Source organism: Dipodomys merriami, unplaced genomic scaffold (assembly GCF_024711535.1).
Source record: "Dipodomys merriami isolate MVZ:Mamm:240054 unplaced genomic scaffold, mDipMer1.0.p SCAF_726, whole genome shotgun sequence".
In the NCBI taxonomy this organism is placed as follows: Eukaryota; Metazoa; Chordata; class Mammalia; order Rodentia; family Heteromyidae; genus Dipodomys; species Dipodomys merriami.
In genome coordinates, this window is record NW_027206320.1 from 26,931 (window position 1) to 171,109 (window position 144,179).

Below are 144,179 nucleotides of genomic sequence, written 5' to 3' on the forward strand. Positions count from 1 at the left end.
TTCTGTCTGCCCAAACAAACTGACTTAAGAAACCAATCAAGCCACAGAAAACCAAATACCACAAGCAAACCAGAGACTCCACCAAGAGACTGGTTACTGACATAAGGGAGATACAGGATCTTCCCATCAATCCCCCAAAAACAAAATCAAAGAAGTCTTTCTTTGTATCTTTTAAAATTTTTACTTTTTAATTATAAAAATTGTTTTCATTAATCTTTTTTTCTTCCTCTTATAACTTTAATTTTAGGTGTGTGTGTGTGTGTGTGTGTGTGTGTGTGTGTGTGTGTGTGTGTGTGTGTGTGTGTGTGTGTGTTTGTGTGTGTGTGTGCTTTTTAAAAAAAAATGTTTACTGACCTGTTGGTCTTTTTTGTTCTTTCTTTCTCATTCGTTTTACTTTTTCAACTTTTGTTCTTTTTGCATGAATTATTTGTTGTTCTGTTCACCTCCTATATACCTGTCATTGATTATAAGACCTTATCCCCAATTGTGTACATTCTTAATCCCAAATTGTATTACTCAATTCAAAACCTCTTAGGATTAATTCCTTAATAGCAGTATTATTTATTTATACCTATAAATTATTTGAAGTATTTTTATTTTTTAGTTTTTCAGGTCTCCTTTCTATCCTTCCCCTCCTCTCATCCCCGTTCATCTCTCAATTTTACTTCTTTAAATTTTCATTACTTTTAAGAGTTTCACTTTTTAAATTTAAATATTTGTCTTTCCACTTTTTCTTGTCTCTTTTTAAAAATTTTTTCTTCTCTCTTTTCTATCATTCTTTCCAATCCATTTCCCTCTGTGAGATTAGGACTTGGTTAATTTCACTCTCCTTTTACCATTCGACATCCCTCTAACACTGTTTTCCCCACCTTTCTCCCTAAACATAATAATTTCTGGTTTGTCAAATTATTCTTTGGTATTCTTAGCCCATTAAAACATAGTTATTTAATGTTGAATGGACTGTATCTGTTGAACTAGATTGTATCTTCAAACATTTGACTATGCAATTATAGGACTTTGGTTGATGCTTGCCTTAAAATGGTCTTCTAGCACAAAACTGGCATTACTTTCATCCCAAATGGGCAGAACAAGCAAGAAAAACACAAGTTAAATGGCAAGTCCGGGTATCTCAATTCCCACTCAAGATAATCAGGTGACAGAACAGATAATGAATAATCCAGACAAGAGTTCCCAAAAAGCTCTACAAACACTACTGGTAAGCATGGTGAATGAAAAGATTGAAACCCTGCAAAGGACTCAGTGTGAACGTGTTAGGGAGAGAGAGGAGGCAAACCAAAGATAAAAACAGGAAGCTCATGGGCTTGAGAAAGCTACTCAAAGATTGATACTGGAATGGCGTGAGCAGGTTGAGAATACTCAAAGAGAAAGAAAGGAATTGTGTGAGCAGGCTGAGATCAATCAAAGAGAACTACAGAAGTTACATGAACGTGAGAAATCTAATCAAAGAGTAATACAAGAATTGCAAGAGCTGGATGAGCATTGACAAAGATCAATAGAGCCATTCAAGGAATCCATAAACAGTCACCTGAAAGGAGTCAGGGAGACCACAAAGGGAATGTTGAATGGAGCCCAACAGAAGGAATGGGAGTCCAAGGAAACCATAACCAATCAACTAAGTGATTTGAGAGTAAACACTGAACACCAAATTAAGGAAGTAAAGTATTTCATACAAGATCTAAAACAAAGCTCCAACAAAGAATTTGAAGCCATAACAGCCGACCAATTAAAAGGAAAAGAAATGAAAAATAAAGTAGAAAGTCTTGACATTAGGTTAGAATATGCAGAAGATTGAATCCCCGGCATTGAAGACAGCCTAGGTATTATAGAGAAAGAACATACAACTATCCAAGACAAATTCAAGAAATATGATAGATCTATTCAACACTTGGAAGACAACATCAGAAAGCCTTATCTGAGGGAAATGAGTGTAGAGGAGCACATAGAGACAGAAGGCAATGGTCTAGAAAATTTGTTCAACAGGAGCCCAGCAGAGAACTTCCCAACACGCAAAAAGATAGGCATATTCAGATACAAGAAGCTTTTAAAACTCTAAATAGACCAGACAATTATAAGCCACACAGGATCAATTCAGACCAAGGAAAAGATCCTTAAAGCTGTCAAGGAGAAAAGATCAGTCACCTATAAAGGAAAAGCAATTACAATCACCTCAGATTTCTCAAAAGAGACAATTAAAGCAAGAAGAGCCTGGAATGGTGTATGCCATGCTCTAAAGACAAACAACTATCAACCAAGAATAGTGTACCCAGCTTAACTCTCCTTCGTAATTGAAGGTCTAATAAAAATGTTCCATAGCAAAGAAAAACAAACAATATATCTCCACCAAATCAGCTCTACAAAAGATACTTAAAGATGTCCTAAACATAGAAAACCAACAAGACCACAATAAAGGCCAAGAAACCACATACAAACAGAATCCAAGAACCATAGAAAGAATCCAGTAGGCGCAGCACCCAAGAAGGTGGATAAAATGGCAGGAGCACCCAAATACCTCTCAGTCCTCTCTCTCAATATTAGGGGATGTAACTCTCCAATTAAGTGATATAGACTGTCTAGTTGGTTTAAAATGCAAGATTCTTCTATCTTCTACCTTCAGGAATCACAACTTGCCCATAAAAATCAAACACATTTTGAAAGTGAAAGGCTGGAAAAAAATCTACCAAGCAAACGGCCCCCCAAAACAGGCAGGAGTTGCAATACTAATATCAAATAAAATAGACTTCAAATTAACATTATTGAGAAGAGATAAAGAAGGTTACTACATACTAATTAAGGGATATCTCTTTCAGGAGGATATTAAATTCTAAATATTTGCCAAACAGTAGTGCACCCAAATTTATCCAAGAAATACTACTTTAAATCTCACATAGATCCAACGACGTTAATTTTTGGGGACTTTAACAAACCACTATCCCCACTAAATAGATCAACTCGGCAAAAACTCAGCAGAGAAACCGCAGATCTAAACAAGTGCATACATCAACTGATTTAACAGACATCTAGCAAATATTCATCCAGCAGCATCAGAGTACACTTTTTACTCAGCAGCACATGGATCATTTTCCGAATCAAACTTGTCAAAATTCAGAAACATTGGATTCATATCTTGCATTCTATCAAACCAAAAGGGATTAAAATTAGAACTCAACACAAAAAGCCACAAAGAAAGTCCAATAAAAGATGGAGGCTGAAAAACACACTGTTCAAACACCAGTGGGTCAAGGAAGAGCTTAGAATCGAAGTTCAAATGTTCATATTATTCAACAAAAACTAGCACAGATATTTTCTGCTCCTCTGGGACACAGAAAAGGCACGATTCAGAGGCAAGTTTATAGCTCTGAGTTCCTATATTAACAAATTGGAGAGACCTGGAACCAACAATTTAATGAGATCTGACACTCCTTGAAAAAGTGAATCATGATAAACCCCAATCGAGTTGATGGAAAGAAAGAATTAAAATTCAATCAGAATTAAATGAATTAGAATCCAAAAAAAAAACCATATGAAGAATCAACAAAATGAGAAGGTTCTTCAAAAAAATTAACAAAATTGACAGACCCTTAAAAACGAAAAAGAAGAGAACACACCCAAATTAATAAACTCAGAGATGAGAATGGAAACATCACTACAAAAACAACCAAGATTCAGAACATTATAAAGAATACTGTTCAAAACTTTATGCTAATATGTTTGAGAACTTGGCAGAAATGGACATTTTCCTAGCAAATATTGACATGCAGAAACTAAGATGAGTTAAACCATCTTAACAGGCCCATATCAAGCATTGAAATAGAAAGAGCAATAAGAGAACTCCCATCTAAGAAAAACCCAGGAATAGATGGTTATACAGCAGAATTCTACAAGGCCTTCAAAGCAGAGCTCACACCAATACTCCTCCAACTCTTCAATGAAATTGAAAGAGAGTGTTCACTACCGAACTCTTTCTATGAATCCATCATAACCCTCATCCCCAAACCCTCATCAAAGAAAGAGCACTATAAACCCATTTCTTTGATGAATATTGATGCAAAGCCTCTCACCAAAATTTTGGCTAATCAACTTCAACAATTCATCCAAAAAATCATACACCATGAGCAAACAGGATTCATTTCAGGGATGCAAAGCTGCTTCAATATGCACAAATCAATTAACATAATTCATCACATCAACAAAAGCAAGGATAAGAACCACATGGTTATCTCAATAGTTGCAGAAAAAGCCTTTGACAAGATCCAACACCCCTTTATGGTGAAGGTCCTGGAAAAATTAGGAATCTATGGAACAGTCCTCAATACAATAAAGGTTGTGTATGACAAAACTACAGAAAGCATTATACTCAATGGTGAAAATCTAAAGCTATTCCCTCTAAACTCTGGAACGAGACAAGGAGGCCCACACTCTCTACTGCTCTTCAATGCAAACATAAAGAGGAACCCAATAGGGAAAAAAGAAGTATAACTTTCCCTCTTTAGAGATGACATGATCTTGTATTTAAAGACCCCGCTCCCAAGTTACTCAAGGTTACTCAAAACTTGGGCAAACTAGAAGGGTATGAAATTAACCCTCAAAAATCAATGGCTTTTCTGTATGCCAACAATGAGAAAATTGTGGCTGAAATTAGGAAAGCAACTCTATTCGTAATAGACCCACAAAAAATAAAATACCTACGAATTAACTTAATCAAAGGAGTGTAGGACCTCTATGATGAAAACTTTAAATACCTGTAAAAGGAAATCAAAACAAACTTAGAAAGTAGAAAAACTCCCATGTTCCTAGATTGGAAACATCAAATCGTGATAATGGCAATACTTCACAATTCTATCTACAAATTGAATGTGATACCTATCAATATTCCAACCTCATTCTTCAAGGACATAGGAAAGGCAATCCAAAAATTCATATGGAACAATAAAAGACCCTGAATAGCAAAATCGATCCTTAACAGAAAAAACAGTGTTGGAGGAAAATCAGTACCAAATTTCAAACTCTTCTACAAAGCCATAGTAAGCAAAACAGCTTGGTACTGGCACAAGAACAGACCTCAGGACAAATGGAATAGAATTGAAATGAACCTAAAGACCTACAGCCATCTAATCTTTGATAAGGGAGCTGAAAAAAATAGAATGGAAGAAAGACAGCCTCTTCAGTAAATGGTGCTCTCAAAATTGGTTAACTACTTGTAGAAAAATAAATCTAGATCCTTATATATCACCCTGTAGCAGAATCAACTCCAAATGGATCAAAGACCTCACAATATGAGGACACTCTGAAAACATTACAGGATGGAATAGGAGACACCCTAGATCTCCTTGGTACAGGCCGAAAATTGCTTAATAGAGTCCCAGAAACACAACAAATCATAGAAAGGTTGACAAATGGAACTGCATGAAATTGCAGCACTTCTATATGGCAAAGGACATAGCTAGCAAGATCCATAGAAAGTCCACAAATTGGGAGAAGATGTTCACTAGCCATACAATGGACAAGGGTCTCATATCTAAAATATATCTGGAGCTCCAAAAACTTAAATCCCCCAAAAACAAATCCTAAAAGAATCAACAGCCCAATAAATAAGTGGGCTAAAGGCTTAAAGAGAAACTACTCTGAAGAGGAAGGAAAGATGGCCAATAGACACATGAAGAAATGCTCCACCTCCCTAGCTATAAAAAATGCAAATCAAAACAACATTGAGATACCACCTCACCCCAGTTAGAATGGCTAGAATCAAGAACTCTAACAACAACAGATGCAGAAGGAGATGTGGATAGGGAAACCCTACTGCATTGTTGGTGGTAGTGTAAACTTGTTCAACCACTTTGGAAAGGGGTATGGAGGTTACTCAAAAGACTTCATATGGAGCTCCCCTATGACCCAGGAATCACATTTTTGGGCATTTACACAAATGATCACAAAGAAGACCACACTAAAGCTCCCAGCACAACTATGTTTATGGCAACATTATTTACCATAGCTAAGCTTGGAACCAACCCACATGCCCCTCAGTAGATGAATGGATCAATACATTGTGGTATATATACACAATGGAATTTTTTGCCTCCATCAGAAATAATGACATTGCCCCATTGTTAGGAAAATGAAAGTCTTGGAAAAAATTATATTAAGTGAAGTAAGCCAGGCCCAAGTACACATAGGCCCCATGGTTTCCCTTATTGGTAATAAATAGGATATGTCTGAGACAAGCAGAAAAGGTAAGATTCGTTGATGTTAGGTGAAATGTACCCCAAGATAAGCATTCAAATATTTTTTCTTTCGTGCGATTGTTTCTAACATATTTATAAGGTGAATTTTTGTTGTTTTGTATGTCCCTTACCCACAATATAGCTCCTGTTTTCATTGTATTATATGTTGGTATAGTTTGTGGAGGGGAAGGGAAAAAACAAATCTTTTAAAAAAGGATAGAGTTGGACCCATTGTACCAATGAGATGTACAAGATGTTTTGTCGAAAAATGAACTTTAAAATTTTCGCAAGGCGGGGCATAATGGGGGGAGGGGCAGGAGGGATGAATTGGAAAGTGATAGGAAGTGGAAAAAAAAGAGGAGGCAACAATGCTTGATAAGAAATGTACTCATTATCTTGCCCATGTAATTGAAACTCTTTTGTATGGTATTTTCAGAATAATAAAAAGAAACCTTCATACCTATTAATGGTATACGAATTCTATGTGCTTAGAAGGATCTTTTTATTTTCACAGCCGTTTTTGGCATACACAGACATATCATGGATTATATGAAGATAAATTTCCAGATGCTTGCCAGGAGGAGTAAAACCTATAGTTTATTTTTTTCCAGAGGCTTCCCATTTCATGAAAGAAATATGCTGCTTGATGTAGGATTTCACAAAATTATATTGCTAGGAAGAACTTAAACAATCATCTAACATTACAGAGATGAGGGAGATCAATTGATCTCTTGAATAATTTACTTTTGGGTCAAATAAGAGCAGGGTGCCAAATAGAGAGTAGACTTTAGAGAAACATGATGAGTTGTATGTAAATAGGTGCTTAGCTGATTTTGTTAATTTGTGAACTAATACAGGGAATTAAAGTACAGCAAGGTAAAAAAAATAAAGAACTCTGCATTGAAATACTCATTTATGTGTGTGTGTGTGTGCACACACGTGCCTGTACACACACGTGCATGTGCTTGTGCTCATGCATGCATTCATCATTCCTGCTCTAAGCATCTGTGCCCAAGGTAGTGGTCTACCACTTGAGACACTGCTGCACTTCTGGGTTTTTGGAGATAATCACAAGTTTTTTCATGATTGTACTGGCTTTGAAAAGTGGTTTTCAGATCTCGGCCTCCAGAGTAGCTAGCTAAGCTGATTCACCCTCTGAGTAGCTAGCTAAAATTCTGTTTGTCCTCTATGCTTCATTGCTCTTTTATTCTTTTCCTGAGTTAATCACAAACCTGTCATATAAATGTCTAATTGCTTTAAAAATACTTTTACTGTTTGGCACCAGGGGCTCCAATCTGTACTCTTAACTACTTAGGAGGCTTGAGAACAGAAACCAGGCCAAATTTTAGGGGAGTTCCTTCTCAATCTACAGCTGGGTGCATTAGATCATTTCCACCATCCTGCACTATCTAGAGACTAAGATTGGAAGGACTGCAGGATCCAGGAAGCTAGACAAGTTGGTGTGCAATTCTGATGCAATTGATGATGGGAAACTTAAAAGGACAGATCAGGTGCATGTTCTTGTGGAAAGGGAACCCTTATCCTAAAATTAACCACGGACATAATGCCAGCCTAGCAAGAACAATACCCCAATTTGAAATCCTCACAATTTTCCAAAACCAAAATAAGTACATACATTAACATCCCAAAACTTAGTACAATCTGTACTTTGCTCTAATATCATCTTTATCTGATTATCATATGACATGACAGAATAGTTTCTTCATTAAACTTATGATATATTTTAAAAGACCTAGAAAATTCTTTCTCACTTATTAAGTGCAAACGAATGGCATATTACCTCACATCTTACATATTTGACTGCCACTAAAAATCCATTCAATGATTAGTATAGTAATATATTCTGATTTATTACTTTATTTGTAACAGTTGTTAAACATGTTGCTTTTCTGTTGAAGTATAAGTATTTAAAAAGTCTTAACACAGGGTGCTATATGCTGAGTCCTGGGAAAGAGTGCTACGTGCTGAGTTTTTCAAAGCATGCCATGCACTGAGTCCTATACACAGCGTGCTATGGACTCCCTCCTTCAAAGGGTGCTGTGTGCTGAGTCATCCCAAAGGCTACTATATGCTAAGTCCTTCAAAGGACACATTGTGCTGAGTCTTTTACTTAGTGTGCTTTGTGCTGTTTTTTGAAGTATGCTGTGTGCTGAATCATCCCAAAGTGTGCTATGTTCTGAGTCCTTGAGAGGTAGTTTTCCCCAACAATCTCTCTCAGTCTCTCAGTCTCTCAGTCTCTCTCTGTCTCTCTATCTAACTGCGTCACTGTGCACGTTCTTGATATGTGGAGTGGAGAGGCTTGGAGGAGAGACTCCTCTAGTGGTGGGGCTGAGGGGAGATTCGATCCCCTGAGCAAGTGCTAGGGTTGGCGGGGAGTACAGAGCTGAGGTGAGGCTGTAATTCCCATGGCCTGGAAGCCTTAGGGCCCAGTCAGGGCTGATCTTTTGGGCAAGGGTAGGGGGCGGAGCCAAGGCAAAGAGGGGACTGGGCAGAGGGGAGGAGGAGGCAGGGTCCGGGGGCCTCACTGTGGAGTCAGCAGTGGCCAGGGTCTCCCAGGGGCAGGTGTACATGAGCAGAGGATGTGAGGCGGCCTGCAAGAGGAGTGGAAGTAGAGAGAGAGAGCAGAGAAGAGCAAGGATAGGCACGAGGGTATGTGGCTTCACATGCTCTGTTCGTGGATCAATAGAAAAATAGCCAAAACGAGAATAAAGGAAGCAAATGTACAGCCAAGAAGAATATAGTTAGAATAAAGATAGAGGCAATAAAGGTGCAGCCAAGTATATAGGAAGCCTTGAACCAACACCCCCTTCCTGCAAGCATGCTTCCATGAAGCTTATGCTTTGTCTGGCGTGATCTCTCACACAGATTCAGCAGGAGGTGTCATGGCATTTCTTCCTTTTTTATTTTTTAATTGAAGCTCATGAATGTCTTGGTGCACAGAAGAGATAAATCTAAAGATCATCCGGAAAATGACTGGAAATATAAGAATAAGAATTGGGAGAATTGATCTGACAATGGTAATTATAATTATTACATTAATCCAATCCAGAGGATTGAGGGCCTCCACGTTATGCTTAAAAAATGCTGCCAAAGATTGTAAGTATTTTACATCTAAATGAGCTTTACTAACTGCTGTAATTTTATCCTGCAAAGCCTCCATAACATGAGAGATATCTTTATCTCTCCAGACTCCTAACAAATGATTTTTGGTGGCATTCCAATTAAAAGAAAAGTTATATTTTAGAAGAGTAACACAGATATATTTCAAACTAGCATGACATTTAACTGAGAGTTTTGTTTTTAAATTTTTAACTTCCTGACCTATAGCCAGAACCACTTCCTCCAGAGCATTTATTTTCATTTCTAACTTTTTATCTATAATTTCTTGTTCTGCTAGGGCTAATGAAACGTATTTATTTAAATCAGTAACAAAATGAGCAGTGTTTACTTCATTTACTAAGGCTGCTGTAGAAATAGCTAAAGAGCTAATTATTGTTAATAAAGCACTTATTCCTAAAATCAAGGCCACAACAAAGTGTTTTGGCTGCAACACAATATCCAGAATTTTCAGCATTTGTAAAGCAGAATTTTTAAACCAAGGGTCATTTTATAGATCTACATGTAGCATTACATACGAAGGTCTTTTTAAAATAAAAATTACAGAATATGTTTTATCCAGAGAAGAAGTAAGACAATTAGTAAAAATATAATCCTTACAGCTAATATAATAAGATTTTCCTTGATTAATAGTGATTAAATTATCTAGTTTTCTAGATAAAATTCCCATAGGATAATCTACACATGCTCTTACCCCAATTGCAGTACTCTTAGTTTCTTTGGGCTTTTTCAGTAAAATCATGTTTGTTGCTGCAAAAAGTCTAAACAAATACAGATGAATTCCCATTTTATTGTGAAAGGGAGAGTGACTCACCAAAACGGAAGCCACCCACGCTGGAGTGAGCCGTCTTTTCAGGGGTTCCCCGTGCCTATCAGGAGCATAGCCATTAAACTTTCCTGAATTATGTTTTAAGTAGGCGGCATAATCATAATCGGGGTTAGCAATGGAAAAATCAAAAATACTATCTGTTGACCCAAAAGGTTGTAAACAGAGGCCTTTTGAAATCCACATTCTCACCATTTCGGTGAGGTAATTAATACATCCCCAAACTGATCTTTGTCATGACATTTTTGTAGGCAGTTACCTAAATGTATATTCCTCTTGGGAATGAAAAAGGATTCGTTATAAGTATGAAAGCCTAATGTCATCATGCCAATTTCCCACATCAATCTTTTTTTGAACTTTTTATCATTGGATTGATCAAGGGTATCAGTCAAAAAAGTTCTATAGTTTATAGGCAAACACCCGTGGAGATTTTCTCCTGATTGCGTTATGCAAATTGGAGTGGTATCTGTCATTCCTTCATAATTAATTGTTTGAGAAGTCATATGAGAATTAGAATAGTCCTCCAAACCCCCTAGCAGGTCACTATTATTTGTCATTACATGTATTATATCCTCATCCCCCCACCCCATCCCACAGGATGTAGAAGAGGAGGATTAGGAACATATGCCCAGTATTGTTCTCCTGAAACAGACACTGCCTGCACAGCAATAATGGCAAGCATAGCAAAAAAACGTATTTTCAACAGTGATAGTCTTTGCTGTAGAAACAACAATCTCCTCTGCAGAATGGGTGAGCCTCTTAATTTATTCCCAGGTTGGTGGTTGGGCTTCTTTTGTTGTCTTCGCCTGTTGAGGAGAAAGGTGAAGACTTTTGAGCTTTGGCATCGCTTTCTTCATTTCCATCTTCTGTTTTGTTTTTTTTCTGGGTTTCTCTTATTTTTGTAGGGCACACAAGTCGGTTGCGATTCCACATGGGTGACTCGGCTCCTGTGGAAACACACATGTATACCCTCTTCCCGAGGTGATTAATACATCAGGCCCTTTCCAGGTGCCTCTGAGCAAATCTATCCTTTTAACTTTTGCCTGAACTTTAAATCCAATTTCACTCCAATGTTTATGCATAAGTGTAAGATTTGTTGATTAGTATTAAGGTGATTAATTACAAATAAAGCATGATGGTTTCTCTAGTTAATAAGTCAGCCATCATATTTCCAAATGAAAGAGGACCTGGTAAATTTGTATGTCTCTTATGTGTTCAATAATTTTTTCTTTTCTAAGTTGAATTAATTTTTGTAACTGTTGTAACAAGTCTATAATTTTTGATTGTCCTGATAAAAGAGCTGTTTCTATGGCAGGAAATAAGTTAACCATATGCTCAGAGTCTCTGTAAATGTTATGCTGCTGGGGAAATATGGTTAAAGCTTAAATTACAGCAATAATTTCCGCCTGTTGCTCTGAAATGTCAGATCCCTTTTAATAATAGGGAAGTGGTCTGGAATGTATACCACCGAAGTCCCATTTGAGAACCCATCAGTAAAAACTGTTAGAGCTCCTTCAAAAAGTGTTGTTACCACTAATGGAAAAATGGTTTTTACCTCTTACACAAATTTTAATGAAGGATGTTGAGGAACATGAAATTTTATTTGTCCTGTATAATTTAATAATGCTAATTTCCAATTCTCATCATTCTGAAATAATATTTTAATTGTTTTTTTATTTTCAGTTATAATTATATTATACATTTCTTTCTCAAGTAACCCTCAGGACCTACTCCTTGCCTTGACAATGAGTTGGCTGCACAAATATAACTAAGAAGCTATCATTCTTGTCTGACTGTGATGCAAGTGAAGCCATTCCAGGACTCCACCTTGCCATAAACATCTTGTATAAGACGTCTTTAATGTTATAATATCCAAGTCTTTATTATAGTCCAATTGGACCACTTTTGCTTGTAACTTTTCTTCCACCAATGAAATTTTTCTAACATTATTGGAGTGAATTGTCTCTTACATTTAGGATTAGAATCCCCTTTTAAGGCTTCAAACAATGGGTGTAATTCTCCTGTGGTAATTTTCAAGTAGGGTCTAACCCAAATTATGTTTCCTAGTAATTTTTGAAAATCATTCAATGTTTTTAATTTATCTAGCCTAATACTCATTTTTGTGACATGATGTATTATTTTTCCTAAATAGTTTAAAGGTTTATTATGTTGAATTTTATCTGGAAAATAAGCAAACCAAAGTTGGTCAATTGCTCAATGGTTAATTGTTAAAATTTGTTCTGTTACATGTTTACTTTCAGCAGCTATTAAAATATCAGCCATATAATGAATAAAATAAGCATTAGAAAACTCTTCCCTAGTTTTTTGTAAAGCTTTATCCATAAATTTTTGACACAATGTAGGAGAATTTTTCATGCCTTGTGGCAAGACCTTCCACTGATATCTCTGCCAGGGCCTTTTCAAATTACATGAGGGCACATGAAATGCAAATCTTTGAAAATCATTAGGATCCAATTTTATTGTTTAAAAAATCCTGAATATAAATGATTATTATATAATGTCCTTTAGGAACAGCCACAGGAAATGGAAGTCTTGGCTGAAGAGCCCCCTTGTCACACATGGTGTTATTAATGGCTCTGAGGTCTTGTAACAACCTCCATTACCAAGATTTCTTTTTAATTACAAAAATTGGAGTATTCCAAGGGCTATTGGATTCCTCTAAATATTCTTACTGTATTTGCTCATTTACCAATTGTCCTACAGCCTGTATCTTCTCTTGAGTTAGGGACCACTGATCAACCCACACAGACTGATCATTTTTCCATGATATTGCATCAGCAAACTTCTCATCAGCGGCCGCTACGAAAAATTTTGTACAGTAACGGAATTTGCAGTAACGAATTTTAGTTCAATGTTTTGCAAAATGTCTCTGCCCCATAATGTAATGCAAAGAAGATATAATATAAGGTTGAAAGTTTCCAAATCTATTTTCACACTCCCACTTTAAAATTTTTGAACTTCAGCAACATTGTTAGCCATACCCAATCCTATTAATGTAGATTCTGTCTTCATAATTGGCCAGGATGAGGGCCAGTCTTTTCCTGAAATACATGGTGGGTCTGCCCCTGTGTCCAAGAGACCTTTAATAGGCTTTCTATCCACTTTTATAGTTTTCATGGGTCAATCCTTAGAAATAGATTGTACCCAGGCCACAGTTTCTGTGGAACTGAAACCTCCTGTACCTCGATCTTGTTTTAGGATTTGATTTGGAAGATGGACATAATTTAAAATTAAGATTTGAGCTAATCTTTGATCCATAAGTATTTGCATACTTTTTAAAGACCTTACCATTACGTTAATTTTCCCTTGGTAATCTGCATCAACTACTCCGGGTAATACCTCAAAGTTTTGTTATAATTTGAGCTTCTACCAATTATCAAGCCCACAGTTCCTTCAATTACAGAACCATAAACTTGAGTTTCTATTAGCTGAACAGCATGCATGATAGAGATGATGTAATCTCTTTTTGCTGCCAGATCAAACCCTGCATTTCCTGGAGTAGCTCTTGGCAAATCCCATACTGTAAATGGAGGAGACAAGGGATTTAATGGAACTGATCCCTTAGGGGATTTTTGTTTAACAGTAGGTGTTTCCCCTCTTTCGTTTAAGGGGCGGAGGGAGCACGCCTCTTCTTGTTTTTTGTCTCCTTTTCTTCTGCTGTTAGGAGAATTCTATCCTTATGATATTTTGATATACACTCATTTTTCCAATGATTGCCTTTCTTTCATCGTGAACAAGGTCCAGGCGCTTTACCCTTTTTATTGTTACTAGGTTTATTTTGCTTTTGTTGAAAATCTTTACTCATGTGTTCTGACTGGCCACATGAGAAACAGACCCCATTTCTGGCCTGAGGTCGTGTCTTATGTAATTTTTGTTCATAAGCACTGAATGGTTCTCCTTTCATTGCTGCAGCATATGCCATTCCTTGAATGACTGCTGGTGAGGCATCTATGCATGCTTTAACATTATCTTGCAATGATCCCGTCAGGAACTGAAAAGTACTTAATACATAACTTTTCATACTTGTTACCTCCTCCCTCATTTTTCTCACAGTTTTCCTTCTCCTCAATACTTCTCACAAGTTGATATGTACATTTCCCATATATTGTCTTGTGAGCATTGCTATTCCATTGGTTTGCCCTTTGTCTTTTTTCTCACCATTTTGTTTTTCCTCTTCCATTCCCTAATTAAGGTAAATGTATACACAAAATACAGGGTACCAAAATAAGGGGGATAAACCATAGAAAGAAAACCAAAAAAAAAATAGAAATCATATACTACCTTAAAAACAGCAACCGCAAAAAGAAAAAAAGCCTCTGTTTTCATATCTTGGAGTTCATTTTGCTCTGCTTCAGCTTATATTGTAATATATATGCATAACAAAGCTACTGGAAAAGAATGGTTGCATGGACACTATATCATGAAAACAACGTTAACTGTTTCTGATGTTAAAGGTGGAATTAGGATTGGTGAATTCACGATTCTGATAAAGGAATTTCAAGAGTTTTACAATTATGACAGGTAAATTTTAATTCTTCAACATTTTTAACAACTTAGCCTATTAAGAAAATTTAAAATTGCCTGGGAAAAGAGGCTTTCATGCAAAGAAATCCAGGGAAACTTAGTGGAGAGAGATCAATGTGGGTGAAGATGGCTCATTAAACAAACAAACAAACAAACCAATAAACCTCAGAAAACTTGCTGGAAATCCTGTAGGTTCCCTTGAAAATGCCCTTACCCAGGAAATATATTTTCAGTTCGTGAAACAAGATTGTAGTGGAATTTAAATTCAAAGTTCTTTAAAAAAAAGACATCAAAATTTGTGAATTGACATTTACCAAACTGTAATTCTCTGAAAAATATATTCTGAGTCAAAATATTTAGAGAAAGTGTCCTGAACAATGAAAGAATGTATTGGGTTTACATTTTTCTGTTTGTAATTCTTTCCACAATGTCTTTGCACATGAAGCACTGAAACACAGAAAAAAAATCTGATAGGATAATTCAAACCAATGATTTCACATTTCTATGTGGCTCACAAAAAATAATATCCTTATTAAGATGAGATCGTGAACACTTCTCTTATTACATAAGCCAAAAAATTTTGGGATCAGAAAAGAATTGAGGAAATGAAAAATGTAAGAAAACTCTTTTTAGGACCCTAGCTAAGCATATTGGCTTCAACAGTGGAGAGAGGCCAAAACTTTTTGATATAGATTCTCTTAATATTTTAGCTACCTAAAGTGATTTTACAGAGCCTATTTGCCTCACTACGATGAAGAACAGATTGAATGAATACATGAAAATAAATTACACATCCTAATGAGGCAACTTAAAAGAGTTCTAAATGAGAAACAATGAAGATGGAGCAATGGGGGAGGCTGTGTAGTCCTTCAGCTTCACTAAACTTGAAGCCAAGAGGCTGTGATTCATTGGAAATCAGGAAAGAGCTAAGAGGAGGACATAGAAGAAGGACATAGAAGCATTGTCCTTTGTAACAGACACTGTCATCCAAGTTATGGATGATTTAACTCTATTTTCCTTGATACATCTTGTTGAACAAATGCAAGAGCAAGAGAAAAATAATCAATTGAAATAATTTTGCAAAGAATAACTGCACTTTTCCTGATATTATATCTAAGGAGAGACTTAAGAGAAAAGATAAAAAGTGGACTATACTTTGGTTTCCTCTAAGCATCTTGTTACCAAAATATATCTTTGAGGTTAGAAACGATTGAACCCAAAAGTGGTGGAACACTTATTTTTGTTGGCAATTGAGACACAAGAAGACTTTCAAGGTTAAAAAGAAGAAAAGAAAATAGTATAGTGAAATATTTGTGATCACAGCTTCTTGGATTGGTTTTTGTAGACAAAGTTTTACATTAGAGTTTGTCCTCATTAACATAGAAGTTGGGTATTCATGACAACCAAATTCAAGAGGGAAGTTTAATGGACTCGCTAGGAAAGTAAAAAGAAAACCACTAGAAAACCCGAAAGTGGTGCTGTAGCTCAAGAGGTAGAGTGCTTGCGTTGAGCTGAAGAGCACAGGGACAGCACACAGGCCCAGAGTTCCAGCCCCATGACCAACAAAAACAAAAACAAAAAAATAAATCAAATTAGTAACAGAAACTGAGAAAACCTTGATCGTTCATCTTATATAATGGGTGGGAGAAAAAGGGTAACAAGAAATCTAAAGGTTTCTACATCTATGGCCAGGCAAATGTGTTAGTCATGTTCTTGGTGATAAGGATTACAGGTGAAAATGATCGATTTAGGGGAAAAAACTCTCTGATAGTTCTAACGTTTATATTAAACAGATACAAAGATCGATCTGTTTAGATATCATCAAAATATCCATGACCATGAATATGAAAAAGAATGATAAAATTGGGGGCATTATTAAAGGGAAGAAGAAAAGAAAAGTTATGATATAAGTGTAGCAATGTGAGCACCAGTGTGGACAAGATTGGAAGAAAGAGATAAGGAAACAAAAATGTTATAGAAACAGATTTACAGAAGAAAAGAAAAGAAAGAATTTGCAGGAAGAAAAGGTCAAAACTGTTACAGAGACATTGAAGGAAATATGCTATTTGGATCTGAAAACTTAAAGGACATAGACAAGTTCAATAAGAACAGTGTTTTGGTGAACTGGTAGGGATGTGATTCATATTGATAAAATTTTGACAAATGAATGTGAAGCCATAAAATTCAGATCCATTAATTCAATAGATCCTTTTTATTTTAAATGTTGGGAACAAATGCTTTTATTCTGACCTTAGAATAATAATGAGCTCCAAGAAAATGTCTCTAAGAAGCCTTTCAATTCAAATATCACTGTTTGTCTCAAAATGCCTTAAATTCTACATCTTCTAATGTTGGCATAGAGTTACACTGTGGAACTTTTATCCTCAGAGAGTGAGTACCACCCTATTGGTTAACATGGACAAAGTACCTTCATAAATAGACTGGGTGTTTGCAAACAAGAAGTGGTAGCTGAACAATGTTCTTAGCAGTTTGTACAGATGAAATGGAAAGAGAGCAATCAAAAGGAACATGCAAAAAAACAAAGGCACAAAATAGAATGTGCCAAGGAAATGCTGATGTACAATTTCAAATAATGTGCTCAGGTGTGAGGGTGTGTTCAAAGTACAGCGTCCGACAATATACTTGTATACCTTGAGAAAAAACTGCATTAAACTATTATGGGATTATCATACAAGTAGAAACCTGTTACACTGACTCTCTAATCAGTCACAACATCATCAATTTAGGGAGTATTTTCCAAGAGCATACTGAGAAAAAGAGGGCTCATCACAATTAGTGTTCAGGTTGAAGTAACGACAATCACATAACGTTTCATTTGTTTTCAATTATTTTGTAGCATTAAAGTGGGAAAAAGCAAAGTAAATATTTTGCATGTATCTAAATTAAGTGGAACGAATTATATTGGTCTCTAACTTGGAAGTTATAGGCTATGTTTTTTTTTATACTCTACGTTGGGACAATGATCTGCTTTCAGTTATTTTCTTCTCTTCCCCTTCTTTTGTCCTTCCACTTAAAGAGACATACTTGAGCATGCATTTCTAAATCCTTCAAAATTATCTGAATTTCTCCATACTTCTCTCAGCCTCCTATATCTTTCTCAAGGGAATATCTTCTTAGAAACATTTTTTTTATCCCATATGATATTGGATATCTACCTGCCTAATTCAGTGCAAGATACACATTAGACTCATCCATATATCTCAACACTTGTACCACCATAAAATCCTATCCTACTTAGAAATCATGATTTTAGTATGTCTGGGGAGGTGACATCTGTCATTTTTGAATGACCATAATTGATACTTACATGCAAGCATGTTTTAAACCAATATGCCTCTCAATAGATGAATGAATTTGCATGTCCATTGCGGTGCTGTGGGCTGTGGCAGGGACGAGGAAGAAAAAGGTTGGCTACCCTCGGTTATTAATCCTGGGTCCCAGGGCTGGCCAGATGGAGAGTTTCCCTGCATAGGGTAAGCATTTTTATAGGAATTCCTTTATTGTCTATTTTTTATCTACACACTCTTGCCCAGTGCTTTCCTTTTTATATTTAGGGCAAATTCCTGGTCCTCTCTTGTTAACATCAGTAGCCTTTTTACAGTTCTTCTTTATATGTCCCATTTGACCACATCCAAAACATTTTAGATTAGATGGTTTGTAAAGCATTCCAGGTAGTGGGCATAGTTTCAGCAAACAACTGCAAACGCCGGGATTCGGATGTAATGTCTTTACATGCCCTTAAATATGTATTTACATCCCCAGATTCTTTAATAGGCAATAGGGCTCGTTTACAGTCCTCATTAGCATTCTCATAAGCCAACATGCCTAGTAGTTGTTGCAGTGCAGCCTCTCCCACAACAGTATGTTCCAAGGTCAGTGTCAATCGTGATAAAAATTCAACATAGGGTTTATTAGGTTTTTGAATTACTTTAGTCCAGGAGCCATAATGCTCTCCTACCAGCCGAATCCTCCCCCATACCTCAATACCTATGTCTCATAACTGCTCATTGATCTCTTCAGGAGAGTTCACTTGCATATGAGCATCTGCATATGGTTCTGTTCCACTCAACATAGGACAGGTTATGATCTGCAGGCGTGGATTATTGCTCTGTGCATTTTGTCTAGTCCTTTCTGTATATAAGTCAGTAAACTATATTTGCCATTGTAGGTATTCAGGTTCCTTAAGCAAGGCTCTACAAAGCGTCTTCCAATCCTCGGAAGCAAAATTATCGGGCAAGCCCATTAAGTAATTCCTTAACATAATGATACTGAGGACCATAAGTCACTGATTGTTAAGTTTACCAATATCATCGACAGCAACACCCTCATATCTGGTTGGTTGAGCTATACCATTCATAGGAGGTGGTCAAATTGCAGGTTAAGAAAAAATATGCATTTCTTCATCAAACTCACTGAGCCTTCTGTTTTGTGAAGGAGTGATGCAGTAAAAATTGCTTCCGCAAGCTGAGGAGAGGAAGGCTGTTTTACTTTCACCTTCTCAGATTATCCTTTCACTCTGCTAATTTCTAACTCCATATGTAGTAATCTTGATAAAAATCAATTCCATTTGCTCAGACATTCTATTTACGCTTTCAGTTTGTTCATTTTCACCTTTCTTTACCTCTTGTTTTTTCTCCTAATTGTGATGCAGCCTTATCTATTGCGTCCTTAACCTCCGAGTCCAATAGTAAACCTACAATAGAAGGCGCTGCCTCTTTCTTTAAGTCCGCTATTAATCTTTTCTCATTTAAAGCTTTAAAAAGGGTATGTAAAATAGCCCAAATGGACCAAAATGTAACAGGAATCCTTTCCCCTTCTCGAACATCTCTTTCTACAATATTTTACTCATTTCCAATTATCAACATCTAATGCCCCATCAACGGGGAACCAAGGATTCCATTCCCTAACTACATCAATACACATTTCTATGTCAAAAGAAGAAATAGTTACACCATAAGCAGCAAGTAAATATTTTAGCATATGTAAGTACGGAGTAAACTTAACTTGTTCCATCACCCTGTAATTAAAAGTACTTACCTGAATATCCCTTCCTGTAATCAACACTGCAGGGTCCAAGTTTGTGTGCCAGTTGTCAACGTCTCAGGCATTGGGGTCCCTGGGTAAGGGTCGCAAAATCACCAGGACACAGGGGTTGCAGAGTGCAAACAACAATTGCCACTGCATGCTGTGCTTTATTGTTAGTGGGTATTTAAAGACAAGCAAGTATTATCTTTGCCAAGATTTATTCAGGAGACATTCACAAAAAGAATTTCAACAGATACAATTTTGCTTAAACTATGAGATAAGTCTTTGTATATTTTTATCTAAACTATTTTAGAGCAAGCTCAAACCATTTCCCCCTACTCTGGAAAATGCTTGGCTAGCTGTTCGTCTATGCATAAGTAAGCAGAAGAGCTACTTCCTCAGCTTTGAGACATGATAGCTTTGAGATAGGGAGAGAGAACATGTTCCCTCTCTAGGCCGGCATGCCAAGAGCTTTCCACATACACAAACACAGTCCTCAGATAATCCTGAGGCCGGAGCCAGCATCATTCTGCCCTTCCATCACAGACCCTGAGTCTTCACAGAGATTGTCTCACCAAATCTTCTATTACTTTAAGCAAAAACAAAGCAAAGCAAAGCAAACAAAATAGACATTATCGTTAATTAAGCTGCCATTAAAGATTCTAGGCACAATTATACTGTTAAATGATGTTAGTAAATATGTTTTGTAGATACTGATCACACATGTGTCACAAAAATATCCATGGATTCATAACTAGAAACTCTGAAGTGTAAAGTATATTAAGTAGGTGAGTTTCATTAGGTAGCCAATGAAGAGAACACCACAGCGTTTTCAGTCAGGTAAAGAAGTTTATTTACTGAACTGCTGCCCATGCCATACATGGTGGAAATACATGTAAAAAAAATGGGGCGATCCAACCTCTGGCAAGGATGAATCTATGTGAAGGACCAGATGAGGTGTGGCTGTTTGTGGGAAACTCTGGCCACACTGGATCTGGATGTGACTTCAAGTTCTGGGACTCACCTCTGGTCAGAAGGAAAGTGGGACCAGAGGCTGACCAGGTTGTGACTTAACAGGATGGGGAGGTGGCTGCCTCCAGGTGTGCCAGATACTAGGCAACACATGAAGGGTTGAAACTTAGCCAAGAAGTGGCTGCATAGGGTCTGCATGACCTGGGGCAGACCTAACAACAAATACAGGTAGTACTTCTGACATATGACTCCTGACTCCAAACAATTCATTCTCAGTCATGTTCTTTCTTTCTTTCTTTCTTTCTTTCTTTCTTTCTTTCTTTCTTTCTTTCTTTCTTTCTTTCTTTCTTTCTTTCTTTCTTTCTTTCTTTCCTTCCTTCCTTCCTTCCTTCCTTCCTTCCTTCCTTCCTTCTTTCTTTCTTTCTTTCTTTCTTTCTTTCTTTTCTTTCTTTCTTTCTTTCTTTCTTCCTTCCTTCCTTCCTTCCTTCCTTCCTTTCTTTTCTCCCTCCCCTCTCTCTATTTTGTTTAATTGGTTGGTCGTAGGGTTTGAACTCTGGTCTTGGGCAATGTCCCTCAGCTCTTGAGCTCACGTCGAGCACTCTACCGCTTGAGCCACAGCGCCACTTCTGGTTTTTGAGTGGTTTATTGGAGATAAGGGTTTCACGGACTTTCCTGCTCAGGCTGGCTTTGAACTGCAATCTTCAGATCTCAGCGTACTGAGTAGCTAGGATTACAGGTGTGATCCACCAGTGCCCAGCTCTTTCTCTCTCTATCTCTCCTCTCTTTCACTCACCCTCCCTATCTCCCCTACCTCAGCATTCTCAAATCTCAAATAATGAACACTTGCTGAGTTGAACTCACAGGCTGGGAGAGCAGCTCAATTGGCATATTTGAAATTTATTTAATGTTTCCTTCTACTTCTACCACAGGTCACTGGAATCACATAATGAACACTCAGCAGCATGGCATCTCAAGCCCTTTGGAGGAGGAAAGCAAGCATGCTCACTTCATTCTGTGAGGTTCACCCTGGGAAGGTGGAGCAGACTCCTCCCTTCTCTTGCTAAATCTCAGCCCAGATTCTGCATCTATAGAGGTGACTGCCTCCAAGAGTCCCAGTTACTCAAGTGAAACAGATACAAGGCAGAGACTTAGCTTCTTGTGGTGCTGAGATTAATGGCAGCATGATTCAACATGATCCACTAGTTTATTGAGATTGGGACTTCTTAAATTTTTTGGTTAGGCTATGTTCAAATTTTGATCTATTTATTCCTGATTGCTAACCATGATTATAGATGTGAACCAGCACATCAGACCATTCAAAGTTCTTTATCCCACATGGAAGACAAGAAATTTATTTTACCAAATGACATACAACTACACAGACAGCAAAAGTAAGTCCTTAATTCTGGTTAATATGTGTTGTTAATGTGAAACAAAATTACTTAGCAAAATATCTGACTACTGTGATTATACTTTCAAACTTACCCTACACTTTAATATCAAATCACTTATATTTAGCCAATGATTCACTCAAATTACCTGTAATCATTTATGTCTGTCCTATCTTCTAGCAGTAGGGAGAACAGGAGCTCACACAATTAACTAAAGTGGTAGAATTTGAGAGGATCACATATCTGAATAGGTCTAGGAAAAAAAGTATCAGCCATATCAACCTACTAGGTAGGGATATTGGAATGCAATCCTGATCCCTGCTTTTTGGGCTGGGTGCAAAAATTGCTACTCTATGCGTAAAGTAACTTAAACTAGAAAGGAGTGGTGGAGTGACTCCAGTGGTGGAATACTTATCTAGAAAACAACATCAAAACTCAAATCAACTTCCTAAAGATAAAATAAGACGAGGAAAGAAAGAAGAACTCATACTGAGCATGTGTTCATTGTAAAGATTTACACTAAATTATTGTAGTTATAAATGCCATCATTTATTTCTAGGAGCACACACATTTTGTGTCAAGACTAAATGAAAAATTAACACCATATATATAAAGCTTTGGTAGAACACAGGTTTAGCTTACAATGGTGAACACTTAAGTTTGCATGTGCAGTGGTGTTGCAGGGTGGTTAAGGTTTATCTAAGCCCATCTTTTTGATGGACATGACATGATGAAATTACCTAAACATACATAACCACATACAGTTCACTGGACAGATACTGCTGATATATATATATATATATATATATATATATATATTCCACACACATGTATGCATTTATATTTTAAGTGACAGGTAAATAAAAATAAAAAAAATATAATGAATAAATTTAGTGAACAGATAACTTTTCCAAAGTATTACTTTACCTGAACCAGTTCATTTCGTAAAGTCTCCAATGCTAAATCACACTTTCATGGCAGCTGATCCCCTTCAGCTTTTTTGTGAAATTGTTTTTTCTTTGTTTTACAGGTGAAAAGCCTGCCAATAAATATACTTTCATGACATTCCTTTCTTTAGAAAATGCAAAGCACGTTGTGTTATCTGGCTCTTTATGTATCATCAAAATAACTTTTTTTATAATTTCAAGTACATATTGTCTAAGATCTCACTCATTCTCTTCCAATAGTACCTATGGGAAGGAGAAAATGAAGGATTATTCTGTTACTTTGAGAGTTTCTGTTATTAATAACTGCAATAAATATGAAAATGAAACTCTGAAATTACTTAGAGAGGTAACTTGAAAGTTAAATTTCTACACACTTATGTTACTCCCTCAACTAAAAAACAGAACTTAAAATAAGTAACATTTTTAGGTGGGTGGCAGTGGCTCATGCCTGAAATCCTAGCTACTCAGGAGCTGAGATCTGAGGATAGTAATTCAAAGCTAGCCCTGGCAGGAAATCCATGACACTCTTACTTCAAATGAACCACCAGAAAACCAGAAGTAGCACTGTGGCTCAAGTAGTAACATGCTAGCCTTGATCTGAAGAGCCAGGGACAGCGCCCAGACCCAGAATTCAAGCCCCTTGACCAAGAAAATTAAAAAGGAAAAAAGGGGGGGAAAGTAATATTTTAACGCTAATGTGCATATATACACAGAATTTGTCTAGAAATAAAACTATAACAGCACCTGGACTGGCAAAAAAAGAGATTAAAGTGAAATTGCCTTCAATAATTCATTTAGACGATCTAAACTGAGGGCAGGCTATTGGAACTCACATCACTAATGGAAGAGGTAGAATTTGAGAGGATCACAGATCAGAACCAGTGTGCAAGGAAAGTAATAAGAGTCTCATATCATCCTAAAGGTTCTCATGTTGGAATGCATTTGTGATCCCCGCTACTTGGCAGGCAGAGGTGAGGAACTTAGCCTGTGTTCAGCCCTCAGCAAAATGGATAACCTATGAACAAAGTAAATGAATCGAAAAAGGATTATTCTAATGGTAGAATACTTGTTCAGCAAACAAAATATATAAATTCATACTCATTTCCTAAAAGAGGAAAGGAAAGGGAAGAAAAGAAAGAAAGAAAGAAAGAAAGAAAGAAAGAAAGAAAGAAAGAAAGAAAGAAAGAAAGAAAGAAAGAAAGAAAGAAGGAAAGAAAGAAAGAAAAGAAAAGAAAAGAAAAGAAAGAAAAGAAAAGAAAGAAAAGAAAAGAAAGAAAGGGAGGAAGAAAGAAAGGGAGGAAGAAAGAAAGGGAAAAGGAGAGGTATAAAGAAAAAACTCAACATGTGTTAGATGTTAACAATGACCCTAAATCATTTTAGCTTTAAATGCCTTCATTTAATTCTGGGCAGAGACATTTTGTATCAAGCCTGAAAAAAACCATAGCATACCGCATACAAAACTTGGGTTAAATACAGGTCTGCCCTACACTGTTAACAGAACCCCAAACTAGACTAAGGCATCTAATAGCTATCTAATTTTTGTTGTCTTTTGTCAATACTGCTTTCTTATCATATTGATTAGTATGAATTCTGTGACCATTATAAAATCACATTTGTAATAAAAGTTCCTAGGTGGGAACTTCAAGGATGAGGTGGTGTGGGGTTTCTGCTGGAGCCGTGTCTGGTTCAAGGGAGGAGTTGGTATTGGCACAGCCTCTGTGGTAAAGCAGGGAGGGGCTTTGAGGGTGAAAGCCAGTCTGTGTAAGGCTTTGAGACAGCAGGGAGGGGACAGGAAAGACTAGACTTGTTAGGAGCAGGGTCTCTTGTGGAGTAGGTGGGACTTTAGGATGGAGACTGGGAGGTGGATGGGTTTTCAGTGGAAGAAGGCATGTTCACTGGGGAAGAGGCTGTTTGAGGCAGAGCTTTGAAAAGGAAGAACAAGGCTACAGAGGAAGAGGTTACTTAGAGGAGGGGTTGTGGTGTAGCACTGTGAGCCCTGGTGGGATATGTAGGGTGAGGTTTCCCATAAGACAGGGAAGATAATGAAGGCAAGAGGCTGACAAAAGGTGGGGATTCTGGTGCAGGAATGCAGAGCTATGAGGGAGAGGCTTTTCAAGGTCTGTGAGAGGGCAGAGTGGTGCTAGAAAGAAGTGGGCTAGTAGGGGGCGGGCCTTTGGGAAGTGTGTTAGGGTGGAGGTGGGGTTTCTGGCAGAGCAGGATGTAGTAACAATGTATGGAGGAATTTTTCAGGACCAGAGATTTGTGAGAGCAGAGATAGGATCCAGTGGACTAGATTAGTTAGGACAGGGTTTCTGGTGTAGCCAGTTACCACTTCGAAAAGAGCAGTGAGTTTGGGTGGGGATTTCAGTGTTGCAAGGCAGGACATTAGACTTGGACAGGGTTTCCAGTGGGGCAAGGTAAACTTCAAAAAGGGATTATGAAGGGACAGGGATTTACAGTTGAGCCTGGTGAGGCTCCAGAGGGAGGCCAACAGATGCAGTAGTTTGCAGTGGAGCAATGTGGGTGTCGAGAGATGGGATAGTGTGGTGGGGGTTTTCTAGAGCAGGTCAGGGCTTGGAGCCATGGGGTTAATTGGAAGAGGGACTTTGAGAAGGAGTGGAAGGTCTACAAAGGTGTAGAGTAATTATGGGCAGGGTTGAGTAGGGTGTGGATCTGTGGGAGGAGCCAATAAGGGGAGGATTCATCACGGGAACAATGAAGCCATTGAGAGAGTAGATATGGGAGGTAGAGAGGCCCATGGTGGAGCAGGGCTGGCTTTCCAAGCAGGAGATGGGCTGTGTGAGAAGCTTCTGGTCAACTAAGGGGGGGCTACAAGGGCAGTTATAGAGAGGTGGAGGGTTTTTGGTGTAGCATGAAGGGAATTGTGGGAAGAGGTAGGTTCAGGGCTGTGCTTGAAAAGTTCGGCTACTTAGACTAGTTATGGATCGAGTTTCTGATGAAACCAGGAGGGGTCGAGGGAGAAGTTTGGTTGGGAGTGGGGTATGAAAGGGACGGGAGGAGCTTGGAAGTAATAGAATATGGGAGTAATGGGACTCTGAGGGAATAGAGTAGTTAGGGACAGGGTATCTGGTGGATGAAGTTAGGAGTAGAGGGAGGAGCCCAATGTAGGCGGGGTTCTTGGTGCAGCAAGGTGGATCTTAGGAGGAGATATGGATGTGGCTTGGTTTCTGGTGGTGTAGAGCAGGGATTCCAGGAAGTGGTGGAGTGGAAGAAGGATTTCCCTGTAGCAGAGGAGGACTTTCAGGAAGGATTCTGGTTGCAGTCAGGCCTTTGAAAATTTATAGCAGGACTACCAGGGAGTAGGTTAGTTAAGGTTTGGCTTTTTAAGTACCAGGCTGACTGGAAGTGGGTTTCCAGTGGTTCCAGTCAAGTTTTATGGGAAGGGGAGATAGGAAAGGGACAAGACTTCGTGAAGAGTGGGGCTACAAAAAATAAACAATTACTCTAATAGGAACACCATTTTCAGTCAGTGTAGAATTATATTACTTTTATGTATGCGAGAGATATTGGAGAAAGTAAGCAAGTAATAATTCTTTCCTATTGAATTTTTTTTTAAATTCCTGTTGAGTGAAAATAAAACCACAGGTCACATCAGGCTCAGAGGCCCACAGTAGACCAAGAAATATGAAGCACTGGGCTGTATTCCCCAGCACAACCTTTAAGGACTACAAAAAAAATTTAAAATATCTCATTTGGTCATAATGGATATTCTATTATCTTAAAATTGTGAATGAAGGGCTGAGAAGGTGGCTCAGTGGTAGAGCGCTTGCCTTGCATGCTCGAGGCCCTGGGTTCAATTCCTCAGCACCACATAAGCAAAAAGAAAAAAAAAGCCGGAAGTGTTGCTGTGGCTCAAGTGATAGAGCGCTAGCCTTGAGCTGAAGAGCTGAGGGACAACGCCCAGGCCCAGAGTTCAGGCCCCACGACCGGACCCAAAAAAAAAAATTGTGAATGAATAGAACTTTTACTCTGACCGTTTTAGAAATCCTAAAACTAAGTAAGTGATAATGTTTTAACTTTATATAATATGGGAAGTATATTAAAATAATTAGGAAAATATAAAATTGTACACAGAATATTTGTTGTCCAGCATCAATTTTAATCTAAAAGAATTTAAAACCAGAAAATTGCCATATAGTGAGATTGCAGCATGGTTTCTTTTCAGTCATCAAAATGGTGACTTAAGGAATGTGTCTTCATCATTGGATGCATCGATGTTAAAACATATTTAAAAATGTGAAGCACTATACAGACCCTGAAGAAACTCAGAGGGATCTGAGAAATGAGGTTGGAATAAAATTAATGAATAGTTACAGTAAGAATTGATCTTCACTTGGCACATAAATATTTTCCAGAAGAAAAGACTACATTGAAAAATAAACAAAACAGTGAAAAGGAAGCAGGCAGGCAGACCTTGAAATACACATTATCCAATGAAGAATATCTAGTGAAGCATGATTGCAATAATCTTTTACCTAAGTTACAGTACTGATCTATGTTCTTCCCTAATGCCAAGTAACAAAGCCATGAAAATGCAGTAATAATTTTAAGACATTAGACTTTACAGAAGGAATTCAATGAATGTATTTCTAGAAAGTAAAGATAGATGTCTGAGATAAAGAGTAAAGCAAACATCCCCAATTCTTAGCCCTTCGAGGTCAGAGGGGTACAAGCCGAAGCACAAGGAGAATGGACAGAAGTATAGTAATGCATACCAGTAGTTCCCAAGATGCAATGATGAATATAATAGGGGAGAAAATCAACATGACCATCACAAGACTTAGCACTGGAGAATAGAGAAAATAACAGTGAAAATCCATGGAGAATCACAAAGAATGCCCTTGCATATTTGACAGAAGAGTGCATTGTATGGCATTGAGGTCTAAAATATGTGTAGGTATTATAGGAAACTATTTGTGCTCATATGGTGCCTCAAGTAGTGATAAACTTATTATTTACAGGACATTGAGTAATAATAAAGGTCCTGTTTCAGTAGTTTAGAGTTAAACCTTGATAAATTCTGTTTTTAAACACCTAACACCCTATAAAACCAAGACAAGAAGAGTTCAAAAAATCAAATCACATAATGTGTATGCAAAAGGATTACATTATTAAGGTAATCTTTAAACAACACACAATTTTATGTGACTAGTCCTGATTATAAATGATTTGTTTTCCATACAGATTTTGGATGCACAAAAACAACAAAAACAAAACAAAACAAAATGAAGAAATGACACTTGGCAATAGAGCTAGATGCCAGTATCTCATCTCATGAGGCTGAGATTGTAAGACCATGGTTCACAGATGGCTGGGGTAGCAATCCACGAGACATTTATGTTCAATTGTTCAATCAAACACATAGTGAAACCTTGGTTAAAATAGTACAGATTCAGTCAGACATGAGTGAAAAAAAACAAGCAAGATTTTGAGGCTCTGAGTCAGTTTCATTACTGCACACACGTGCACACACGTGCACACACACACGTGCACACACACACACACACACACACAAACACACACAGCGAATATTAAGAGTGTAAAAAATGAACCTATCTTACAGGACTATCCTAAGCATATATTAATTAATAAAAATGAGGGAAACCATAGAGCCTATGTTTCTTTGAGTCTGGCTTCCTTCACATAATGATTTTTTTCCAAGTCTTTCCATTTTCTTAAGAAAGGAGCTATGTCATTCTTTCTCATACAAGCATGAAATTCCATTGTTTATATATACCACATTTTCCTGATCCATTCATCTACTGAGGGGCATCTGGACTGGTTCCATATCTTAGATATGGTAATAATGCTGCCAAAAACATACTTGTGCTGGCAGTTTTAGTGTTTTATTTTTTGGAGTCCAGTCGTGGGTCTTGAACTATGGACATGGACGCTGTCCTTCAGCTCTTCAGCTCAAGTTTAGCACTCTACCACTTGAGCCACAGCGCCACTTCCGGGTTTTTTCTTTTTGCTTATGTGGTACTGAAGAATTGAACCAGGGACTCTTGCATGCCAACACTACCACTGAGCCACCTTCCCTGCCTGAGAGAAGATATTTTAACTTATTTTCTACACGTAAATTAATATTAAGCAAAGCTAATTAAAATAATTACTTTTTTACTCTTTAGAGGATGAGTATATTACTCTTGGATATCTTTGAGGAAAAGACTTTAGACTCATTTCAACTGATGCTTTGCATTGAAATTACAGGCTAAACTGTCTTCTTCATTAAACAAAAGCTTCAGTTCTTTCATATTAGAATTATAAAATCAATGGTGATTTGTTTTCCTTTGCTATTTTCAATTCTATTTTTCATCCATTAGCTATCTAGAGATAATTTCGACAAATGCCCATGAATGGGAATGCTGGCTCTAGAGCTATGTACATTTGACCATACAAAATGATGCTAATTGAAATGGACTCCAAGACATGGAAACAACAATTACTTTTTTTTTTCAGATATCAACCTTGATGTCGGTAAAGAAGTGTAACTAGATGTTATTTTATTTCATTTGTCTTTGATTTATCTCTGGACATCTCTGTCTTGATTCTGGTACCTTCCATCTTGTATATACATTATCTGATTTGGAGAAGGAAAGGGAAATAACATAATGATGAAAGAAGTGACCCATTGCAACAATGATATTCACAAGACAATATACCGGCAATGAACTTTACAACTTTGGGGTGGGGGGTATGGTTGAGGTGGGAAAGGATAGGAGAACAACAATGGAGTGGGTAACAATATAAATCAAGGAATGTACCTTACTCATGTAACTGTAACCACTCTGTACAGTACCTTTAAATAAAATAAAATTTAAAAAAGTGAACCTACCCTAGAAAAAAATATCCCTTTCAAAATAACCCATCTGTAATAGTACTTGTGAGGGATTCTAGAGTCAAACTGTTATACCTGGAAAGGGATATATTGGGAAGCCATCTCAAACAGTAATCAAAAGGCTGAGAGCTGTGCTCTGGAAAGGTCAAACAGTTAAGGGAAGACAGGGGTATGGGTTATTACCTCAAAAGTATTTAAGTTAGATCTGTTGGACACTAAAAGTTTAAGACTTTGGAAACAAGATGGATGTCTGTGCTATGGTTGTAATGATTATTGCTCCCTTCTGCTCCTTAATAATAAGGGATTCAATTATCACTATGTATACAAACAATACCTCAGTTAATAATTGTAACCACCAACTAGATTGATGCCTCAGTTTGCGGACATACCTGTAGCCACTCATTACCCCACCCCTGTAGTAGAATGAATATAAAGCATTTAAAACAGGATTTGGGGATCCAGAAGCTGGCAATGAGGCTTTGGGTCCTCTGGTATCTTCTTTCCTATCACTTCCTGTGATTTCTCAGTTCTTTGGCCAGGTATCCCATCATCTTTGCTGTTTCATGGCTGTGGTTAGTGACAGTACTGATATTCGGAACACCTCAAAACAAACTATGGAAAACACTTCCTCAGAGAAGATTCACAAATGTATAGGAGCACCTGGAAAGAAACCTAAAATCAGCAGTCATTCTGTGATACTCTAACAAGAAAGTATAATTCTGGTGTACCTTTACTTCGGATATATATAAGAGATGGACAATTGTCCCTTTTGTACATTTGGTATTTGGTATTGCATAAATTTTCAGAAACACATATACATTGTGAAATAATGTTATTTATTTCATAGGTAACAAACCTGGTCACTGGAGTGATGACCCAAATGTCTTATCTCAGTTGCCTGATTCAGACTTAGATGAGTGTGAATTGCATAATTGTGAACATTTTTTCCATGAAACTTAACAACACAGGTCACTCCATACCTCTAAAGATTTTACATATATTATAGTAATACACACCTAAACTGGTCAGCACTCACAGCACATCGGTGTGTTATAATTGTCTTCAGATCAGAAATATTCTAGAGTTTAAAGTAGAATGATGGGCTGTACATTTTCAATGGAAGAGTGATGATCACCCCCTGCAATTATTCTCAGTGGAAAATCCTTCCTATACATTTTACTGACTTAGCTTCTACTCTGTGCTTTACCATTATCAGGGAGGGTCACACTGTATAGAGCTACAATACTGCAGCAACCTTAGCTGTCTTTGAATTTTACCTCTAATCTTAATACCAAGGTCAACTCCGAAACTCTAATCACATCATTAGTGGACACCTGAACTTTCCAAGCTTGGTGAAAAATTCAGATATCATTGCTCATTGCCAGTGTTAAAGATCTCACTCTATAAGATTTAATGTGTTTCTTCTTGTATTTCCAACACTGCCTTAGATGTTGGTTTTTGATATAGAGCTTTTAGTTTGCATTTGATTTATGGAAGTGTTAGTAATGCCAGTTGAACTGCATATATTATAATGTAAGTAATTTGATGTTTTGACATATGAATTTAATTTTGGCAATTGAGGAAGTCAATGCACATCACTCACAAATGTTTCTTTATATGTACTGGTATTGCTTTATTGTGAACTTCCTAAAAGCCAGTCATAGGAGCACATGTCCTAATCCCATCACTTCTGTCACTGAGATGAGTCTTGAAATGTCCAGACGACTTGGCACTTCATAGTGAGAAAGTTTCTACAATGAAGGGTGAGAGAATAGAAAAAAGAGCAAATGAATCTTCCAACTGTTTTGTTACATGTTCTTTACACTTAGCCATTAAGACACCATAATAGTATTTTTATAACTTCTTACCTACTTTTTTCCTGTTCTGAGATGTTTTATTTATGGATCTCTAAGAAATCATATAAGAATCATAAAATAAATCTATAAATCATATAAGAAATGTTAAAAAATAGTTTGTTAGGGATATATAACCTAAAAGGAATAATTTCAGGAAAGTATTAAGCACATAAAATGTAATGCACACCTAAAATTGTCTCTTTATTTAAAACTTCAGCAGTTTTAGTTTATTTATTCTAATAACAAAGATTATAAATTGTTACAATAGTATTCCAAATGGAACACAGAACTAGAAAAATGAAGGGTAGCACTAAAGAATGCTACTGCTACTACTAATCGTGTAAGAATAAAATTTAGGCAAAACTCCTTCAGACTAAAAGCCACAGGACAGCCCCAACATTACTTTGTTTCATATGAAGACAAGACCTTTTTTTGTAAAGATAAGTTTTCACAGATATTAACAGCAGTTGGGTATATATTTCTTAAGGCCTTCAGGAAGGATTCTCTGACAATGTTGATGGAAGCTGACTTCTTTGGGACCTACTACACAGTGTGCAGTCACCATTCCAAGCACTGCACCTGCATTAGGGTAATTTTCGTGCTCAAGATAGTTCTTCCAGTTAGGAAATGAATTAACTATTTTATTAAAAACAGAAGTAGGCAACAAGGCCAAACAAATTTCCCAAGTACCAAATACGGATCAGCTGCAGAACCATAATTCAAATCCAGGTTTCCACCAGGCATATCTGAGGATATTCTGTAGGTTTCACATTCATTACCTTTCAAGATGTATGGAGCAGATGAACCCACAATATCTTCCTAATTATGGTTATAATGGCAATAACATTGCTACAGAATATACACATTTTTAAATTAAAAGGGTGTGGGTAATGACATTGTAGGTGATCTTTATACCAAATAAAGACTGAACCAAAAAGAAAAGTAAGGGGCTGGGAAGGTGGCTCAGTGATAGAGCGCTTGCCTTGAATGCATGAGGTCCTGGGATCAATTCCTCAGCACCACATAAGCAAAAAGAACAAAGTTGAAAGTGGTGCTGTGGCTCAAGTGGTAGAGCACTATCCTGGAGCTGAAGAGCTGAGGGACAGCACCCATGCCCAGAGTTCAGGCCCCACGACCGGACCCCCCCCAAACAAAATAAAAATAAAAGAACCTAGGCCGCAAATTTTAGTCATAGTACTAGCACTCATATAACATATATATATATATATATATATATATATATATATATGTGTGTGTGTGTGTGTGTGTGTGTGTGTGTGTGTGTGTGTGTGTGTGTGTGTGTGTATACACATATATATGCTTCCTAAAATATACAGTGAGTTAATTTGTCGAACCTGGTCATAGATTAAACATGAGGTGTGAAAAAGTATGTAAGTCTGAAATGACTCCAAGGTATTTTGAGAAGACAGCTGGAAGAGTTATCACTTAATCAAATAGTAATGAGGGATTGGTTTGTAGATAGAGATCAAATCTCACTTTGGGATATTTTGAGTTTGTTAAAATCAGTTGTTAGGAGATGTCAGTAGACAGGATGCTATTAAGGACTTGAATTAAAGTAAACAGAGATGGAGAAAAACTACAGAAATAATTACTGTACTCAGTGGTAAAAAAAAAACATGAGAAGGAATATTACAGAGCTAAGCCCAGGGATACCCAAATATGTAAAACATGACAAATGAAGAAAAACAGTAATAAGTATGTAATGCAGACTTATATGGGTAGGTATTTTTAATGTTTAAGGGCTATGAAGTGATTGTGTGATGCCCTAAAATTTAAGAAATTCGTAAGTTCAACTATCCTTTGGGCCAACCATAGCTGATAGTTTAAGTAAAACGGAGCCACAATAGTGTGTCTTGATTTACCAAAGTGAAAATAGGTCAATATTTGGAAAGCCAATTTTTGGACATGTTGTTGGAGTGGCAATTACTGCAGTTTGTTCAACTGTCAGTAGAAAGCTACAGGTTTAGCACAATGATAGAAATCTTTCAGAGATCTGGTAGATTTTCCCTCTGACTTCAATTTCCCTTTTTTTCTGAGAGCTAAAATATCACTACTGGAAACCTGTCCAAATTGTGCCTTTGGCAAGTTAACAGATAGTCAGTCTATCACATGCCCAAATAAAAGAGAATTGGAACAGGTTTACATTGAGCACTCACAGTAGACGGGTCTCTGGACTTTCTCAGGAAAAGCCTTCTGCCATTGTGGGATGGATAGGGCTGGATAACATGCAAAATAGACACCATAGATTGAAAGTATTCTGCTAAGTTACCACGTGAGATAACGGAAGGTTTAACTGCATTGTATTGACTTTTATGAATCAGTTAATCAGATTCTTCATGCCATATGATTTTACTAGACTGTAAAATGCATGCTTATTGCATTTCCTTTGTATAACATATAGTATGTTTTGAAATTTGGTATAAAACATTTGTCTTTTCATTTATTTATTTTTAATATGTATTACTCTAGTTTTCAAGAGTAGGGAAATGTCCTGGAACTTTGTAATTTGATGTCATATGTAATTTATTTTTTTTAATTCTTATTTATTGTCTATTGTAGCCCCCGGCTATATGTAATTTAAACTGTAGTTTTCTTCAAGTGTATCATCCTATGCTGAAGTTTTTTTCTTACAAGCTTTCTAATAAATATGTAGTCTATTCAATTTTGAAAAGTACTGCTGTACCTCCCGCTTATTTGTGGCATTTCTGAAATCCAAGTTCCTCTGTGTGTCAGGGTGGTTACTTTTGCTTGTAACAGTTTTGTTATTGAATACATAGCATCTGACTACTTAGGGAACAAAAGATGTGAAGTTACAGTATCCCAATAAAGAACTTCCAGGACAATTCAAGGGCAACTCATGTACTCTCTATGTAGGTGAATAAGAGCAAAGAAAAAAAGTCTTATACATGAAAGTGACTGGGAGTGTGTGCACATAGTTATTCACTTATTTATCTGTTGTTATAGTTTTATATATTCAATATTATTCATTTTATATATATATATATATATATATATATATATATATATACATATATATATATGATCACAATTTCCAAAATCCAGAGAACCACATCCATGGGCATCGCTTTCCTATGTTGCTCTTTGGGTAATAAGAATGAAACCTGGGGGGAAGATGGCGGAGGAGAAGCTGGAATCTGAAGAAGCTCTAGCATAGAAAGCAGTTTTAGAGTTCCAGTGAACAGTCCTAAGCCAGAGAATCACACCAAGTGTGCCATCACAGGACAGAGAGTTAGACAAGAGGGGGGAAGCCAAGGCAAAAAGACACATCTGAGCGCCTGCCAGCCACCGCGGTGGCGGCGGCGGTGGCAGGGTCGCGGCACAGCTGGGGCCATAACTGAGCGCTCACACAGAGAGTCGGGGACTAAGGAGCCAGACACAGCAGGCGAGCGGATTCTACTCAACACCAGCAAAAAAAGACAAGGAGCGGACAACTTCATCTTGCAGTTCCCAGACCAGAGACGACCCAGGATCCAAGACTCGACGTGAGTAGAAGCCCGACATCCTCACTCCTTCTCAGGGAGCGGAGGAGGGAAGGCCACCCCTCCCCCCCCAGCACAGGAGATCTCCATCTTGGATACTGACAAAGCTCGGAGGAGCTGCCAGCTCCAACCCAGGCCTTGGAATAAAACGAGTCATTTAGCAGGTCACAAGAAATTAACGGCGGCCAAGTGACCTGCCAGACTCGGCTCCATCAAGGGAAAAGTCACCCAGCTCAGGCACCAGCCATTGGAGTGGCATTCCTCACTGGCTAACCAGAGCCAGATGCTGCCTCTCCCTCTAGCAGCCTCAACAATCAATTGAAAAACAGAAACCCTGAGAACGGCTCCAGGCTGGGCTCTGTTAGTTTTTTTTTTTTTTTTTCACAAAATATCCCCAGGAAAAAGCTACTGATTGTTGAAAGACCTCAACTCTACCCAGAACCTAGCCTTACCACTGCATCCCCCTCTTTTGTGATTCTCAAAGCAGATCACCCTTCCATTAAACTAATCGGGGAGGGGGATCTCAAAATCTTGGGTAAAGCAGAGCACTTTTCTGCCTGTTCGAACAAACTGACTTAAGAAACCAGTCAAGCCACATGACTTCAAGCTGACCAGAGACTCAAACAAGAGGCTGTTTACAGACAAAGGGGAGATACAGGATTCTTCCCACCCCTCCGAAAAAATCAAAAAAAAATCAAAGAACTTTTTTTTTCTTCTCTTCCTCTTCTTTTCTTTTCTTTTTTTTTCTTTTTTATGGTACCTTTTATATATATAATTTTTTTTCCTTTTCTAAAAATTTTATTAATCTTTAATTTTTGCCTTTTTTTGAAAAAATAATTGTTTTCCGGTAACTTTTTTTTCCTCTTATAATTTTTATTTTAGGAATACATGAATGTGCGTTTTCCTTTCTTTTCTTGTCTTCTTTCTCTTTTTCTTTCTTTCTTAACTATCTTTTTGTTTTTTTTGTCTAGCTCTACTGAACTTCTGATCTTTTTCTCTCCCTTTCTAATCCTTTTCACCTTTTCCTCTCTTTTGATCTTCTGTATGTGACTTAACTATTGTCCTGCACATCCTCAGATAAACCCATAGTTGACTATTACACACTATCCCCCATTGTGTACACACTTAATCCACAAATTTATTACTCAATTCAAAACCTCTGAGACTTAAATTCCTTAATAGCAGTTCTACCTCTTTATACCTATATAATATTTTAAGCATTTTCTTAAGTTTTGCACTTCTCCTCTATGTCCCTACCCTTCTATTAATATACTCACATTCCTCTCTAAATAGATGGTCTTTTAATCTCCATAATAATATTAATTTTTACGCTTCTATTTTTTTCTGGTCTCTTTTCATTTCCCTTTCACTTTCTTCCTTTTCTCTCTCTCTCTACTTCCATCCTACCCAACCTATTTCCTGCATTGAGATTAGGACATAGTTAACTCTCCCTGTGCCTCCCCACACCAATCTATTCCTATTTTTTACCCACATCTCTCCCTAACCCTAAAAATTTTTGGTTTTCCAAATTCTTCTCTGCAGTTTGAAACCCATTAACATATAGTTGTTTGATGTTGAATAGATGTATCTGTTGAACTAGAATGTATCTGTAGACTATTGACTGTATAAATGCAAACGTTGGTTGATGGTTGCCTTAAGATAGTGTTCTAGAACAAAACTGGTGCTATTTTCATCTCAAATGGGCAGAGTAAGCCAGAAAAACAAGAAAAATGGCAAATCCGGGTATCTCAATTCCCAATCTTGATAATCAGGGGTCAGAACAGATAATGAACAACCCAGAGGAGAGTTCCCAAATAGCGCCACAAACACTGGTGGCAAACATGATAAATGAGAATTTTGACAACTTACAAAGGACCTTGTATGAGCGTGAAAAGGGAGAGAGAGGAGGCATCCCAAAAGTTTATACAGGTATATCATAAGCGTGAGGAAGCTACTCAAAAACTGATACAGGATTTGCGTAAACAAATTGAGAATACTCAAAGAGAAAGGGAGGAATGGCGTGAGCAGGCTGAGAACACTCAAAGAGAACTGCAGGAATCCCCCGAATGGGAAGAAAGAGAACTGCAGGAATCACACAGACGGGAGGAAGCTAATCAAAGAGTAATTCAGGAATTGAGAGACCAGGTAGAGAATACACAAATATCACTAAAGACATTCATGGAATCCATTAACAAAGAGCTGAAGGAAGTCAGGGAGACCACAAAGGGAATGCTGAATGGAACACAAGAGAAGGAATGGGAGTCCAAAGAAACCATAACGAATCAACTAAGTGATTTGAGAACAAACACTGAACACCAAATTAAGAAAGTAATGAAATTCCTACAAGACCTAAAACAGAGCTTCAACAAAGAACTTGAAGCCATCAAAGCTGACCAATTAGAAGGAAAAGAGATAAAAAACAAAGTAGAGAGTCTTGACAGCAGGTTAGACCATGCAGAAGATCGAATCTCAGGGATTGAAGACAGCTTAGATATTATAGAGAAAGAACATACAACCATCCAAGACAAGTCCAAGAAATATAGATCTATCCAACACCTGGAAGACACCATCAGAAGGCCTAATCTAAGGATAATGTGTGTAGAGTAGCACCTAGAAACAGAAGTTAATTGTCTAGGAAATTTATTTAACAGGATCCTAGCAGAAAACTTCCCAAACATACAAAAATATAGTCCTATTCAGATACAAGAAGCTTTTAGAACCCCAAATAGACCAGACCAGAATAGGACATCACACAGTCACATTATAATCCACACAGGATCAACTCAGACCAAGGAAAAGATCCTTAAAGCTGTCAAGGAGAAAAGGGTAATCACCTATAAAGGGAAACCAATTAGAATCACCTCAGATTTCTCAGCAGAGACAATCAAAGCAAGAAGAGCCTGGAATGACATATGCCATGCCCTAAAAACAAACAACTATCAACCAAGAATACTGTACCCAGCTAAACTCTCCTTCATAACTGAAGGCCAAATAAGAGCCTTCCATAGCAAAGAAAAATTGAAACAATACATCTCCACCAAACCAGCCCTACAAAAGATTCTTAAAGATGTCCTACACATAGAAAACCAACAAGACCACAACAAAGGCCAAGAAACTGCACCCAAACTGAGAATCCACGAACCATAGGAAGAACCCAGTTTTCGCAGCCCCCAAGAAGGTGGATAACATGGCAGACACTCCCAAATAGCTCTCAGTCCTATCTCTTAACGTTAACGGACTGAACTCTCCAATTAAGCGACATAGACTGTCTAGTTGGATTAAAAAACAAGACCCTTCTATCTGCTGCCTGCAGGAATCACATCTTGCCCGTAAAAACAAACACATTTTCAAAGTTAAAGGCTGAAACAAAATCTACCAAGCAAACAGCCCCCATTAACAGGCGGGAGTTGCAATCCTAATATCAGATAAAATAGACTTCAAATTAAAATTCGTGAGAAGAAATAAAGAAGGTCACTACATACTAATTAAAGGATCTCAACCTTCAGGAGGATATTACAATTCTAAATATCTATTCGCCAAACAATGGAGCACCCAAATTTATCAAAGAAACACTAGTTTCCCTCAAATCCCATATAGATCCAAAGACATTAATTGTTGGGGATTTTAACACACCACTCTCCCCACTAGAGAGATCAACTCGGCAAAAACTCAACAGAGAAACCACAGATCTAAACAGCTGCATATATCAACTAGACTTAACAGACATCTACGGAACATTTCACCCAGCAGCATCAAAATACACGTTTTTCTCAGCAGCACATGGAACGTTTTCCAAAATACACCACAATTTAGGTCACAAACCAATCTTGTCTAAATTCAGAAACATTGAAGTTATACCTTGCATTCTCTCTGACCACAAGGGAATAAAATTAGAACTCAACACCAAAAGCCACCAAAGAAAGTCCGGTATAACATAGAGGCTGAACAACACACTGCTGAATCAAGAGTGGGTCTTGGAAGAGATTAGAAAGGAAATTCAAATGTTCATGCTTTTCAACAAAAATGAACACACAAATTACCAGCTCCTCTGGGACATAGCAAAGGCAGTACTCAGAGGTAAGTTTATAGCTCTGAGCTCCTACATCAACAAATTGGATAGATCTGAAACTAGCAATTTAATGACACAACTAAACCTCCTTGAAAAAGAGCAGCAAGATAAACCTCAATCCAGTAGACAGAAAGAAATAATCAAAATTAAATCAGAATTAAATGAATTAGAATCCAAAAAAACTATAGAAACAATCAACAAAACAAAGAGTTCGTTCTTCGAAAAAATTAACAAAATTGACAGATCCTTAGCAAATCTTATCAGAAAAAGGAGAGAACACACTCAAATTATTAAACTCAGAGATGAGAATGGAAACATCACCACGGAAACAACCAAGATTTAGAACAGTATAAGGGAATACTTCTCAAAACTTTATGTTAATAAGTATGGGAACTTTAAAGAAATGGAACTTTTCCTAGCAAATATTGACATGCCAAAACTAAACCAAGATGAGTTATACCAGCTCAACAGGCCCATATCAAGCATTGAAATAGAAACAGCAATAAGAGACCTCCCAGCTAAGAAAAGTCCAGGACCAGATGTTTTTATAGTGGAATTTTACAAGGCCTTCAAAGCAGAGCTCACACCAATACTCCTCCAACTCTTCAATGAAATTCAAAGAGAAAGCTCAATACCGAACACATTCTATGAAGCCATCATAACACTCATCCTAAAACCAGGCAGGGAATCATCAAAAAAAGAGAACTATAGACCCATTTCTTTGATGAACATTGATGCAAAACTTCTCAACAAAATTTTGTCCAATCGACTTCAACAATTCATCCAAAAAATCATACACCATGATCAAACAGGATTCATTTCAGGGATACAAAGCAGGTTCAATATATGCAAATCAATTAATATTATTCATCACATCAACAGGAGCAAGAATAAGAACCACATGGTTATTTCAATAGATGCAGAAAAAGCATTCGACAAGATCCAACACACCTTTATGATGAAGGTTTTGGAAAAATTAGGAATCCCTGGAACATTCCTCAACACAATAAAGGCTCTATATGACAAACCTACAGCCAGCATTATACTCAATGGTGAAAAATTAAAGCCATTTCTTCTTAACTCAGGAACAAGACAAGGATGCCCACTCTCTCCACTTCTCTTCAATCTAATATTAGAATATCTAGCTACAGCAATAAGACAAGATGCAGACATAAAGGGGATCCAAATAGGGAAAGAAGAAATAAAACTCTCACTCTTTGCAGATGACATTATCTTGTATTTAAGAATCCCATAGACTCCACTCCCAAATTATTCAAGCTGATTCAAAACTTTGGCAAAGTAGCAGGTTATAAAATTAACCCCCAAAAATCAATGGCTTTTCTGTATGCCAACAATGAGAAAAGTGTGGCTGAAATTAGGAAAACATCCACATTCGTAATAGCCTCACAAAAAATAAAATATCTAGCAATTAACTTAACTAAAGAAGTGAAGGACCTCTATGATGAAAACTTTAAAATCTTAAAAAAGGAAATCAACACAGAACTTAAAAAATGGCAAAATCTCCCATGCTCCTGGATTGGAAAGATTAACATTGTGAAAATGGCAATTCTTCCCAAGGGTATCTACAAATTCAACGTGAGACCTATCAAAATTCCACCCTCATTCTTCAAGGAAATAGAAGAGGCAATCCAAAAATTCATATGGAAAAATAAAAGAACCCGAATAGCAAAAACGCTCCTCAACGGAAAAACACTGCTGGAGGAATATCAATACCAAATTTCAAACTCTACTATAAAGCCATAGTAATCAAAACAGCTTGGTATTGGCATAAGAACAGACCTCAGGACCAATGGAATAGAATTGAAAACCCAGAAATGAACCTACAGACCTACAGCAATCTAATCTTCGATAAGGGAGCTAAAACAATAGAATGGAAGAAAGACAACCTCTTCAGTAAATGGTGCTGGCAAAATTGGTTAACTACATGTAGAAAACTTAAGCTAGATCCTTATATATCACCCTGCACCAGAATCAACTCCAAATGGATCAAAGACCTTGAAGTCAAAGCAGACACTCTGAAAAAATTACAGGATGGAATAGGAGAAACCCTAGGTCTCCTTGGCTCAGGCCGAAATTTTCTGAATAGAGACCCGGAAACACAACAAATCAAAGAAAGGTTGGACAAATGGGATTGCATAAAGTTGCAGAGCTTCTGCAGGGCAAATGTCATAGCTAGAAAGATCAATAGAAAACCCACGGATTGGGAGAAGATCTTTACTAGCCATACAACGGACAAGGGTATCATATCTAAAATATACTTGGAATTCAAAATATTAAACCCCGCAACAACAAATCCTCAAAGAAACAACTGCCCAATAAATAAGTGGGAGAAAGACTTGAAGAGAAACTTCTCTGAAGAAGAAAGAAGGATGGGCAATAGACACATGAAGAAATGTTCAACATTGCTAGCCATAAAAGAAATGCAAATCAAAACAACATTGTGATATCACCTCACTCCAGTTAGAACGGCAAAAATCAAGAACTCTAACAACAACAGATGCTGGAGGGTATGTGGACAGAAAGGAACTTTACTTCATTGTTGGTGGGAATGTAAACTTGTTCAACCACTTTGGAAAGCAGGATGGAGGTTCCTCAAAAGACTTCACGTAGAACTCCCCTATGACCCAGCAATCCCACTTTTGGGCATTTACCGAAATGTTTACAAAGAAGACCACACTTAAGCTACCAGCACAACTATGTTTATTGCAGCTTTATTTAACATAGCTATGATATGGAACCAACCCAGATGCCCCTCAGTAGATGAATGGATCAAGAAAATGTGGTATATATACACAATGGAATTCTATGCCTCCATCAGAAAGAATGACATTGCCCCATTTTTTAGGAAATGGAAAAACTTGGAAAAAATTATATTAAGTGAGTAAGCCAGGCCCAAAGTAACATACGTCCCATGGTTTCCCTTATTTGTAATATCTAGTATACGTATGAGTCAAGCGGAAAAGGTCAGATAATGTGATGTCAGGAAAATGAACACTTAGATGTATATTTTAATGTTTTTTTCTTTCATGCATGTGTTTCTAATGCATTTATAAGATTATCTCTTTGCTATATTTGATGTCAGTATAACTTGTGGAGGATATGGGGAAAAACCAGTTGTTTAAGCATGCAGGTGGACCTGTTGCAACAATGAGAAGTACAAGTTGTCATGTCCAAAATGAGCTTTACAATGTTGGTGTGGTGGGGGGGGGGGAAGGATACGGCTGGGGATTGTGAGGGGAGGGTGGAGGCTGGGAAGTGATGTGAAGGATAAACAAAGATGAGTCTGCAGTGCTTGGTAAGAAATGTACGCATTATGATGCCCATGCAATTCTAACCCCTCTGTACAGTATGTTCACAAATAAAATAAAATAAAATTAAAAAAAAAAGAAATGCAAATCAAAACAACATTGAGATATCACCTCACTCTAGTTAGAATGGCAAGAATCAAATAGTCTAACAACAACAGATGCTTGAGGGGATGTGGACAGATAGGAACTTTACTTCATTGTTGGTGGGAATGTAAACTTGTTCAACACTTTGGAAAGCAGTATAGAGGTTCCTCAAACGACTTCACATAGAATTCCCCTATTACCCAGCAATCCCACTTTTGGGCATTTACCGAAATGTTTACAAACAAGACCACACTAAAGCTACCAGCACAAATATGTTTATTGCAGCATTATTTACCATAGCTAAGATATGGAACCAACCCAGATGCCCCTCAGTAGATGAATGGATCAAGAAAATGTGGTATATATACACAATGGAATTCTATGCCTCCGTCAGAAAGAATGACATTGCACCATTTGTTAGGAAATGGAAAAAATTGGAAAAAATTATATTAAGTGAAGTAAGCCAGGCCCAAAGAAACATTGGTCCCATGGTTTCCCTTATTTGTAATATCTAGTATATGTATGAGTCAAGCGGAAAAGGTCAGATAATGTGATGTCAGGAAAATGAACACTTAGATGTGTATTTTAATGTTTTTTTCTTTTATGCATGTGTTTCTAATGCATTTATAAGATTATCTCTTTGCTATATTTGATGTCAGTATAAGTTGTGGAGGAGATGGGGAAAAACCAGTTGTTTAAGCATGCAGGTGGACCTGTTGCAACAATGAGAAGTACAAGTTGTCATGTCCAAAATGAGCTTTACAAGGTTGGTGCAGGAGGGGAGGAGGGGGGGAAGCAGAAGGCTGGGAATTGGCGGGGAGGGGGGAGGCTGGGAAGTGATGTGAAGGGTAAACAAAGGAGGAGGCTGCAGTGCTTGGTAAGAAATGTACGCATTATCCTGCCCATGCAATTGTAACCCCTCTGTACCGTATGTTCACAAATAAAATAAAATAAAATTAAAAAAAAAAAGAATGAAACCTGGTATTGTTCTCTGGTAGAGAAATAACTCGGAGATTAGAACATTTTTCTTTTAATATGTTGCCTGTTCCTACATCTAAAATGAGGAAGTCTGTTAATACATAATACATGTTATAATCTATTTAATATATTTATACAATGTATAATATATTCTATATTATAATATATATTATATATAATAACTGAGTATTATATATTAATAAGGAAAAATACAACAAAAGTATCTATGTCCACACTTTCCCAGCCATGATTAGGTTCAGTAGAGTTAGGTGCATTACATCTCAACAGGAAAGTTCTATTGAAGTTTTGATGACCTTGAGCTAGATAAGGAGAATTTCTGTAAAAACAGCCTCTATTCAATTATGAGAAAAGATAAGTTTGGAAGTTTTTTTGTTTTATTTTTTTGTTTTTATTTAGACCAGACAAGGAGCCTGAACTCTGGGCCTGAGTACTCTCTGTCACCTCTTCAATTCAAGGCTAGTTCCCTACCACTCAAGCCATAACAGCACTTCTGGCTTTTTTTGGCTTATGTGGCACTGAAGAATCGAACCCTAGGCATTGTCCCTGAGCTCAAGGCTCGTGCTCTACCACTTAAACCACAGCACCACTTCTGGCTTTTTCTGCCTGGGATTGCTTTGAATCATAATACTCAGATCTCAGCCTCCCGGGTAGCTAGGATTACAGTTGTGAGCCACCAGCGCCCAGCAAGTCCCTCTCTTTGAGATATTATTCTAAAAGCCTCCTATCCAAGGTCACTCCTAAGATAATAAATGGACATATGCCAATAGTTCCTTCATACTCTTATCTCCTGTTATGGCTATTGTGTGTCTTTGCATTGTATTCTGAACCTACTTCACAGTTCTCTTCCTAATCCATGATTCTAGATGTATTACTAATAATTACCTAAATTTTGTGGCTATAAACCCTAAATTACTCAACTATTAATTTCATTTAATTTTTTTCAGTATGATCGTGGTTCTGTACAAATCTGAGATTATATTCACCTCTTGCATCTACCTCTTGGCATGAGCAGAGCCTGGGCCTAATCTACTTTAAATGCAAAAGGTTAGCCAAAGAACAGCCTACAGTATTCCTGCCTAGGAGTCAGTACAGGTAGTTGAGTGCCTGAAAGAAGCAATGCATTCCTGACATGAGAAGGGGTGAGAGAGACAACAGCCTACAGAGCAAACAGGCAGTCACAACATTTAACAACTTCTGTTTTGGGGAAACTGACTTCCTGCAAAATGGCAATGAGATAACATTAATTTTCTTATATGAAGGAAGTTGTCATGTCTCACTACATAACTCCCTTGTAATCAAAGAGAGGGTCATCCTTTTGTTTCCACCTTAGGCCCAGTCTCAGTTTATGTCAGACTTTGCTCAGACTCTATTCCTACTAGAAGGTCCCTGATGAGGAGGAAAGTGTGATCTCTTGGCTTCTGACTGGCCCTTTGAGACCTGAGGCCACTTTTAGTTTTCAACCTGTTCCTTCTGACAATGGGAAAGCTCATTCTCTTCATTGTGCCCTAGTATCGAATCTCTTCAAAGAATGTCAAGGAATGACAGATTCTGTCTGAGTGAGTGAGTTTCTCCATTTCCAAAGAGGTCAATTAATATCTGATTCTGAGACCCAGGTGAAAGTCCTTTACCAGATCCTCCAAGCTGGAGTGGATGTTAGCTCAGACTCCAAGCCATCCTCATATTTCTCTAGCTCTTTCTCATGAACCAAAAGTTTACAGGAGTTTAGTTCAGAAACAAGGAGAAATGAGAGAAGCAGAAGAACCATTGGCAGGGTGAGGAATTTAGAGATTTTGGGTGAAAAATAGGGCTCAGAAAATCTAGAATCAAGGGGCTGGGAAGGTTGCTCAGTGGTAGAGAGCTTGCCTTGCATGCCTGAGGCCCTGGGTTCGATTCCTCAGCACCACATGAGCAAAAAGAAAAAAGCTGGAAGTGGCGCTGTGGCTCAAGTGGTAGAGCGCTAGCTTTGAGCTGAAAAGCTGAGGGACAGTGCCCAGGCCAGAGTTCAGGCCCCAGGACCGGACACCCCTCCCCCCAAAAAAGAAAATCTCAGATCACTCACATCATTAGGGAATCACATCATAAGATTAGGGAATAAATGTAATAAATTACTACCGAAATTACTAATTCCACTACTCTACATTACAAGTGTTCTGTCAAAAGTTAGCTGTCCTAGCTCTATTTTGATCAGGAAAACAGAGCACATTCTTTCCTTACAAAGTTCTACTGAGTATCTTTATCCATACCCCAGGTTGTTCTTACTCTCTACTTCTCTGTTACTTTCCTTTGCTGCATGCAATCAATGACACTTGAATGTGTTATCATCTTCTAATCCATTTGCTATAAAGGAAAACAAATTATGGGGAAACGTATATCTAGGGTACATTTTCTTCTATGGCATATTTATTTGATGTTATTAAGTATTATTTTAATAGTTTCATTGTTAATACTTGAGAAAAATATTTTACTATTACCAGTAATTAGTTGCACATTTTTTTGGTATTTTTCCATGTCTGTGTATTTTTTAAGCTTCTAACATCGTCTTTTCCCCCAACAGTTGCCTTCTTAAAATTGCTTCAAATTATAAACTATATATGATGGTCCTCTATGTGTTCATTGATATATTTAAATTTTGATCTAATATCTACATATTATAGGAAATCTCAACCTATTGTAATTGGTCTGAAAATCAATATGGATGTTCCTCATTAAAGCAAAAACACAATGCCACAAAATTTAGTGAAAGTAGGATTAGGTATATATTCAAAATATTTAGCAATGATACAGTAGAAACATTCACTTCTCATATACCAGAACATGTTTATAGCTATGAATAGCACATTTTCTTCATTCCCTCTTTCTGGTGCATCTAGGTTGATTACACAGCTTGGTTGCTATAGAATATTGCTGCCATGAACATGTATGTTCATGTTGATTTATATTCTTTCAATATGTATCCAATTGCAGTAAACGTCATCAACATATCTGTCTTTTTGGTATTGTGTAAACTTCCATTAAGATATCCCTATGGGTTGCACTAGTTTACAATGCCACAAAACCAAATATAGTTCCTGATTTATTTACCTCTCCAGCAGTTTATTTATTTGAGTGGTGGTAGCTATTCTGGTGTGTAAGATAGGATCTCAGTGACTTTCCTCTTTATTTTCCTTCGTATTTGCTATGTGGACATGAATCTCAAAAATTTCATTTATTTATTAAATACTTACATTTATACTTCATTCCTGATTAGTGTCTTTCTTTTTCTTTGGTATTTGATCAATTTTTAAGATTTATAACATTTGATTTTTTCCCATTACAAATACTCATTTCAGTTAGTAAAATGATTTTTTTTCATTACAGTGGTGCACAATTAACTAAAAACAACAGATTGTACATTTATATCACTGGATGTTTTGTTTGTATTTACAGCCAGGAAATTGTTTCAATAAAGATGCTGAACTTCTTTCATTGATATACTGAAAGTATAGTATCTCATATTGGCCTAAACTAATCTCAGAATTAACAGTCAGAGCCTGGGCCACCACAGTCTGGCCTAAGTAAAACCACTAACAAAGTATAAACTGCATTTAAAGAGAGCAAAGAGCTTCATAAAAGATCGAAGAAAGGCATCCCCTTCATGAAGCAAATGTTGAAGTTCACAAGCATACCTTAGGAAACTGAATATCAAGAAGATCAAAGGATAAAAGTATTTAGAAGGACAACATTAGAACTCAAAATTGGGGAGGTGGGACAAACAGTAGATATCAAAGCTCAATGCTGAAGGGAAGGAGAATTTTACCGCAAACCTCAGCTGTGTCTGACTCTCTCACACAACACACACAGACACACACACAGACACACACACAGACACACACAGGCACACACACACACAAACACACACACACACACACACACACACACACACACACACACACACACACACACACACACACACCTAGTGAGAAATCTTTGCCAAAGGACAGGCATTCTGGACTTAGACACCGAATACTCCGAAACTATCCACTGTGAGGGCCTTTACTGAAAGTACCCATTGTAAGTAGACATTTACTGAAAGTTAGAACTCAGGTTCCTGGAAAAACCGTGAAATGTCACAATAAAGTTCTGCCTATAACTCTCCTAGCAACAGCCATCAGCGGATGACAGGAAGTACCTAAAGCTACAGATTATTTTTAATTTTTTAATGTTTTTTTTTTACTTTTTTATTGTGAAAATACTGTACAGAGGAGCTACAGTTACATGGGCAAGATAATGAGTACATTTCTTATCAAGCATTGTAACCTCCTCCTTTGTTTCCCCCTCCCATCCCTTCCCATTGTCCCCCCCGCCCCCCCATCGAATCCTGCTCCCCACTTCCCCTCACCAAAGTTGTAAAGTTCGTTTTTCTCCATAAGAACTTGTACATCTCATTGTTGCAATGGGTCCACCTGTATCCTTATTTAAACGATTTGTTTTTTTTCCCCTTCTCCTCCACAAATTATTTCTTTTTGCTTAGCCTGCACTCGCTAGCCCATAAGATTTTTATATGATTACCCAGTTAACAGAAGGGTCGGGGATCTCAACTCTGACCCACTGCAATGGTGACAGTTGTGAGTCCAGGCTCGACCTTGCAATAAATGACTCTAATGTGGTCACATGAGAACTGGCTCCATGGTGGTCTTTGAGGATCCTTATCTAAGCAAAAGGCTAGTGTACACAGAGAACCCCAGGGGCAGCTGTATCTGGAAAAATGAAGCTTTTTTCCTCTTCTTTTTAGATAATCAATCATGATGTTGCAGTTCGCTCCACAGTTGCTCCACACCTGAGCAGGAGGAAGGAAAGGATGCCTTAGACTGCAGGACAGCCTTGTGTACCCCTGGATTTATGTGTAAGAAAGCAGTTTGTGATCCTCTAGGCAGGGGTAGCCAAGCTGAAATGGTGGTAAACTTTGCCTGGAGGGTGGCACCCTGTGAGCCCTGCATGCATGGTGAAGCAGCCTGGAAAGCCCTGTGAACATCTCCGGGATGGCCTCTCAGTGGCTTGGAGAAATTGACTCCTTTAGTTGCACATGGCAGGAGGCAGGAAGAGAGCAGGAATCCAGAAGATGTGAGAGGCACAGAAGCAAATGCACCTCTCCATTGAAACTCCTCGGTCATTCTAAGGAGGTTCACAACCCACACGTAGTGGCCACTGCACACGTCCCCAGAGGCCCTACTTGTCTGGGGAGCAGTTCCTGGTCCTGATCCAGAGCTGGAACTTCCAAAGTGGCCCTGAGCTTGGCTGGGCTGGAGCGGAGCCTACCAGCCATGCTTCCTCTGCCCTGCTGAGTATAGCATCCTAGCAGCTGCCCAGGCTACAGCACCCACAACAGGCCACCTCCTTGGGGCAGGCTGAAGCTGTGCTGACAATTCCTGCCTGGTGCCTGCTTCAAGGCAAGAGCCAGGCCTAGCCCACAGCAGAGCTGGCCCTCACTTCCAAAGGCATCGAGAGAGGCATGACAACCACAGGCCCAGCCTTGCTGCCCTCACTGCCCCTAGAGGTTACCTATAAGTCCCTGCCTTTGTTCTTGAAATTCTTTAGCGATTGGTTGTCTCATTTTTCATTATCGGTTTGGGTGGGACTCGAGACTTCTTCCTCTCCTCACCAAGCTAACATGCCCTAGCAAAGCCACCCTAACTGCCAATCTACCATATATTATGTGATTTTTTGTTTCTCTTCTATTTTCTTCCTCCATGGTATAACCCGTTTCCACTGTATTTGAGGTCTGTGAGCTCCAACTTGCATATACAAATTTCTAATGTGGGGAGGGGAAGGGAAATAAAATGCTGAAAGAAGTACACAGTATGACCCATTGTTACAATGAGATGAACAAGACACTATGTTGAAAATGAACTTTACTAGTTGGGAATGAAAGGTGAGAGTTGGGGCGGTGGGGAGAAAAGGGATGGCAGGGAAAAACAAAAGAGGAGGTAACAATGTTCGTTAGATAATGTACTCACTAACTTACTTATGTAACTCTAAACCCTCTGTCTACCATTTTCACAATTAAAAAAAACATGAAAAAAAATTATCCTGGAGTACATTAAGTTCAAATTTCCTAAATGCTCTGTAAATTAAGACCAATTTTAAGTGGGAAGTAGGTTCTCAGAAACATTTTTTTGTCAGTGTTTGTGTTGTGCATTATTACCCAAGTGTACATAAATTAACAGAAGGATAAACAATAGGAATAGGAGAAAGAGAAGTTCTATGATTAAGTATAATGGTTCAATACACTGTAGAAGACTCTGCAAATAAGACAACTTTGAAACAATAAAGCCAAGGCCAGTATTTAGACCTATGGGAGTGACATAGAGAAAGCATTACTCCTAAATGGAACATGAAGGATGAGGCCACTCCCTTTCTTCTACTAGCTCTAAATCAAGGTAGCTAATCATGCAAATTTGTAAAAACAAGAATGGAAGAATAATACTTAAGATTCGGAATCATTGTAGCATTCACATTGTAGCATTAACAAATATGTTCCCTCTATCTGTTGGATATTTTCACTTCGGTTATAGTGTCCTTTGAATTATGAGTACAGTGTCCTTTGAATTATGAAATACTATCACTTGATATAATCCAGTATATTCTTGCCTTTCTTTAGCCACTAATGATTTCCATTAGAAACCTTTATTGATACAATGTCATGAATTTTTACGTTTATCTCTTATAGGTTTTTACATCTCACATTTAGTTTAATAATCTTTTTTTATTATAAATTTTTGTATAAGGATTGAGGTAGGCCAGCCACCTGTAGGTTACTCCTGTAATCCTAGCTAGGCAGGAGTCTGAGATCTAAGGACCACGGTTTAAAGCCAGCCTGGGCAGGAAAGTCCATGAGACTCTTATCTGTAATAAACCAATAGAAATCCAGAAGTGGTGCAGTGGCTCAAGTAGTAGGGTGCTCACATTGAGCTGAAGAGCACAAAGACAGCTCCTGATCCCAGAGTTCCAGCCCCATGAGTGACAAAAAAAAAAAAAGAAACAAAAAAAAAAGGATTGAGGTAGTAGTCTAAGATCATTCTGTAAATCCCAAAAGACAATAGTGCCAATATACCCATTTAAGATTCTATTTTTATTTCATAAAGTCATAGGATAGTTTTCAAAATCTATTGACCATACAACTGAGAATTTATTTTTAACATATCTGTTACATTCTTCTATTTGTCTACTGTTGTAGTAGAACTATGTTGCCTCCACTACTAAACATGATAAAAAGATTCAAAGCTAGTATGCAGGGTGAAGCTACACCATTTTACAAGATTGTTCTGACTGACCTGTATTCCTTGAATTTACATAGGAGTTTATTGAGCAGGTGGACCAATATTCTACAGAGATATCTAGATGTTTGATAGTCACTCATATTTTGTACCTTCAAAAAACACAAGATCCCAGATATTATATATAGAAAAATGTCTTCAGAGTATACTTGAAACAACTAAAATTAACTCAGGAATTAGTTAAGATTTAGATAACACTGTAGCATAACAAAGCTGAATGATAACAACTTGAGCTGTACAACAGAGGAAAGTGAGAGGAGAAAAAATGATGGACCACGTAGGAGCTATATGTGATTGCTATTGTGTTTCAAAAACCAGAAAGACTTCAGAGTAGAGAAGGAGAAAAATAAAGTGTCCTGAGACAAGTTTCTTTTCAATCCATCTAATAGCTTTTACTAAAATCAGTGGAAATGGGAAAAATTAAAATAGAAATTAAAGCATTGTATATACATGTTGTAATAGGAATATGATAATTTTCAAAGAAATAAGAGAGAGAATAGTTAAACTCTAAAGGGAGAAGGAATGAAGAGAGAAAAGAAGCAAAGTTAAACCTTTATCAATAACACACACAACAGTTTGGAAGTGGAAATATTCTAAATTACAATAAAAATTGCTAGCGTGGATAGAATATGGATGACATGTTATTATATATAATTTTGAAAAAGCATACTAGGAATGAAAGTCATGGTTTAAAACACTATTTGGATTATAACTAGACAGTATAGCTCAGTGGTAAACCATTGGCTTTGCATATGTGAAGCAACGGTGTGAACTCCCAAGCATTACAAAGTACACAGAAAGCACACACACAAACACACAAAAACCACATAAACACACACACACACACACACCACCTACACATATTTGCAATATTGATATTATCATATTAAACGGAGGAAATTATCACAAACAGTAAAAGTATGTTAATATATGAAATAATAATATTGCTCGTAGTATTTAAAAGTTTGGTAGAAAGAAAATAGTCACAATATACTTGGATTTTAATAGATTAAGTAAATTGAGAATTAATAGAAGACATGAGAACTTTTGCAAATAAGTTTTAAACAATAAACATTTGAAACATGTGTCCTTTTATTTTAACAAATGATTGATATTACTGGTGTTTTAACTCAAGATTTAGAATATGATAGCGAGGTGCTGTATATAACGCTAGGGATGGTTATATCCATAATTATTTCACTCTGAATATTTTTATTCTAAGGCCTCATAGTTTACCAGTCTCTCCCGAATTACAAACTCTATTTACACATCCCACCATAGCTGGAAAATGGATGTCACAAATCACCATGCCGAGCTCAAAGCTTTTTTTTTTTAATTCAAAGTAAACGTACTTCCAAAAAGTGACCAAGTAATGAAGCCTTTCTTAGTAAAGTATGTGCTTCTTGAAAATACTGTAAGTATTTGTTACCTGCACAAATATTTTTATACTATAAGAAAATAAATGTATTTAGATTCACTAACCATGTAAAATTAAGAAATTAATTTTTAAATAGCCACATGTTAAATATTATAAAAGCAAAATATATGTGTCTGAATAATTTACATGGGTAAAAATCATGCAAAATTAAATTAACTGATCCTAAACTTTGAAAAAAGAATTACTCTAAAGAAAGACAAAGAAATATTTAAGCTCAAAATTTGAAATTTAGAAAATAAAATGAAGTAGGGGCTGGGAAGGTAGCTCAGTTGTAGAGCCCTTGCCTTGCAAGCATGAGGCCCTGGGTTCGATTCCTCAGCACCACAAAAGAAAAAAGAAAAAAGCTGGAAGTGGTGATGTGGCTCAAGTGGCTCAAGCGCTAGCCTTGAGCTGAAGAGCTGAGGGACAGGGCCCAGGCCCAGACTTCAGGCCCCACAACCGGACCCCGCCCCCCCCCCAAAAAAAAGTAAAGAAAATGAAGTATACTCTTTAGTTGAATTAATTAAGTGTAAATTCTCTGTATATCAATTTTATAATAAAAAATGAACAAAAACAGCAAAAGTACCCATTGATCAATGGCAACAGCAAAAGCATCAATAGTTCTTGTTTTGAGTGTAAAAAAATATCGTTGGAATATATAACAATGTTCCTTCCCGAAGAAATGTACTCATTACCTCATTTATGTAACTGTAACCACTGAGTACATTACCATTACAATAAAATTAATTTGAAATTAAAAATAAACCAAATAATATACCAATTAAGAATTCTTAGAAGCCATTGGTGAAAAACATTGTAAAAAATTCCCTAAATATCCAAGAAATATACTTTGATGATACTATTTAAACGCTTCAACTTCAGCAGAAAAGCAAAAAGTTTAAAAACTGTTACAAAGTAAAGTAATAAATCAGAATATATTACCATTAATAATAATCATATGATGAATTTATAGTGGTAGTCAAATATGTAAGAAATGAGGCAATTTGCCATTCATTTGCACTTAATAAGTGAAAAGAATTTTCTAGGTCTTTTAAAATTATCATAAGTTTAATGAAGAAATTATTCTGTCACATCATATGATAATCAAAGCTGATATTAGAACAAAGAACAGATTTATTAAGATTTTGGATGTTAATGTATATACTTATTTTGGTTGTGGAAAATGTGGGGATTTCAACTTGGGGTATATTGTTCTTGCAGGCCGGCATCATATCTGTGGTTAATTTTAGGATAGTAGTTCCCTTTCCACAAGAACATGCACCTGATCTGTCCTTTTAGCCTTCCCATCATCAATGGCATCAGAGTTGCACACCAACTTTTCTAGCTTGCTACTTTGCCTGGCCTGGATCCTCAGTCCTTCCAATCTTAGTTTCTAGATAGCGCAGGATGATGGAAATGATCCAATTCACCCAGCTATAGATTGAGAAATAAGTCCACTAAATTTTGGCATGGGTTCTGTCCTCAAGCCACCTAAGTAGTTAAGAGTACACATGTGATACCCTGGTGCCAAGCAGTAAGAATATTTTTAAAGCAAGTAGACATATATATATATATATATATGACTTAGGCTTGTGAATACCTCAGGAAAAGAATAAAAGAGCAGTGAAGCACAGAGGATAGGTAGAATTTTAACTAGCTACTCAGAGGCTGAATAAGCTTAGCTACCTACTCGGGAGTCTGAGATCTGAAGACCACTGTTCAATCATGAAAATACAAGCGATTATCTAAAAAAAAACACACAACAGAATTGTAGCAGTGGCTGAAGTAGTAGACCACTATCCTTGGGCACAAAAGGTGAGGAATAGTTCCCAGGGACTATCAAGCCTCAAGAATGATGAATGCAAGCATGAGCATATGCACATGTTCGTGTGCGTACTTGTACATGCATGCACACATATACAAACACAAATGAATATTTCAATATGAAGTTATTTATTTTTTTACCTTGCTGTACTTTATTTCCCTGTATTAGTTCACAAATTAACAAAATCAGCTAAGGACCTATTTACATAAAATTCATCATGTTTCTCTAAAATCTACTCTCTTTTTGGAAGCCTGCTTTTATTTGTCCCAAAAGTAAATTATTCAGGAAGTCAATTCATCACTCTCAAGTCTATAGTATTAGATGATTGTTTAGGTTCCTCCTAGCAATATGGTTTTTTGAAATTCTGCATCAAGCAATATATTTCTTTTACTAGAACAGAAACCTCTGTCAAACAATTAATAATAGCTTATTCTCCTCCTGGCATTCATCTGTAGTTTTATTTTCTTCATATATTTCATGATCTCTCTGTGTATGCCAAAGTCTGCGCTTAGCATGTGTATACCATTCATAGATACTGAAATTGCTTTGGAATAAATAATGTTCACCCTGACTATCTTGAAAAAGAAGCATTGGTTTCTTAGCACTTTAAGTAAGAACTTGAGGGAAAGAAACAAAAGGAAAAGTGAGGAACAACTCAACACATAGATTCAAATGAAACAAAACAACCCAAGAAAACAAAAATTAATTCAGTACTCAAGAACCTGCAGGAAATGAAAGATTTAAAAAAATCAGCTATGACAAGCTTATGAAATTCGTGACTACATGGGAGTGCAGTTGGGAGGATAGTGGCTAAAGCCCAGACTGAACAGAAAGTTCTGTACACAATGCCATGCACCTGTTATTCTAAATTCCAGGAAGAATAACATGAAGTGCACTGAGACCAAGTTCATACACAAGTAGGAAGCAAGTTTCTAGCTGAAAAATAATCAGGATAACTTAGGGCTGGGGGCATGACAAAGTGGTAAGAACATCCATTTAAGGGGCACAAAACACTCAATCAAACTCTAGTATTAGGGGTAAAAAAAAAAGCTATGATTTAAATAATTAGAACAATTGTAATACTTGAGTATTTGAGTGGAGAAAAATCCATTAGAGAGATAGAATGAACCCATGTTCCAATCTACTTTAGTGATAATATTTTGTGGTACTTGAGACAAAACAGAGTTACCTTGCAAATGAGCATGGATGTACATTTGGGTGATGGAAATACTCTACTTACAGAGGTGTAAATTAGAATTTTTGGGTAGATTGTAGTTCTTGAACTAAGAGCCTGGGTGATGTCCTTGAGCTTTTTCTCTCAAGGATATTTCTCTAATACTTTGAGCCACAGTTCCAATTCTGATTTTCTGTTGGTTGTTTTGAGATAAGAGGCTCATGGACTTTCCTGCCCAGGATGGCTTCAAACCATGATCTTAGCCTCCTGAGTAACCAGGATTCCAGGCATGAGCCGTTGACGTTTTTAATAATTCAGTAAATTGTATAGTTACAGAAGTTATAAATTATCATTGTAACCTGTGTAATATATGTGTATATATAGATCAATGCATACAGTTAGAAATACATTGACATATTTTTGCATCTACAGTAGATTTATGAAATCATCCTTCATTATAAAATAAAATGGAAACAAATTTAATAAGGAGCAAAACAAAGGGAATTTTTACACGTTACTACTTGTTGAATGGAAGATGAATTGTGAGAATCAGTTTGGGAAAACCATCTCTACTTTAACAAAATGGATAATTGCTATTAATTTCAATCAACTTTGGTGGGGGGAGTATTGGATGAGGGGGCGGGGGGAGGCTGGGAACGGATGTGAAAGGTAAACAAAGGAGGAGGCTGCAATGCTTGATAAGAAATGTACTCCTTATCTTGCCCATGTAATTGTAACTCCTCTGTACAGTATGTTCACAAAAAAATAAAATAAAATAAAAAAGAAATAAAAAAGAAAAAAGTATAGGGAAAGGTTATATAAAGATCCATTACACTTAAATCATGATTTATTTAATGGAAATTCCCTTGTACAACTAGTTAACATAATGAAAATATAATTAAAAAGAATGGAGACATCTGATCTTAAACTGTGTTCTCTTAAACCATGAGTCAATATAATAGTTTCCTCCTCAGAAATTTTCTTTGCAGGTATTTTCCTCATAGTGACAGAAAAATGATCAATGCAATGAATATCAATACATCACATTGCACATCAGAAAGAGACACAATAAAAATCACAGTAAAAATGTTAGAATTCACCACATGATAAAATAACAGGTAGAATGTGCCAAATGCTAATTGATTATTTTTCCAAGTACTTTACCTATGGTATCTAATTTAATCCTCAGAATAATTCCATAAAGTGGAACTACTTACATTTTTAATTCTCTGATGATGATATTTAAGTCTTCAGAGTTGTAATTACTAGTACAACATTGCACACATGTAAGTGTTAGCCTGAGGTCCATCGCCGACTGTATCAATTAACCTCATTCTATTTTATGACTAAAATTCTAGGAAAAATTCCTAGAATTTTTGTGTACACTCATAATATTACATTTTATCTTTGTTAGAAAATAGGGAACTGTAATATGAAAACTTGAAGTTCAGAATCAATGTATACCTCCCTGGTGAAAGGAACTGCTAAAATATAACATTCTTGATTTCTAGGTCAAAATAGCAGAAATCATATTCTATCCCTTCACTCAACACTGCACTGCCTGGGGAGCCTAACTCTGTTTAACACTGTCTTACTGAAAGAATGACCTCCCCAATTCCTGATGGAAACAGACTGCAGGTCTTCTGGACCAATCATTTCCACATTGTAGCTCAAGTAAGTTGTTTACCATTAGAAGTATTTTGATAGTTTTTTATACCCAACATTTTGAGACAAAGGTACTACTTTAAAATGCTATTAAAGCAACACTGATATAAAAATCACCTTTGACCCCAGATAAATAATTTGCCTTTCATGTACCCAAAAATGCAGTCTGACCTATTATTAATGTTAGGAATGAGGGGATAAAAAATCATAGACAAGAAGGCCTAAGCATGAATTAAAGCCTCTCCAACTTGTGAATACAATTGGTTTAAAAAGACATTAAGGGCTGGGAAGGTGGCTCAGTGGTAGAGCGCTTGCCTTGCATGCATGAAGCCCTGGGTTCGATTCCGCAGCACCACATAAGCAAAAAGAAAAAAAAACGCAAGTGGTGCTGTGGCTCAAATGGAAGACCGCTAGCCTTGAACTGAAGAGCTGAGGGACAGCGCCCAGGCCCAGAGTTCAGGCCCCACTACCAGACTCCCCCACCCCCGAAAAAAAGATATCAATACTACTATATTTGTTCAAAATTTCTTATGATACTGAAGATTCAATTGTAAACTGTTAACACTTGAAAATAATTCATTTTCTTGGGAGTAGGAAACAAAACACAAGGTTAATCCTAATCATATTCAAAGACATTTATTTATACTACAAATTCACTCTCGTAACTACAAAGATTCTAAAAATAACTGAAGCATAGTGTCACGAAGGACATAATTTAACTTCATCATATACATTCAAAGGACTTTGCTAATAGAAAATAAATTTATACTAATAATTATCTCAGCCAATTCACTTCCATTCTTTTATTCTATATCTTTTATTTTCATAAAAACTGGCTTTTCATAAAATGATGCATAAAAAGCCTATATACCCACTTACATTTTCAGATTTTAACAATGTTTATTTCAGAAATGTCTTTAGCTGTATAGTCAATGAACTGAAATAACACTAAAATATTCAAAGGGTTTTCAGAAATTGCAAGACTCGCTCTGTGATGTTATTTATATTGGAAAGGATATTCAAAAATCCTTATTTGTTAAAGTTGTGATAGTTACTCCCACAAAAGTACTATTAATGAAGAAACCTTTGTATGTATAAGACAACTTCAAATGCATCCACAATCTGGAGGTGACACATGCTTTTTGTTTGTTTTTGCAATGTATATCTAACAAACATATCCACAATACTGATTTTCAGTAAATATGATGGGATATTCAAACCTAAAAAATACGGGGTTTATTATCTTAGTGTGAATAGATTCAAACTTACAAAGAAAGTTATTTTCAACAGAAATCCGGAAAGAGTTTATCCACCTTGAGTTTCACAGGAATAACTGGAGAGTAATAACTGTTTGGTCAAGTTGGTCAAAATTACTCTATGAGTATATCTTAAAAGTATATCCAATTTAAGAGGTCAAATACATATTTTGTACTGAGAGTCATATTACAGCAATGACTTACTACATAATTATATGTGTATTTTCTTTCCTAGCATATACTAAGAGCTTAAAGTGATCTCTTTTATCTAACTTAATGGTGTAAATGCTTTGATTATGATGATGTTATTATTTTACAAATAAAATGTACAGAAGGGTGGTTCCACTGAAATGACAGGACGGAACACTGATAAATAACAATATTGCAACATAGCTCTTTTCAGCCTCACTGTCCACATTGGCAAGCAACATTGCAACCGCACACACACACACACACACACACACACACACACACACACACACATGTGCGCACATGTACACACACATATACATGAATGCCAAATTCAGGGTTTATTGTACATAAAAGTTCAATTAAAATATTAGTGATTAGAAAAATGATAATTTGACTTATTACAAAATAATACGTAATCTAATCACCACGGTTGTTACATTTTACCTGTCTCTCCACATGTGACCACTTAATTTATTTTTAGTTCATTCATTTATTCATCATTCACTAGTTTGGTGCCAATACTGGAGCTTGAACTCAAGGCTTGGCTCTGTCCCAGAATTTGTTATGTTTTTGTTTTAGTTTTCTCAATGCTAGCATTTTACTGCTTATACTACAGGTCCATTTCTAGCTTTTGCTGGTTACTTTCAAACCAGAATCTAATGAACTTTTTTGTCTGGTTTCAAAGCACAGTCATCAGATTTCGTCTTTCTGATTAGGTAGGATTAAAGACCTGAACCACCCGTGTGGATCTTAATTTTTCCTGTACATATGTAATGCACATACTTAGATAGTAATTTAAAACTGAGAGCATAGAAGCAAGATGTACAGTGATGATATTGTCCTGTCAGAAATTCAAGTTAGTAATGTAAATTTCTTCTTAAGACCATACACAAAAAATACTTAAGAAGAAACCTGATGTTGTGTGTGTATATGTGCATGTGTGTGTGTGTGTGTGTGTGTGTGTTTGTGTGTGTGTGTTTGTGTGCTGTTGCAATATGTTCCACATATAAGCACTGTGCAGCGGTGTCCAGCCATTCACAGTTATTGCATGAATATCTGCCTTGAGATATCAACTCATGGGCAATGTCTAGGTGTCCACTCTAGGCTTCATGATGAAGAGGGGTATACTCATCCTCATCCCTAGTATTCATATAAGTGGCCCTTTTGGAAAGTACTCTCCACACTGTAGTAAGCTGTAAGATAAGCACTCTACCACTGAGCCACCTGCCCAGCCCAGGATTAAGGTTCTTGCCTGTAATTTGGTCAAAGCTATGTCTCTTTACATAGGCGACTAAAAATGTATTTACTAATTTCAAGTAAATACATAAATTCTATTTCCATCTCTTTTAAAAAATAAAAAAAAATTGTTTGCTCTGTAAATTGATTAGATGCATGGATTTTGTGGCTAGCTATGTCATTTCACATATGTATCTCTTTTCCTCTTTCTCTTTCATGGTTCTCATAGACAATATGGTTGCTCCATAATTATCCTAATTTATTTTGCTTTTATATTTTTAGTTTCATCATTTCACTTTCTGCTCTGCCATTTCCCAGAACAGCACCACATAAACAGAAAAATCCAGAAGTGGTTCTGTGGCTCAAGTTGTAGAGCGCTTGCCTTGATTTGAAGAGCTAAAGGAGAGTGCCCAGGCCGAGCTCAGGCCCCACAACTAATTTAAAAAAAGAATCTAAATACTTGATAATTCTACTAACAGATCTGACTGAAATCAGTTGAATCACATTTTTCCTGTACAATGAAGGAATAGGTCCAGGCTAGGAAAGCAGCTACAGAAGGCAGGCAGAATGTATCTGTGACAAAACTTTGTGGAAAATGGAATCGAGGACTACTTACTGGTGATTCACTTGCACTTGAAGCATGAATCAGAACTATTGCTTGCTGATTCTGAACTATTGCTTTGATCATTATATTTTCCAAGATGAAAAAGTGAAATTTAATTGATAGTAAAGGACTATTAATACATTTTGACTTCTCATTAAGCATCTTCAATAATCAAAATAACTTGAATGCAATAGACAGGCCTATTTTTAGATGAAAACAACTGTCTTTTATAAGATTATTTCTTTGTTGCTTTGTATGTCCCTCCCCCACAGTGTAACCCCCGCTTTCACTATATTTGATGTCAGTATAACATGTGGAGGAGATGGGGACAAACAAGTCGTTTAAGGATTCAGGTGGACCTGTTGCAACAATGAGAAGTACAAAATGTCATGTCAAAACCAACTTTACAATGTCGGTGTGGGGGGGGAGGGGGGTATAATTGGGTGGGGGGAGGGGGGAGGCTGGGAAGGGAGGTGAAGGGTAAACAAAGCAGGAGGCTGCAATGCTTGGTAAGAAATGTATGCATTATCCTGCCCATGTAATTGTAGTCCCTCTGTACAGTATGTTCTCAAATAAAATAAAATTAAATTAAAAAAATAAAAATAAAAAAACATAAAAAACAAGAATTTAGGTAGTCATACCAAGGACTTCTATTTTACTACTGCATTATACATTTTTTCTAATGTTGGATACCAACATTAGAAAGCTACTAGAAAGCTCTTAAAGCCCATATGTTGAATAGTGAGTTCTCTTACACTATAACATGATATTTCCCAAATCATTTACAAAGAAGGCATTGTTTCCTATTTTCTCATTCCTAGAATAAGCTGCACATGAAGACACCAAGGGTCCTCATGTTCAGACAAGGAACAAGATGAAAAAGTGAGGAATGGTATCAATTTCAAGAAAAAAATGGAGTAGGATCCAAGCAAATTTCTTACTATGTTGTGAAGACTACTTTCCAAAAAGGCCACCCAGATGAATACTAGGGATGAGGATGAGCATAGCCCTCTTCATATGGAAGCCTAGAGTGGACATTTAGACATTGTCCATGAGTTGGTAGCTCAAGGCAGATATTCATGCAATAACTCTGAATGGCTGACACCCCTGCACAGTGCTTATATGTGGAATAATACCAGAGTGGCAGATACCAATCCCCAAATTAAAGGCCTCTGGTCCTCCTTGCATGTTGCTGCTGGGAATATAAATCGAAATGATACTCTGTTGAACCATTATATCAAACCAGGTTTGAAGAACAGCTTGGAAGAAACTGCATTTAATATTGCCAAAAGGATAAGTATGTATCACTACCTCTTTGAAGTTGTGGAAGGCTGTACAAATTGTTCTCATAAGTCGTAATGGTTTGGTTAAGTTTATTAAATTTCAAAAATGCCAGTCCATCCTCTGTGGCCCTACACATTTTTTCACAATAAAAAGCAACAGCAATATCTTACTTTTAAAATTCATGGATTCCATGGTATTCTTCCAAGTGAATTGCCTGACTCTGATGTCAAAATGCATTCAAGAGTTTTTTGTATACATCTATAATGATTTCTGCAGAGTTTGTGATTTTTTTTATCAGAAATAATTTTAACTTATCTGTTGAAATGGTGCTTTTGGGAAACAAGTATATCTATGTTTGTACAATATCCATAATCTATTTCATTCGCTCCTAGATATAATACATTGAATTCTACATTTTTATATAATGTATAGTTTCATTAATAAATGTGTCCTTTCAGATTGCATTCCATATAGAAGAAGTTTAAAATTCCTTTTTATCCTAGGTCCTTATATTATTTTATTTCTTTGGGATAACATGACAATGTTATCTAATTTCAGTTTTGTAATGGTTATGCTATGTAAAGGCCTTTCTAAGGTGAAGATTTAATATACTGATGTCAAACTAACCTTTAATTCTATGAATTACATGTATTGTTACACTTGTATTTTTGTAATCAACTTTTTAATAACTGTTTTTATATTTCTTGCATCAGAAGAATGACAAATATAGAATACTTCACAAATTTTCATATAATCCTTGTGCAAGTGCCATTTTTATCTCTGTGTTATTGTAATTTGGGTAGACCTGCTGCTGAAGCATGAAGTACCCTCTAAATTTAAATACTTAATGATGCAATCTTTATACAGGCATATATCCATGGTTGCCTATTGGTAACAAGGAACACTTATTGTTCCTTAAATTGCGATTGATCTTATTTCTCTAAAATTCTGTGTATAGTGGAAAAGCTTATATCATTTGGTCGATTGCTCATATTTACAATTTTTTTGTCAATGACTATTTTGTCGTTTTCATTTTAAATTTGATCATACTTTGAAGCCTTTAAAGCTAAGTCCAAAGGTGATGGCTTTTCAAGAACTTATTTATCAACTGAGTTAGCTTTGTAGAGCTAATTGATTCAAAGTAAGCCTTGCTTGAGAGCTACTTCTAAACTTCTGCAGCTTAAAATTTCCCAAATTAGGTCTTGCTGGGACAAATGTCTACCTGAACCTTTACCCTTCTTCCTTGTAGGAACAGACCAACCAGAATATCTCACCCTGACAGCATAGATTGTCTTACTGGAACAAAATTAATCTTAGTTACAAGGGATCATAGAGAGATGAACAGTTCAGACAGAATTGTTCAGAATAGAAGGTGTTTTATCAAAATATAATTGTTTATTATACTTATCATTTCAAAAGTAGCTAAAGCCAAGAAGGTGAAAAAATTTTCATATGCATGATTACCTACTGTCCTGGCCTGTCTATCATCCAACCAGGCAGGAACTTACACTACTGACTCTCTATCACCAAATATTTCCATAGCTCCTGGAAAAGTCCATATGTTTCTCCTCGAAATTAGCCCTTAAATTGGTAATGTTTTAATCACAGTGTTTCCTCTTGCCTCTAGGCTGTAAATCTACAAATGGTAAAGCTTTAAGTCTAACTCTACCAAACACTGAGGTGGAGATAATGGAAGAAAACTTTAAAATAGAGTTGCCTTTGATTCCCTAACCACAACACAACAATGCAAAACAATTTTTATATTATATATACTTATATATTTTATATTTATAAATATAAAGTATGTGCTGATTTTAAATTTCACACAATGAATATTACTAGAATTGATAATTTGACAAATATATTGACACTTATTCTGATAAATAGAATGGAATATAAATAATTAGATTTAGGATATATATTAGAATATAAAAAGTATCAATGCAATATCTTCGGTATAAACTTGTGATACGTTCTATGTGTTCGTGATCTTCTGAAATCACATGGTAAAATAACAATATTGTTTTCTGCTAATCTATAACGGATTTTACTTTGATGCTCTGTTTATTGTTTTAACTCGCTGGTCCCAAAGTGTTTTTCTCCATATTTCTGAAGCATTCTTACAGATTATACCCAAATTTTGCTGATATGATGTCTAAAATCTATTATTTTTCTGAAGGACCCACGGATCCGAGGATACCAGTTCCTAGTTATCTGTATCATCAGATAACAAGGGCAAGACTTCTCACATAGGCCCATGCAACATGCCAACAGAAAATAATTGAAGACATCTCAATTTCTCATTTCCTATAATATTTCAGGACCCCACTTCCTTACAAGAATTAGCAGAATTCAATTGTGAAATGCAAGGCAAGTTAAAATGAAAGATGAGATCACAAAATCTGAAAGTACTATAATTCAAACTTTCAATTTACAGATGATCAGCCCATATGAGTCAACAAAATTACAAATGAACAAGATTATTTTTAATACCCCTCTCCTAATGATTAATGAAAGATTTTAGTGCAGCCAAAAAATAGATTCTGTAATGATAGATCCATAAGTGGCCTAACAAGGCTAGGAATACTTGATTTACAGGTCAAATATAATTTAGAAAAACATTAATTGAGAAGATCCTTAGTGCTTCAAAACACTGGTACTTCAGTAAAATGAGGTTCTGTAGTATAAAAAAATGTTGTCATTCTCAAACCAAAGATAACCTATATTTAATCTCCTGAAAGTATATTCATTTTCAAATAAACTATTTAAAATCACATTTGCCAAAATAGCACTTGACAAGTAGATGATAGTGACATTACCAGGATTTCAAGTGTAGGGAGCTAGTTACAATAGAGTTGATTTACATACCCAGCACCAATAGCAAACAAGTTCAACCATTCATCAAAGTGTAGAAATAGTACTCCCCACCATTTGTGTTGTTCAGTAGGTGCCTTCAAGAAATGTGTTAAATAGATCAGCCTCCCATATTTCAAACCCAAATATTAGCTAATAAAGTAAATTTTATCACATAAGAAGGTACATTTTAAAAAGTCACTAATAGTTGCCTTATCATGTGTTGTTTTATATTTTCCCTATCTGTCTAACATAGTAAGAAATATGACTTTAAGTTTTGAATATGGGTACTAATGAGAAATGTGACAAAAATAAAATCTGTCTTTTATTTGTATCATATTCCTCTAAGTAGTAAATTTTAATTTTCTTCTTTTTCCAAAACTTATAGGTAGTAGAAAAAATTATCCTATGTAAAATAAAATAATCATACACCATTTTACAAAGCAATTTATAAAAACTGGTAGTTAGAAATAAATTCTAAGCCATTTTTAAATTTTCTTGTTGACTAAAGATATAAAATCATGTCTAAGTGCTTCACATCTCCAGTCTTGCTAGTTGTTATTGCAGATGAATGAATTATGGAAATATAAGCTGACATCAGTTCAAGTATATGTGGGAGTGAAACTCCATGGAATGTATATAAACGTTTCAAAGTATTAACAGGCAGTTTAACAGAATGACTATCAGGAAATTGAAACCAGTGAGGAACAATAATAAAGAAATAGAATGAATGAAAAATGGAACACGGGGCAAGTACAGCTAGAATACTCAATGTACATATGTAATGAAGGAAGTGCTAAATCTGAATTCAATCTTGGTGAAAGAGTTGGTTGACATTGATAGAAGGAGTGACTCTGATCCAGGAGCATTAGACAATCAGATGGACATATTTAATTGTAAAACACTTGTACAACCTTTTGAAATTCAGTTAAAAAAAAACAACAAACAAAAACACACAAAAATGACAACCAAACAGCAATCTCTAGAGAGTATGAATATGACCTCTCAAAATTTTAAGCAGTTAATGAAGGGCAGTCTTTGGAAAAGCAAACAATCTGTTCAAAGAGGGCAGTTTGGGGTAGGGGAGAATTTTGACCAGATTTAGAAAGATTGTCTAAGGTTATAAATCACCTATATCTTCTGCAAATATTTTCTTCTGCGAGTGCTCTTTGTCTGAACTGGATACTCCAGTCCTGAGTCACACTTGATAGCTTGTGAAGACAGAATGGAAGAAACAAGATCAAGAACCTATTTCTCCACTGGAGAGAAAACAGTCCTCTCTGTTTTCTCTCAATCTCCTCACTACTCCATTTTCATACTTTTAACAACGTCAAGTAATTTTGAATTATATCTTTCCTTCTTTGTTCTCACAAAGTAATTGTTCAAAATAATTCATTAAATATTATTTGCCATTATTTTCTATCATGCTGTTTACTTGTTCAAGCGAGTTCATTAAACTTCCCCTTTTCATTTGGTTGCCACGAAAATCCAACAACTATGTTAATGCGGACCAACGCTAATGCAAAACTTAGTCTCCAAAAATCCAGTCCAAGAACCTATAATCACAAATATTTAGCTATAATTTTTCTTTTTTTTTACCTTGAAATCTTCTTGTGTCTAAAGTGCCCACAAAAATAAGTATTCCACCACTTTTTGGTTCAATCACTTCTAACCTCAAAGATATTTTGCTAACAAGATGCTTAGAGGAATCCTAAGAATACTCCACTTTTATCTTCTCTCTTAAAACTTTTATCTTCTCTCGTAAGAATCTCCTTAGATACCATATCAGGAACAGTGAAGTTATTCTTTGCAAAATTATTTCAATAGGTTATTTTCCTCTTGGTCTTGTATTTGCTCAACAAGATGTATGAGAAGAATAGAGTTAAATCACCAATTCCTTGGATGATATTGTCTGTTACAAAGGACAATACTTCTATGTCCTACTTCTATGTCCTCTTCTTAGCTCTTGCCTGATTTCCAATTAATCACAGGTTCTTGGCTTCAATTCTAGAGAAGCTGAAGCACCATAAGGCTTCCCCCACTGCTACATCTTCATGGTTTCTCTTTGAAAACTCTTTTATTTGGAGGTGGAATTTATTTTCATGTCTTCATTCAATTTATTCTGCATTATACTGAACCAAATAAGCTCTGTAAAATTACTTTAGGTAGCAAAAAGATTAACACAATCTATATCACTATATAGAATAGTTTTGGCCCCCTCCATTGCTGAAACCAAAACGCTTAGCTAGGTCTTCTAATATCGTGTTTTCTTACCTTTTCTATTTGCTCGAATCTTTTCTGATCCCCGATCTTTTGGGCTTATGAAATAGGAGAAGTTTTCACTATCTCATGTTAATAAGGATATTATATTTTTGAGCTACTTAGAAATGTGAAATCATTGAAGTATCCAATCAGATTTTTTTCTGTGTTTCAGTGCTTCACGTGCAAAGACATTGTGGAAAGTATTAAAACAGAGAAGTGTAAACTCAATACGTTCTTTCATTGTGCAGGACACTTTCTCCCTAAATATTTTGACCCAAATAAGCTTTTCAAGAGAATTACTGTTTAGTAATTAAAGGTCAATTCACAAATTTTGATGTCTTATTTTAAAAAAAACTTTGAATTTAAATTCCACTACAACCTTGTTTCACACAGTAAGAGTATATTTCCTGGGTAAGGACAATTCTCATGGGAACCTATACAGGATTTACAGCAAGGTTTGAGAGGTTTGTTTGTTTACTGTGAAAATGAGCCACCTTACCCACATTGCTCCCTCTCAGCTAAGTCTCCATGGATTTCTTTGCATGAAAGCCTATTTTCCCAGGAAATTTTAAATTTTCTGAATAGGCTAAGTTAAAAGTTAGAACAATTAAAATTTACCTCTCATAATTTTAAAACTCTTTTGAAATTCCTTTATCAGAATCTCAAATTTACCAATCCTAATTCCACGTTTATCATCAAAAACAGTTAACATGTTGTTTTCATGATATAGTATCCATGAAACTATTATTTTCCAGTGGCTTTGTTACGCATATATATGAAGGCATAAGCTGATGCGGAGCAAAATGAACTCCAAGATATGGAAAGAGATATTTATTTGCAGTTGTTGTTTTTAATGTACTATGTGATTTCTATTTTCCTTGGGTTTTTCCCCTATGGTATAACTCCTACTGTGTTTGATTTTGGTACCCTGTGTATTGTGTATACATTTACCTTAATTAGGGAAGGGAAGAGAAACAACAAAATGGCGAGATAAAGGACAAAAAGCAAACCAATGCAATAGCAATACTCAGAAGACAATATGTTGGAAATGTACATTACAACGTGTGAGGGGTTTGGGTGTGAAGGAAAAACGTGAGAAAAAATGAGAGAGGGCATAACAAGTTTGAAAAGTTATGTATTCACTGCCTTACAATTGCTAACCCACATCACTTTCACATTAAAATTAAATTTAAAAAATAAGCTGCATGAAATAAAATTTCACTGTATTGGTATAGTAAATATTATTCTTTATGTAGTAACTTTTTAAAAATTCAGTGCTATTTGGCATATAATTTGAATTAATTACCCCTTCTTTATCAGAGGCCATCAACTTGAATGTTATCCAACTAGAAAATTTTTTCACAATATACTTGCCAATATTTTCAAAAAAGAATAAATTAGTACTTTCTCATACTAAAACCGGAAAACATTTAATTCTATGGAAACCCATAACTTTTAAAAGTAAATAAGTTGTTAAGAGGACAGAATATGTGTGTTCTTCAAAATTCCTATGACTAATAACTACTCACTTTCAAATTCTCAACATTCCATACCTGAGAGATTCAAAATAGTTCCTGTTTCCATGTTATGTAATTCTGCAATAGATGCATTTTCCAATGGGGTGTTACAGATTGAGAAGTGAACAGAAAAATAGCCACATTCTGGTATAGGATAAAACTATAAAGCACCGGTTATAATTAATTCTTTAAGAGTAAGCAATTTTTTTTATCAGATTAAGCTATTATTTCTATGAACATCAATCCCAAAATTTATGCCATAAAGTCATCCTAGACCAACAGTTTCCAACTTGTAGGGTGCACCTCAAAATTCCCTTAATTCACATCACAAATAGATTATCTGTATTGGGAAAAATATTACACCTTGCTAATGTGGTGCCCTCCGTGTTCCGGAAAGAACACCACAACATACTGGGTTGCATCATTTTTCCTCCACTGGTATTCTTGCAAATATTATTTATATTTATACTTTTTTACTATCATAGATATTCAGGATGCTAAAGATTGGAAGATTACAGTTCAAGGCCCACCCAGGCAGGAAGGTTCCCTAGATTCTTATCTCCAATAAACTTCTCAGCAAAAGCCAGACACAAGTGGTACTGAGGTTGAAGTGGTAGGGCACAAGCCTTGAGCTTAACAGGCTCAGACACAGTGTCCAGGTCCAGAGTTCAAGCCCTATGACAAAGCAATAAAACAAAAACAAAAATAAAAACAAACCCAAATCCTAGCATTTTTCTCACTGTATACAGAGGCACGTAATTAAGGAAATTGCTTCCTGGGTTACATACAGGTAGAAGAAAGAAGATGTCACACAATTATTCTCTTCATACCATGTTATATTAAAGCCTCAAAATTGCTTTTTCTAAATTTATAAATTAATATCATCAATTTCTTGGCAACTCTGTCTAAATTATTCACATTATCATTTTCTACATGAAGTTAGAATTATCTATTAACTGAGTTCTAATTATAACTCGCTTGAAACAATATGCTAGGTAAATAGAATGCAAGAAACATCTGTAAATTTGTCAATTAAACCCTCTACCTAAAAAGAATTTTGTAGTATCCTATAGAATATGAAATTACAAATGAAACCAAAATATTTTTTGAAGTCTAAACTCCAATTTAGCAAGATCTATAAAGACCTACATTAGGTAATCTTTGCTATTCCTCCAGGCCTAAGCTTTGGAATCCTTCATCCTTTCCTTGGAATCTAACAGAATGATGATTACTTACTTTTTCAAATTTTTGATGGGAATCATGAACCACTTTGCATCTAGGAATGTTCTGTAATGAAGAGCGCATTTAAAACACAACTGAGGAGGGGCTGGGAAGGTGGCTTAGTGGTAGAGCACTTGCCTCGAATGCATGAAGCCCTGGGTTCAATTCCTCAGCACAACATAAGGAAAAAGGAAAAAAAGCTGGAAGTGGCGCTGTGGCTCAAGTGGTAGAGTGCTAGCCTTGAGCTCAAGAGATGAGGGACAGTGCCCAGGCCCAGAGTTCAGGCCCCACAACCGGAACCAAAAAAAAAAAAAAGAGTAAAAAAATAAAAAATAAATAAAACAAAACTGAGGATTAGTTGTATTTCAATAGAAAACTTGGCTTCTCAAAACATAATGAAAAAATTAGCCCAAATTTCCAACTGTGTATTCCTTTCTTGTTTAGTTTGTTTCATTAAGACAAAATTATACTACCTGGTCCAGCGAAGTTCTCAGTAGTAATTCCAGTCTCTAATCTCCTGTCAGTTTGGGTGCTAGAATTCAAGGCTTATATCACATTGCCCCACCATAGTTTCTTGGTTTATTTCTTTATCTGTTTGTTTGTTTGTTTATTTATTTTGGGGTCCAGTAATGGGGCCTGAAATTTGGGCCTGAATGCTGTCCCTCAGCTCTTCAGCTCAAGTCTAGTGCTCTACTACTTGAGCCACAGAGCAACTTCTGGCTTTTTTCTTTTTGCTTATGTGGTGCTGAGCAATCAAACCCAGGGCTTCATGCATGCAAGGCAAGCACTCTACCACTGAGCCACCTTCCCAGCCCCTTCTTGGTTTATTTAATCTAGATACAGACTATCAATTCTGAACTTTTCCAGTGATATTATCCACTAGACTTCTCAGACTGTTCATGCACAATTTTCAAAGATGTTCTAACATTTGACACAGGGAATGAACATTTTCAAATGCACCTGCCGGGTCTCTGATTCATTCCTCCATGGATCCTATCCCTTTAATATTGATTACTTGACTCTCTTACTATCTCTGGTCCTTACTTATGTAATATTCTCAAACTTTTTTGAAGAAAGTTCACTTTAGTATTTTAATTTTAAAAATTAATTTCTAATTTTAAAAATTACCACTTGATTCTAGTCTCACTCAGGACATACTTTCTATTATTTTCTAACTTTTCTACATATTCTGAGAGTTGCTTCATTTGTGTATATGTGTGTGCACATATAAGTGCCTCTGTGTGTATGTGTATGTTTATATGTATGTATGCAAAAGCCTCAAGCTCTTATTCATCATTCTTGCTCATGACTGTTATTCCATCACCTGAGCCATTCTTCCAATCTAGCTTTTGGCTGGTTAATTACAGATAGTGTCTCAAACACTGTTCTGCCCAGGCTGGATGCAATCTGAACTTCCCAGACTCCTTTACATACTTAGGTTTCATTTATCCAGTAGAAACAACTTTTAAACTACAAACATTTTTGTGAGTGTAAAGTCTAAGCTGTAACCCAGATTTTTAACTCAAGAATTCATATAAAGATAGATGAACATACACATTACATATGTTGAATGTACACGGTTAGAAATGTGATCTTAAGCTGGGTGGTGGTGAGATCTGAGGATTGGGGTTCAAAGCCAGCCCAGGTAGGAAAGTCCAGGAGACTCTTTTCTCCAATTTACTGCAAGAAAACTGGAAGCCGCACTGTGGATAAAGTGGTAGAGCATTAGCCTTGAGCGGAATAGCAGAGGGACAGTGGCCAGGCCCAGAATTCAAGTGCCAAGACCACCACCAACAAAAAATATATAAGTAAAGGAAAGAAAAAAATGTGATCTTATCCACCAGTTGATGGCTAGTATAATCCCTGCTCTCTCAAGATGGAATTTTTTCCTTATTAAATCCATATCTGACTTGCATTGGAAACAGAATTATTCTTCCATTCTAATTTCTACAAAGTTGTGTCATTAGCAAGCGTGATTAGGAAGGGAGTGGCCTCATACTTCGGGTTCCACGTAGGAGTAATGCTTTCTCTATATCACTCTCATAAATCTACATATTGGACTTGGCTTTATTGTTTCAATGTGGTCTTATTTGTAGAGTCTTCTATAGTGTATTGAACCTTTATACTTAAACACAGAATTTCTCTTTCTCTTATTATTGCTATAGTTAACACGAGTTAACAAATTCATGTACACTTGGGAAATAATGTGCAGCACATATACTCACAAAAAAAATGATCTAGGAACCTTCTTCCTCTTTAAAATTCGCCTTAATTTACAGAGAATTTACAAATTTTGAATTCAATATACTCATGAATAATGTATTTATAAGAAATATAAATTTCATATTTTCTCTTTACTAAGTTGTCTCTGAAATACGTGTTACATCAGGTCCAAATGTGTTCTTGTGTTATTTCGGTGAAGCCAGAAATCATTCATTATACCTCAAGCAGCACCATAGATTGTTCCTGGAAGTAACTGTTACTGGATATGGAAACTGATCCCAGTAGAGGAATGGAACATAGAGTATTGACAAAGTTCAAGTTAACTTGTGCTTTCCTTTATACTGTAAACGAAGAGAATCTGAAGGCTTGAAGGAAAATTTGTCCCTGAATTTTTCTAGTGTGTTTTTACTTATATATAATTTTTCTGTAAACTTCTAGTTGAGAGTATTACAAAAAGATATAATGTGCCATTTGATGCCCAGCATAGAACAAAAAGAAATAACGTTGTTTTAAATATGTTCTTCTTCAGGGGCTGGGAAGTTGGCTCTGTGGTAGTGCACTTGCCTTGCATGCCTGAGGCCCTGGGTAAACTTCCTCAGCACCACATAAGCAAAAATAAGCCAGAAGTGGTGCTGTGGCTCAAGTAGTAGAGCGCTAGCCTTGAGTTGAAGAGCTGAGGTAAAGCGCCCAGGCCCAGAGTTCAGGCCCAAGACTGGACCCCCCAAAAAAAATTCTACTGCAATGAAACAAAGACATGGATGTTTTATAGTGTTTTTTGGATGGATATTTCACCCCGAGATGATTCTTTTGTTGCAGAAGTCAGTTATCAATTACTTTAGTTTGGTCCTGAGTTCTCCAGAGCAATAAGGATTCCAAAAAAGCATCCAGTGCGTATGATCAGCAAAAGGAGCCATTTCTCAGACCAATACTCCTTTAAGGAGGGTCCAATGAAATATCTGTTTTTTTGTTTGCTTTTGTGTTTAGCTTGTGTTGGTTCTGGGGCTTGAACCCAGAGGCTGAACCCTGTCCCTGAACAGTTTTCTTTCCTGCTCACCTACCCCCAAAGCTAGTACTCTACTGCTTGAACCAAAACTCCACTTCTGGCTTTTTTGCTGTGTAATTACAAATAAGAGTTTGACAGCCTCTCCTGCCTGGTTTGGCTTTAAACTAAGATAGTAAGAAAGCCAAGTGACATCAACTGTATAGACTTCTCTTTTCAAACGAGAAATATTAGATGAAGTTTATTGTAAAGCTAATATTTTACAAGTTTTTTTCTTTCTTTATTATTGTGAGCATAATGTATAGAGGAGTTACAATTACATGGGCAAGATAACGAGTACATTTCTTATCAATCATTGTTGCCTCCTCTTTGTTTCCTCTTCCCATCCCTTCCCATATTCCCCCCTCCCCAAACCCGATCCTCCCCCCCACCAATGTTGTAAAGTTCGTTTTTCGACATAATTACTTGTAAATCTCATTGTTGCAATGGGTCCACCTGTATCCCTTGTTAAATGATTTGTTTTTAGAGCATATGTCCAGAAAAGAATCCATAACATAACTCAGCAAAAGTAGGTGCACTGAATCATTTTGGAATTTTTTTGTTTGGGAAGATTATTGAACTTGTCATTCCTTTTGGGGAAACTTAAAGTCATATTTCACCTTTTTGTTGGTTGTGGGGCTTGAACTCTGATCCTGGGTGCTAAGCTAGAACATGACCTCCGGGTTTCTGGTGGTTAAGTGAAGGTTAGGGTCTCGTGGACTTTCCTGACCAGGCTGGCTTTGAACCACAATCCTCTGGTCTCAACCTCCTGAGTAGCTAGGATTACAGGAGTAAACCACCAGCACCTGGCTCATAGTTGCATTTATGTGCACTGAATGACACTGTGTAGAAAAAGAATGGAAATTTTAACCAAATGATATTGCAGCAATTCAGAAAAATTGAAGTAGCAATAAATATGTCCTCCTTTCCATTTTGTTACATTAATGACTGATGAGCTATGGGACCCTTACATTAGCATCCTGTGCCATCTGTATAGGTGTATTTAGTATCAGGAAATGTTCATAGAGAAATATAGAAAGAATAAGATTTTTAGAAAGCAAAGGAGATAAGGTATGAAAGAATAGCTTAGAAGGAGATACATTTATCACACAGAGATTAAGAGCTAGCCTAAGAGATTTAGAATGCTAAAGGCAATGAGGAACAGCCTAGCTAACAATTAGTTCTACAATAACCAAAAATGGTTCTCAAGAACAGTTTCTGGTATACCTTAATTACTATCATTTATTCCTTCTATCTGGAGTTATTCCTTATTTTCTTTCACAACTATTAATTAACCTCTGCATTTTTGGTGCCATAACTGTCCAAAAAGTTTTCAAAGTCACACATAGCCTACCATTCCCTTTGTGATTAACAGTGACGACACAAATCCTGGAATGGTTGAATTTCCAGAATTAAACGTTACCTGACATCTAAGCACATCCCTGGCATTAATTGCTGTGACTTAATGAACAAGATTTTTTCAACACAGTATCCTCATATAAGTAAAGTACATGAATTAGGAACTGTTGTCAGGGGTCAGTATGGAAGGAGCAATTATATATTCCAAGTGTGGGTTATTTATTTTGCATTTACTAACTGAATGTTTTTGTGTTCTTTTGATTTGATTTGTTTTTGTTCTTTTTGCCAGTAGAGGGGCATAAACTCAGGGGTAGGGAATTTTCCTGAGCTTTTTTTCTCTTGCTCAATGCTAGCTCTCTATCATTTGAGGCACAGCACCACTTCCAGTGGTTTTGTGTGTGTGTATGTGTTACTAAGGAATTGAACCCAGGGTTTCATGGATGCTAGGCAAACACCGTACCATAAAGCCACATTCCCGGAGCCCTAAATAACTTTCTTAAGATGGCATTACATTTTCATTCTGTAAATACATATCATAATTTTGGCCAGGTGCTAGAAAATGATGTAGAAAGCAATGCAATACAATAAGTCTAGTAAGGCTGGATGGACAATGAATAACTGTTACCGTCTATCCAGGTAACAGAAGGGCTTATCTCATGGAGCTGTTTCAACAAGCTGAGGAGACAGCTCCTGACCCACAGCCAACCTCCAGAATGAGAGGGCCAACCTTGGGTTCCAGCCACATGGGGATGCTGGGCCCCCTCCTCAAGCACCCATTTGACCAGTTCTTGTGAAAGAGAGAGAGAAAAAAAGTCAGAATTACAATTAAGTCTGGTGCCAGTGGCTCAGAATTCTAATCCTAACTACACAGGACGCTGAGATATGAGGATCATGGTTCATAACCAGCCCAGGCAGGAACGTCTGTGAGACTCTTATCTCCAAAGAACCACCAGAAAATCAAAAGTAGTGTTGTGGGCACAAGTGGTAGAACACTAGCCTTTTGCTGAGGCTTTTGGGAACATCGCCCATGCCTAGAGTTCTAGCCCCACGACTGACAAGAAGTGGACTTCCTACCACAAGAAGCGGACTGAATAGCACCCATTGTCCTAGGGAGCATTTTAGCAAAGTCAGGCAGAGCTTCCTCTGAAGTTGAAGTCATAAGTAGGTCACCTGGCTTCTCTCTGCCTTGGTATCTCCAGCTGCAAAACTCAACACAGTGAAGGATCCTCTTCCTCATGGGGATAGGGTAATGATGAGAGAGAGCCATGTTTTGTTTCATAATCCCACATCTGTTGCACAATTAATAACAGGCCCTGCCTGAGCCCTTTCTGGCTATCTTCCTGTCATTTCCTCACAGAATTGCCGAGAACCTTATCTGAAGACTACTCCCTCTGTTCCTAGCCATGCTCCAGGGATCCCTCTGTATAAATCCCTTGTTTCCTCACAACTGTCCTGTGAGGAGAATGAGGTCTGATTGTTACGAACCGACCCAGACCTTCACCAGTGGTTCAAGAATCGTCTGCTGTGATTTTTCTGCTTGCTCAAACTGACTTAAGAAATCATTAAACCACAGGAAAATCAAACACAAGTAGACCAGAGTCTCCAACAAGAGACAGGTTAAGAACACAAGGGAGATACAGGATCTTCCCATCCCCCACAAAAAAATCAAAGAACTCTTTTTTTGTACCTTTTACAATTTTTTTCTAAAAGTTTTTTTTTAATTTTTAATTTTTTACTTTAATTTTTTTCTATTAATTTTTTTCTTCCTCCCATAATTTTATCAATTTTCAGAAACATTGAAGTAATACCTTGCATTCTCTCAGGCCACAAGGGAAAAAAATTAAAACTAAAAAGGAAAAGCCACCAGAGAAAATCATGGAACAACACACTGCTGAATCACGAGTGGGTCATTGAAGAGATTAGAAAAGAAATTCAAATGTTGATGAAAACACAAATTACCAGCTCCTTTGGGACACAGCAAAGGCAGTACTCACAGGCAACTTTATAGCTGTGAGTTCATACATCAACGAATTGGAGAGATCTGAAACCAACCATTTAATATGACATCTGAGTCTCCTTGAAAAAGAGCAGCAAGATGATCCCCAATCCAGTAGATGGTAAGAAATAATTAAAATTAAATCATAATTAAATGAATTAGAATCCAAAAAAAATCATAGAAAGAATCAACAAAACAAAGATTTGTTACTTCCAAAAAATTAACAAAATTGAAAGACTCTTAGAAAATCTTATAAGAAAAAGAAGAGAACACACCCAAATAAATAAACTCAGAGATGAGAATGGAAACATTACCACAGAAACAACCAAGATTCTGAATATTATAAGGGAATACTTCTCAAAACTTTATGCTAATAAGTTTGAGAACTTGGCAGAAATGGACCTTTTCCTAGCAATTATTGACATGCCAAAACTAAACCAAGATGAGTTATACCATCCTAACAGGCCCATATCAAGCATTGAAATAGAAACATCAATAACACACCTTCCATCTAAGAAAAGCCCAGGACCAGGTGGCTTTACAGCATAATTCTATAAGCCCTTGAAAACACAGCTCATACCAATACTCCTCCAAATCTTCAATGAAATTGAAAGAGAAAGTTCACTACTGAACTCATTCTATGAAGCCATAATAACCCTCATGCCCAAACCAGGCAGGGACACATCACAGAAAGATAACTATAGACCCATTTATTTGATGAACATTGATACAAAACTTCTCAACAAAATGTTGGCCAATCAAATTAAACAATTCATCCAAAAAATTCTACACCTTGATCAAACAGGATTCATTTCAGGGATGCAAAGCTGGGTCAATATACGCAAATCAATTAATATAATTCATCACATCAACAGGAGCAAAGATAACAACCACCTGGTTATCTCAATAGATGCAGGAAAAGCATTTGACAAGATCCAACGCCCCTTTATGATGATGGTTATGGAAAAATTAGGAATCCATGGAACTTTCCTCAATGCAATAAAGACTATATATGACAAACCTACAGCCAGCATTATACTTAATGGTGAAAAACTAAAGCCATTTCCTCTTAACTCAGGAACGAGACAAGAAGGTCCACTCTCACCACTTCTCTTCAATCTAATATTAGAATGCCTAGCTACAGGAATAAGACGAGATGCAAACATAAAGGGATCCAAATAGGGAAAGAAGAAGTGAAACTCTCCCTCTTTGCAGATGTCATGATCTTGTATTTAAAGAATCCAATATACTCCACTCCCAAATTACTCAAGCTGATTCAAAACTTTGGCAAAGTATCAGGGTATAAAATTAACCCCTCAAAATCAATGGCTTTTCTGTATACCAACAATGAGAAAAGTGTGGCTGAAATTAGGAAAGCATCTACATTCGTAATATCCCCACAAAAAATAAAATACCTGGGAATTAACTTAACCAAAGAAGTGAAGGCACTCTATGATGAAAATTTTAAAAACCTGAAAAAGGAAATCAAAAGAGATCTTAAAAAGTGGCAAAAACTCCCATGCTCATGGATTGAAAGATAAACATCGTGAAAACTGCAATCCTTCCCAAGGCTCTCTACAAATTCAGTGCGATACCTATCAATATTCCAACCTCATTCTTCAAAGAAAGAGAAGAGGCAATCTAATAATTCATAGAGGATAATAAAAGACCCCGAATAGCAAAACGATCCTCAACAGAAAAAACTGTGCTTGAGGAATATCATACCAAATTTCAAACTCTACTACAAAGCAATTGTAATCAAAACAGCTTGGTACTGACATAAGAACAGACTCAGGACCAATGGAATACAATTGAAATCCCCGAAATGAACCTACAGACATATAGCCAACTACCCTTCAATAAGGGAGCTAAAATAATAGAATGGAAGAAAGACAGCCTCTTCAGTAAAGGGTGCTGGAAAATTTGGTTAACTACTTATAGAAAACTAAAGTTAGATCCGAATATATCACCCTGCACCAGAATCAACTCCAAATAGATCAAAAACCTCGGAGACAAATCAGACACTCTGAAAACATTGCAGGATGGAATAGGAGAAATCCTAGGTCTCCTTGGCACAGGTTGAATTTTTTTAATAGAGACCCAGAAACACAAGAAATCAAAGAAAGGTTGGACAAATGGGATTGCACAAAGTTGCAGAGCTTCTGCATGGCAAAGGACATAGTTAGCAAGATCAATAGAAAGCCCACGGATTGGGAGAAAATCTTCACTAGCCATACTAGAGACAAGGGTCTCATATCTAAAATATACTTGGAACTCAAAAAATTAAATCCCCCAACAACAAATCCTCAAAGAAACAACTGCCCAATAAATAAGGCTAAAGCCTTAAAGAGAAACTTCTCTGAAGAGGAAAGAAGGATGGTCAATAGACAAATGAAGAAATGCTCAACCTCTCTAGCCATAAAAGAAATGCAAATCAAAACAACATCGAGATACCACCTCACCCCAGTTAGAATGGCTATAATGAAGAACTCTGATAACAGATTCTGGAGGGGATGTGGACAGAAGGGAACCTTACTTCATTGTTGGTGAGAGTGTAAATTTGTTCAACCTCTTTTGAAAGCTCTATGGAGGTTCCTCAAAGCACTCAACATAGAGCTCCCCTATGATCCAGCAATCCCACTTTTGGGCACTTACCCAAATATTTACAAAGAAGACCACACTAAAGCTACCAGCACAACTATGTTTATTGCAGCCTTTTTTACCATAGCTAAGATATGGAAGCAACCCAGATGCCCTTCGGTAGATGAATGGATCAAAAAATTGGGTTATATATACACAATGGAATTCTAAGCCTCCATCAGAATGAATGACATTGCTCTATTTGTTAGGACATGGAAAGACTTGGAAAATATTATATTAAGTGAAGTAAGCCAGAACCACAGAAAGATAGGTCCCATGGTTTCCCTTATTTGCAATAACTAGTATATATCTGAGTCAAGCATAAAAGTTCAGATAAATACATATTAGTGAAAAGAACCCTAAGATATCTGTTCAATTTTTTTTCTTTCATACGATTGTTTCTAGTACATTCATAAGATTTATTTATTTGTTGCTTTTTATATCCCTCCCCCACGGTATAATCCCTGCTTTCACTGTATTTGATGTTGTTATAATTTATGGAGGGGAAGGGAAAAAACAAATCGTTGAAATAGGGATTAAAGTTGGACCCATTGCAACAATGAGACGTAGAAGTGGTATGTAGAAAATGAACTTGACAACTCTGGTAGGGGGAGGGGGAGGATCGGATAGGGGGTGGGGGAAGGATGGGATGGGAAGGGGAAACAAAGGAGGAGGCTACAATGCTTGATAAGATATGTCCTCATAACTTGCCCATGTAATTTTAACCCCTCTGGACAGTATTTTCACAATTAAAAAAAAAACTCGGCTGCTGTGGAGTAAATGTTTGAGATAATCCATCTAAATTGATGACTGTGCATGTTGCTACATGTCTACCACCCCAACTACAGATGACCAGGCCCGGTGGAGCATACCTGTCACAGATAGGAGGACATCAATCCAGCCCAGCCAGAGCATATAGAGGCTCTGTTTTAGAAATGCCCAAAACAGAAAGGTGGCTCCTCAGAGCCAGGGAGAGGAAACAATTAGCGGGTCTTGGTGCCCTCAGAGGGGTGTCTGACCCAGTGTAGGGGTGGTTTTGGGGCAGCCACTCACATGTGCTCCTGGGGGAAGTTGCTTGAGGCTGCTCCAGGTGGGGCGAATGGGAATGGCAGTGGCATTGCAGACACATGTCCTCAGAGAACCGAGGCCTTTGACCAAGTTGGGGCTTTACACAGCCTGGCAGGGTGCCATTGCCTGGTTTGAAATTCTGAACCTTGGGAAGGCGGGGGGCGGGGGGCTGGGGACTAGGCAGGCATCTCAATTTCCTTCTCTATTCCAGTCGCCTTGAGGCTCTTCTCACCACTCAACCATCTATACCTTCCTCAACTGCTGGTAGTGTTGTAAACTAACAGAGGGAATCCTGGTGCTACCAGGCAGCATGGAATGTGGGCGTGGCCGCCATTCTTGTATCTCATTGGTCAGAAAGAACAATGAAAGAATGGGGGTGTGGCCAGAATCCTGTGATGCAAACAGCATGGGCGGAGTCAAGAAGATAGCAGCTCCCCCAGCCCTTTTCCCAGGGAACAATGTCCAATTCAGTTGGAGACAATAGGGTGACCTGCTTTAGCCGCATGGCTGCACAGATCATTGTGTATGGCTGTTTGTTCCCAGTCCCAGACCATGAACTGAGGATATGGGCACAGTCTGTGAGCTGCTTTTGCTCAAGGCTGGCCATCCACACTAGAGCCACAGGGATTCTGGCTTTATTGGCACTGAAGTTGGACTTTCCTGCCTAGTGTGACTTCGACCATGATCCACCCATCACAGCCTTGTAAGTATCAAGGAAGACTGTTGAGGGCCACTGGTGCCTGCCTAATCATTGATCTTACTGATGTTCTTGGACAGACTGATAAGTTCCCTACCCTCCTGTTTAAGTGGCAGGAGCTATAGCCCACAGTTGGAATCCTGGTCCAGCCACCTCAAAATGGAAGGAGATCCTAAGAAACTTATTCTTGTCCATATGATTACCAATAGAATATGATGTATGTCATGATTGAAAGAGCAGTCCTTGAATGATTCTAGGATAAATTTATATAGAATTATTTTATAGGACACTGATCGATGTTAGTTAATGCTTTATGAAGCATTTAAACAATCACATTCATAAAATGGAGGCATAATGAAATACCTAAGAATTACTATACTATTACATAATATAAAGGTGACATTTTTCTGCCAGGACTGGGATTGGAACCTATAGTCTTGGTAACTCTGTTGCACTGTGTGGGAAGGGGAAGCTGGCCTCCTTGAAGTCAAGAAATACAAGTCGGTTCTTTAGGCCTGAAATAGATCCCCACCACTAGAAAACATCCTATTCATGTACAATTTACATATATGATTCATATTTACATACATATGTTGACTCCATATTGCATTCAGTGCAATTATTTTATTTGTTTTATTCATGTATTGACCATTTATTTTGATTATTATGGCACATAAAACATTGATTACATAAGATATAGGTCTGCATATGTATTCCACTTCATACCCGACACTCAGGACTTTCACAGAAAAGGAAAACATGCGTCGCCATCAACTTCTTACTCCACAATTCATTTTTAGGGAATGCTGGCAACTGATCTCACAGCCACAAGCCTATTAGGCCCAATTCATGAATGGGTGAGTGTCAGCACGCCATCCTGGGGCAAATTGAGCTGAAAGGCTATAACCAGGACCTGAGATCAAGCCCCAGGTGTTAGCAAAATAAGAACAGATTGACCTGCAGATGGAAGTATTTATATGTATTTATATATATTTCTATGTATTTATATAGAGTGTTAAAGATGTCTATATATTACTCAGTTATATAGAATACATTCCTACCAATTCCTGGGTATTAATAATGCGTCCATGTCATTAATGTTATTGTTTTCATCCTTATACTATTAATGAAATCAATCAGTGTCCTGAAATTATTGCATTCCTGTAAGTAATAATATTCTTTTTATGCTTCATAAATACTAAATAAAAATCAATTAGCCTCCTGAAATGATGCTGCCTAAATTTATAGTAGCATCATTCATGATCAACTCATTGAACATTGACATTGATAACATTCCATTGTTCTTCCTATGGTTGGGAACAATTTTCTTAGTATATCCTGCCATTGGTTGGTGTTAGGAGGGGGATTCGAAATCAGGGCCTATGTTGCCAAGTGGGCCTATGGGTTCCCAGATAGTCTGGCAGCCTTCAGCAATGCAAGGTAAAGTACCCTTTGCAACAGTGTCATTCAGACCCATGAGGGTCACCTTGCAAAGGAAGGAAACATAAAAAGGCCACATTTTTCTGTGCATTGCTTTCCCTGCAAGACCTGAGGGTCTAGGATCCCAGAAGCAGCTGTAGGTCTAGTCGCTGCACCCCAGCCTAGGGTGATCCAAGTTGAGGCAGAGTTGCCACAAACTGACTTCAAGCCCATACTGAGAAAAGTAAAATAAAAAATTAACTCACTGGCTTGCAATTCGTGATGTTTAATCTTCCAAGCTTTAAATTTGAACTCAGGATCTGGGTAAATCTGCAGCAATGTGGATAAAGGAGAAGATCACTGTACTTGAATATAAGAAAGTCAGACCTGGGAAGATGGTGGAGAAGCTGGAGTCTAAACGAGCTCTCACATAGAAAGCACTTTTAGAGTTCCAGTGAACAGTCCTAAGCCAGAGAATCACACCAAGTGTGCCATCACAGGACAGAGAGTCAGGCTAGAGAGGGAAAATCCAGGCAAGGAGACAGATCTGAGCTCTTGTGAGCAGCTGCCGCAGTGGCGGCAGCAGTGGCAGCTGCAACTGCAGGCGCCATACCTGAGCCACACAAAGTCCGGGACAAAGGAGCCAGATGCAGCAGGTGAGCGGATTCTACTCAAAACCAGCAAGAACCGACAAGGAGCAGATATCTTCATCCTGCAGTTCACAGACCAGAGACGACCCAGGAACCAAGACTCAGCGTGAGTAGAAGCCTGATGTTCTCACTCCTTCTCAGGGAGAAGAGGAGGGAATGCCACCCCTCCCCCCCTACTGGAGATCTCCATCTTGGATACTGACAAAGAGCTCCAAATCAAGCCTTGGAATAAAATGAATCATTTAGCAGGTCACAAGAACTTAACGGTATTGTGACCTGCCAGACTCAGCTCCACCCAGGGAAAAGTCACCCAGCTTGGGTGCCAGCCCTAGTAGTGGCATTCTTCACTGGGTAATCAGAGCCAGAGGCTGGCCCTCCCTACAGAAGCCTCGACAATCAATTGAAATTCAGTAAAAAGAAACCCGAGAATGGCTCCAGGCTGGGCTTTGTGAGTCTTTCACAAACTAGCCACCAGGAAAAAGCTACTGCTTGTTGAAAGGCCTCAACTCTACCCAGAACCTAGCCTCATCACTGCATCTCCCACTTTTGTGATACTCAAAGCAGATCTGACTCCCATTGAACTAGCCTGGGAGGAGGATCACAAAATCCTGGGTAAAGCAGAGCATTTTTCTGCCTGTTAGAATAAACTGACTTAAGAAACCAACCAAGCCAAAGGACCAAAAGCAGACAAGAGACTCCAACAAGAGGCTGGTTACGGACACAAGGGAGATCCAGGATTTTTTCCCACCCCTCTGCAAAAAATCAAAGATTTTTTTTTCTTCTTCTTCTTCCTTTTTTTTTTTTTTGGTACCTTATATTAAAAAAATTTTCATTTCTAAAACTTTTTTTAATCATTAATTTTTGTCTTGATTGAAAAATAATGTTTTCCAGTAACTTTTTTTTCCCTCTTACAATTTTTATTTTAGGGATACATGTGTGCATTTTTCCTTCTTTTTTGATGTCTTACTCTTTTTTACTTATCTTTTTGTTTTTTGTTTAGCTCTACTGAACTTCGGATCTTTTTTTCTTCCTTTCTTATCCTTTTCATCTTTTCCTCTCTTTCGTTCTTCTTTATGGAATGTACCTCTTGTCCTGCACATCCTCAGATAAACCTGGAGTTGAATATTAGACCCTATCCTCCATTGTGTACACACTTAATCCACAAATTTATTACTCAATTCAATACCTCTGAGACATAAATTCCTTAATAGCAGTAATACTTCTTTATACCTATATAATATTTTAAGCATTTTATTTTTAAGTTTTCACATCTCCTTTATATCCCTCCCCTTCTCTCATTATATTCACAGTCTTCTTTAAATAGATTCTTGTTGAATTCCTGCATAATATTATTAATTTTTATTTTTCTATTTTTTCTGGTTTCTTTTCTTTTCCATTTCCCTTTCTTCATTTTTGCTCTCTCTCCACTTTCATCCTACCCAACCTATTTCCTGCTTTGAGATTAGGACTTAGTTAACACTCCCTGTGATTTCCGACATCAATCAATTCCTATTTTTTACCCACATCGCTCCCTAACCCTAATAATTTCTGGTTTTCCAAATTCTTCTTTGCGGTTCATAGCCCATTAACATATAGTTGTTTGATATTGAATAGATTTATCTGTTGAACTAGATTGTATCTGTTGAACTATTGTATCTGTAGACTATTGACTGTGCAAATTCAGAATTTGGTTGATGCTTGCCTTAAGAGAGTGTTCTAGCACAAAACTGGTGCTATTTTCATCTCAAATGGGCAGAGTAAGCCAGAAAAACACAAGAAAAATGGCAAGTCCGGGTATCTCAATTCCCAATCTTGATAATGAGGGGATAGAACAGGTAATGAATAATCAAGAGGAGAGTTCCCAAATAGCTCTACAAACACTGTTGGCAAACATGATAAATGAAAAGATTGAAAACTTACAAAGGACTCTGTATGAGCATGATAAGGAGAGAGAGGAGGCAATCCAAAAGTTTATACAGGAATATCATAAGTGTGAGGAAGCTACTCAAAAACTGATACAGGATTTGTCTGAGCAGCTTGAGAATACTCAAAGAGAAAGGGAGGAATGGCGTGAGCAGGCTGAGAACACTCAAAGAGAACTACAGGAATCCCACGAATGGGAGGAAGCTAATCAAAGAGTAATACAGGAATTGAGAGAGCAGAAAAAGAATACAAAAAGATCACTAAAGGCATTCATGGAATGCATTAACAATACACTGCTGAATCACGAGTGGGTCATGGAAGAGATTAGAAAGGAAATTCAAATGCTCATACTATTCAACAAAAATGAACACACAAATTACCAGCTCCACTGAGACATAGCAAAGGTAGTACTCAGAGTCAAGTTTATACCTCTGAGCTCCTACATCAACAAATTGGAGAGATCTGAAACCAACAATTTAATGACACATCTAAACCTCCTTGGAAAGAGCAGTTAGATAAACCCCAATCCAGTAGACAGAAAGAAATGATTAAAATTAAATCAGAATTAAATGAATTAGAATCCAAAAAAAACTATAAAAAGAATCAACAAAACAAAGAGTTGGTTCATCGAGAAAATTAACAAAATTGACAGACCCCTACCAAATCTTATCAGAAAAAGAAGAGAACACACCGAAATTAATAAACTCAGAGATGAGAATGGAAACATCACGGAAACAACCAAGATTCAGAACATTATAAGGGAATACTTCTCAAAACTTTATGCTCATTAGTTTGAGAACTTGACAGAAATGGACCTTTTCCTAGCAAATATTGATATGCCAAAACTAAACCAAGATGAGTTAAACTATCTTAACAAGCCCATATCAAGCATTGAAATACAAAAAGCAATAAGAGGCCTCCCAGCTAAGAAAAGTCCAGGACCAGATGGTTTTACAGCGGAATTTTTCAAGGCCTACAAAGCAGAGCACACACCAATATTCCTCCAACTGTTCAATGAAATTGAAAGAGAAATTTCACTACCGAACACATTCTGTGAAGCCATCATAACCCTCATCCCAAAACCAGGCAGGGACTCATCCAAGAAAGAGAACTATAAACCCATTTCTTTGATGAACACTGATGCAAAACTTCTCAACAAAATTTTGGCCAATCGACTTCAACAATTCATCCAAAAAATCATACACCACGATCAAACAGGATTCATTTCAGGGATGCAAAGCTGGTCCAATATATCCAAATCAATTAATATAATTCATCACATCAAGGGCAGCAAGAATAAGAAGCACATGGTTATCTCAATAGATGCAGAAAAAGCATTCGACAAGATCCAACACCCCTTTATGATGAAGGTTTTGGAAAAATTAGGAATCCATGGAACATTTCTCAATACAATAAAGGCCTTATATGACAAACCTACAGCCAGCATTATATTAATGGTGAAAAACTAAAGCCATTTCATCTTAACTCAGGAACAAGACAAGGATGTCCACTCTCTCCACTTCTCTTCAATCTAGTATTAGAAAGCCTTGCTACAGCAATAAGACAAGATGCAAACATAAAGGGGATCCAAATAGGGAAAGAAGAAATAAAACTCTCCCTCTTTGCAGATGACATGATCTTGTATTTAAAGAATCCAATAGACTCCACTCCCAAATTACTCAAGCTGATTCAAAACTTTGGCAAAGTAGCAGGGTATAAAATAAACCCTCAAAAATCCATGGCTTTTCTGTATGCCAACAATGAAAAAAGTGTGGCTGAAATTAGGAAAGTAACTCCATTTGTAATAGCCCCTCAAATAATAAAATACCTCGGAATTAACTTAACCAAAGAAGTGAAGGACCTCTATGATGAAAACGTTAAAATCTTGAAAAAGGAAATCAAAACAGAACTTAGAAAATGGCAAAACCTTTCATGCTCCTGGATTGGAAAGATAAACATCGTGAAAATGGCAATACTTCCCAAGGCTATCTACAAATTCAACGTGAGACCTATCAAAATTCCACCCTCATTCTTCAAGGAAATAGAAGAGGCAATCCAAGAATTCATATGGAACAATAAAAGACCCCGAATAGCAAAACGATGCTCAACAGAAAAAACTGTGCTGGAGGAATATCAATACCAAATTTCAAACTCTACTATAAAGCCATAGTAATCAAAACAGCTTGGTACTGGCATAAGAACAGACCTCAGGACCAATGGAATAGAATTGAAAACCCAGAAATGAACCTACAGACCTCTAGCCAACTAATCTTCGATAAGGGAGCTAAAATAATAGAATGGAAGAAAGACAGCCTCTTCAGTAAATGGTGCTGGAAAATTGGTTAACTACTTATAGAAAACTAAAACTAGATCCTTATATATCACCCCACACCGAAATTAACTCCAAAAGGATCAAAGACCCCGGAGTCAAAGCAGACAGTCTGAAAACTTTACAGGATGGAATAGGAGAAACCCCAGGCCTCGTTGGCTGAGGATGAAAATTTCTTAATAGAGACCCAGAAACACAAGAAATCAAAGAAAGGTTTGACAAATGGAATTGCATGATATTGCAGAACTTCTGCATGACAAAGGACATAGCTAGCAATATCAATAGAAAGCTCACAGAATGGGAAAAGATCTTCACTAGCCATACAACGAACAAGGGTCTCATATCTAAAATATACTTGGAACTCAAAAAATTAAATCCCCCAACAACAAATCCTCAAAGAAACAACTGCCCAATAAATAAGTGGGCTAAAGACTTGAAGAGAAACTTCTTTGAAGAAGAAAGAAGGATATCCAACAGACACATGAAGAATTGCTCGACCTCGTTAGCCATAAAAGAAATGCAAATCAAAACAACCTTGAGGTACCACCTCACCCTAGCTAGAATGTCTATAATCAAGAACTCTAACAACAACAGATGCTGGAGGTGATGTGGACAGAAGAGAACCTTACTTCATTGTTGGTGGGAGTGTAAACTTGTTCAACCACTTTGTAAAGCAGTATGGAGTTTCCTGAAAAGACTTCACATCGAGCTGTCCTAATGACCCTGCAATCCCACTTTTGGGCATTTACCCAAATGTTTTCAAACAAGACCACACTAAAGCTACCAGCACAACTATGTTTATTGCAGCATTATTTACCATAGCTAAGATCTGGAACCAACCCTGATGCCCCTCAGTATATGAATGGATAAAGAAAATGTGGTATATATACACAATGGAATTCTATGCCTCCATCAGTAAGAATGACATTTCCCCACTTGTTAGGAAATGGAAAGGCTTGGAAAAAGTTATATTAAATGAAGTAAGCCAAGCCTAAAGAAACAAAGCTCCATGGTTTCCCTTATTTGCAATATCTAGTATATGTATCAGTCAAGCAGAAAAGGTCAGATAATGTGATGTTTGGAAAATGAACTCTTATATAAGTATTTAAATGTTTTTTTTTCATGCATTTGTTTCTAACTCATTTATAAGATTATTTCCTGGTAGCTTTGTATGTCCCACCTCACCGTACAACCCCTGCTTTCACTATTTTTGATGTCGGTATAATTTGTGGAGGAGATGGGGAAAAACAAGTCGTTTAAGGATACAGGTGAACCCGATGCAGGTATAAGTACAAGTTGTCATGCCAAAAACGAACTTTACAACTTTTTTGGGGGGGGGCGGATTGGGTGGGGTGTGGGGAGAGGTTGGGAAGGGATGTGACGGGTAAACAAAGGAGGAGGCTGCAATGCTTGATACGAAATGTACTCATTATCTTGCCCATGTATTTGTAACCCCTCTGTACAATATGTTCACAAAAAATAAATATTAAAATTAATTTTTAAAAATGTCATATGTGAAATTTAATGAGGTCAACAAAAGATTATGGGGACAAAACGGCCTTAGAATTACAATTGCAGCATAACACAAAGTTATGATGACAGGATAGGTTTGTGATATCACGGGGTGTTATGTGATACTGTGATATGTGGTTATTGTGATATTACAGTGGGAACGTGATGTAAAAAGGGATTGTAATGTCACAATGGTTATGAGTTTACTATTTCTTTATGATATCAACCTACAGGCCGCATTTTAAATAGTATGAAATCACAGAAAAGGCATTCATAATGTGTCTATGATGTCACAGGGACGATGTGAAGTTCTAAATCTATCATATCATTTAATTTTGTGATTCCCCAATGAGCAGATGTTGTCAAAATGACAAAGTGATGTCACAATTGTGATGAACTCACAAACTGTTTTTGATGTTAAAATGTCTTGTCTGATTCTCAATTGTCAAGATTTCACAGTGGGGATTTGAGTACACAAAGGGAATGTGATGTCACAAAGCTATGTATTTTATCAAAGGATAAAGGAGGTCATAATAGATTTGAGATGACACAATGTGATCCTGGTGTCAAAGCAGCAATATGATGACACAATGGGTTTGTGATGTCACACTGGTGATGAGATCATAATGGATTACTTATGCCACGACTTTTAATATCACAATTATTTGTCCAATTTCAATTGCTACTAGACCACCATGAGGACACGGTAAAAACCAGCAGTGTCCTTATAATCCAAGGGAACAGATATTCATCATGGCCTCTTGGTCTCGACCACCAGAGAGGGTGGCTTCATGCCACTGGAGGGGGCAGGACATGCTGCTAAAGGAGATAGGATGTCAAGCCCCACATGGTGAGCTACCAAGAAGTCATTGGGCATCAACATTTGGGAAGTGATGATTGAAAACTGTTATGCAGAAAACATCACAGTGGGAGAATGGCCCAGCCTATATATAGGCTGCAGGTTCAGAGCAACAGAAGGGGAGAGAAAAAGGGGAAAGGACTGGAAGGAAAGAAGTGATGAGCCAGTAGGAAGGTAAAGACCTGGGAGTAGAGGAAATTGAGGGAGAGCAGGAGGTGAAGGATGGCAGCTGGCCACCTGGATATGGCAGGGCAGGACTGTCAAGAGTAGAGCAGCCTGAAGAGAAGAAGGGAATGGTGGAAGGAGAAAATGAAAAGACCTGAAATGTAGGACAAGTCTGGAGAGAAGGAGGATGAAGAGCACGGAAAAAGCCTTGTCCTTTGAAGTGTGGAGTTTTGGAGATCATTATTTTGGGGGATGGTTGTTTGCAGACCAGTTAACAAATGGCGGGGCTTCTGTTTGGAGTTCTGAGGTTTCATGGTTGAGGCTGAATTTAGCTCTGTGCATCCAGCCCAGGTCAAGGTAGTCGCTTGTTACAAAATTTATGAGGACAAGGCATGTTTGTGATGTTACATTGCATTAATGATATCACAATGTCAATATGAGGTCTCAAAGGGATTGTATTGTCACAATGGTGATGTGGTCGCAATGGGTTTCTGAAATCAAACTATATGCCACATTTGAGATAGAATGAAATCACAGAACAGGCAAGCACATTGTCTCTATGACCTCACAATGAAAATGTGATGTCATAAAATGTCATTGTCATTTTGGGATATCACAATGGGCTGATGTTATCCTAACAACAATGTGATCTCACTCTGGAGATGATGTCACAAAGCATTTGTAATGGTAAAACGGCCTGTCTGATATCAGTTGTCCTTTGCTCGCAATGAGGATATAATTACCCAAAGGGACTGTGATGTCACAGACAGTATTTGCTTTTTCAAAGGTGCTAATAGGTCACAACAGGTTTGGTATATCACAAGGTGATCGTGATATCACTGTGGAACTATGATGCCACAATGGGTTTGTGATGTCACAGTGGGGATAAGGTCACACTTCGATAGTGATGTCACTATGAATTTGTAATATCACCATTACATGGTGATATTACTAGATCACAATGAAGATAGTTGTTCACATAAGGAGCTAGAAGTCAGAAAGGCCATGAATTTTGTAAAATATTATGAGTACATAATAGATTGGTGGAAATGCGTTGGGACAGAGATATCCCATTGGCAATATAAAGTTACCATTACATGAGATAGTATTGTTTTGAAGTCACAAATAGTTGGTAATGCCATATAGGTGATGAGGTCATATAGATTTGTGATTTCACAATGGGATTGTGATGTCACAATCTCATGCTAGGTCTCTAATTGACAATGAATATATAAGTTCACAAGGGATAATGATGTATTCGAAGGCATATGTTGGCACAAGTGTAATGAGTCTTAACAGGTTTATGATGTCACAGTGTGACTCAATGTTCATGACATCTGGCAATGTGTTGTCACAGTAGTTGTGATGTCACACTGGATTTCTGATATCACATGTCATACCTGATATATTATGAATTAAACAATTATTAGCTCAGGGAGGCCAGAGATCACACTGGCAGCATGTCAAAACATTTATGAGGATAGGACAGTTTTGTGATGTCACAGTGGGTTAGTGATATCATAATGGCAATGTGGTGTCATCAAGGTATTGTGATGTCATAATGGTTAGGTTGTCACAATCTATTTCTGATATCAACCCACGTGCCACATTTGCAATAGAATGAAATCACAGAATAGGCATTCCAATGTATCTGTGACATCACAATGAGTATGTGATGTCATAATGCTATGAAGTCATTGTTGTTTTATGATGTCACAATGGTCTGATGGTGTCATAATGACAATGTAATGTTACACTGGTGATGATGTCACAAAAGTTTTGCAATGTTAAAATGGCATGTCTGATCTCAGCTCAAAATGAGGATATGGGTACACAAAGGGCCTGTGATGACACAAAGGCCATGTTTTCAAAGATTCTGAGGTCATAATAGGTTTGGGATGTCACAATATGATCATGGTGGCACAATGGCAATGTGATATCACAATGAGTTTGTGATGTCACCGCTGTGATGAGGTCACAATGCATTAGTGATATCTCATCAAGTTTTAATATACCAATGACATATACAACTTCAATTTCTTCTAATTCATTATTAGGATACTGTAATAACCAGTGTTGCCAGAATTATCTGTGGGAGCCTATAATCATTGTAAATTCTTGGCCTGGCCCACAGGAGAATGTGGTGAATGCCGCCAAAGGTGGAGGTGTCAGGCCTCACATGGTGAGCTGTCAAGAAGTGATTGAGCATTGGGCAGATTGGGAAGAGACGATTAAAAATTGTTAGGCAGGAGACCCGTTAGAGTGAGGAGGGGTACAAGCTATATATAGGTTGCATTTTCAGAGCATTGGAAGTGGGGATAAAATAGGAGCTACCTGGATGGAAGAAAGTGATGAGACAACAGGAAGGAAAAAACCTGAGAAGAGAGGAAGATGAAGGAGAGCAGAAGTTTGGCAAGTGGTCACTGGGTCAGAGTAGAGCAGGCCTGTGGAGACTGGAGAGACCTAAAGAGAATAAGGAAATGGTGGAAGGGAAAAAGGGAACGACCAGGAAGGAAGGACAGGTCTGTAGTGAAGGAGGAAGGAATGAAAAAGTAAAAAGCCTTGCCCATTGAGGTTTGGAGATTCGGAGATCATAATTTTTTGGCCGGTGGTTTGCAGACCAATTAAGAAAGGGTGGGGCTGCCCATTGGAGGTCTCAGGTTTGGTGGTCAAGGCTGCTTTTGGACCTGGCTATCCAGGCCAGCATAAGGTAATCACAGTCCTCTTGCTATTGTAAATTGTTTTATTATATTAAATGTGACTACATGGTTTTTCTCCTTGTCTTAGAGGTCATAAGTACACGAGTTCACAGAAAGAGCTTGAAGTCTCAAAGGCCATGAATATTCTAAGATGTGATGTGGCCATATAGGTTTGTAAAAACACAATGGGACAGTGATATCACAACGACAATACAATGTCAAAATAATGCTTTGATACTAGAATTATTTCTTGATGCCATTCTCGTGATGAGGTCACAATAAGTTTGTGATGCCACATTGGGTTCATGATGTCAGATGGCAGATCTCAATGGTCATTATTTGGAAATGAATATATGAGTTCAAAAAGGGACTGTAATGTCTCCAAAGGCATGTGTTGTCACAAATGTGATGCCGTTCTCACAGGTTTGTGATGTCACAATGTGACACAATGGCCATGATATCTGGCAGTATGATGTCACAGGGGATTTCTGATATCACATGTCCTATAAGAAATATGAGATTGAAAACAGGTTATGAGCTCACAAAGGGTCTAACATATGACAATGTCACAAAACTTATAAGGACAGGACTGGTTTGTAATGGCACAGCAGGTTAATGATGTCACAATGGCAATGTGATGTCACAAAGGATTGTGATATCACAATGGTTATATCGTCAAATGGGTTTCTGAAATAGAATGAATTCACAGAATAAGCCTTCACACTGTTATGTCTATGACATAACGATGTCACTGTGATTTATCATGCTATGATGCCATTGTCATTTGGTGATGTCACAATGAGCTGATGGTGTCATAATGACAATTTGATGTCACTGCTGATTTATGATGCTACAACGGTTATGAGGTCACATTATGTTTCTGCTACCAACACACATGTCAAATTTTAAATAGAATGCAAAGCCTGGCACGGGTGGCTCATGCCTGTAATCCCAGCTACTCAGGAGGCTGAGATCTGAGGATTGCAGTTCAAAGTCACCTCAGGCTGGAAAGTCCATGAGCCTCTTATCTCCAATAAAAACCACTAGAAAATGAGAAGTGGTGCTGTGGCTTGAGTGATAGTGTGCTCGCCTAGAGCTGTAGAGTAGGGACAGCACCCAAGCCCAGAGTTCAAGTCCCATGACCAACTACAACAACAAAAAAGAATAAAAACAGGCATTCACAATCTGTTTATAACATCACAATGACAATGTGATCTCATAATACTATCTTGTCATAGTTTTCTGATGTCAAAAGTAGTTGATGTTGTTATAATGAGAATGTTATGTCACACTGGTGCTGTCACAAAGTGTTCATGATGTTAAAATGGCATGTCTGATATCAATTGTCAGTTCATAATGAGGGTATAGTTACACAAAGGGACTGTGATGTCAAAAAGGCCATTTGTTTTTCAAAGGTGCTAAGAGTTCCTAATAAGTTTGGGATTCTACAATGTGATAGTGATGTCAAATATCTATGAAAGCTCACAATGGGTTTGTGATGTCACATTGGTGATGAAATCAAAGTTTTGTGAAGTCACATCTCACAATCACATGCCCAATTTCAGTTGCTACTATTTCACAATGAGGATAAGAGTTCACAGAAGAAGACAAATATAAAAGGCCCTGAATTTTCTAAAATGCTATGAAGACATACTAGGTTATTGAAAACACAATGAAACAGTGATATCACTATGGCAATGTGATGTTGCAATATGATGACTTAAAAATATTTTGATACCACAATTGGTGATGCCACACTAGTAATGAGTTTATAAGAGGTGATGTCACAATGGGTTGGTGAAATCAAAATGACAAATATGTGATCTCAATTGTCAACTCACAATGAGTATATGTGCTCACAAAGGGACTGTGATGTCTCCAAAGGCATGCGTTGTCTCAAAAGTGATGAAGTCCTAATGTGCGTGTTATCAGAATGTGACAAATGCTCATATCATCTATCAGTGTGATGTCACCATGATCTAAATGTCACACTGGATTCGGGTATCACATTTCATACCTGGATTGAGTATGAGAGAATTGGAATTTCACAGTGGATTAGTGATATTACTATGGAAATGTAGGGTCACAAAGAGATTGTGCTACCACAATGGCTAATAGATCACAATGTGTTTCTACTCTAATAGGTTTGTTCTATCACAATTGGTTGGAAATGTCACAATGGCATGTCGATTCTCAAATATCATTAATTCAAAATGAGGATATGAGTTCACAAAGGGACTGTGTAGTCACCAAAGTCATGTGTTGGCACAAATGTGATGAAATCCTAACAGATTTGTGAGTTCACAATGTGACACCATGGTCTGGATGTCTATCAATGGGATGTCACAATATTCATAATTTCAGAGTCAATTTCTGATATCATATATCATACCTGAATTATTATGAGTTTGAAAACAGAATATAAGCTTACTAATGGCCTAAAATATCCTAAGGGCAGCATATCACACAAGTTATGACTAAAAACTCATGGTCTTTGGATCTTAAGATTCTTATATTGAAATTGTATCCTCATTGTGAACTAGTAGAAATTGAAATTGGACATGTCTTTGTAATAATACAAACTCATAGTGACATCACAAACTCATTGTGATCTCATCACCACTGTTACATCACGAACACATTGTGACATCACATTATTGTTGTGCCTTCACAATCACATTGTGACATCACAAAGCAATTGTGAAGTCTTAGCACATTTAAAAAAACACATGACCTCTATGGCCTCACAGACCCTTTGTGTACCCATATTCTCATAGTGAAAATTTTGATCACACATAGCATTGTATCATCACAAATACTTTGTGCAATAATTACAGCTGTGAAATCACATTGTCATCATGACACCATCATCTCATTGTGATAACACCAAACCCCAATGACACTATACCATTTGTTTCTTTTCTTTTCTTCTGTATGTTTTTATTGTAAATATATTGTACAGAGGGATTAGAGTTACATGAGTAAGGTAATGAGTACATATCTTATCAAACATTGCTGCCTTGTCATTACATTGTCACTTTGATGTCATAGACCCATTGTGAATGCCATTCTTTGATTTCAATCTATTTCAAATGTGCCATGTGGGTTGATATCAGGAAACCCTTGTGAACTCATTACCTTTGTGACATCAAAATCTCTTTGTCATACCACATTACCTTTGTTATATCACTAACCCACTGTGAAATCAAATACTTCTCCTGTCCTCACAACATTTGTGACCTGTCATTGTGATATTTTAGGCCCTTTGTGAGTTGAAAATCTGTGTTTGACTTCATATTTCAGATATGACATGAGATATCTAAAATCCAGTGTAACATCATGATATTACACCACTGGACATCATAACAATTGTGTCACTTTGTGACATCTCAGAACTGTTAGTTCTTCACCTTTTTGACTACATATACTTTGGGGACATCAGAATCCCTTCCCAAACTCATATACTCATGGTGTAGGACAACTGAGGTCCCACATGCCATTGTGACATCACCAACTCCTTGGGACATCTCAAATCTATTGAGACCTCCTCATCAGTATGGTGTCACCAATTGTGACATCAAAACATTATTATAACATGATGTTGAGATATCACATTGTCATTGTGAAATCAGTGTCCCATTGGGTTTTCAAATAGTATGACCTCATACTATGAAGCTTCTTTTATCACCTGGTATCCTCATATTGAATTAAGAGTAATTGAAATTGGATATATCATTCTGATATTATAAACTGTGACATCACAAAACCATTGTGACTTCATCAAAAACCCAATGGGACATCTCATTTCCATTGTGATATTATGAATCACAGTGTGCCATCCAAAGCTATTATGACCTCTTACCACCTTTGAAAACACACATGGCTTCTATGACATCACAGAACATTTTTGGTATCCATATCCTCATGGGGAACTAATGACAACTGACATCAGACATACCATTAAAATACAAAAAAATTCTTTCTGACATCATCATAATTGTGACATCATGTTGCCATAATGACAACATCAGCTCATTTTGACATGTAAAACTACAATGACATCATAGCACTGTAACATTATATTGTCATTCTGATATCATAGACACGTTGTGTTTGCCCTTTATGTTATTTGATTCTATATCTAATGTGGCATGTTGGTTGATATCAGAAACCCATTGTGAGTTCATCACCATTGTGATATCATGGTGCCTTAGTAGCATCACATTGCCATTGTGATGTCATATTGCCAAATTGATGTCACAAAGGGATATTAATGTCACAAAGGTTATGACATCACAATGAGTTTCTGATATCCACCCACATGCCACATTTCAAATACAATGAAATCACAGATTAGGCATTCATAATGTGACTATGATGTCACAATGACATAATGGCAAATGCTATAATGTCATTGTCATTTTGTGATGTCACCATAAGCTAAAGATATCATAACAACAATGTGATATCATACTGGTTATGACGCCACACATGGTTTATAATGTTACAATGGTTATGAGGTCACAATATGTTTCTGATATCAACTGATATGCCACATTTAAAATAGAATGAAATCATAGGATATACATTCTCAATGTGGCTATGACAGCAAAATGGCAATGCAATGTCATAATGCCATGATGTCAGTGTAGCTTGGTGATATCACCATGAGCTGAAGGTGTCATAACCACAGTCTGATGTCACATTGGTGATGATGTCACAAAGGGTTTGTGATGTCACAGTGGCAAGTCAGATCTTAATTGCCATGAGTTTATAGTGTGGATATGAGAATTAAATCACAATGACATATGCAAATGAACTGTGATGACACAAAGGCTATTTTTTTTCAAAAGTGCTAAAGTTCCTAACAGGTTTCAGTTGTCAAAATGTTAATGATATAAAAATGCTCTCAGCAGTCCTCCTTGATAGTTCCAAGGCTGTGATAGGAGGATCATGGTCAAAGTCACCCTAAGCAGGAAAGTCCTTGAGACTCCTGTCCAAATTGTGCCAACAAAACCAGAAGTAAAGCCATGTAGCTCCATTGGTAGAGGGCTAGCCTGGATCAAAAGCAGCTCACAGACTGTGCCCAGATCCTGAGTTCAAGGTCTGGGACTGGGAACAAACAGACATACACAACAATTTGTCCAGCCATCTGGCTAAAGCAGGTAACCTTCTTGTCCCCAAGTGGATTGAACCTGGGAAAGGGGCTGCCATCATCTTGACTCCACCCATTCTGCCTGCATCACAGGATTCCAGCCACACCCTCATTCTTTCATGGTTCTTTCTGACCAATGGGATACAAGAATGGTGGCCATGCCCATATTCCATACTACCCACTAGCGCTGGGATTCTGTCTGTTGGTTGACACCACTACCAGCAGTTGAGGTAGAGGTAGCTGAGTGATGAGCAAGAGACTCGAGGCCTAGGAGGAGATGCCTTGCTGAGGCCCAACATGTGCCCGCATGTGCTCCAACCCCCTCCTCCCCTTCCCTGTGGCACAGCATTTCAAACCTGGTGCTGCTGGCTAAAACCCATGTTGCCTCTTGGATTCCTCAGACAATGGTGCAATGGTGCACCTCTAGCCAGCTTGTTGCCCTGACCTGGTCCTGGCAACCTTGTCCTCTGCTCCTGGGCCTGATGTCGACCATATCACTGCCATTGCTGTTCGCCCCACCTGGAGCAGCTGCCAACAGATTTTGCCAGCAGCACATGTGAGTGGTGGCCACACAGGCCCACTCCCTGCGACCCCATATCACCCCCCCTCCTGACCAGGACCTGCGCCTCCTCTGGGCCCCACAGTCTGGCCCACGCCCTGACATAAATGTACCCCAGGAGTGGGGGTGGGTGTTGACCCGAGGATCCCATCCCCATATCTAGTGTCTAGTGTCCCAGGAAATGGGGAGATGCAGGGTTGGGTGAGGAGTGGACGCCACAGAGCCCCTGACCTGGAGCAGTGGGAGACACACAGCCACACATCTGCACCCTTCCTTTCCCTGGTGGGAACCTGGTGGGGAGCAGCATGTCCACACCTGCCTTCTGGGGTCTTTTCCCTTTTTCTGGGGATGGGAGGCTTTGGATGCAGAAGATAGACCCCCCTTTCTGTGTGAACCCTTGTCTTCTGTGCTTGATCATCCTTTCACCTGAAGACGGAGAGACAGAGAGAGACAGAGAGACAGAGAGAGAGATCATCTTTCTCCTTGTACCGCCTGACTGTGCTCAGGTGAGTGATCAGTTGGCAAATTGCAGGTGCTGCATGGATGAGTCTTCTGTCACCAGTCTGGATGTGTGTGTGTGTGTGTGTGTGTGTGTGTGAGTGTGTGTGTGTGTGTGTGTGTGTGTGTGTGTGTGTGTGTGTGTGTGTGTGTGTGTGTGTGTAGAAGTGAGTGGTAACAAGGAGACTGAATGCTTTGGTAACTTCTACCTGCTATCTTTCGGGCATGCATGGGCTTCATAGCTGAGGTCTGGGAGCCTGGAAGGGTGAGATGCTTGAACGGGACACAGCACTGTTGAATTACAAGAACAAGGGATCTGTGTGCCCTGGAACTGTGTACTACCTTGGGCCTGGTTGGTGGGAGTGGGAGCTTCGGAGGACCTAGGATTGCAGCTGCAGGGGATGGCTTCCCCGGAGGACAGAGAGCATGTCCAACACTTAGTAAAGATATGAGTCCTGCTAGTATGGAGTGCAACAGCATATGTCAGACTCTGGGTCTTCTCATCATGACCTCTGATGGGCGAGGCGAGCCCTATTTTAAATCTTGAGCTGTGATCTTCAGATCTCAACATCCTGAGTACCTAGGATTATTGGCATGAGCCTCTGGCACTGTGACTCTGGTTCTTTTTGGTATATTAGGGTTTGACCTCAAGGCTTTAGGCTTGCCAGTCAGGTCATCTACCAGGTTTTCTGTCTTGGGCATTTCTGAGATGGAGACGTAATATATGCTCAGGCTGGGGTGGATCACATTCCTCCTGTATGTGACAGGCATGAGCCACCAGGGTCGGTCCTCTAGTTGGGATGGTAGACATGTAGTGCCACGCTCAGTCATTGGATTAGATGGATTGTCACAAACTCAGTCCACACCAGCCCATTTTTGACCACAGGTGAAGCTCTGGGTTGGGCCTCAACCATTGGACTTCAATCTCCTCATGGGACAGTTTTGAGAAAACAAGGGATTAATACAGAGTGATCTCTAGAGCAGGGCCAGACACAGAGGGAGGGGCCGTCAGATACGGTTCTTGGCAGTTCTGTGAGTATATGACAGAAAATACCCGGAAAGATCTCAGATGGTTTTGTGTTATTAATGTTGTGACAGGTATGGGATTATAAATCAAAACAGGATTCTCTTTCTTTAATACCCAGTCCCCATGAGGAACGGGATCCTTCACTTTGTTCAGTTTTGAAGCTGGGGAAACTGAGGCACAGAGAAGTTGGGTGACCTACTTATGACTCCCAGCTGACAGGAAGCTTGGCCTGACTTCGCTGCCATGTTCCCTAGGACAATGGGTGTTATTCAGTCTACTTTTTGTGGTGGGAAGTCCACTTCTTTTCAGTCATGGGGCTTGAACTCTGGGCCTGGGGCAGCTCCCTGAGCTCCTCAGCTCAAAACTAGCACTCTACCACTTGAGTCACAGGACCACTTCCAGTATTCTAGTGGTTCTTTGGAAATAAGAATCTCACATGTGTTCCTGCCAGGGCTGGCTATAAACCACAATCCTCATATCTTTGCCTCCACTGTAATTAGGATTACAGGCCTTAGCAACAGGTACCTGGCTTAAGTGTAATTCTGACCTTCTTTCGTTTCTCTCTCTCTCTCTCTCTCTCTCTCTCTCTCTCTCTCTCTCTCTCTCTCTCTCTCTCTCTCTCTCTCTCTGTCTCTCTGTCTCTGTCTCTGTCTCTGTCTCTCTGTCTCTCTCTCTGTCTCTCTCTGTCTCTCTCTGTCTCTCTCTGTCTCTCTGTCTCTGTCTCTCTGTCTCTGTCTCTGTCTCTGTCTCTGTCTCTGTCTCTGTCTCTGTCTCTGTCTCTGTCTCTCTCTCTCTCTCTCTCTCTCTCTCTCAGGAACTGATTGAATGGGTGCTGGAGGAGTTGGCCCAGCGTCCCTAATGTGGTTGGAACCAAGGTGGCCCTCTCATTCTGGAGGAGGGCTGTGGGTCAGGAGCTGTCTCGCTCAGTCTGTTGTACCAGCTCCATGAGGTAAGTCCCTCTGTGCCCTGGCTAGACCGTGACAGTTATTCATTGTCTATCTAGCCTTACTAGATTCAGTACTGTGATCAATGCCTTTTTCTAGCAAAAATTTCTGGCTAAAATTATGATACATACTTATGTAATGAAAATTTAATGCCATCTTAAGAGAGTTATTTAGTGTTCTGGGAATGTGGCTTCATGGTAAAGTGATTGCCTAGCATTCATGAAACCCTGGGTTCAATTCCTCAGTAACACATAAACAGAAAAAGAAACACTGGAAGTGGTCCTGTGCCTCAAGTGGTAGAGGGTTAGAATTGAGAAAAAAAAAAAAAAAAAGCTGAGGAATAATTCCCAAGTGCTGAGTTTCAGCCTCAGGACTGCCAAAACAACAAGAGCAACAACAACAACAATGAACATTTAGTTAGTAAATGCAAAATAAAGAACCCAAACTTGGAATATATAATTGTTCCTTCCATACTGATACTTGACAATAGTCCCTAATTCATGTACTTTACCTATATTAGGATACTGTGTTAAAAAAAGTTTTGCTCATTAGGTCAGGGCAATTAATGCCAGGAATGTGCTTAGATGTCAGGTGTAGATTAATTCTGGAAATTCACATATTCCAGGATTTTGAGAGGGGTCACTGCTAATCAAAATGAAAAGGGTAGTCTAAGTGAGATTTGGAAATCATTTTGGCCAATCATAGCACCAAAAATGCAGAGGCTAATTAACAGTCGTGACAGAAGAGAAGGAATAACTCCAGATGGAAGGAAAAAATGATAGTAGCTAAGGTATAGCAGAAATAGTTCTAGGGAACCATTTTTGGTTATTGAAGAACTAGTTATCAACTAGGCTTATTCCTCATTGTTTTAGCATTCTAAATCTCTTAGGCTAGATAAATCTGTCTCCTTCTATGCTGTTCTTTCATATCTGATATCCTTTGCTTTCTGAAAATCTCTTTCTATATTTCTCTATGAACATTTCCTAATACTAAATACACCTACACAGATGTCACAGGATGCTAATGTAAGGGTCCCATAGCTCATGAGTCATTAATGTAACAAAATGGAAAAGGAGGAGATATTTATTGCTACCTCAATTTTTCTGGAAAGCTGCAATGTCATCATTTGGTTCAAATTTCCATTCTTTGTCTACATAGTGTCATTAAGTGCACATAAATGCAAATATGAGCCAGGTACTGGTGGCTCTTGCCTGTAATCCTAGCTAAAACCAGAGGATTGTGATTCAAATCCAGCCTGGTCAGGAAAGTCCATGAAACACTTATCTTCAATTAGCCACCAGAAACCCAGAAGTGGTGCTGTAGCTAAAGTGGTACAGCATTCAAGTTGAGCTGAAGAGCTGAGAGACAGTGCCCAGGATCAGTGTTCAATCCACACAATCAAAAAAAAGTGCAAATATGGCTTTAAGTTTCCCCCAAAGGAATGATTAAGTCAACAGTAATCTTCCCAAAGGATTCAGTGCACCTACTTTTGCTGAGTTATTTAAGTTATGGTTTCTTTAATGAACATATTCTCTTCTTTAAAAATGGTCAAAGATTAGCTTTATCGTAAACTTCATCTAATATTTCTTGGTTCAAAAGAGAAGTCCAAACAGTTGTTGTCACTTAGCTTTCTTACTGTCTTAGTTCAAAGCCAACCAGGCAGGAGAGTCTGTCAAACTCTTATCTGAAATTAAACACCAAAAAACCAGAAATGGAGTTTTGGCTCAAGCAGTTGTGTACTAGCTTTGGGGGCAGGTCGGAAAGAAAGACAACTGTTCAGGGACAGGTTCCAGCCTCTGAGTTCAAGCCCCAGAACTAGCACAAAGTAAACAAACAAGCAAACAACACAATTCCTGGGTATTTCTTTGGGACTCTCCTTAAAGGAGTAGTGGTCCGATAAGAGGCTGGTTTTGCTGATCATACTCTCTGGATCCTGCTTTTTTGAAATCTTTATTGCTATGGAAAACTCAGGACCAGACTAAAGGAATTGATAACTGACTCCTGCAACAAGAGAATCATCTCAGGAGTGAAACATCCATCCATAAGACACTTCAGCACCTCCATATCTTTGTTTATTTGCAGTAGAACACTTTTAAAACAAAGTTATTTCCTTTTGTTATGCTGGCCTTCAAATGGCATATTGTTTCCTTTTGTAATACTCTCAACTACAAGTTTACAGACAAGTTTTATATGAATAAAGAACACACTCAAAATTGTCAGGAAGAAAGTTTCCTTCAAGCCTTGAATTCTTTTCTTGTACAGTAAAAAGGAAATCAAAAGTTAACTTGAACTTTGTCATTCCTCTATGCTCAATTCGTCTCCTGAGATCGATTTCCACATCTAGTAACAGTTACTTCCGCTTACTTCCAGTAACAATCTATGGTGCTGCTCCAGAAAAAAAATGAATGTTTTCTGGCTTCATTGAAATAGCACAAGGACACTTTTGGACATGAGGTAACACGTGTTTCAGAGACAACTTAGTAAGGAGAAAATATGAAATTTAAATTGTTTATGAATACTTTTTTCATGAGTACATTTTGTTCAAAGTTCTTAAGTGCTCTGTAAATTATGGTGAATTTTAAATGGGAGAAGGTTCTCAAATCATTTTTTGTGAGTGTATGCGCTGTGCATTAATTTCCCAAGTGTACACGAGTGAACAGTAAGAGAAACAATAACAATAATACGAAAGAGAAGTTCTGTGTTTATTTAAAAGGCTTCAGTAAAATATAGAACACTCTACAAATAGGACAACATTGAAACAATAAAGCCAAGTCCAGTATGTAGATTTATGGGAGTGATATAGAGAAAGCATTACTTCTATGTGGAAGATGAAGCCAAATCCTTTCTAAATCACGCTTTATAAACACGTAATTTTGTAAAAAGGAGAATGGAAGAATGATTGTTTCCAATGCAAGTCACGTATGAGAGAATGGACTTAACTGGAAAAAATAGGAATTATACTAGCAATGAATCTGGTGGCTAAGATCACATTTCTTTTTTTTCCTTTTCTTATATTCTTTTTTGTAGTTGTTGGTCTTGGTACAATATGGGACTGGGCACTGTCCTTCTGCTCAAGGCTAGTGCTCTTCCACTTGAGCCACAGTGCCACTCCCAATTTTCTGGTAGTTATTGGAGAAAAGAGTCTCCAGGACTTTCCTACCTGGGCTGGCTTTAAACCCCAATCCTCAGATCTCACCACACCCAGCTTAGGACCACATTTCTAACATTGTATACTCAAGATATGTAATGTATATGTTCATCTATCTTTATATTAATTCTTGAGTTAAAAATCTGGGCTACAGGTTATACTTAACACTCACAAAAGTGTTTGTAGTTTAAAAGTTGATACTCCTGGAAAAATAAAACCTAAAAATGTAAAGGAGTCTGAGAAGTTCAATTTGTATCCAGCCTGGGCAGAACAGGCTTTGAGACACTACCTGAAATTAAACAGCCAAAAGCTGGAATACTAGTCATGAGCAAGATTGCTGAATAAGAGCATGAGGTTTTTGCATACATACACACTAACATACACATACACACAAAGGGACTTATATGTGCACACAAAAATACACAAATGAAACAACTCTCAGAATATGTAGAAAAGTTAGAAAACAATAGAAAATATGTCCTGAGTAAGACTAGAATCAAGTGATAATTTTTAATATTAGAAAGCCCTCCAGTGAACTTTCCCCAAAAAAGTTGAGAATATTACATAGCTAGGAATCAGTGATAGTAAGAGAGTCAAGCAACATTATTAACGGGATAGGATTCATGGAGGAATGAATCAGGGAACCCTGTAGGTGCATATAAAAATGTTCATATCTTGTGTGAATTGTTAGAACATCTTTGAAAATAGTACATAAAGAGTCTGAGCAGTCAGTTTAGTGGATAAGATCTTAGGAGAAGTTCAGAATTGCGAGTCTGTTTCTAGAGTAAATAAACAAACTATGGCAGGGCAATGTGATACAAGCCTGGAATTCTAGCACTTCGTCAGGAGATTAGAGAATGGAATTACATTGCAATACCTTCCCTGGACCAGGTAGAAAAACTTTGTCTCAATAAAACAAACCAAACAAAAAAAAAAAAATAAAAGGAATACACAGTTGGAATTTTGGGCTAATTTTCTCATTATGTTTTGAGAAGTCAAGTTTCCTATTGAAATGCACCTTATATATATATCCTCATTTGTGTTTTAAATGCTCTCTTATTACAGAACATTCTAGATGCAGAATGGCTCATTATTTCCATCCAAAAATTTGCAAAACTAAGTAAGCACCATTCTGTTGGATTCCAAAGAAATGTTGAAGGATTACAAAAGTTTAAGCCTGGAGAAATAGCAAAGTTCATCTAATGTAGTACTTTGTAGACTTTGTTAAATTAGAATTTAGATTTAAAATATGTATTTTTGTTTTGTTTGTAATTTTATATTCTATAGGATACTAAAAAATTATTTTTAAGTAGAGGGATTAATGGACAAATTCACAAATGATTCTTGCATTCTATTTTCCTAGAATATTCTTTCAAGAGAGTTATAATTAGAACATAGTTAATAGATAATTCCCATTGTTCATGTATACCATGTTAATGTGAATAATCTAGACAGAGTTGCTAACAAATGGATGATATCAATTTATAAATTTAGAAAAACAGCAATTTCCTCTCTGTTTATTTCTAGCTCTCTGCTCTCTCTGTTCATTTCTAGCTCTCTCTCTCTCTCTGTTCTATTCTAGCTCTCTCTCTCTGTTCTTACCTCTCTCTCTCTCTGTTCTTTTCTAGCTCTCTCTGCTCTAGCTCTTTCCTCTCTTTTCAAGCTCTCTCTCATTCCCAGCCACGTGGAGTGCGAACCTTGCCTGGTCCCAGCAGGCCTACTGAATAAACCTACCCCTTACCTGAATACCACGTGCATGCTGGTGCTGTCCTTACTCGGCTACCTCTTTTTAAAAAACCTAACATAAATGGTGCCGTGACTCGGATAAAGAGCTTAAAGTCAGGATAGCTGGGATTTCTCTCTGTGTTTTTTCCCTCTTTTTTCTTTTTTTTGTTTGCTTTTTCCTTTTTTGCTCTGAGGAATACCCACAGTTCTGACTGCCTTTTGCGAACCAGTCTGTCTGTGGCGGAAACAGCGCATCAATACCATTGCTGGCCTTCACATCCATGTCCACACCACTTCTCTACTCTGGCCCTGGTAACTGAGGCCCAACCATCTGATGTGCTTTGTTAGCAAAGATGTCTAAATGTTGTCAAAATTTTAGGTTTTGAGATTTGCCTTTTTTTGTTTTGTGTTGTGTATTCTACTACTGACTACATGGTTCTAAAATACTGGGCATATCTATGCTAAAATTCTCATCACGTCTAATGAGTTTTGTCATTGCAGAATATTTGTTGGTCAGTTCTTGATAGGAGCAGGTAAGCTCTACTTATTCTACTTGATCTCCTTGTTGCTTTAATTGGAAATAACAAAGGGCTTTTGTGGCAAAGATTTCAGTTCAAAGCCAGCTCGGGCTGAAAAATCCCTAAGACTCCATCTTCCAGCTAAGCTCTGCAAGTGATACTATAACTCAAAGTGGTTCAGTGCTAGCCTTGAGCAGAAGTGCTCAGGGACAGTGCCCAGGCCTTGAGTTCAAACCTAGTTGAACACTGGAAGTGTTATTGTAACTCAACGTGGTAGAGCACTAGCCTTGAGCAGAAGTGCTCAGGGACTCTGCCCACACATGGAGTTCAAATCTTGAATACCAACTGGGAGAAGCCATCCGAGCAACGAGCACCTAGACTCAGCCAGTCTGGGGAACAAGGAAACATGGAGAGGACTAAGAGGAGATAATATCACATCAGCTACTTTGTGCCTGCACTTTCAAAATTAACCAGAGCCGGGAGGTCAGTGGAAGTAAGAAGCCTATCCAGCCAATGGTTATACCTGTCTACATATTAACTGAACAGGAATTTATATTCTTGCATTTGTCACCTGACTTCTCTACTTAGTCGCCAGATGTCAGAAGTAGGTAGGGACATTTCTACCAACATTTTCAGCCCCAAGTCCTTCCTCTTGCCATTTATTTGCCGTTTAGTATTTTTTTTTCCAGCCGCTCAATGCTCATGAGACTTCTCCAGACTTCACCCAAGGACTCAATCCACCAAGGGACAGCTACTGCTCACTGCCTTCTGGGAGGGGACCAAATTCCAGCCTTTTGCCCCTATTGTCCAAGCCCCTTGTCAGCAGGAAGTAGCCAGAGAGAATCCTTGCCCTATTTCAAGATTATTAAAAGGCTGGAATGTAAGGTCCACCCCTAGATGGCTAGCAGACTCCACCCTCCTCACAGCAAAGTCTCCACCCAGTACCTGTGTTACCTAGGCAACTGGGATGCCTAGAAGAGGTCACATCTGAATTTGATGTGGGCGCGCCTTTCCCCGCCCATACCCTAGATAAGGCCTACCACAGGCCCAGGCGCTCTCTCTGTTCCTTTCTAGCTCTCTGCTCTCTCTGTTCATTTCTAGATCTCTCTCTCTCTCTGTTCTGTTCTAGCTCTCTCTCTCTGTTCTTACCTCTCTCTCTCTGTTCTTTTCTAGTTCTCTCTGCTCTAGCTCTTTCCTCTCTTTTCCAGCTCTTTCTAATTCCCAGCCACGTGGAGTGCCAACCTTGCCTGGTCCCAGCAGGCCTACTGAATAAACCTACCCCTTACCTGAAAAAAAAAAAGAAAAACAGCAATTTTTGAGGGTTTGGTTTAAAATGGTATGAAGAGAGTAGTTGTGTGACATCTTCTTTTTTCAACCTCTAAGTAACACAGGAAGCCATTTCCTTATTTACGTGCCTCTGTATACATTGAGAAAAATGCTAGGTTTGGGGTTTGTACTCAACATTGTTTTTGTTTTATTGGTTTGCCTAGAGCTTGAACTCTTGGCCTGGACAGTGACTCTGAGTCTGTTTATGCTCAAGGCTCATGCCCTACCACTTCAAGTTCAGTGCCACTTGTGTCTGGCTTTTGTGGAGAAGTATATTGGAGATAAGATTCTAAGAAACCTTCCTGCCAGGGTGGGTTTTGAACCATAATTTTCCAATCTTAGCTTCCTGAATATCTATGATAATTAAAAAAGTATAAATATAAATAATATTTGCAAGTGATCTGATCTCAAGAATACCAGTGGAGGAAAAATTATGCATCTCAGGTTATTTTGGTATTCTTTCCAGAACACGGAGGGCATCACATTAGCAGAGGTGTAGTATTTTTCACAATAGAGATAAGCTATTCATGATATGAATTAAGGAATTTTAGGGTGCCCCTTACAAGTTGGAAACTGTTGGGCTAGGATGACTTCATGGCATAAATCTTGGGATTGATAGTCATAGAAATAACAGCTTACTCTGATAAAAAAATGCTTACTCTTGATGAATTATTACAGATGCTTCATAGTTTTATCCTCTACCAGAATGTGGCTATTTTTCTATTGACTTCTCTATCTGTACACTCCATTGGAAACTGCATCTATTGCAGAATTTTATAACATGCAAAAAAGTACTCTTTTGAATCTCTAACATATGGAATGTTGAGAATTTAAAAAGGAGTAATTATGAGTAGTTATTTGTCATATGAATTTTGAAGCAAATATATAATCTGTCCTCTTAACAAATTATTTAATTTTAAAAGTTATGGGTTTCCATAGCATTAAAGTGTTTTTCTGTTTTAGAATAAGAAAGTAATAAATTTATTCTTTTTTGAAAAATTCGGCAAGTATATTATGAAAATATTTTCTAGTTGGATAACAATCACGTTGATGACCCTCTGGTAAAAAAGAGGTAATCAATTTGAATTAGATGTCAAATAGAATTGATTTTTAAAATATTGCTACCTAAAGAATAATATTTACTGTGCCAATACAGTGAAATTACATTGTACGCAGCTTATTTTTTCAATTTTATTATCAAATTGATGTACAGTGAGGTTACAGTAATTGTAAGGTAGTGAATAAAAAACATTTCAAACTTGTTACCCCTCCTTCATTTTTCTCACAGTTTTCCTTCACCCCTTCACCCCTCACAAGTTTATAAGGTACATTTCCAACATATTGTCTTGTGAGTGTTGCTATTGCATTCGTTTTCCCTTTGTCTTTTGTCTCACCATTTTGCTTTTCCTCTTCCCTTCCCTATTTAAGGTAAATGCATACACAATACAAAATCAAATACAGCAGGAATGAACTATAGGGGAAAAACCCAAAGAAAACAAGTCACATAGTTCAACAAAAACAACAACCACAAATAAAAAAATCTGGTTCCATATCTTGGAATTCATTTTGCTTAGCATCAGCTTATATGGCTATATATACGCAGTACAAAGCTACTGGAAAATAATAGTTGCATGGACACTATATCATGAAAAGAGCATGTTAACATTTGGATGTTAAAGGTGGAATTAGGATTGGTGAATTCGCGGTTCTGATAAAGAAATTTCAAGAGTTTTAAAGTATGACAGGTAAATTTGAATTGTTCAAAATTTTTAACAACTTAGCCTATTAACAAAATTTAAAATTTCCTGGGAGAATAGGCTTTCATGCAAAGAAATCCATGGAGACTTAGTAGAGAGGAAGCAATGTGGGTGAAGATGGCTCTTTTTCACACTAAACAAACCTCAGAAACATTGCTGTAAATACGGTTGGTTCCCTTGGAATCATCCTTACCCAGGAAATATATTCTCACTGTGTGAAACAAGGTTGTATTGGAATTTAAATTCAAGTTCTTAAAAAATAAGACATCAAAATTTGTGAATTTACCTTTAATTACCAAACAGTAATTCTCTGAAAAAGATAATTTGAGTCAAAATATTTAGGGAGAAAGTGCCCTCCAAAATGCAAGAAGGTGTTGGGTTTACACATTTCTGTTTGTAACACTTTCCACAATGTCTTTGCACTTGAAGCAGTGAAACAGAAAAAAATCTGATTATATAATTATGTAATTATGTAATTATATAATTATATAATTCAAACCAATGATTTCACATTTCTAAGTGGCTCACAAAAAATAATATCTTTAATAACATGAGATAGTGAAGACTTCTCTTATTCCATAAGCCAAAATGTTTTGGGTTCAGAAAAGAATTGAGCAAATGGAAAAGGTAAGAAAACGTAGTTCTTAGAAGCCCTAGCTAAGCGTATTGGCTTTAGCAGTGAAGGGAGTCCAAAAATTTTATATAAATTGTATTAATATTTTTTGGAGCTTCCGGTCGTGGGGCCTGAACTCTGGGCCTGGGTCCCTCAGGTCTTCAGGTCAAGGCTAGTGCTCTACCACTTGAGCCACAGCACCACTTTCGGCTTTTTTTCTTTTTGCTTATGTGGTGCTGAGGAATCAAACCCAGGGTCTCAGGCATTCAAGGCAAGCACTCTACCAAAGAGCCAACTTCCCAGCCCTAAATTGTGTTAATATTTTTACTAACTAAAATGATTTTACGGAGCCTATTTGGCTCACTACAATGCCGAACAGATTGAATGGAGACATGGAAATACATTCCACATCCAAATGAGGCAACTTAAAGAGTTTTCAAAGACAAATCATGAAGATTTAACAGTGGTGGAGCCCATATAGTCCTTCAGCTTCACTAGACTTGAAGCCAAGATGCTGTGATTAATTGGAAATCAGGCAAGAGCTAAGAGGAGGACATAGAAGCAGGACATAGAAGAATTGACCTTTTGTAACAGACACTGTCTTTCTAGGTATAGGTGATTTATCTCTACTCTCCTCCATACATCTTGGTGAACAAATTCAAGACAAAGAGAAAAATGATCTATTGAAATAATTTTGCATAGAATAACTTCATTGTTCCTGATATGGTATCTAAGGAGAGTCTTACAATAGAAGATAAAAGTGCAGTATTTTTCAGTTTCCTCTAAGCATCTTCTTAGCAAAATATATCTTTTAGGTTAGAATTGATTGAACCAAAAAGTGATGGAGTACTTATGTTTGTGGGCACTTTAGACACAAGAAGACTTTCAAGGTAAGAGAAAAAATACAGCCAAATATTTGTGATCACAACTTCTTGGACTGTTTTCTGGAGACAAAGTTTTACATTACACTTCTTCTCATTGACATAGATGTTGTTTCATGGCAACCAAGTGCAAGAGGGAAGTTTCATAGACTCGCTTGGCCAATTAATCAGCATGAAAGAAGAAAATGGCAAATAATATTTAATGAATTACTTTGACCAATTACTTTGCCAGAGGAAAGAAGGAAAAATATAATTCAAAATCAATTGACTTAAAAGTATGAAGAAAGTGTAGTGAAGAAAGATTAGAGAAAATATGGAGGATTGTTTTCTCTCCAGTGGAGTAATGCGTTCTTGATCTTGTTTCTTCCATTCTATCTTCACAAGCTATCAAGTGTGTCTCACGACTGGATTATCCAGTTCAGACAGAGAACTCCTAGAAGAAAGATACTATTTGCAGGAGATGTAGGTGATTGTGATTTATAACCTTAGACAATCTATTTAAATCTGTTCAAAATTCTTTCCTATCCCAAACTTCTCTCTTTGGACAGCGTTGTTTACTTTTCCCAAGACTACCCTTCATTAACTGCTTAAAATTTTGGGAAGAAATATTCATACTCTCTAGATATTTCTGGTTGGTTGTGATTTTTGTGTGTTTTTGTTTTTTGTTGTTGTTTTTTTTTTTTTTTTTTTGTCGGTCGTGGGGCTTGAAATCTGGGCCTGGGCACTGTCCTTCAGCTCTTCAGCTCAAGGCGAGCGCTCTACCACTTGAGCTACAGCACCACTTCCGGTTTTCTGGTGGTTTATTTGAGATAGGAGTCTCACGGTCTCTCCTGCCTGGGCTGGCTTTGAACCGCGATCCTCAGATCTCAGCCTCCTGAGTAGCTAGGATTACAGGCGTGAGCCACCAGCGCCCGGCTTTTTGTTGTGTTTTTAAACTGAATTTCAAAAGGTTGTGCAAGTGTGTTACAATTAAATATATCCATCTAATTGTCCATTGCTCTTGGATCAGAGTCACTCCTTCCATCATTCTCAACCAAATGCTTCTCCAATATTTATTTCAGATTTACCACTTCCTTTATCATATGTGTACATTGAGTATTCTAGCTGTACTTGCCCCTTGTTCATTTTTCATTCATTCTATGTCTTTACTATAATTTCTTTCTGTTTTCAACTTCCTGATAGTCATCCTGTTAAACTGTCTATTAATACTTTGAAAGGTTTATATACATTTCATGGAGTTTCCATTCTGCATATGCTTGAACTGATGTCAGCTTATATTTCCATAATTCATTCATCTGCAGTAACAATTTGCAAGACTGGAGACGTGAAGCACTTAAACATGATTTTATTCTCATCCATTTGGAAGATTAATCTTCAGTCAAAAAGAAAGTGAAAAAATGCATAGAATGTACTCCTAGCTACCAATTTTTATACATAGCTTTGTACAGTGGTGTGATTGTTTTATTTTACATGGTATAATATTTTTTACTACCTATAAGTTTTGGAAAAAGAAAAAAACTAAAATTTATTCCTATATAGGAATGTGATAGAAATAGAAGACAGATTTTATGTTTTTCATATCTCTGATGAGTACCCATATCAAGACCTAAAGTCATATTTCTCCCTATGTTACACAGATAGGGAAAACATAATATTACATATGATAAGACAACTATTTGTGACATTTTAAAATGTGCCTTATTAAATGATGACATTTACTTTATTAGCAAACGTTTTGGTTTGAAATTTGGCAGGCTGATCTATTTAACACATTTCTGGAAGGCTCCTATTGAAAAACACAAATTGTGGTTGGTTATTTCTAGACTTCAATGAATGGTTGAACGTGTTTGGCATTAGTGCTGGGTAAATAATTCAACTCTATTGTAACTTGCTCCCTACACATGAAAAACTTGTAATGTCACTAAGTATCATCTACTTGTCAAATGTTATTTTGGCGAATGTGATTTTAAAAAGTTAATTTGTAAAGGAATAACTTTCAGTCGATTAAATGTAGATTATCATTGGTTTGAGAGTGACATTTTATACCACTGAACCATGTTGTACTGAAGTCCCAGTGTTTTGCAGCACTAAGGATCTTCTCAATGTTTTTCTGAATTACATTTGAACTCTAAGTAAATTTTTCTGGATCTTGGTAGACCAATTATGGATCTATCCTTCCAGGAACTATTTTTTGGCCCACTTATGCTGGACTAAAATCTTTCATTAATCATAGCGGAGGGGTATTAAAAATAATCTTATGACACCTTGTGAACTTGCTCACTGATATGGGCTGGCCATCTGTAAGTTGAATGTTTGAATCATAGTACATACTCTCAAAATTTGTGATCTCATCTTTCATTTTAAGTTGCCTTGCATTTCACAATTGGTTACTGCTAAATCCTGCATCTCAAGGAATTGGGGCCCTGAAATATAGGAAATGAGAAATTGAAATGGGTCTTCAATTACTTTGTTGCATGTTGCATGGGCCTATGTGAGAAGTCTTGCCCTTGTTATCTGATGATGCAGGTAACTGGTACCTGGGATCATAGGAATCATTGGGTCGTGCAGAAGAATAATATTTGTTTGACATCTTATCAGAAAAATTTGAGCATAATCAGTAGGAATGCTTCAGAAATATGGAGAAAAACAGTTTGGAATCAGTGAATTAAAACAATAAACAGAGAAGCAGAGTAAAATCCCTTATAGATTAGAGGAAAACAAAATTGGTTTTTTACCATGTGAATTCAGAAAACCAAGAACAGTTTGAATGTATCACAAGTTTATACCAAAGACACTGCGTTAATACTTTTTATATTCTAATATACATTTTAAACCTAATTATTTGTATTCCAATTCTATTTATTGGAATAAATAAATTTTAATTTATTTGTGAAATTATCAACTAATTCTAGTAAGTTTCATTGTGTGAAATATAAAATCAGCACATATAAATATAAAATATATAACTATATATAATATAAGAAAAAAGACATATGTTTTGCATTGTTCTGTTGTGGTTACAGTATCAAAGGCAACTCTGTTTTAAAGTATTATTACATTATCTCTACCTCAGTGTTTGATAGAGTTGCACCTAAAGATTTACTATTTGTAGATTTACAGCCTGTAGGCAAGAGAAAACACTGTGATGAAAACATTACCAATTTAAGGCCTAATAATGAGAAGAAACATCTGGACTTCTCCTGCAACTATGAAAATATTTGGTGATAGTAATGCAGTAGTGTAACTTCCTACCTGGTAGGATGGTAGACAGGCCAGGATATTAAGTAATCATGAATATGATCGATTTTTTCCCCTTCTTGGCTTTAGTTACTTTTGAAATGTTAGATATAATAAACAATTATATTTTGATAAAATACCTTCTAGTCTGAACAGTTATGACTGAATTGTTCATCTCTCTATGATCCCTTGTAAGTAAGATTATTGTTGTTCAAGTAAAACAATCTATGGTGTCAGGGTAAGATATTCTGATTGGTCTGTTCCTACATGGAAGAAGAATAAAGGGTCAGGTAGACATTTGTGCCAGTAAGACCTCACTTGGGAAAATGTCAAATGCAGAAGGTTAGAAGTAGCTCTTAAGCAAGGCTTACTTTGAATCCATTAGCTCCACAAAGCTAATTCAGTTGGATCAATTAGTACATGAAAAAGCCATCACCTTTGGACCTAGCAATAAATTATTGAAAGTATGATCAAATTCCAAATGAAAAAGACTTAAAATTGTCATTGACAAAAAAAATTGCAAATGTGAGCATTAAGATGAACAATATATATTTTTTTCCACTATTCACAGAATTTTAGGGAAATAAGATCAGTAGCATTGTCAGGAACAATATAGTTTCCTTATTACAAGTAGGCAACGGTGGATATAAGTCTGTATAAAGATTGCATCATTAACTGCTTAAATTTGGAAGATACTACATGCTTCAGCAGCACGTATTCCCAATTACAATACAGAGATTAACATGGCAATTGCACAAGGATGATATGAAAATTTGTGAAGTATTCCGTATTTTTCTTTCTTCAGATGCAAGAAATGAAAAACATTTATTAAAAAGTTGATTACAAAATAACAAGTGTAACAACATACGTAATTCATATAATTAAATTTAGTTTGACATCAGTGTATTAAATCTTCACCTCAGAAAGGCGTTTACATACCATAAACTTTACAAAACTTTTGAAATTAGACAACATTGTCATTTTATCCCAAAGAAAAATAATATTAGGACCTAGGAAAAAAAGGAATCTAAAACTATCTATATGGAATACAATCTGAAAGGACACATTATACAAACATAGAATATTTTAAAATATTCTTTTTCAGACAAGCACCAGAAATACTTTAGTTTCTGTACTATTCATTTAAATAGATAAGTTAAAATTATTTCTGATTAAAATTTCACAAACTCTGCAGAAATCATTATACATGTATACAAAAACTCTTGAATACATTTTGACATCCAATGCAGGCAATTCACTTGGAAGAATTCCACGGAATTCATGAATTTTTTACAGTAAGTATTGGTGTTGCCGGACGCTGGTGGCTCAAACTATAAAAAGAATTTTGAGGTATTACCAGGTGTAATAGACTCAGACAGGCCTACCACTATAAAGGTCATGATAAGGTCTCTAAAAGAGACTATTCAAGTTAATAAAGGGCAGAGGATTGCCCAAATATTTTACTCTCATATTTAAACTTGCCTAATCCCACACTGACTCAAAACAGAAAAGGAGGGTTTGGCACCACAGATACTGTAGCCTGGGTTCAGGAAATTACAGATAAAAGGCCTTACAAGGCCATTAAAGTCAATGGAAAACAAATAACAGGACTCTTAGACACAGGAGCTGACAGATCCTGTATAGCTGGAAAAGATTGTCCCATGGCCTGGCCAGTGCAAGAGACTTCTTCTTCCTTAATTGGATTAGGGATGGCTTCTAATGTAGCTTAGTCAGCTCAGAGACTCAAATGGGTATGTGAAGGGCAGTAAGGCCACTTCAAACCTTATGTTGTTCCCACCTTGCCCTTTTCTTTATGGGGCAGTGACATCATGCAAGACATGAAAATAAAATAGGACAAATAGACTCCTCATCGAAGGAGCAAAATTTTTCATAGAGGCCACTGACGAACAGCTTTATGCTGACAAAATAATATGGAAAAGTGTTGATCCTGTATGGATTAATCAGTGGCCCCTAACTCAAGAAAAGATTGAAGCCACACAGGACTTAGTTCAAGAACAATTGAGTCAAAGGAAGAATAGAAAAGACTACCAGTTCATGGAATACTCCAATTTTTGTCATTAAAAAAGAAGTCAGGAAAATGGAGATTATTACAAGATCTGAGGGCAATTAATGAGACCATGCATAACATGGGAGCCCTTCAACCAGGTCTACCCTCTCCTGTTGCAGTCCCACAGGGTAGATACATAATAATAATAAACTTACAGGATTGCTTTTTTACAATAAAATTACAATCAGAAGATTCCAAGAGATTTGCTTTCAGTGTCCCTTCGGCTAATTTTAAACAAACTTATAATAGGTACCAATGGAAAGTGCTACCTCAGGGCATGAAAAACAGCCCTACCTTATGTCAACAATATGTGAAAAGGGCTATAGAACAAATTAGAGAAAAATATCCAGGGGCATATATTATTCATTATATGGATGATATACTTATGGCCGATGAAACTAGAGAAAAGACAGAAAAAATATTACAGGATATGGTAGAACAATTAACAAAATTCGGTTTGATAATAATAGCTCCTGATAAAGTTCAACATGAATGACCTTTAAATTATCTGGGAAAAGTGATTGGACATGATTATATTATGTCTCAAAAGACACAAATTAGAACAGATAAACGAAAAACATTAAATGATTTCCAAAAATTATTAGGGAATATTAATTGGATTCGGCCTAGTTTAAAAATAGCTACAGGACAATTAGATCCTTTGATGAAAATGTTGGACAGAGACCCTAATCCTAAATCTACCAGGAAAATAACTCCTGCCGCCTTATCCTGTATAAAATTGGTAGAAAAAGCATTGAATACAGCTAAAATACAGAAAATTAATATTGTACAAACATGGTCCTTTAAAATTCTGGCTACAAGCTTTACTCCCACAGGATGTTTTTGGCAGGATGGGATACTAGAATGGATCCATTATTCCCATAACCCTGGAAAAATAGTTGCTTCATATCCCTTTTTTAGTGCTAATTTGATTTTAAAGGCTAGATTAAGAGCTAGAGAATTATTTGGCCAAGAAATACCTAACATTATTATCCCTTATAAGAAACAATTAGATCATTTGATACGATTTGATGATGATTGGAAAATTGCTGTATTAACTTACACAGGTAAAATAAGCTTTCATATGTCCCAACATCCTTTTATACTGAAACCCCTGTGATATTTCCAAAGGTTTTGGTTACAGAACCTTTGGGAGGGGCATTAAGTATTTTTACAGATGGATCTTCTAGCGGAAAGTCTGTGGTTTATTGCAGTACAAAACCACCATTAATATCTTCTGACCCAACTGTACCTGCACAACAGATTATTGCAGTTCTGCTAGCCTTTCAAAATTATTCAGAGGAGTTTAACCTTTACACAGATTCGCGCTATGTGGTTTCCTTGTTTCCTGCCATTGAAACAGCCCTAGTTACTGGTCATTCTAAAGTAAAAGACTAATTAATAAAATTACAACAGCTATTACAACAAAGAACGACAAAGGCATTTGTGGGACACATCAGGGGGCATAGTAATCTCCCTGTACCTTTGTCTCAAGGGAACAAGTTAGCAGACTTATTAACTAAGGAAAGTCATGTAATGTCAGCTTTAGAAGAAGCTCAGGAAAGTCATAGACTACACCATCTGAATGCTAATGCCTTAAGAAAGATGTTTCAAGTGTCCTGAGAACAGGCAAGACAAATTGTAAGGGAATGTGAGGCATGCCTGGAAGTTTTTCATCCACAAAAAATGGGAGTTAATCCTAGAGGCTTAAAGCCTAGAGTTCTGTGGCAAATGGATTTTACCCATGTAACAAAATTTGGGAAACTCTCCTTTGTCCATGTTACTATAAAGACTTATTCTCATGCTATGGTTGCTACAGCCCATTCTGGAGAGGCTGTGAAAGATGTTATTCAACATTTGGTTAAAGCCTTTGTAGACCTAGGAATTCCTAAGGAAATAAAAACTCACAATGGACCAGCATACACCTCCAATGCTTTTGCTAAATTTTGTGCACAATGGAAAATCGTGCACAAAACAGGGATTCTGTATAATCCACAAGGCCAAGCAATCATAAAACGAGCTCATCAGACCTTAAAAAGTCAATTGACAAGAATTAGACAGGGAGGAGAGAAGCAATACTTCCCCCATTACACTATTAACCATGCTTTACTGGTTCTTAATTATTTCAATGCTGATGAGCAAGGAATAACCCCAATGATGAGACATTGGGGCATGGGAAAAACTACAACTTTTCCTTTACTAAAATGGAAGGATCTACTTACTGGAACCTGGCGTGGGCCAGACATCCTGTTAACATCCGGGAGAGGCTATGCTTATGTTTTCCCACAGAATGCAGAATCCCCCATTTGGGTCCCAAACAGACTCATCAGGCCTTTCTTGGGCCCAAAAAAGAGACAGGAAGAAAATGAAAATACATCAGCAGAGAAAACTGGAGCAGAAGATAAAGACTCTCTCTCTATCACCACCACAGGCTAATTTAACAAAAACCGCAACACCACCTATATGGGGAAAGATCAAGAAGCTGGTTGAAAAGGCCCGGCACATTTTGTTAATGAGTTAAATAAGGATGTTTCTCTAACATTAACAGAGCAAAAAATTATTGATCCAAAATTAAAAAAAAAAAACAAAATAGAGGCTTTGGAAAAAGTAGTCTTAAAGTTAAGGACTGAAGTCAATAATCTAAAAACCCAGCTGACAACTAGCTGTCATCAGTCATTTAAATATACTTGTGTTACCCCATTACCTTATAATGAGAGCTTAGATTGGGAAGTTACCAAAGTGCATTTACAAAAATTCTGGAAGGACAATAGCTTAATTCATGAGATAGGACAGCTACAGGAAGATATCTCAGCCCTTAGTCAAGCTCATTTGGAAACCGTGGGGATAAATTCTTTGGCAGCAGACTTACAGAGAGGATTAAAAAGTCTTAATCCTTTAGATTGGTGGCACTACTTGATTACATTTGAAGTCATAATACTTATTGTTATATGTATTCTTGTTGTCTTTCCAGTCCTCTTCAAACTAGTCTTCTGCTCCATCTTCTCTATATGAGAAGAAATTTCTCTGGCACATCTAATATATAAAAAAGGGGCAAATGCCATGCCTACTCCAGTGGAGTCTGCTTAGCATGGAACACCTGCATTCAGACCTGAGAATGGGGCTTCAAAGAAGCCTATCTCTGAGAATGGGACTTCACCAAAGTCTACCTCAGAGAATGGGGCTTCAAAGAGGCCTATCTCTGAGAATGGGACTTCACTGAAGTCTACCTCAGAGAATGGGGCTTCAAAGAGTCCTACCTCCTGGAAAGGCTGGCAAGCCCCTGGGAAAGATGTGTTTCTGTTCCTGTTTTTCTTTTCTTTGCTGTATAGGAGTGCCTATTAATCTTTTACTGTTCCTGCTGCTTGTTCTACTTACTCATGCTCAATGTTCCCTTATTCAAGGCTCTTTCTTAAAAGTGTTGATGACTCCAACATCCGATGAGTGTCCTGAGAATATGACTAACTCACCAGAGTTAAGTGCTACCGTAAAAGCCCCTCTTGTGGAAGCTATTAGACAAGTCATAAGTAAATATAAAAGTATTGGGGGTTTCATGACATCACTTCAGCAGAAGGAATTGTTTGTAAGAGATTTACAGGAAGCTGTAGGCACGGCTAGATCAAAAAGAGTGTATGGCTACTGGAGACTTCCCTTTAATCCTAAAGCATATACAATAGACTCATATAGATATCCTGTAGATAAGAAAGATGTAGAGGGATATTTAGACCAAAAGCTAAATAAGATTCTTAAAAAGTTGGTAGATGGAAGGTGGAAATGGCTTATCAGAGGAAAATGGTGGGATCCTCCATTATCTAGAGGACCCCAAAGACTTCCACCAAATCCATAGCCTTTTACAGTTGTGTATGATAAGTACGGCAACCATTGGGAAAACTACTTAGAAGAAAAAACTTCCTATTACTCTCTTTCATTTACTGAGAGACTTGCTAGATCTAGGTCTCCTTGGTACTTACTATCAAAGAAGGAACAAGAAAGATCTTATGAGACAGTTAAGGCCTCTATGGAGAAGAGTAAACGATTATGTGAAAGGGTTACAGAAAAGACACTATGAGCTTAAATTTGATATATGGCCAGATTTAACTAAGTATACTAAATATCATGATTTTGGCCACAAATTGGGGACCCTCTAAAGAATGTCAAAGAAACACAATTGCTTAAAAAAGATTTGAAACATATAAAGTACAAAACTAAACAAAAGTAACTATAAAGTACTAGAGTTCATGCCTTTCTGTCCAGCACCTTGCCCGTGTGCTCTGGTTAATGGTTAATAGGTGATAAACATCAAAACCAATTGTATTTCTTAAAAAATAGAGGTAAAGCCGAAAACAAGTGCCTATTGTCATAGCTCGTAATCCAAAAACAAGATCAGGCGACCAGCTGGTGAACACCTAAAAATGAAGCCTTGCAGCAAGATTGTGTAACTTTTTGCCCTTTCTCATGGAGACTTTAGCTATAAAAGCATGTTATCCTCTGCAATAAATCACACTCAGCATTCACTCCTCTTCTGTGTGAGTTGTCTGTTTGCCATCTCCCCACCTGTTCCAGTTCCTCCACTAGGTGTCCTCCATCGTCCCAACAGAGCCAGTCAGTGGCAGAGGTCCATTGTATCTTTGCTATCTCAATTCTCAGCAGCAAGAGGACTTTAGTTTGGGCATTGGTATCTGTATCATGATGACGTAAGAAAGAAGCCACTCTGGTATTATTCTGCATATATACACTGTGCAGGGTTGTCCAGCCATCTACAGTTATTGCATTTGCCACTTGAGCCACCAACTCACGGACAATGTCTAAGTGTCCACTGTAGGCTTCCTGATGAAGAGGGGTATACTCATCATCATCCCTAGTATTCACATGAGTGGCCTTTTTGGAAAGTAGTCTCCACATTGTAGTAAGCTGAATATTTTCAGCAGCCCAATGAAGAAATTTACTTGGATCCTTGTCCAATTTTTGTCTTGCAATTGATACCATTCCTTATTTTTTCATCTTGTTCCTCAGCTTCCTAAGAATTGCCTCACCAGAGACTTTGAGTGCCAATGGGAATGAAGTTTCCATGTATTTCCCTAATAGTTCACATAGGTTGAACTGGTCAGAAAAATCTAGTGAATTTTCTGCATATCTGATTTGTATCCTTTTTCCAATTTTACTATTCAAAATTATTCTAACTGGAGAGTAGGGAATTGATGGAGAACAGAGGAAAGATGTTCCTCCGTATTCAAAAGTACAGACTGAAAATAAGGACCAGTGATGTCTTCATGTGCAGTTTATTCTAGGAATGAGAAAAGACGAAATAATGCCCTCTACATAAATGATTTGGGAAATGGCAGAGCAAAAAGTGAAATGATGCAACCAAAAATATAAAAGCAAAATAAATTAGGATAATTATGGAACAATCATATTATCTATGAGAACCATGAAATAGAGAAAGGAAGAGAGATACAGATATGCAATGACCTAGCTAGCCACAAAATTCATGCCTCTGATCAACTGATAGAGCAAACAAAATTTTATTTTTTAAAAAAAGATGGAAATAGAATTTATATATTTACTTGGAATTAGTAAATACATTTTAGTAGCCTACATAAAGAGACATAGCTTTGAACAAATTACAGACAAGAATCTAAATCCTTGGTAATTCTAGTAAATCCTTGGTAATTCTAGTAAAATTTCACTGAAATCAGTTGAATCACACTTTTCCTGTACAATGAAGAAATAGGTCCAAGTTAGTTAAAGCAGCTAGAGAAGGCAGGAAGATTTTATCTGTGACAAAACTTTGTGGAAAATGGTATTGAGGATTTCTCACTGGTGATCCACTTGCACTAGAAGCATGATTCTGAACTATTGCTTGCTGATTCTGAACTATTGCTTTGATCATTATATTCTCCAAGAAGAAAAAATGAGAATTGATAGTTTAGGACTACTAATACATTTTGACCTTCTCACTAAGCACCTTCAATCATCAAAATCACATGAAGAAAATAGACAGGCCTACTTTTTTAGATGAAACCAAGTGTCTTAAAAAACAAAGAATTTATGTAGTCATGCATAGGACTTCTATTTTACCAATGCCTCATACATTTTTTATAATGTTGGGTAACAATAAATAATGGATCTATTAGAAGGCTCTTAAAGCTCATATGTTCAATAGTGAGTTCTCTTACACTGTATCATGGTATTTTTTGTTTATGGTCTTAAGAAATTTACATAACTAACTTGAATTTCTGACAGGACAGTATCATCACTGTACATCTTGCTTCTATACTCTCAGTTTTACATTACTATCTAAGTATGTGCATTAGATAGTTATAGAGAAAAAAGTAGAAGCCACACTAGTGGCTCATGTCATTAATAATAGTTAATCAGAAAGATGAAATGTGAGTATTGTGTTTGAAAGCAGACCAAGAAAAAACTGTCCATTAGATTCTGATTTGAAAGTAACCAACAAACACTAGAAATGGAGCTGTGGTACAAGCAATAAAATGCTAGCCTTGAGAAAACTGAAATAAAAAATAAATTCTGGAAAAAGCTATGTGTACAGTAGGAAATGACCTGCTGTGTTAGGAGTCATTCCAGATGTGTAGAGGCTCTCAGTTTTGTCTACAGTTGTTCTGATAACAATAGTGCCATCTTCTCGGTGGTTGGAATATTCATGTGCTCAAGGACTCCCTGAGGCCTTGAGCTACCCGTTAGTGTGTGTGTGTGTGTGTGTGTGTGTGTGTGTGTGTGTGTTTCCCTCATTTTCCCCTGTCCACTTTGTGAGTGCCTGTCTGCCTATTCCTAATCTCGGATAGTGCCCCTTCTCCATTGGATACTTGCCTTTAGCATCGATCAGGATCTGTAATGAGTCTTAAATTGTCAGAGACCTGAATATTCCACTTTTCCTTTGGAGCCCAAATTCGGCTGTCCATATCTTTGTACACCTCCAGAGGATTCTGGGTCAGCAGGGCCAGCTGGCATATGTTCTCCCCTGCCTCTGGGGGGGCAGGGTCAGTCATGCGATGTCCTGTAATTTTCCTCAGCTGGGCCTCTGGGTGTACGTCCAACTCTCAGCAGTCTGGCAGTGGAGTGGGGGAAGGGTGGTTGCCAGTGGCTCTGACCAACTCGAGCTTGATAGCTGACTGAAGGCTAACCCAGCAAGGATGATCAGGGTTTACATGGGAGGTGAGGCCAAGTTGGCTTGGAAGCATTGGTCGATGTCTAGGAAATGTCAACATATGTTTTCACAGGTAAGTCTATCTTCCAACCCTAGCAGGGCCTCTAGACAATTCCAGATGTCAGAATACAGAGGCAAAGACTTTGAGCTCCGGGGCCAGAGAACTAGGGGATGAGAGACTGGTATGGCCAGTGCCTCAATGTTCTGGGGCATTATCCTTGAACTGGCTATGTCCCCCTTGTGTAAGTTCTTAACCCAGTGCTAGCCACACACCGGACACTTGTGCTGTGGAAGTGGTAGGAGTAGAGGTGAGATCTAGGATGACCAAAATCAGGATTTATGGCCTGAATGGGGTATAGGGTGTCTTTAAAAAAATTTTAGAGCTGGAACTCAGAGCTTGGCACTGTCCCTGAGCTTCCTTTGTTCGAAGCTAACACTCTAACACTTGAACCACAGCTCACCTTTCATCTTTTTTAGTAGCTGAATAGACAGACGAGTCTCACATACTTTCCTGCCTTGACTGGTTTAAGTTGCTGCCCTAAGAGCTCAACCAATTGAGTAGTTAGGATTTCTGGTATGAGCCTCTGGCAACTGCTAAGGATGTGTGTGTGTGTGTGTGTGTGTGTGTGTGTGTGTGTGTGTGTGTGTGTGTGTGTGTGTGTGTGTGTGTGTGTGTGTGTGTGTGTGTGTGTGTGTGTTTACCAGGGCTTAAACTCAGAGCTTAGGTGGTATCCTATGTATCTTTAACTTGTTTGCACAAGGTTGGTGCTGTACTACTTGAACTACAGTAGCTCCGCTTCCCATCATTTTCATGATTCTTTGGAGATAAGAGTTTGCCCAGGCTAGCTTTGAATCTTGATTGATCCATAGGTCTCAGCCTTGAGTAGCTAGGATTATAGGCATGAGCCACTGGCATCCAGCTGCATGGATGTCTTTTCCGAATCTCTTCTGTTCTAACAGCTGTCTACTTGCCCTGGCCTAGATCTCTGACCTCCACATCAGCTTCCACCAGCCCCTGACTGTGTGAAGAACGTATAACTCAAACCTGATCCCATTCTTTTTCCTTAGGGGAGGAGGTTATGTTTCATCTGAAGCCTGGGGTAGGAGGGGTAGCTGTAGATGGGTGCTATGTAGAGGTAGTATGTTTTAGCCAAGAAAGGAAGTGTGGCCAGATGCTAATAGCTCATGCTCTCATACTCCTAGCTCTTCAGGAGTCTGAGATCTGAGGAGTGCCATTCAGAGGCAGCCTAGATAGAAAAGTCTGTGAGATTCTCTTCTGCAAATAACCACCCAAAACCTGGAAGAAAAGCTGTGGCTTAAGTGGTAGAGTGCTAGCCCTGAATGAAAAAAGTGAGGCCCAGAGCCCAGGCCCTGCATACACACACAGACACACACAGACACACAGACATGCAGACACACACACACACACACACACACACACACACACACACACACACACACAACACATACACAGGAAGGTGGTAATGATGAGCTGAGCTAGAACTGGGGGCAGTTCTGAGGTATTGTCACAGTAAACTCTACAGGCATATCAAGTGGTTTCTACCTAAATCCTTCTTGGGCTAAGGGGTCTGGGCCATGGCAGTAAGTTCCATGGAACCTGTCCCTCCATCTGTGCACTGGGCCACAGGACCAAATGGATGCTCATTTGTAGTCGGCCCACGAATGCAGACCTTCATGTGCCCCTGAGCACTAGTGAGGAAAGGAGGCCTCTGAGCCCTGGGACTACAGGGACAGCCAGCTGGCTGTGGATTCCTCAGACTACAAGTCTTTCATGAGCCCAACTCAACACCTGCCCAAGGTGTGCCTGACAAATTCACACTCTTGTGATACCCGCATGAGTGGGCATTACCTGGTGTGACATCTTGCAGCTTCTTCCCCTCCTGGCTCAGAACTGTGGTCTGAGACTTCAATTTACTGTTCAGATCCACATTACATCCATGACAGATGCCATTCTGGTTATCTCCATGCCCCAAGGCTCCACCCTTCTCTGGTACTGTGTCTTGCTCTGTAGGGAATGGCCTCCAAACAGGCTGCTCTCAAGACTTGTAGGACACCTAGAATTGGAGACCCTTATGGGCCCACTGGAAAGTGGGCCTAGAGCCACAGAGTGAGATACAAGTAGGCCAGGGGTTGGTCATGGGGCTTGAACTCTGGGCCTGGGCGCTGTCCCCAAACTCTTTAGCTTACCACTTGAGCTACAGAGCCACATCCGGTTTTATGGAGGGTCCTTGGAGATCAGAGTCTCCCTGATTTTCCTGCTTGGGCTGGCTTTGAACCGTGATCCTCACATCTCAGTCTTCTGAGGACTAGGAGGACAGGTGTGAGCCACCAGTGCCCAGCTGATATGGCCTTTCACCACAGTGAGCTAGGAGCTCCTGAAAGCTTTTCTTTATTTTTCTGTGCCAGTACTGGGGCTTGAACATAGGGTCTGGGCTCTGGTCTCTTAACTTTTTCACTCAAGGTTAGCACTTTACCACTTGAGCCACAGCTCCATTTCTGGCTTTTGGTAGGTCATCGGCAAAAAGAGTCTCACTAACTTTCCTCCCCTGAGCTGGCTTGACACAAGATATCTATTTCAGTCTCCTGAGTAGCTAAGATTTACAGGGGTTGAGCCACTGGTGGCATTGGGCTAGAAGCTTTTCTTAAGCAAGCATTATTCCCTGCATTTGCCCTGAATCCTACATGCAAAGGAGGTCTGAGGGTCAGGAGCTGTTAAAAATAAGCTCCCAGCCACAGGAAATGGATGGGGTCCCTGGTAAAATCTGACCTAATCTTCACCCTGGGCCCCATTCTGGGACCCCACCCTCTGCCCTACCTGTGACTCAGCCTTGAATGTCCTGCCATACTTGCCTGAAGCCACAGAACCTTCATTCCACCCATACCATCAGTTCTACACCACACCTCAGGACATTTGCCCATGCTGTACCTTCTTCCTGAGGCCCTGTGCCCTGAATCCACATCTTAGAACTCCTGTGGAATTTTGACACTGCTTATATCACCTCCTGGAGCAAGTCTTTCCTTCCCTTCTTCCTCTTTTTTTAAAAATATTGAGTTGCTAGAGATGGAACTTGTGCAGGCTGACTGGCAACTGCTCTATCTTGGGTTTGTGTGTGTGTGTGTGTGTGTGTGTGTGTGTGTGTGTGTGTGCTTGTGGGGTTTGATTTCATGGCCTGGATGGTATCTGATCCCTGAGCTTTTTTTTTTTTTTTTTGGGTCCGGTTGTGGGGCCTGAACTCTAGGCCTGGTGCTGTCCCTCAGCTCTTCAGCTCATGGCTAGCACCCTACCATATGAATCACAGCGCCATTCTGGCTTTTTTCTTTTTTCTTATGTGGTGCTGAGGAATCGAACCCAGGGCCTCAGGCATGCAAGGCAAGCGCTCTACCACTGAGCCACCTTCCCAGTCCCTGATCCCTGAGCTTTTGTGCTCAAGGCTAGCACTCTAGTACTTAAACCACAGCTCTACTTCTGGCTTTTTGTGTGTTTAATTAGAGAAAAGTGTCTCATATAGACTTTCCTGCTTGCAATTGGGATCCTCAGATCTCAGCCTCCTGAGTAGCTTACAGAGGTTAACCACCATCACCTACCCTCTACCCTACCTCTTACCTATAAACTCAGCCCTCCTCTGATTCCCAGAAGAATACGTCTCATCAGGCTCATTTTTTTTTTTGCCAATCTTGGGGCTTGAACTCAAGTTCTGGGCATGTTCCTGAGCTGCTTTTGCTCAAGGCTAGCACTCTATCACTTAAGTCATAGTGTCACTTTTGGCTTTTTCTTTTTCTGTGGTACAGAGGAATTGAACCTAGTCATGGAAGGGTGCTAATTAAAGTTATATAAAACATGAATTATAATATGAATGAAATTCATGGTTCCATTACTTGTTCTAAGAAAACAATTATGCCTTTTGTTTTCAATTATATTTCTTTGAGAATGTGTAACATTCATATATTTCACTGTTAAAATTGATGTTACATTATATCAAGTTGATTCAAACTTGTATTTGAAAATTGCACACTTAAAACAAATATACTTCCACTTTCTTCTAACACATAATTAAAATAACAGTATAGCAAAGCTTGGTGTTAGCTGTTCATGTGTAGAATCCTAGAAACTCAGGAGGCTAAGACCTGAATATTTTAGTTCAATGTCAGTGCAAACAGACAAAAATGTGAAAAATTATCTCCAATTATCCAGCAAGAAGCAGAAGGTGAGAATGTGGCTCAAGGAATAGAGTGTCATCATCCATGAGCAATAAATATGAAGGAGACCATTAAACATTGAGTTCAAGCCCTAAAATGGCACGTACACACAAGACAACAACAAAAAAGTAGTATGAGCATCAATATTATTGAAGACAAAATAGGAAAGATAATGAGAAATGTGTAAACATCTTGCAGACAGAAATCATTTGACAGAATTTTGATTCATGAGAGGGAAAAGTCACAGTATGATTTGTACATTCTCATTGTAGTCATTTGTGTTGAAACTTGGCTATTGGGTAACATGTGAAAGAGCAGACTGGACTACCTGACAGTGCAGACATTGCCTGTGACTATGCACTATCCCACTCTGCAAAAATCTAAAATAGTGATGGTTATTTTTTTTAAAAACCTCGTTAGTGACTGGTCCACACAGACTGGGGTCCTTATTTTGAGGCTTCAGACCAGTGCTTTTGTTTATAACCACTCCTATTTTATCCCTCTTCCTTTGTGCAGCTATACCTTACTTAGCTGGCACCAAGCCAAGGCTTTGAACTAGACCGACTTCTCTATAAACTCAACAGCAACATTCTAAGTTTAGAAGATAAAATTGAGGAAAGTTTTCAACACAAATTAAAATACACAGTGGAAAAGGTGGGAGAGAAAAGATAAGATGAAAAGTAGAATAGCTAACTATTCAAGAATTCATAAACAGTTTCTAAACTTTACAAGAGAGCTGGGGTACAGTTCAGTTGTAGAAACAGACTAATATATACAAAGCCATGGGTTAAATCTCCAAGAAGGCCTAATAATAATTTCATACATAGTAGTAATACAATAGTTACTTGAAATAAATACTTTCATATTAGAGAGGCCTGAATCCTCAAAAACTAAACAAAATATTTTCAATTCTTGTACCCACTGACATAAAACTAAGAATGAAATGGAAATAGTTTCCTTTTCTGTCCTTTCCTTTCCTTTTCTGTTTTCTTCTTTTTCTTTTTTTTCCTTTGGCACTACTGGTGCTTGAAGTTGCTAAGACTCTAACCACTTTAGATTATTTTTCTGGCCAAGCCTCTCGTGAGCAATGATCTATTCCCTATGTCTTCCACAAACGTGAGATAACAGGGAAATTACACTATGTCTAACTTACTTTGGTTTTGTAATTTCTCACTATTTTTTTTTGTCAAAACTGGCCCTGATATGTCTTCTAAATCTCTGCCTTCTAATTAGCAGGATATATTTCAGCTCAAGCTTAGACCCAGACTATTTTTCAATGTAAACATTCCATTTTGACTTCTGTTTTCTAGTTATCATTAAATTCTATTGAGGTTAGTATGGATCTTTATGAAGTTATCAGAAGAACACAGAAATATCCCTGGAATAATTTTCCTGGTTTCTTTAAATATTTATAGCATGACATCACAAGTAGGACATTAATATTTCACAAATACTTTATGCAGACTTCAGTAGTTTTTTTTTTTTTTTTTTTTTTTTTTTTTTTTTTTTTTTTTTTTTTTGGTCCGGTCGTGGGGCCTGAACTCTGGGCCTGAGCGCTGTCCCTCAGCTCTTCAGCTCAAGGCTAGTGCTCTACCACTTGAGCCACAGCGCCACTTCTGGCTTTTTTCTTTTTGCTTATGTGGTGCTGAGGAATCGAACCCAGGGCCTCAGGCGTGCAAGGCAAGCACTCTACCACTGAGCCACCTTCCCAGCCCCCAGACTTCAGTAGTTTTAATTATTTTGCACACATATTAAGCCCAACATATTTCTATCAACTCTATATGAATATACCATATTTACAGACACGTTTCTTTACCAAAAATGAGTCTGTCTCATGCTTCCTTTTTATAATTAAACCCACTACTTCTCTTTGTCCCATCCCAAACCTGTTTCATCCTGGTAACACATTTTTTTTTTCTCTGACTTCTAGATCATGCAATGTTTGCCTTGCATGTGTGAAGCATGGGTTTGATTCCTCAGTACTACATAAACAAAACAATCTGTAATTGGCACTATGACAAGTCATAGAGTGCTAGCATGAGGAAAAGAAGCTCAAGAACATTGCCAAGACCCTGAGTTCAACCCCCAGGACTAGGCAAAAATAAACATGATGCATTTTATTAAGCCTGGCACTAGAGGCTCACGCCTGTTGTCCTAGAAGCTCAGGAGGCTGAGGATTGAGTTTTGAAGCCAGCCCTGGCAGGAAAGTCCATGAGATTCTTATCTCCAATTAAATCTCAGAAAAATCTGAAAGTACTGCTGTGCTTCAAGTGAAAGAGTTCTAGCGTTCATTCAAAGGAGCTCAGGGACAGCGCCCAGACCCAGATTTCAAACCTCAGGAAAGAAAAAAGAAAAGAAAAAAAAACACACTAAATACTATACATAAACTGCTTTGTCAAATAGCAATTTCTATACAGCTACTTAAAGTTAATTTAAAAATATGATTAGAATAAAATACCAATCACTTTGGGAAGAAGACATAGATAGAATTGAAAGGTTGTTTACAGGAGACAAAGTAAATTTTATATCATACACTTTGAGTTGAAATTTGTTCTTGTCGTCTTACATCATTTATGGAATTGACAATACTATAGTTATGGGTCAGTTTCCTTGAGAAACTGATTGTATTCTTCTGTCTTTTCACAAGAAACCATAGAGGTGATTTTTTGCATCTTTTTTTAAAAATTGTGAACTTACCTTTCAGAGGGGCTACAATTACATGGGCAATGTAATGAGTTCATTTCTTACCAAGCGTTGTTGCGTCCTCGTTTGTTTCCCGTTTCCATCCCTTCCCATCTTCCCCCACCTCACCTCCCAGCCAAAGTTGTACATTTTGTTTTTCGACATAAAGTCTTGTACATCTCATTGCTGGAATGGGTCCACCTGTATCCCCATTTAAACAATATGTTTTTTCCCTCCCCTCCAGAAATTATACAAACATCAAATACAGTGAAATCAAGGCCTTACCGTAGGGGAAGGACATACAAAGAAACAAAGAAATCACCTTATACGTATGTTAGAAACAATCACAAGAAAAAAAATACATTTGAATCCTTATCTTGGAGTTAATTTCTCCTAACATCAACTTCTCTGAGAGTTTCTGCTTGTCTCAGACATATATTAGTTATTGCAAATAAGGGAAACCATGGGACCTATGTTTCTTTGGGCCTGGTTTACATCACTTAATATAATTTTTTCCAAGTCGTTCCATTTCATAACAAATGGGGCAATGCCATCTTTTCTGATGGAGGCATAGAATTCCATAGTGTATATATACCACATTTTATTGATCCATTCATTTGCTGAGGGGTATCTGGGTTGGTTCCACATCTTAGCTGTAGCAAATAATGCTGCAATAAACATAGTTGTGCTGATAGCTTTGTTTGTGATCATTTGGGTAAATGCCCAAAAGTGGGATTGCTGGGTCATAGGGGAGCTTTAAGTGGAGTCTTTTGAGGAACCTCTATACTACCTTCCAAAGTGGTTGAACAAGTTTACACTCCCACCAACAATGCAGAAAGGTTCCCTTTGGTCCACATCTCCTCCAGCATCTGTTTTTATTACAATTCTTGAATATATACATTCTAAATGGAATGAGAGTGGTATCTCAATGGTGTTTTGATTTGCATTACTTTTATGGCTATGGAGGTTTTGCATTTCTTCATGTGTCTATTGGCCACCCTTCTTTCCTCTTCAGAGAAGTTTCTCTTTAAGTCTTTAGCTCACTTATTCATTGGGCAATTGTTTCTTTGAGGGTTTGTTGTTGGGCATTTTAATTATTTGCATTTCAGGTATATTTTAGATGTGAGACCCTTGTCCATTGTATGGCTAGTGAAGATCTTCTCCAAATCCTTGGGATTTCTATTGATCTGGCTAGCTATGTTCTGTGCCAGCAGAAGCTCTGTGATTTCATGCAATCCCGTTTGTCCAAGCTTTCTTTGATTTGTTGTGTTTCTGGGTTTCTATTAAGAAAATTTCTGCCTGTGCCAAGGAGATCTATGGTATCTTGTATTCCATTCTGTACTGTTTTCAGGCTGTCTGCTTTGACTCTGAGTTCTTTCATACATTTGGTGTTGATTCTTGTTCAGGATGCTATATAAGGCTCTAGCTTTAGTTTTCTACAAGTGATCAACCAATTTAGCCATCACCCTTTACAGAAGAGGCTGTCTTTCTTCCATTCTATTTTTTAGCTCCCTTATCGAAGATTAGGTGTGGGTTCATACCTGGGTTTTCAATTCTATTCCATTGGTCCTGAGGTCTGTTCTTGTGCCAGTAGCAGGCTGTTTTGATTACTATGGCTTTGTAGTGGAGTTTGAAATTTGGTATTGATATTCCTCCAGCACTGTGCTTTCTGTTAAGGATTGTTTTTCCTATTTGGGTTTTTATTGTTCTATATGAATTTTTGGATTGCCTCTTCTATTTCCTTGACGAATAAGGTTGGAATACTGATAAGTATCACATTAAATTTGTAGATAGCTTTGGGAAGTATTGCCATTTTCACGATGTTGATCCTTCCAATCCAGGAGCATGGGAGGTTTTTCTGCTTCCAAATTTTTCTTTTGATTTCCTTTTTAAGGTTTTTAAAGTTTTCTTTTTTTTTAATTTAATTTAATTTTATTTATGAACATACTGTACAGAGGAGTTACAATTACATGGGCAGGATAATGCGTACATTTCTTACCAAGCATTGCAGCCTCCTCCTTTGTTTACCCTTCACATCCCTTCCCAGCCTCCCCCCTCCCCCCAATCCCAATCCCAATCCTTCTCCTTCCCCCCCTTCCCCCCCCCTCACCGACGTTGTAAAGCTCATTTTGGACATGACAACTTGTACACCAGAATCAACTCCAAGTGGATCAAAGACCTTGAACTCAAAGTAGACACTCTGAAAACATTACAGGATGGAATAGGAGAAACCCTAGGTCTCCTTGGCTCAGGCCGAAATTTTCTGAATAGAGACCCGGAAACAGAACAAATCAAAGAAAGGTTGGACAAATGGGATTGCAAGGTTTTTAAAGTTTTCATCATAGAGGTCCTTCACTTTTTTGGTTAAGTTAATTCCTAGGTTTTTTATTTGTTGTGGGGCTATTATGAATGGAGTTGCCTTCCTGATTTCACCCATGATATTCGCAATGTTGTCATACAGAAAAGCCATTGATTATTGAGGGTTAATTTTATACCCTTCTACTTTGCCAAATTTTGAATCAGCTTCAGTAATTTCGTAGTGGAGTCCGTGGGATACTTTAAATAGCAAATCATGTCATCTACAAAGAGGGAGAATTTTACTTCATCTTTCCCAATTTGGATCCCTTTGATGTTTGCATCTTGTCGTATTGCTGTAGCTAGGCATTCTAATGCTAAATTGAACTGAAGTGGAGAGTGGACATCCTTGTCTCATTCCTGAGATAAGAGGAAATGGCTTTAGTTTTTCACCATTAATTGTAATGCTTGCTGTAGGTTTGTCATATACAGCCTTTATTGTGTTGAGGAATGTTCCATAAATTCCTAATTTTTCCAGAAACTTCATCCTAAAGGGTTGGTTGGATCTTGTCAAATGCTTTCTCTGCATCTATTGAGATAATCATATGGTTCTAATCCTTGCTGTTTGTTGATGTGACGAGTCATGTTAATTGATTTGCTATATTGAACCAGCTTTCCATCCCTGAAATGAATATTGTTTGATCGCAGTTTATGATTTTTTGGATGAATTGTTGAAATCGATTGGCCAAAATTTTGTTGAGAAGTTTTGCATCAATGTTCATCAAAGAAATGGGCCTATAGTTCTTGTTCTTTGATGAGTCCCTGCCTGGTTTTGGGATGAGGGTTATCATGGCGTCATAGAATGAGTTTGGTAGGTAACATTCTCTTTCAATTTCATTGAAGAATTGGAGGGACTATTGGTGTGGCCTCTGCTTTGAAGGCCTTGTAGAATTCCACTGTAAATCCATCTAGTCCTGGGCTTTTCTTAGATGGAAGATCTCTTACTACTGTTTCTATTTCAGTGGTTGGTATGAGCCTGTTAAGTTGGTTTAACTCATTGTGGTTGAGTTTCGGCATGTCGATATCTGCCAGGAAAAGGTTCATTTCTGCCACGTTTTCAAACTTATTAACGTAAAGTTTTGAGAAGTATTCCCTTATAATTTTCTGAATCTTGGTTGTTTCCGTGGTGAAGTTTCCAGTCTCATTTCTGAGTTTATTTACTTGGCTGTGTACTCTCCTTTTTCTGATAAGATTTGCTAAAGGTCTGTCAGTTTTGTTAATTTTTTCAAAGAACCAACTATTTGTTTTGTTGATTATTTTTATCATTTTTAAAACTAATTTGTTTAATTCTGATGTAATTTTAATTATTTCTTTCTGTCTCCTGGACTGGGATTTATCTTTTTGCTCTTTTTCTAGGACGTTCAGATGTCTCATTAAATTGTTGGTTTCAGATCTCTCCAATTTGTTGGTGTAGGAACTCAGAGCTCTAAACTGCCTCTGAGTACTGTATTTGATGTTTCTCAGAGGAGCTGGTAATTGTGTGTTAATTTTTGTTGAATATCATGAATATTAGAATTTCCTTTCTAATCATTTCCATGACCCACTGGTAATTCAACAGTGTGTTGTTCAGCCTCCATGTGTTACAGGACTTTCTTTGGTGGCTTTTGGTGTTGAGTTGTAATTTTATTCCCTTGTTGTCTGAGAGAACACAAGGTAAAAGTACAATGTTTCTGAATTTAGAGAAGTTTGCTTTGTGACCTAAAATGTGGTCTATTTTGAAAAATATCCCATGTGCTTCTGAGGAAAACGTGTATTCTGATGGTGCTGGCCGAAATATTTGGTAGATGTCTGTTAAATCTAGTTGATCCATGCCGTTGAGGACCTCCCTATTTATTTTCAGGGCAGTTACAATAGGTTGATGATATCCTATAATATGTGGATATCAGATCAAAATTTAAATATATCACTGCACACATACAGGACCATCATATATAGCTTGTAACTTGAAATTTTAAGAAGGCAACAGTTGAGGAAAAAGACAATGTTAGAAGGTTAATACCAAATACACAGACATGGAAAAATACAAAAAAATGTGCAAATAGTTAGTGCTAATAGTAACAAAACATTTTCCTCACGTTTTAAAGTTGAAACTATAAAAATAATACTAATATCATCAAATAAATATGCCATGGAGAAAATTTACCATAGACATATATTTCCACATAATTTGTTTTATTTGATAACAAATGGATTAGAAGAAAATGTAATTACATGTCTGAAGATTATCACACTTTCAAGTGTCATTGATTGAATCCAGCAAAGGAAAGTAACAGAGAAGTAGAGAGTGAGAACAACCTGGGGTATGGATGAAAATACTCAGTATAACTCAGTGAGGAAAGAATGTGCTCCATTTCCCTCATCAAAATACAACTAGGACAGCTACCTTTTGACAGAACAGTTGTGATGTACAATAGACGAGTTACTAATTTAGGTAGTAATATATTACTTTTATTTCCTAATCTTATGATGTCATTCCCAAATGATGTGAGTGATCCTAGATTTTCTGAGCCCTTGTTTCCCCCAATGTTTCTAATTCCTCCCCCTGTCAATGATTCTTCTGTTATTTTCATTTATCTTTGTTTCTGAACTGAACTCCTGTAACCTTTTGGTTCATGACAAAGAGCTGGAGAAATATGAGGATGGCCTGGAGTCTGAGCTAACATCCACTCCAGCTTGTAGGATCTGGTGAAGGACTTCCACTTGGGTCTTAGAATCAGATATTAATTGACCTCTTTGGAAATGGAGAAACTCACTCCCTCAGGCAAAATTCAGAGAATGAGCTTTCCCAATGTCAGAAAGAACAGGTTCAAAACCAAAAGTGGCGTCAGTTCCCACAGGGCCAGTCAGAAGCCAAAAGATCACACTTTCTTCATCAAGGACCTTCTGGAAGGAACAGACTATGAGCAAAGTCTAAGATGGAGATAAAATGAGACTGGGCCTATGGAGGACACAAAAGAATGACCCTCTCTTTGACTACAAGTGAGTTGTGTAGTGAAACATGACAAGTTCCTCCATATATTAAAATTCGCTATGCGAGTTATCTCACTGCCACTTTGCAGGAGGTCAGTTTCTCCAAAAGAGAAGTTGTTAAATGTTGTGACTGTCAGTTTGCTCTCTAGGCTGTTGTCTCTCTCACCCCTTCCCATGCCAGGAATGCATTGCTTCTTTCAGGCACTCAACTAATTGTCCGGACTCCTAGGCAGGATTACTCTAGGCTATTCTTTGGCTAACCTCTTGCATTTGAGGTAGAATAGGCCCAGACTCTGCTCATGCCAAGAGGTAGATGGAAGAGGTGAGTATAAGCTCAGATTTGTACTGAAGAACAATCATATTGAAAAAAATTTAAATGAAATTAATAGTTGAGTGATTTAGTGTTTATAACCACAAAATTTAGGTAATTATTAGTAACACATCTAGAATCATGGATTAGAAAGAGAACAGTGAATTAGGTCTAGGATACGATGCAAAAGACACACCATAGACATAACAGGAGATAAGAGTTTGAAGGAACTATTGGCATAGGTCCATTTACTATCTTAGGAGTGACCTTGGACAGGAGGCTTTTAGAATAATATCTAAAAGAGAGGGACTTGCTGGGCGCTGGTGGCTCACAGCTGTAATGCTAGCTACCCAGGAGGCTGAGATCTGAGTATTATGCTTCAAAGCAAGCCAAGGCTGAAAAACCCAAAAGTTGTGCTGTGGCTCAAGTGGCAGAGTACTAGCCTTGAGTTCAGGGACACTGCCTAGGACCTGAGTTCAAGCTTCAGGATCAGCAAAACTACAACAACAAAATAATAATGATAAAAGAAAAAAATGAAGCACTTAACGATATGCGATGGAGCCGGGAGCTGGTGGCTCATGCCTGTAATCCTAGCTACTCAGAAGGCTGAATTCTGAGGATCGCAGTTCAAAGCCATCCCGGGCAGGAGAGACCGTGAGACTCCTATCTCCATTAAACCACCAGAAAAATGGAAGTGGCGCTGTAGCTCAAGTGGTACAGCACTCGCCTTGAGCTGAAGAGCTGAGGGACAGCACCCAGGCCCAGAGTTCAAGCCCCACGACCAACAAAAAAAAAAAAAAAAAAAAAAAGATATGCGATGGAATGATGATCATGTGTAACTGTTTATGGAACATAAAAGGAGACGAAATTTGGAGTAAAATAATACCTATTCATTAATAATCAAGGCTGCAAAGCAAATGCCAAATCCCTCTTCTCAAAAACTTCCATACTTGGGCTGGGAAGGTGGCTCAGTGGTAGAGTGCTTGCCTTGTATGCATGAGGCCCTGGGTTCGATTCTTCAGTGCCACATAAGTACAAAAAGCCAGAAGTGGTACTATGGCTTGAGTGGTAGAGCACTAGCCTTGAGCTGAAGAGGTGAAAGGCAGTGCCCAGGCCCAAAGTTCAGGCCATTTGACTGGCCAAAATCAAAACAAACAAAAAAAAACTAAAAAACTTCCAAACTTATCTTTTCTCATAATTGAGGAGAGGCTCTTTTTACAGGAATTCTCCTTATCTAGGTCAAGGTCATCATAACTTCAGTAGACTTTCCCTGTGGAGATGTAATGCACATAACTCTACTGAACCTAATCATAGCTAGGAAAGTATGGACATTGATAGGTTTGCCATATTTAACCTTATGAATATATAATACTGTCAGGTATTATATATAATATATTATATATTGTGTTATGTATTAAATATGTAATAATTTAAAATATATTATGTATTAACAGACTTCCTAATTTTAGAGGTAGGAACAAGCAACATATTGAAAGAAAAAAACTTGAATCTCTGAGTAATTTCTCTACTACAGGACAATACCACGTTACATTCTTATTACCCAAAGAGCAACATAGGAAAGCGATGCCCATGGATGTGATTCTCTGGATTTTGGAAACTGTGAATGTGTAAAACTCTAGCAACAGATAAATAAGTGAACACCTATGTGCACACACACTCAATCATTTTCAAGTGTAAGAATTTCTTTTCTATGCTCCCTATTCACCTACATAGAGAGTACATGAGTTGCCCTTGAATTGTCCTGGAAGATCTTTATCTGGCTAGTGTAGCTTCACATCCTTTGTTCTCTAAGTAGCCAAATGTTATGTATTCAACAATACTTGTTTCAGGCAAAGGTATCTACCCTGACACACAGGGTTTCAGAAATGCCACAAATAAGTGGGAGGTACAGCAGTACTTTTCAAAATTGAATAGATTACATATTTATTAGAAAGCTTGGAAGAAAAAAACTTGAGTGTAAGATGAAATACTTGAAGAAAACTACAGTTTTAATTACACATATCAAGGTGCTGCAATAGAAAATAAATAAAAATAAAAAATAAATGACATATAATTTATTACCAAGTCTGTACAAGGAAAATAGGATATGACACATGGCATCATATGACTTGAAGTTACAATGTTCCAGGGCATTTCCCCACTCTTGAGAACTAGGAGTAATCCTTATTAAAAAAAATAAAAAGACGAATCATTTTTACCAAATTTCAAAACATAGTATATGTTATACAAAGGAAATGCAATAAGCATGCATTTCATTGTGTAGTAAATATCATGTGGTATGAAGTATCTAATTAATTGATTCATAAAAATCAATACAATGCAGTTAAAACATCCAATATCTCAAGTGTCAATTTAGCAGAATACTTTCAATCTATGATGTCTATTTTGTATATAATCCAGCTCTATCCAGCCCACGATTGCAGAAGGTTCTTCGTGAGAAATTCCAGAGACCTGTCTCCTGTGAGTGCTCAATGTAGACCTGTTCACATTCTCTATTATTTGGACAAGTGATATACTGAATATCTGATAAATTGCCAAAGGCAAAATTTGGGACTGGCTTCCAGTAATGATATTTTGGTACTCAGAAAAAAAAAGGAAATTTGAAGACCGAGGGAAATCTACCTGATCCCTGAAAGATTTCTATCATTGTGCTAAAACTGTACCCTTCTACTGATACTTGAACAAACTGCAGTAATTGTCACTCCAACCACATGTCCAAAAATTGGCTTTCCAAATATTGGCCTGTTTTCACTTTGGTAAATCAAGACACACTATTGTGGCCCTGTTTTACTTAAACTATCAGCTATGGTTTGCACAAGGGATAGTTGACCTTACCAATTTCTTAAATTTTAGGTCATCACACAATCACTTCATAGGCCTTAAACATTAAAAATACCTATCCATATAAGTCTGCATTGCATACTTATTACTGTTTTCTTCATTTGTCATGTTTTACATATTTGTATTCCAGGGCTTACTTCTATCTTAGTTCTATAATATTCCTTCTCATGGTTGTTACCACTGAGTACATGTAATTATTTCTGTTTTTTCTCCAGCTTTGTTCTTTCTTTAATTACAGTGCTTAATAGCATCCCGTTTACTGACAACTCCTAGCTACTGATTTTAACAAACTCAACAGTTTCCAAAATGAGCTTTGATCTTTATCTACAAACCAATCCCTCATTGCTATTTGATTAAGTGATAACTCTTCCAATTGTCTTGTCAAAATACCTCGGAGTCATTTCAGACTTACATACTTTTTCACACTTCATATTTAATCTATGACCAGGTTTCGAATATATTAGGAACCATATATCTATATGGTATATGTGTGCTTGTACTATGACTTAAATTTGGGGCCTAGGTTCTTTTACTCTTCTTTTTGTTCAGGCTTGCAGTCTTCTATTTGAACCACAGCTCCACTTTTAGCTTTTTGATTCTTAGTTAAAGATAAGTGACTCATGGTCTATTTACCTATTCTAGCTTGAAACCATGATCCTCTGTTTTCAGCCATCTAAATAGCTAGATTTAAAGGCATGCAACACTAAAACCATCCCTATTATATTTGAATTAAAAATACATTTAAAGAATGAATATTTGTAGTATTTTCAAATCAGTATGTTTTTATTTACAGTAAAACACATTGCCTTAAATGTTTTTCACTATTCCAGCTCACTTGCCAAGAAAGGAAAGGAAAAATTCACAACCAAAGAACTTCTGAATATACCAATACTCAAGCCTGCTAGCCACAATTTTTTGATGGGAAATAACAAAGGATGATATCATCTACAGGCTAAGCAGGAGAAAATGTTCTGCACTGAAGTTACTGAAAGGTTCATGAGAATGAGGACAAGCAACTTTATCCAGAAAGTATCACAAAGTGTTTGTGATTGTAAGCTGACGCTAGTGGATAAGTGTAGCCAATGTTAGAAGATGTTCATAGCGATGAAGATGAACACATGATTTCATAGGTGTGCTTTCTTGAAGATATATTTTTATAGCATAGTTTGTCTACAGTTGAAAATGAGACAGTTAAGATAGGAATGTTTTCTTTCCTTGTATCCTTTACAGTATAATATTAAAACCAGTTTTATACATATCTTTTTATAGTAATTATAGAATATCCTTAATTATGCATATATTATAAATATATCATTTACATGTTATGTAATATAATATAGTACATTTATTATGAACACTTAATATAATTTTTCTACTCGTCTGTCCATGTATTAAACTAGCAATATCTTTGAAAATTGATAGTAAAATAGGGTCCTTACAATTTCTATTGCAACAAAGAGCTTTACCCAATAAGTAGTTATTTATTCTGAATTGGTTTAGAAATGAAATATCATAATATAATTGAACATTCAAAAATAATTATGTAAGAACATGCCAAGGATGGAATTTTAAAAAAAACATAATATGACTCATGATTGTAATTCCAGCTACTTAGGGGCTGAAATCTACATATAGCTATATGAAGCCAGTTTGAGTTAAATGACTCAAGGACAACACCCAGACAATAGTTAAAGCCTCAGTACTGACACAGAAAAAAATAATGTGACTAAAGCATACAAATATATTTATTCAAATAAAGTTGTCATTCTTTGTATCCTTCACAATATAATACTAAAACCAGTTTTAAACATATATTATTTATAGTATTTATAGAATATCAGTAATTATACATACATTATAAATATATAATTTGTATGTTATGTAATATAATACATTACATATATTATACATGCATAATTTATACTGATAACACTAACATCTACTAAATTGATATATGTTTTAGAATAGGGAATAGATTTTCTTATTTAAACGACTAGGTTTTCCCCTTCCCCTCCACAAATTATACTGACATCAAATACAGTGAAAGTAGGGGTTATACTGTGGGGGAGGGACATACAAAGCAACAAAGAAATAATCTTATAAATGTGTTACAAACGAATGCATGAAAGGAAAAAAAAACATTTGAATACAAAACTTAGGGCTCATTTTCCTAACATCACCTTATCTGACCTTTTCTGCTTGGCTCATATATATACTAGATATTGCAAATAAGGGAAACCATGGGACCTATGTTTCTTTGGCTTGGCTTACTTCACTTAATATAATTTTTTCGAAGTCTTTATATTTCCTAAAAAATGGGGCAATGTCATTCTTTCTGATGGAGGCATAGAATTCCATTGTGTATATATACCACATTCTCTGGATCCATTCATCTTCTAAGGGGCATCTGGGTTGGTTCCATATCTTACCTATAGTAAATAATACTGCAATAAACATAGCTGTGCTGGTAGCTTTAGTGTGGTCTTGTTTGTAAACATTTGGATAAATGCCCAAAAGTGGGATTGTTGGGTCATAGGGGAGCTCTATGTGGAGTCTTTTGAGGAACCTTCATATTACTTTCCAACGTGGTTGAACAAGTTTACACTCCCACCAACAGTGCAGTAAGTTTCCCTTCGGTCCACATCCACTCCAGCATCTGTTGTTATTAGAGCTCTTGATTATAGCCATTCTAACTGGGGTGAGGTGATGTATCAGGGTTGTTTTGATTTGAATTTCTTTGATGGCTAGAGAGGTTGAGCATTTCTTCATGTGTCTATTGGCCATCCATTTTTCCTCTTCAGAGAAGTTTATCTTTAAGTCTTAGCCTACTTATTTATTGGGCAGTTGTTTCTTTGAGAACTTGTTGTTGGTGGATTTAATTTTTTGAGTTCCAAGTATATTTTATATATGAGACCCTTATCCGTTGTATGGCTAGTGAAGATCTCCCAGTAGTGGGCTTTCTATTGATCTTGCTACAAATGCCCTTTGCCATGCAGAATCTCTGCAATTTCATGCAATCCCATTTGTCCAACCTTTCTTTGAATGGTTGTGTTTCTGAGTTTCTATTAAGAAAATTTCTGCCTGTGCCAAGAGACCTAGGTTTCTCCTATTCACGGACTCCACTCACAAATTACTCAGCTGATTCAAAACTTTGGCAAAGTGGCAAGGTATAAAATTAACCCTCAAAAAGCAATGGCTTTTCTGTATGCCAACAATGAGAAAAGCGTGGCTGAAATCATTAAAGCAACTCCATTTGTAATAGCCCCACAAAATTAAAATACCTAGGAATTAACTTAACCAATGAAGTGAAGGACATCTAGGATGAAAATTTTACAACTGAAAAAGGAAATCAAAACAGAACTTAGAAAGTGGAAATACCTCCCGTGCTCCTGTATTGTAAGGATCAAAATCGCGAAAATGTCAATATTTCCCAAGGCTATCTACAATTTCAATGGTATATCCATATTCCAACCTCATTCTTCAAGAAAATAGAACAAGCAGTCCAAAAATTCATATGGAACAATAAAAGACCTCGAATAGCAGAAATGATCCTTAATAGAAAGAACGGTGCTGGAGGAATATCAATACCAAATTTCAATCTCTACTACCAGCCATAGTAATCAAAACAGCTTGGTTCTGGCACAAGAACAGATTTTAGGACTATTGGAATAGAAGTAATATCCCAGAAATGAACCTATAGACATAGCCATTAATCTTCGAGAAGGGAGGTAAAAAATACAATGGAAGAAAGACAGGCTCTTCAGTGAATGGTGCTGGCAAAATTGGTTAATCACTTGTATAAAACTAAAACTATATCCTTATATATCCCCCTGCACCAGAATCAACTCCAAATAGATCAAAGAACTCCGAGTCAAAGCAGACACTCAAATAGTCATTTTTAAAATAATGAACTGCTTAGTTCCTCTGGCTCACATATATAATCCTAGCTATAGTTAGGATTACAGGTATGAGAAACAAACACTAGATGTGTGTTGTTCATGATGGTTTGTATTAGCATGTTTTAATATTGTTCGTTTTTTATACTATAATGCTCTTATTTTTATTTTCACTTACGGGGGGAGTGTTCAACCTTCTTTGATTGAGATGGAGCCATGTGGAAATTCTTGCCAAGTATGGCATGAAATTCAAACCCTCCTGCTCTCAGCTCCCCATGGACCTGTGATGATAGGCGTATTCCATCACACAGAGCCAGGGGTTGGGGACCATTGCATGTAAAACTACACTGGTCATGAACTGATGTCCCAAATAGCTAGCTTTATAGGCATATACTTTCAAAACCTTGTTGTATTTCATTTCACTTTGAAGTAGTGTTTTTACATACTTAGAGATACAATAATAACACATTACATGTTTAATTTATATAAAATAGTCAATATGATTAACACGTTTATCTCCTAAAATCATTGAAGCTAATGTATTTTGGTAACTCCTGCCTCTGATAGTTATTTTTTGGAATACAACATAAACATGAATACGTTGATAATGTGCACTAGAAGACTTGAAGTTGATAGAGATAAGACAAGTTAAACTATGTGCAGTAAGTATATATTTATCTATTGCTCCTCTGAAGAACATTATCATATATTCACCATAACAATACCACCATATATTCACCATGACAATAATATTCCTGCAGTGTAGAATATTTCATTTCATATTCTGCCATCTTTTATCTTTTTAACATTCTCCTTAGAGGTATGAATGTTTTCTTGTTCCTTATAATGTTTTGAAATTATTAAGATGGAATTTAAAAAATTCATAGAATCTACTGAAATTATCTCATTTTGTTTGGTTTCGTGTTGCTAAATCATTAAGACCAACTTTTCCTGAAAGTTATGTTAGCAGACTATATCACTAAATTTTATTCTAATTACATCTTATTATTTTATTTTGATATAGGGTTTTGCTGTTGCTGTTTCATGATATAGAGTGTTGTGAAGATGGACTGAAACATGCACTCCCACTCTCTCCAGTAACAGTGCTTTATCACCAGGTTCTGGAGACTCATAATTATAACTCTACCTAATCAGGAGGTTGAGACATGAGATTTAGTTCAGACAGCCTGATCAGGAATTTTTATGAGTCTCTGTTCTCCAGTTCACTACAAAAAGCTTGCATTGGAATTGTGGCACAATTGGTACAGCACTACAGTCAAGGTAAAGATGCTCAGGATTGTCATATAGTCCCTGTTCAAGTCCTAAAACACCCATATGCACTGACACACGTTCACCTACATACACACACACTCCCGCACACATGTACACGCACAAAATCACAGGCAATGTTGTATCTTAAATTCTTATCCAGAGATTGGACAACAGTCCACTTATTTGTGAAGGGTTTTCCTTGATTATTTTGAAGGAGGAGGATAGTTCATGGGACACAGACGACAAGACTTTAGTGAGGAATGCTTTATAAACGACTAGCTTATAAAAAGAATAGGAGCACAGTTTTTATCTTTAAATATTACATTCTTTCAAATACAGTATTTTAAAATAATAATCATTGAATTATGAGAATACAATGCAGCACCTCATCCCTTCTCCCCTTCCCATCTGTCATAAAATATGATAAAAGTATCAAAAATACTCTTGTCTTACAAGACTGTACAACTGTAAAAATGTCTGACTATATGTGTAAGGTTTGTTTTCAATACTTTTTTGATTTTTCCTACCTCTAAGTACTTATCTTTTTTCCAAGTGACAGCACACAGGGTCTTCAAGAGCAAACAGAAGATTAGGAAACAAAAACCTAACAATGTCCTAGGAATACATGCAAGAAGCACATGGCAGGCTGATAGGGCCCTGAGAAGCAAAATGATTTGTGCAGGATGTGAAGAATAGTGACAAATAAGGCCTGAATCTGACCTAGGAAGGGCTCTTTGAGGCTGAGACAATGCCTGTATCTAGTCCAAACTGAAGA

General features: G+C 37.4%; 1 long non-coding RNA gene and 2 pseudogenes across 1 annotated transcript; 1 reads left to right on the forward strand and 2 right to left on the reverse strand.

Annotated features, from left to right (window-relative positions):
• Positions 1–30,450: 30,450 nt before the first annotated feature.
• Positions 30,451–80,236, reverse strand: LOC138818274 (uncharacterized). The gene is made up of 3 exons (XR_011369032.1): positions 79,951–80,236; positions 31,567–31,714; positions 30,451–30,623 (listed from the first exon to the last, which is right to left on the reverse strand). It is a non-coding gene; the product is annotated as an uncharacterized lncRNA (long non-coding RNA).
• On the reverse strand, positions 62,508–62,607 carry LOC138818277 (U6 spliceosomal RNA; annotated as a pseudogene).
• Positions 80,237–114,305: 34,069 nt separating the features above from the next.
• LOC138818276 (U6 spliceosomal RNA) lies at positions 114,306–114,401 on the forward strand (annotated as a pseudogene).
• The last annotated feature ends 29,778 nt before the right edge of the window (positions 114,402–144,179 follow it).